Source organism: Chlorocebus sabaeus, chromosome 11, assembly GCF_047675955.1.
Source record: "Chlorocebus sabaeus isolate Y175 chromosome 11, mChlSab1.0.hap1, whole genome shotgun sequence".
Taxonomy (NCBI): domain Eukaryota; kingdom Metazoa; phylum Chordata; class Mammalia; order Primates; family Cercopithecidae; genus Chlorocebus; species Chlorocebus sabaeus.
In genome coordinates, this window is record NC_132914.1 from 44,325,786 (window position 1) to 44,464,522 (window position 138,737).

Sequence of the window (138,737 nt, forward strand, 5' to 3'; positions counted from 1 at the left end):
ATCATTTTCTTTTCCCCATTGCACATGTACCCTGGTAAAATTCCAGAGGTCTCCTGGGGAAGGATAGGAGAAAGATTAACCACATAAATTGTTGGTTGTGCAGTGGGGTCCTTCCTCAAGGGGACCCGGACTCCCTTTCATTCAAGGAGTTCTGGGTCTGTAAACTGGCTCAAGTCTGGAAATTCATTGAGGGGTTGTGATTCTCTGTTTTTATAATTCAAATTAGTCTTTTGTCCATTTGACCTGGAGATTTTCTGCTTATATAAATTAAGTAGGAATGCAAGGCCAGGAACTGCGGCTCACATCTGTAATCTCAGCACTTTGGGAGGCTGAGTCTGGCAGATCACCTGAGGTCAGAAGTTTGAAGTCAGCCTAGCCAACATGGTGAAACCCCATCTCTGCTAAAAATACAGAAAAAAAGCGGTTGTGGTTTGTGCACCTGCAGTCCCAGCTACTCAGGAGGCTGGGTCGGGTGAATTGGTTGAACCTTGGAAGCAGAGGTTTCAGTGAGCCCAGATCATACCACTGCAGTTCAGGCTGGATGACACACCGAGACTCAATCTCAAAAAAGAAAAAAAAGTTGAAATGCAGTAGGATTCCTATCAATTTCACTTCTATGAACACCATGATTAATTAACCAATGCCATAGTCTGATATGAGTCAGACTATTCTGATTGCTGCTTTGCCTGTGCTGTCTATTACAGTAGTTACACCCACCTTGCCTTTGATGGTTGACTGCCACCACTTGGCCCCTGCCACCCTGGGATTCAATTATTCCCACTGTATTTACATTTTGTAGTTGAGTGACTAGTTCCCACTGTTAGATCTGACAAACAGAAAAGAGCAATTACAGGGCTTCCCAAAACTGCAGGTGCTGCTCTCACAAATCTATTTCGCAAAGCATTGGTTATGAGTATATCTTCTAGACCCTCCCAGCAGGGATGAGTAGATCTAAAGTGACTAATCCACTCCACCATCCCAATCTCCCTAAGCCTTTGGATTCCTTCCTCTACATTAAATCAAGGGAGATAAGGCATTTCCAGCTCACTAACAGTGGGCCATCTTTTAATCCATATTTCAGCTAACCAAGAAAATAAACTGTTAGAACCTTTTTAAACTCCCCATACTGCAATGCTAAATGGCAAATCCCTAGTTAGTGACCCCAAATCAATACATTCAGCCTGATCCAACTGTATGTTTCTTCCACCATTATCCCACACCCTTAATATCCATTCCCATGCCTGTTCTCCAGTTTTCTGCTTATATAAATTAGAAAACTCAAACAATTATTTTTGAGTGTAGCACACCTCTTCATGGGTCAGACTCTGAACCTCGCCTCTAGGGGCCCTCCAGGACTTTAGTCTAGTTATAGGCCTAGAAGCAAACAGAGGTGTTGGAAGTGGCTTCTGAGGAGAATCAACATTATCTTGCCTTTTAACTGCCACAGGGAAGGCCATCACTGTTGCCTCAGGCAGCCCAGGGTTTATCTCCTCATACAAAGGTGTAAAGGCTGATGGCAACATGGGTTAGGGAGGGGATGTTGCTGCTATGGGGATGAGGAAGCTGTTTCTTCTGGCAAAAAAGTTCATCAGAGTTTACAAGTTCAGTGTCCCCAACTTCATTAGGGTCCTCTCACCTTCCCATTCTAAGTTTTCAGGGTCCCTTTTTTTTCCAATCAATGCCCTCACTTTAACAGTAGTCACCTGGCGAGGCTGTGCATGCACCTTTCATTGCAGGTCAGCCATTCACATGGTAAGAGCTTATGTCTCTTTTCCCACAATTTCAGCTCTTTCTCTACAGCAGATAAGACTCTCACTTAGGGCAATCTTAGCAGATTTGAGAATCATATCTCAAGTATTTGCTTCTGAAGCCAGGAGTTAGAATCTCTGTCATCATTTTCTTTCATCACTTTTTCCAGTGAACTTAGGAGCAACCAACCAACTTTTCTTCTTCATTATGTCCCTTGGTTCCCCACATATAGTCAAAGGCATTATGTCTAGAGTAACTAAACTCCTTGCCTCTCACGAGTGGTGATTCAGGCGTGTCAAATGCATTTATTTTGCATAACTCTCAAAACAGTTCATACCAAGGACTATCAGTGTTCTCCATACTATTAGAAGTAGAGTCCTTAGCATTTTTGGGTCTAATCATATTAAGCAGCCAACTCCAGAAACCCCAAAACCAATGAAAAAAACCCCATCCTTAATATTTTTTTTATCTAGAACCACTCTTGGTACCAAAATCTGTATTATTCAGGGTTCTCTAGAGGGACTGAATTAATAGTACATATAAACTCCTATATTTATAGGAGCTTTACTGAGTAGTATTAACTCACATGATCACAAGGTCCCACAATAGGTCATCTGCAAACTGAGGAGCAAGGAAGCCAGTCTGAGTCACAAAGCTGAAGAACCTGGAGTCCAGTGTTCAAGGACAAGAAGCATCTAGCACGGGAGAAAGGTGTAGACTGGGAGGCTAAGCCAGTCTAGCCATTTCATGTTTTTCTGCCTGCTTTATATTCTGACCATGGTGGTAGCTGATTTGATGGCACCCACCCAAGTTAAGGGTGGGTGTGCCTTTCCCAGCCCACTGACTCAAATGTTAATCACCTTTGGCAACAGCCTCAAAGACACACCCAGGATCAATACTTTGCATCCTTCAATCCAGTCAAGTTGACACTCAGTATTAACTGTCACAGTAAGCATTTTTTTTCCAATATGTTTAGTATGTGCTAGACACCACGCTAAGTACTTCACATGCATTGACTCAGTAATCTACAAAAAGTGTTGTTACCTAGAACTTACAGTTGAGGAATTTGAGGCATAGATAATTTAGGAAAGTTTTCCAAAGTTGCAAAGGCAGTAAGTGGCAGAGTCAGTATTCCAACTCCTGCAACTTCAGTTTATAGAACTTATTTTTAACCTCTGCACAACACTATCTCTTTTCTAGTCAATCAAATATGTTCATTTTTAACACCTTTTTTTACTGGTTATTACCTCTGTGTAGATATATGTACAAATTCCCTCTATTCCTGTCTTTCCTCACCCACCTCCCAGACTTACACTTCTCAGCCAAGCTGCATCTTTCCCCACATCACTCAAGATTCACTTTTCATTTTTTTCAAAGATGGTGGATTAGAGGCTTTTAGCATTTTTCAGCCACGTGGAAACAGCAAAATAATGCATAAAGATCAACTCTGTGAGCTTTCATTGAAGAAAAAAAATAGTAATCCACTGGAATCATGAAGGACATCCTAAATCTCAGGGAGAAGAATATGGGCAAACAACCTCCATGACAGTGTCTAGCTGATAAAAAGAGTGTGGTGAAGCATGACCATCCTCACCCCACACCGAGGCAGATCTCCAGACATTCAGGGTGTCTGTCTATCCAGTTAACGGCCTGAAGCACCCCTCTCATCCTCTGCAGAGAATTTGGTGTAGGGGGAGCCCCCTACACTTCGTGCCCAGGAAGATCTCCACACATCTGAAGTGCCCATTCTCCTGTATTTTGAGTTTAGGCCACCTCGACTTCCCAGGCAGAAAAACTGGGGCCAAGGAGTCTTCCTAGCTTTATGTCTAGGCACATCTCTGGGTGCTTGGTGACCACCCACTGAATTCTCCTTCAGCACTAGTGCTTGTGACTACCATCAGGGAACTTATAGATGGTTCTGTCTGGTTCAGCCCCACCCTTCTTGCCCCCACTCCTGGGCTGAGCAGGGTGCTCAGACCACTGTGCACTCCAGGATCAGCCCATTGCCTGAGGTAACAGAGAACTTCTTCCAATAAACAAGGATAAAGTATATACCCAACCCTATTGGCTGCAGCCAACTTTTACCTATAAGAATCATCTATGACTTCTAGGTCAAACTGCACAGCCCAATATAAAACCTACCAACAGAAGTTGTTAGGGCTATAGAAACAAAGCCAAAAGACCGTATCCAGAATTCTTTCCAGTTACATCCCCTAGGGAAGTGGGGAAAGAGAAAGAAAAAATATATATATTATATGGGAAAAAAGAAAGAAACCAATTTCAAGCAGATCTCTCAAAACCACTTGATTATATGGAAATTAAACAACTTGCTCCTGAATGACTTTTGGATAAATAATGAAATTAAGGCAGAAATTTAAAAAAATTTTGAAATAAATGAAAACAGAGACACAACCAAAGTCTCTGGGATGTGGCAAAAATAGTGTTAAGAGGAAAGTTGATATTGTTAAATGCCACATCAGAAAGTTAGAAAGATCTCAAATTAACAATCTGTCATCACACATAGAGGAGGGAAAGAAACAAGAACAAACTAACCCCAAAGCTAGAAGAAGAAAAGAAATAACTAAAATCAGAATAGAATTGAATGAAATTGAGACCCTGCAAATCTAGAGAATCAATAAAACCAAAAGTTGGTGTTTTGAAAGAATAAATAAGATTAATAGATCACTAACCAGATTAACAAAGAAAAAAAGAGGGAAGATCCAAGTAACCACAATCAGAAATGACAAAGGTGAAACAGAATACATAAGATCCTCAGAGTTTTTTATGAACACCTCTACACACACAAACTAAAAAATGTAGAGGTAATGGATAAATTCCTGGAAACACACAACCTCCCAAGATTGAATCAGAAAGAAGTTGAAACTCTGAACAGACCAATAGCAAGTTCTGAAATCAAATCAGTCATAAAAACATACCAACCCCAAAAAGCCCCAGACCAGATGGATTCACAGCCAAATTCTACCAGATACACAGAGAAGAACTGAATTAATTCTGCTGAAATTATTCCAAAATGTCAACAAGGAGGGACTCCTTCCTGACTCATTCTATGAAGCCAAAATCACCCTGCTACCAAAACCTGACAAAGACACAACAAAAAAAGAAAGCCACAGGCCAATATCACTTACGAACATAAATGCAAAAATCCTCAACAAAATGCTAGCAAACTGAATTTGGTAGCATGTCAAAAAGGTAATTGACCATAATCAAGAACGCTTCATTCCTAGGATGCAAGGTTGGTTCAGCATACATATATCAATAAATGTGATTCACCACACAAACAGAATTAAAAACAGAAACCATATAATTATCTCAATTTATGTGCAAAAAGCTTTTGTAAAATCCAACATCCCTTTATGATAAAAACTTCAACAAACTAGGCATCAAAGATACAAACTTCAAAATGATAAGAGCTACCTATGACAAACCCAACCCAACATCATACTGAACAGGCAAAAACTGGAAGTATACCTCTGAGAATAAGGATGGCCACTCTCTCCACTCCTACTCAACATAATATTGAAAGTCCGAGCCAGAGCAATTAGGCAAGAGAAAGAAATAAAAGACATCCAAATAGGAAAAGTCAAATTATCTCTCTTCACTGATATGATTCTATACCTGGAAATCCCTGAAGAGTTGGCCAAAAGGCTCCTAGAACTGATAAATAACTTCAGCAAAGTTTTAGGATACAAAAATAAATGTACAAAAATCAATAGCATTTCCATATACCAATACAATTCAAGCTGAGAGCCAATTAAAGAAATACAGTCCCACTGACAATAAAATAAAATACCTAGAAATACACGCACACAAATAAAACACCTAGAAATACATCTAACCAAGGAGGTGAAAGATCTCTATGAGAACTAGATATGAAACCCTGCTGAAAGAAATAATGAACAACACATACAAATAGAAAAACATTTCATGCTCATGGATCAGAAGAATCAATATTGTTAAAATGATCATATGGCCCAGAGCAATCTACAGATTCGAAACGATTCCTATCAAACTACCAACATCACTTTTCACAGATTAGAAAAAATTGAAGTCATATGAAACTAAAGAATTCCCTGATTAATCAAAGCAATCTTAAGCAAAAAGAACAAAGTTTAAGTCATCACATTACCTGGCTGCCAACTATACTATAAGGCTACAATAACCATAATAGCATGGTACTGGTGCAAAAACAGAAACATAGACCAATAGATAGAATAGAGAACCCGGAAGTAAGCTACATGCCTATAACTATCTGATCTTTGACAAGTTGACAAAAATAATCAGTGGATAAGGGACTCCTTGTTTAATAAATGGTGCTGAGACAGGTGGCTAGGCATTTGCAGAAGAATAAAAGTGGACACCTACCTCTCACCATATATACAAATTAACTCAAGAAGGATTAAATATTTAAACATAAGACCTCACCTATTAGAACCCTAAAAGAAAACCTAGGAAATACCATTGTGGGCATCAGCCTTATAAAAGAATTTGTGACTAAGTACCCAACGCAATTGCAACAAAACCAAAAATTGACAAGTAAGAACTAATTAAACTAAACAGCTTCTGCACACCAAAATAAACTGTCAACAGAGTAAACAGCCAACTTACAGAATGGGAAAAAATATTTACAAACCATGTATCTGACAAAAGTCTAATATCCAGAATCTGTAAGGAACTTTAACAATTCAACAAGCAAAAACCAAATAACCCCATTAAAAAAAAATAAACAAGAGAAATGATTAGACACTTCACAAAAGAAGACATGTATGTGCTCAAGAAACATATTAAAAAATATATAACAATTGGCCGGGCCCGGTGGATCACACCTGTAATCCCAGTGCTTTGGGAGGCCGAGGCGGGCAGATTGCTTGAGGCCAGAAGTTTGAGACCAGCCTGGCCAACTCAGCAAAATCCTGTCTCTAATAAAAATACAAAAATTAGCTGGCATGGTGGCAGGTGCCTGTAATCCCAGCTACTCAGGAGGCTGAGGCAGGAGAATCACTTGAATCCAGGAGGTAGAGTTTGCAGTGAGCCGGGATCCCGCCATTGTACTCCAGCCTGGGCAACAGAGCGAGACTCCGTCTCAAAAAAAAAAAAAATCACTAATCATCAGAGAAATGTAAATAAATCCCACAATGATATGTCATCTTAATGGCCATCAGTCAGAATGGCCATTATGAAAAATTCAAAAAATAACAGAGAAAAGGGAATGCTTATACACTGTTGGTGTGAATGTAAATTAGTTCAGCCACTGTGAAAAGTAGTTTGGAGATTTCTCAAAGAACTTAAAGCAGAACTACCATTTGACCCAGTAATCCCATTACTGGGTATATACCCAAAGAAAAATAAGTAATTCTACCAAAAAGACACATACATTCGTATGTTTCTTGCAGTACTATTCACAATAGTAAAGACATGGAGTCAGCCTAGGTGCTCATAAACAGTGGATTGGATAAAGAAAATGAGCCTATGCACACAAACTAGAAAACCTAGAAGAGATGGATAAATTCCTGGACACATATACCCTCCCAAGACTGAACCAGGAAGAAATTCATTTTCTGAACAGACCAATAATGAGCTCTGAAATTGAATCAGTAACAAATAGCTTACCAACCAAAATAAGCGCCCAGGATCAGATGGATTCACAGCCAAATTCCACCAGATGGACAAAAAAGAGCTTGTCTCATTCCTAATGAAACTAGTCCAAAAAAACTGAGGAGGAGGCACTCCCCCGCAACTCATTCTATGAGGCCAGGATTATCCTGATACAAAAACCTGGCAGAGACAATTAAAAAAGAGAAAACTTTAGGCCAATATCACAGATTAACTTTGATGCAAAAATCCTCAACAAAATACCTGAATCAAAATACCACAATCAACTAGGCTTCATCCCCATGATGCAATGTTGGTTCAACATATGCAAATCAATAAAAGTGATTCATCACATAAACAGAACTAAAGACAAAAAACACACGATTTTCTCAATAGATGCAGAAAACGCTTCTAATAAAATTCAACATTCCTTCATGTTAAAAACTAATAAACTAGGTATTGAAGGAACATACCTTAAAACAAATCCACAGCCAACATCATACTGAATGAACAAAGGATGAAAGCATTCCCCTTGAAAACCAGCACAAGACAAGGTTGCCCTCTCTCACTACTCCTATTCAACATAGTGTTGGAAGTCCTTGCCAGAGCAATCAGGCAAGAGAAAAATAAAGGGCATCCAAATAGGAAGAGAGGAAGTCAAACTATTCCTGTTTGCAGATGACATGATTCTATATTAGAAAACCCCATAGTCTCAGTCCAAAAGCTCCTTCAGCTGACAAACAACTTCAGCAAAGTTTCAGAATACAAAATCAATGTACAAAAATAACTGGCATTTCTATACACCAGTGATAGCCAAGGTGAGAGCCAAATCAGGAAGACAATCCCATTCACAATTGCCACAACAAGAATAAAATACCTAGGAATAGAGCTAACCAAGGAGGATCTGTACAATGAAAATTACAAAACACTGCTCGAAAAGTCAGAGATGATACAAACAAATGGAAAAACATTCCATGCTTATGGATAGGAAGAATCAATATCATGAAAATGGTTAGAATGCCCAAAGCAATTTTCAGATTCAATGTTATTCCTATCAAACTACCAATGATATTCTTCACATAACTAGAAAAAAACTATTTTAAAATTCATATACAACCAAAAAAGAGTCTGAATAGCCAAGGCAATCCTAAGCAAAAAGAACAAAGCTGAAGGCATCATGTTATCCAACTTCAAACTATAATATAGGGCTATAGTAACCAAAATGCATGGTACTGGTACAAAAACAGGTACTGGTACAAAAGCAGGTACAAAGACAGGCATGAAAACAGAATAGAGAACCCAGAAATAAGGCTGCATGCCTACAACCATCTGATCTTCAACAATGCTGACAAAAACAAGCAATGAGGAAAAGATTCCCTATTCAATAAATGGTACTGGGATCACTGGCTAGCCACGTGCAGAAGATTGAAACCAGACCTTTCCCTTACATCACATAGGAAAAATAACTGAGAATGGATTAAAGACTTAAATGTAAAGCCCAAAACTATAAAAACCCTTGAAGATAACCTAGGCAACACCATCCTGGACATAGAAATGGGCAATGATTTCATGACAAAAATGCCAAAAGATATAGCAACAAGAGCAAAAATGGACAAGTGAGCTCTAATTAAACTTAAGAACACCAGCACAGCAAAAGAGACTGTCAACAGAGTAAATAGACAACCTCCAGATGGGAGAAGATATTTACGAACTATGCGTCTGACAAAAGTCTATACAGCATCTATAAGGAGCTTAAACAAACGTACAAGAGAAAAACAACCACATTCAAAAGTGGGCAAAGGACATGAACAGACATTTCTCAGAAGAAGAAATACATGTGTCCAAGTATTTGAAAAAAAGCTCAATATCATTGATCATTAGAGAAATGCACATCAAAAACGTCTTGCACCAGTCAGAATGGCTATTAAAAAGTCAAAAAATAGCAGATACTGGTGAGGTTGTGGAGAAAAGGGAACACTTATACACTGTTTTGGGGAGTGTAAATTAGTTCAACCGTTGTGGAAAGCAGTGTGTAATTCTTCAAAGAGCTAAAAGCAGAAACACCATTTGACCCAGCAATTCCATTACTGGATATATACCCAAAGGAATATAAATACCATAAAAACACATAGATGCAAATATTCACTATAGCGCTATTCACATTAAGAAAGACGTGGGATCAACCTAAATGCTAATCAATGACAGATTGGATAATGAAAATGTGGTACATATACAACATGGAACGCTATGCAGTCATAAAAAAGAATGAGATCATGTCTTTTACGGGAACATGGATGGATCTGGAGCCTATTATCCTTAACAAACTAACGAAGCAACAGAAAACTAAATACCACATGTTCTTACTTAAAAGTGGGAGCTAAATGATAAGAATTCATGAATACAAAGAAGGAAACAACAGATACTAGGGTCTACTTGAGGGTGAAGGGTGGGAGGAGGGAGAGGAGCAGAAAAGATAACTATTGGGTACTAAACTTAATAACTCGGTGATGAAATAATCTGTATAGCAACCCCTCCTGCCCGTCACATGAGTTTCCCTATATAACAAACATGCGCGTGTACCCCTGAACCTAAAATACAAGTTTAAAAAAAGAACAGTTTGACATAAATTATACTGCAACTAGAATTGTATTTGGTAGAGTTTGTCCAACATTTAATGTGTGAATATAATTCACCCTATCTGGTAGGTCAATTATTTCATCTACCTATGAGAATACTTTTAAGATAACCCACAATAATAGGCCATTTTGTTTCCATTCTTCTAAAAACTAAAAATAAAAGTGAAATGGTCTTTAAAAATGTGGTATATGTGCACTGTGAAATACTACAGAGCCGTAAAAAGGGACAAAATCATGTCCTTTCCAGCAATATAGACGTAGCTGAAGGCTATTATCCTAAGCAAATTAACCCCAGAGCAGAAAACCAAATACATCGTGTTCTCACTTACAAGTGGTAGCTAAATGTTAGTTATTCATGGACATAAAGATGGAAACAATAGACACTGGGACAACTAGAAGAGGGAGAAAGAACAAGGGGCAAAGGCTGAAAAACTACCTATCAGGTATATGCTGACTACCTGGGTGATGGGATCATTTGTACCACAAACCATCTCACACAAAATTCCCGTGTAACAAACCTGTACATGTATGCTCTGAATCTAAAATAAAAATTGAAACAAATTTTAAAAAGAATATATACAGGTAAGTATGAATGCCAAGTGTAAAAATGGCCTGAAACTGTCAAAAACAATTCTGGCAAAATCCATGTGGTAGAGAGGGATTTGGGTGGAGAACAACATAGAGCTGATATAGTAAAATTAAATAATAATCTCACTGGAATAAATTGGGAATTGGGGAGATAATGAAATCAGTTTTGGAACTGTGCAAAACTTTATCTGGTGAAGGATTGAAAGCTGAGTCTCAATAAACAAAGAAGCAGCAGTCATAATATAATTTACAGAAAGAAAACACAAACAGCAAACAAATATAGCTTTAAAATGTTCAGCCTCTCTAGTGGTTCAAGAAATAAGAATCCAAATGATCTTAAGTTACTATTTGCTACTTATTAAAATAAGAACAATAAATATATAAAAACAAATATTGTGTATATGTAAGTAAACATATGTGTATATAGTATTTATATAGGTATGTATATATAATGTACATATATAGTGTACATGTATGTATGTTTGTGTGCGTATATATATATTATGTGCATATATATGATGTACTGCTAACAAACCAGAGGGAAAATGGTATATTCAAATCCTGTTACTCGCAATAAAAACAGTTACAGTTCAAAAGCCAAATGAAAAGAAGAAGGATGGAAGGAAGGAAGGAAGGAAGGAAGGAAGGAAGGAAGGAAGGAAGGAAGGAAGGAAGGAAGGAAGGAAGGAAGGAAGGAAGGAAAGAAAGAAGGAAGAAGGATTGGCTCACTTTCCCAGGAAGTAACCTCTGGTTTAGAGTGGGCCCCACAGCACTTCTATGCTTATCTACACCTTACATTGCTGACCTTATTACTCTTTAGTGCTATTAAGTAATAATCTGTGTGTGCTTTGTATTCCCTGAGTCTCTTCAAAGTAAATCTCTGTGCTCCCCATTTATTCCACAATTCCTTCTCCAACTCAGTTGTGACCATGATTTACCTTTGTTCACTCAAAACATTCAATTACATGCTTGCTGAATAATAGGGGAAAATCTTGTGGTTATTTCCACTTAGATTTGGGAGGTAAAAGCCAAGGTAACATGATAGAAGGAGAATTTGCTCCATGTAAGAGTTTTGTATGACAGAAATGGCATTTTCAAGTCAGAGAAAAAACAACCGATTACCTATGAGGAAAAAAAAGTATGTTCAATCTTGATACCATATTCAAAAATAAATTACAGATAAAGTCCTAAATATTTTTTAAAGTTTAAAACAACATATTTATTTCCTTGGACTTGGAAGAAAAATTAAAGTAGAAAAATGATAATTTAGACCACACCAAAATAAAAAGCTACCGTATGAAAAAAGACATTTTAAAAGATGCTAAAAATCCAGAGATGGGCTTTAAGAAAATATTTGTCATATATGACAGGCAGTTATTATCCAGGATATATAAAAGTATGAATAAGTAAGAAACATTCTAGTTGGTCAGAATGCAAAATTGTGCAGCCACTATGAAAAACAGTGTGAAGTTTTCTCAAAAGATTAAAAATGGAATTACCATATGACTCAGCAATCCCACTTCTGCATTACATCCAAAAGTATTGAAAATAGGATCTCAAAGACATATTTGCACACCCATGTCCATTGTAATATTATTCACAATAGCCAAGAGGTAGAAGTAACCTAAATGTGCACAGATGAGTTAATGGATAAAGAAAATGTGGTATATACATACATATAAGGGAATATTATTCAGCCTTATAAAAGGACATCCTGTCATAGGGTACAACATGGGTAAACCTTGAGGACATTATGCAAAGTGCAATAGGCCAGTCACAAAAATGATAAACCTTGAGGACATTATGCAAAGTGAAATAGGCCAGTCACAAAAAGACAAACACTGCATGATTCTATTTATATAAAGTATGAAAAGTACTCAAATTCATAGAAGCAAAAGGTGGAATGGTGGTTACCAGGGACTGGGGATAGAAGGAAGAAAGGGGGAATTGTTCAATGGGTATAGAGTTTCAGTTTTGCAAGATGAAAAAGCTCTGGAGATCTGTTGCACAATAAGGTGCTTACAGTTAACATTACTGTACACATAAAAATGGCAAGATAGTAATCTTTATACTGTGTGGGGGTTTTCCCACAATTAATAATCAGAGCTTTAAATCTCAGTTTGAGAGAAGTTTTCAATGTAAATACTCCAGGAAGAAGGTAACATTTGGCTTATATTCAGACGTAGATATAAATGCGTGATATAAGACCTTATTCTAATAGCAGATTTTCATACAGGAAGAATGGCTGAGAGCGTGAAACTTTGGGGCTTCTGAAAGGGTAAGTGGGTGCAACAGTGATCCAAATGGGTAAGCAAATGCCGTTGCTGATGGAGTACGTCAGCGACATCTGTAATGGTGAGGAGGGCACATTTAGGCATTCACCAATATGTTTGATTGGTAGATCATGTTCCTACAAAATTTTCCAAGGAGTCAATAATGTTTGGAAAATAATTTTTTTTTTGAGTCAGGGTCTTTCTCTGTCACCCAGGCTGGCGTGCAGTGCACTATCATAGCTCACTGCAGCCTCCAATTCCTGGGCTCAAGCAATATTCCAGCCTCATTCAGCCTCCTGAGTAGCTGGGACTATTGGTATGCACCACAATGCCTGGCTAATGTTTCTTTATTTTTAGAAGAGACAAGGTCTTGCTATGTTACCCAAGCTGATCTCAAACCCCTGAGCTCAAGTGATCTGCCCACCTAGGCCTTCCAAAGTGCTGGGATTACAGGTGTAAGCCACCATGCCTGGCCTTGACCTGCTTTGTTTATTTTTTCAATATCCCTAGTCACCTAATTTTCTGAAAGCTAAATTTAAAAAACCTCCGCGTCACAGGATAATACTTAATGCTGTGCTAAGTGTATGTTTCCCATTGCAAAGCAGTATCACCATACTTAGTATTAAGGAGGTTATAAAATATCAAAACTTCAAATGAACTAAGAAAGTATGAACATTATGGAATACTCATGTTATCTTTTGATGGAAGAACATGAAAACGAAAACAGGACACTCAAATCAATTTTTCTTAAACTATAACTTTATTTGGGCAAGAGAATTTTCCTTAAATAAAGCTATCATTTTAAAACACCTCAGGACAAATTATTTTTTCAAATAACATTTTATGTCAGCATAGTCTTGCTTCAGTAGTTGTCTATTCACCTGTCTTCTCATTATTATGAATATTTGCTTTATTGATATACATATCTCAGTTACTCCCTGTGACTAAACTGCTCTCTCTACTTGAAATCGGAAGACTTATTTTAGGTAATTTAAAGTTTATATTAACACCGTGTCTATAACAAATTGGTAATGCAGATTTATGTAAAAAAAGAGGAAAAGAAGCATTCTAACAGAAAAAATGGTCAAAGAATATAAACAAGCACTTTCAATGATTAAACAATGACTGTAAATATATTGCTAAATATGTAATTAGCTTTATGCAAATTAAAACAATGAGATACTGTAGCCATCATAAAGACAAATATTAAATAATAATAATATTGAGGAGTTACAAAATTGTGTGAATAAAACAACTCTTATATACTGCTGGTAAAAGAATAAATTGATGCATTTTTTTTTTAGAATAATTTGGCGGCTTCTATTAAGTTAAAGATGTGCATGCTATATGATCCAGCTGGAGAAACACTTGCATATGTATATGTGGAGATGTGTCATGATCTGCATAATTCCATGTAGTATTTTTGTAATAATGAAAAAATTATGAATAGCGAATGATCATTACTTGAGGAATAGTTAAATAAAATGTGATATATTTATACTCTAGAATTACAGTAGTTAAAGCAATAAATTACACCTGAATACTATCGACAGAATTAAATCTCCAAAAATTATTACCGAATAAGAAAAAGAAAGTTATAAAATAGATACAGTGTATAAATTTATGTTATAAAATGTCATAAAACAGAAGCCAGTCTTTGGCAGCAATATAGCTGGAACTGGAGGTCATTATCCTCAGTGAAATAACCCAGAAACAAAGTCAAATACCATGTGTTATCACTTATAAGTGGGAGATAAACAATAGGTACACATGGACATACAGAGTGGAATGACAGAAGACTACAAACGTAAGAGGAGATGAGGACTGAACAAATTACCTGTTGTGTACAATGTTCCCTCTTCAGATGATAGGTACACTAAAAGTCCAGAGTTCATCATGATGCAATATATGCATATCAGAAATCTGCACTTGGACCTCCTAAGTATATACATAGGAAAAATTTTAAAGTAAAAATGACATAAAATAATTGTATTTTTAATCTATGATATGAACATATAAAAAGAGGTCTGGAAGGATGCACAGCAAACTCTTAGTAGTGGCTTCCCCAGAAAGTGTGAAAGGGAAGCATCCTTTTAAATGCCCAGAAGTGACACAGGGTCACTTTGAATACATTCTATTGGTCAAAGCAAGTTAAGGTCAGTCCAGCTCCAAGGTGACTTCCCCCTCTTCATGGGAGGAGCAGAAGGAGTGACATGCGCCTGCTGTGGGGTGGTGGAGTTGATGGCAACTATTTTTATAAATTGTCTACTGTATTTTCGTTCCCCCATTTTAGGCAATTGGCATCCTCCAGTTCTTGGCTCCATTGCTTCCCTCTGTATCTCCCATCAAAGTTTGCTTTAAAGAAAGATTTTGTAGGAATGTTTTACTTGAATTGTGGATTTGAAACAAGACATGTCACTCCTAACAGGACATTTACGTTTGATCTCTCTCTCTGATCATGGAAAGAAATGATCTATCTCTCTTTAAGGCAAGTTCAGGCATCAGTAAGTAGGGGAAGAGCTTCTTGGAGTCTTGCGGTGAAGTCTCATCTCATCGTTTTCTAAGTGCATCACCTCCTCCACCTTCTTAAAAGTTGGCTGGAGATAAAAGGGTAATGTCACCCTAGAAGGACCGAGCTCTTAATTCACAGATGTTGCTCCAGAGCTTGAGTCCCAGCTTCTGATGAGTTGTTCATTGTTACCTGGAGCAGAACTGTCCCGTAACCACAATCCCATGGCTTTATGATCCACAATTAGGAGATTGACTATGTCAGATACCAAATAGAAGGAGAGAGATAATAAGGATAATAAGAATTCATTTAGTAATCTAACCAAATATATTTGTTGAGATCAATGTAACTGAGAGCTATGCAAGGTACCGGGTGTACCTGTAAAAAACAAGATAGGCAGCATCTGCCCTCACAGAGCTTATGGTCTGGTGGGCTATATAGACAAGGAGAAAAGATGGGTAATACATGTTAGGAATAAATAAAAAGAAATTATGAGGTGTTATGGGAAGACCATGTGGAGTCTAATTAGTGGCATGCTTAGTCTAATTACTGGCTCTACCAAAAAATTCAAAAAGGAAAAAAAAGAAAAAAGTTCCTGATTTATAGGGCTTGTCCATTTCCATGGTGTAAAGATTCCCACCAATTTCAAGCAGCAACATGACATCACTGAAAGGAGTTACAAAAAAATGAACAGTGCTTTTTTCTATCTACAGGGGCTATATTCCAAGACCTCCAATGGATGCCTGAAACCATGGCTAGTACTAAATCCCATGAATACTATGTTTTTTTCTCTACATACCTACCTATGGTGAAGTTTAATTTATAAATTAGGCATAGTAAGTGGTTAACATCTTATAATGAAATAGAACAATTATAACATTATACTGTAATAAAGTTATATAAATATGGACTTTCTCTCTCTCAAAATATATTATTGGATATAATATTTTCATACTGTGGTTGACTGTCAGTAACTGAAACTATGGAAAGTGGAACCATAGATCAGCAGGAGCTATTGTACGACCCAACAACAGGGCCCTATCGGATCTAAGCCGGTTAGGGTAGAAGAATGGGGATGTCAGGAAGGCTTTCTGGAGGAAGCACCATCTAAGATGAGAACTGAAGGATGAGGAAGAATGAGTCAGATAAAGACGGTCACAGAGAAATATTCCATGTGTCAAGGCCAGAAAGGTGAGAAAGGACCTTGTAAACCTGGAGAATGACCAATCAATGTGGATCAAGGGCATGGTGCTGAGTGATATGTGTGTGTGAAGGTAGATGGTGAGGGGCGTGTGTACATGGGCTTTGTATGTAGTGTGGTGTGTATATATGCATGAAATTGTGCATATGTGCATATGTGTGTATAGTATGTTATGTGTGTATTGCACGTGTGCTTATGCACATGTGCATGTAGTACAATGAGAGTGTATGTGTGTGCATGCATGCTGGTGTCTTATTTAACTCCAGCTGCCAAAATATAATACCATACACTGGGTGATTGAACAGCAGATATTTATTTCTCACAGTTCTAGAGGGTGGGAAGTCTGAGATCAAGGGGGGTGTGGATTTGGTGCTTGGTGAGAGCCTCTTCCTGGTGTGCAATTGACTACCTTCTCTCCATTTTCACATGGCAGAGAGAGAGCTATGGTCTCTTTCTCTTCTTATAAGTACACTATTCTCATTACAGAAGCCCTACTCTCATGACCTCCTGTAAACCTAATTATCTCCCAAAAGCCCTGCTTCCAAATACCATCACTGTTATGGTTTGGCTGTGTCCCCACCCAAATCTCATCATGAACTGCAGCTTCCATAATTCCCTCATGTTACAGGAGGGACCCACTGGGAGATAATTGAATCATGGGGGGATGGTTTCCTCCATACTTTTCTCATGATAGTGAATAAGTCTCATGAGATCTTATGGTTTTATGAGGAAAAACCCTTTTCATTTGGTTTTCATTCTTCTTTTGTGGGCCACCATGTGAGACATGCCTTTCACCTTCTGCTGTGATTGTGAGACCTCCCCAGCCATGTGGAACTGTGAATTGATTAAACTTCTTTCTTTTGTAAATTGCTCAATCTTGGGTATGTCTTTATCAGCAGTGTGAAAATAAACTAATACAATAAATTGGTACCAGTAAAGTGGAGCACTGCTGAAAATATACCCAAAAATCTGGAAGCAACTTTGGAACTGGGTAACAGAGGTTGAAACTGTTTGGAGGGCTCAGAAGAAGACAAGAAAATGTGGGAAAGTTTGAAATTTTCTAGAGATTTGTTGAATGGCTTTAACCAAAATACTGATAACGATATGAACAGTGAAATCCAGGCTGATGTAGTCTCAGATTGAGGTAAGGAACTTGGGAACTGGAGCAAAGGTGACTCTTGTTACGTTTTAGCAAAGAGACTGGCAGCATTTTGCTCCTGTCCTAGAGATTTGTGGAACTTTGAACTTGAGAGAGATGATTTAGGATTTCTGGCAGAAACAGTTTCTAAGCAGTAAAGCATTAAAGAGGTGACTTTGGTGCTGTTAAAGGCATGCAGTTTTAAAAGGGAAACAAAGCATAAAAATTTGGGAAATTTGCAGCCTGGCAATGCAATCGAAAAGAAAATCCCATTTTCTGAGGAGAAATTCAAACCAGCTGCAGAAATTTGCATAAGTAATAAAGAGCCGAATGTTAATCCCCAAGACAATGGGGAAAATGTCTCCAGGGCATGTCAGAGACCTTTGCAGCAGCCCCTCCCATCACAGGCCCAGAGGCCTAGGAGGTAAAAATGGTTTTGTGGGCCAAGTCCAGTGTCCCTCTGCTGTGTGCAGTCTAGGGTCTTGGTGCCCTGTGTCCCAGCTGCTCCAGGAGGGACTAAAAGAGGCCAAGGTACAGCTCAAGCCATGGTTTCAGAGGGTGCAAGCTCCAAGCTTTGGCAGCTTCCACTGGTGTTGAGTCTGCAGGTGTACAGAAGTCAAGAACTGAGGTTTGGGAAGCTCCGCCTAGATTTCAGAGGATGTATGGAAATGCCTGGATGTCCAGATAGAAGTTTGCTGCAGGGGCAGGGCACTCATGGAGAACCTCTGCTAGGGCAGTCCAGAAGGGGAACATGAGGTGGGTGCCCCAACACAGAGTCCCCACTGGGGCACTGCCTAGTGGAGCTGTGAGTAGAAGGCCACCATCCTCCAGAACCCAGAATGGTAAATACACCAACAGCTTGCACTGTTCACCTGGAAAAGTCACAGACACTTAACACCAGCCCATGAAAGCAGCTGGGAGGGAGCCTGTACCCTACAAAGCCACAGGGGTGGAGCTGTCCAAGACCATGGGTACCCACATCTTGCATCAGCATGACCCAGATATGAGACATAGAGTCAAAGGAGATCATTATGGAACCTTAAGATTTGACTGCCTCCCTGGATTTTGGACTTGCATGGGTGTAGCCCGTTTGTTTTGGCCAATTTCTCCCATTTGGAATGGCTGTGTTTACCCAATACCTGTACCCCCATTGTATCTAGGAAGTAACTAACTTGCTTTTGATTTTACAGGCTCATAGGTAGAAGATACCTGTGCTGTCTTGGGACTGCACACTTTTGAGTTAATGCTGAAATTAGTTAGGACTTTGTGGGACTGCTGGGGAAGGCATGATTGGTTTTTAAATGTGAGGATATGAGATTTGGGAGGGATTGGGGCAGAATGGTATGGTTGGCTGTGTCCCTACCCAAATCTCATTTTAAATTTTAGCTCCCATAATTCCCTCATGTTGTGGAAGGGACCCAGTGGAGATAATTGAATCATGGGAGTGGTTTCCTCCATACTGTTCTCATGATAGTGAATAAGTCTCATGACATCTGATGGTTTTATAAGGGGAAACCAGTTTCACTTGGTTTTCATTCTTCTCTTGTCTGCCACCATGTGAGAGGTGACTTTCACCTTCTGTGATGATTGTGAGACCTCCCTGGCCACTTGAAACTGTGAGTCCACTAAACCTCTTCCTTTTGTAAATTGCCCAGTCCCTGGTATGTCTTTATTAGTAGTGTGAAAAAAGACTAATACAATCACATTGGCGGGTCGTGCTTCAACATATGAATTTGGGGGAAACACAAACATTCAGTCCATAGCAGTGTATGTGTCACTGGTAAGAAAAACACAGGGCTGGGATGTGAAGAGTTGTATAAACCAGTAGGTCATATCTGGACCCTCTGCTTTAACACAAGATTCTGCCCAATCTGTGGGGCAATCTGTCTTTCAAGGAGTTGTTGTTGCTGTTGTTGTTGTTGTTGTTGTTGTTTTCTTGAGACAGAGTCTTGCTCTATCGCCCAGGGTGGAGTACAGTGGTGCAATCTTGGCTCACAGCAACCTTGCCTCCCGGGTTCAAGCGATTCTCATGCCTCAGCCTCCTGAGTAGCTGGAATTAAAGGTGCACCACCACCCCTGGCTAATTTTGTATTTTTAGTAGAGGTGAGGTTTCGCCATGTTGTCCAGGCTGGTCCCAAACTCCGGACCTCAGATGATCTGCCCACCTCAGCCTCCCAAAGTGCTGGGATTACAGGCTAGAGCCACTGCACCTGGCCTAGGTGATATTTTAAAATATCATAGGAACCCAGCTGTTTCACAACTCTCACTTGATAAATTTCCCACTAGCTGCAGCCTCCTTTTTTGACCCAGAGAGTCTCTCGGGATGATCCAGTTCAGTTCCTTGGTGTTTTCTGATGGTAGAGATTGGATGGAGGGAAGGGCTTTCCCAGGATCACCCGGCAGGAGGCACTGACTAGCATTCAGACTTCCAGAGCCTCAATCCCTGGTTTTTCTTTTTCTTTTTCTTTTCTCTTTCTTTTTTCTTTCTTTTCTTTTTGAGACAGAGTCTCTCTCTGTCACCCAGGCTGGAGTGTAGTGGTGTGATCTTGGCTCACTGCAACCTCTGCCTCCCAATTCAAGCGATTCTCTTGCCTCAGCCTCCCGAGTAGCTGGGACTACACGTGCATGCCACCGGGTCCCACTAATTTTTTGTATTTTTAGTAGTGATGGAGTTTCACTGTGTTAGCCATTCTCCTGACCTCATGATTTGTGCACCTTGGCCTCCCAAAGTGCTGGGATTACAGGCATGAGCCACTGCGCCCGGACAGTCCCTGATTTTTCTACTCTTCCATCAGAAGAGCTGGAGTCAGTAGTAAAATAATATAATTGAGTCAACCCTTGATTCTAAACAACTTTCCAAAATACTAACAAAGCATGACTAAACAGTACTTCATTTTAACACATTTTAAAATAGAAAATGGTCCATGTGATGAGTACTTTTCATAGGCAAGTAATTATTTGGTAAAACAATCCAATTTCATTTTTTCCATTTTCTGCACAGCAAAATGAGGAATTCTATTATCTTAGCAGCAGCTTTATCCTTTCATCAATCCATCAGCATAGTTTCTTGCTATGGGAACTTAGATTATTGGCTTGAGAATTTTCCTCATTTCTTTCTTTTTTTTAAATTTTTATTTTTATTTACTTGTTTTTTTGAGACAGAGTCTCTCTCTGTCGCCCAGGCTGGAGTGCAGTGGCGCCATCTTGGCTCACTGCAAGCTCTGCCTCCTGGGTTCACGCCATTCTCCTGCCTCAGCCTCCTGAGTAGCTGGGACTACAGGCACTCGCCACCACACCTAGCTAATTTTTTGTATTCTTAGTAGAGATGGAGTTTCACCGTGTTAGCCGAGATGGTCTCTATCTCCTGACCTCGTGATCCACCTGCCTCGGCCTCCCAAACTGCTGGGGTTACAGGCATGAGCCACTGTGCCCGGTTGACTTTTCCTCATTTCTAATACAAGCATTTACTGCTATAAATTTTCCTCCTAGCACTGCATTGAATGCATCCTCCATATTTTAATATGTGACTTTAAAATTTTCATTCAGCTTTAGGTATTTTTAAGTGTCATTTGATACTTCTTTTTTGACCCATGGGTAATATAGAAGTGTGTTGTTTAATTTTCATTTATTTAGAGATTTTGCTATTGCCTCTTATTGATTTTTAATTGATTCCCTTACGGTCAGAAAAAAACCTCTGTATTATTTCAATTTTTTTTAAATTTGTAAGGTTTGTTTTATGCCCCAGAATATGGCCTATTATGGGAATATGAAAAAGCTGTGTTTTCCACTGTTGCTGGTAGACTGTTCCATGTTCTCTCTCTACATATATGTCAATTAGAACCTGTTGGTTGATTGTGTTGTTTCTATCTTCTATATCTTTGCTAATTTTCTATCTAGTAGTCCTATTAGTTTCTGAAAGGTGGGTGTTGAAGTCCTCAACTACAATGCAAATATACCTGCTTCTCCTTTCTGCTCTATCAGTTTTTGCTTCATGTGTTTTAAAGCCTATCACTTGGTGTGTGCACACTTAGGCTTATGTCTTACTGATTAATTGATCCTTTATTCTTATGTTCATGATAAGATGGACACCTCTTGCCTGTAGTAATTTTATTTTCTCTAAAGTCTATTTTACCATATATTAATACAGATACTCCTTCTTTATATTATTATTAATTTTTGTATGTATATTTTTTCCATGCTTTTATTTTCAACCAGCTATGTCATTGAATTAGAAGTAAATTTCTTATAAATGGCATATAGTTGGGTCATGGTTTTTATTCACTCTCCAATCTCTGTTGATTGGTATATTTACACTACTAGCTTATAAGGTAATTATTGATATATTAGTGTTTAGGCCTACCATTTTATTATTTGTTTTCTTTGGTTCTTGTTCCTGCTTTTCTCTTCTTGGGTTCCAGTGCATTATTTAACATTTTTTATAAATTCATCTTAATTGATTTATAGTGTTGTTGAATGTATGTCTGTGTATAGTTTTTATAGTGGTTGTTTTGTATATTACATTAGACATATGTGACTTATTTTAGTCTATTGGTATCAGCATTTAACCGCCTTGAATGAAGTGTAGACACATTATTTCTATTTAGGTCCCTTACCTTCCCCATTAAAAAAAAATCTTTGTCTTGAATATCAGTATTTTTTTCCAATCAAAAATGTATTTATAAAACTCATTAAGAACAGAATAGTCTTACGTATGTGCCCATATTTCTTATCTTTCCTTCATTTCTTCTTCTTTCCTGATACTCCAACATTTGTCCTTTAATCATTTACTTTGTGTTTGAAGAACTTCCTTTAGTCAATCTTTAAGAGTAGGTGTGCAACAAATTAACGTTTAGGATTTAAGTTTGGAGGATAGGAGGTGTATTAGTTTATTCTCATACTGCTATAAAGAAATATCAGAGACTGGATAATTTATAAAGAAAAGAGGTTTAATTGGTTCATGGTTTTGCAGGCTGTACAGGAATTATGATGCTGGCATCTGCTTAGCTTCTGGGGAGGCCTCAGGAAACTTACAATCATGATGGAAGGTGAAGAGGGAGCTGGCACTTCACAAGGCCAGAGCAGGAGGAAGAGAGAGAAGGGGGAAGTGCCACACACTTTTAAACAATGAGATTTTGAGATCACTCACTCACTTTCACTATGACAGTACCAAAAGGGATGGTGTTAAACAAAAACCACCCCCATTATCCAATCACCTCCCACCAGGCCCTACCTCCAACATTAGAGATTACAATTCTACATGAGATTTGGTGGGGACACAGATCCCTACCATATCAAGAGGCTTCTGAGGCTTCTTTTTAAAATTTCTTTTATTTTTTTCTTGGTATAGTTTTTGCCTCGTGGCTAGCTTTAATGTATGCTGATCTAGTTTGCTTTTATAAAGATGTTTAATTTAAAATAAGTTTTTCTAAGTACTATTTTTTTTTTTTTTTTTTTTTTTTTTGCATCTTGGTTTGATGATCCATTCCTACCTATATAGGCCCAGGACATCAAAACATTTAATTATGACTATACCACTCTGATTAATCTTATCTCATTAAGACATAAATTGCAAACCTTTGAGCTATACTGACCTGTCCCCAGGAAGATGTAATTAAGACACCTTTAGGAAAATAAGTAACCATACCATAGACTGGGAAAATGTATTAGCAATCTGACAAAGGACATACATAGATCCATATTTAAAGAGCTTCTACAAATACACAATAAAAAGACAAAACCTAAATTTTAAAAATGGGCAAAAGATTTGAATACACACTTCACAAAAGAAGATATATGAGTGACCATTAAACACATGAAAAGCTTTCAACATTAGTTGTCAGAGAAGCAGAAATGAAAATCACAATGAGTCACCATTTCAGACCCACTAGAAAGGCTAAAGTACAAAAGACACCACCAAATGTCATCAGGGCTGTGGAGTCAATGGAAGTCGTATGTAGTATGGGTGGAAATGAAAATGGTAGAAACACTGTGGAAAACTATGTGGAAGTTTCTTATAAAGTTAAGCATATACTTACCCTACGACTCATCAATGCCCCTAATTGTTCATTCATAATCAATCCTTAGGACTCGCATGTTTTCCCTGCCTCCATATTTTCTCTGCTCTTTATTTTACTATTCAAATGTTTCTTCTATTCTCTCATTTTCCATCTTCAATGGATTCTTTTGAACTAACCATAAAAGACTCATTTCTTCCAAATTCACTCTAAGTGGTATACATGTTATACCAAAATTATAATCATAATAATTTAGGATTAAATATCTATTTTGCCAAAATAAGATGGCAATTATTTTCATGATGATGGCTATAAATGTTAGTTTTGTGTCAAAGGTAACAATGAAAAGGGAACATACACCAATATAAGAAAGACAGTATTTGGATTTTAAATTTTGTTTCATGTACAAATAACACAGCATTCTTTTAACAATAGATCAAAAATCACATCATAGTCATTTGAAAAGTTAATTTATTATATACCAATATACACTTTCTGTAATAAAAAAGAAGCCTCCCAGTACATTGAGCCATCTTATAAATGAAATAAGAAAATAAAATTTTCATCTGTTTACAAATGGGGTTAATCAGCCCAAGTTATCATATGTATGTCTGCCCTGCAGTATATATGAATTTTAATCTTGGCTATGAAGAAAAAATGGTACTTTATTATTTGGCACTATAGGATGCTCTTGAACATTCAGGAGATACCTTTTTCCATTTTCTATTTTTGTATACTCTTTAGACGAGTGAAAATGTAAATATTTCTTACTGATGCTATTTGGCAGATTTTTTTTCAAATAATAGTAGCTCAAAAGTTATGATACTTTCTAGTAATGCTCAATTTCCATAGCAGAGTGCACCATTTTATGGTATTATGCCTCTAGAAAATAATGCATAAAACCAATATATTTTCTTAGGCACAGTCCAGAAAGTTTATTGAAATATGATTTAGTATTATCATACATGTATGATACTTGTATTTCATAATTGGTTTTACTAAAATATAAAATACACAAGTGTTCTTACTATGATTTGAAAATAAAAGTAGTAAGCTCCAGAAATTTTAGGCTGTGAGTAGGAATTTTTAAATCCATTTTATGTAAGTTTGTTATAGAAGTGAATGAGAATGATTGTGTGCATTTCTTTGTAGTGTTAGCACTTACACTTTTATGGAGAACCACTCAACATTGTATTAAATGGCCAAAGAAGGTCAACAAACACCTTTGTGAGTTAAACTGAACTAAATCCTATTTTAGACATGCTAAATTAAAAGAACAACTTTAGTATTGATAATAATTTGCAAAAAGGAACTTATTTTCTTGTAGATCATCCTATTATTGTAAATATTGAAGAAGAGCATTGCCGAACTATATATAACTTAGGTTTCAAATTTAAATTATCCCCAGACATTTGTAGACAGATACATATGAATGGATTTTTGAGCCCACCAACTTAATTCCCTGCACCCACCCCCAAAAAATATAAATGCTTTGTGAAGACAGAAAACTACACATGTAAAAAATAAAAATCAAATGTACCATACATTAACATTCTGATGACTACAGAATAAGATTATATACATAAACATATAGCAAATCACAGTTTCCTGCACTGAATATTTATCAAATAAAAATGTATCAAACAATACTGGGTAGTGTATTTCCACATGATTGTGGTCTTCTAAAAATTCTGAATGAGGATGGAAGACGAGAGGGAGAGCATTGTTCAATGACAAAAGTATGACAAGAGGATTTAGAAATAACATGAAAAAGCAGATGCTTTTATGAACAGGCAGTTTAGCTATAAGCATTATTTTTGTTGTTGCTCTATGATTGAAATAAAACCCCTCTCTATATTTAGTGTTTTAACATTTAAATATAGATGTTTTAACATTTACCAAAAAAAAAATCTATTGAATATAGAAGTCACTAACTCAATGTCACAAACAGGGTGGGCAAAATAACATTTTGCTGTTGACGGTAAGATGCTCTAGACTGGTGTCTGACCATTCATGTACCTTACAGAAGCCGTTCCTAAGACATGCCTTTTGCCTCTGTTAGTAAACAGACCAGAGAGTTTGGTGCAAGACTGAGAGAAGGTGTTAAATGGTGATAGCTTTGCCACCAGGACATTTTTGTTTGATGTTCTGAGAATACAAATGTTTGGTACTTTTTTAGGGAGTGCAGGGTGAGGAGACAGCAGGGGAAAGAGTACTATCTGATGACTGTTACATGCAGTTACCCTTATTCTGCTCGTAAAGCAGCAAAAATACACCTTCATCATCTCACATTGTTCTAGTAAGACCTGGGTAGAAATGTGCACCACAGGTTTTATTTTAAACACTCACACAACCTTCCTTGACAAAAACAGTGATTTTCCTCTTCTGCAGGTGCCTAGTGATATTACTGGTAAACGTCTTTGGAATCTTCCTGTTATTTCCTATGAATAACATTCCAATCAAGATAATTCAAATGTCTTTTGAAGTATAACTTGCAACCATTTCCAACAGAAAAAGAAAGTATTTTTCCTTGTGTTAGTGATGCTTGGAATTTGGAGGATCATAAATCCAGTCCATTATAATGAGCGCCATGCTTCCAATCATGAAGACGATTCCAACCACAAGGAAAATTAAAGCCTGTAATTCAGAGAGACTTTGTTAGGAACACAGAAACCATACTTAGTACAATTTGTTTTTTAGTTATTTACATAATATAGCAATCTGATCTATATATTGAGCCATATTATTCTTTTTTTTTTTTTTTTTTTTTTTTTTTTTTTTTGAGACGGAGTCTCGCTCTGTCGCCCAGGCTGGAGTGCAGTGGCCGGATCTCAGCTCACTGCAAGCTGCGCCTCCCGGGTTCACGCCATTCTCCTGCCTCAGCCTCCCGAGTAGCTGGGACCACAGGCGCCCGCCACGTCGCCCGGCTAGTTTTTTGTATTTTTTTAGTAGAGACGGGGTTTCACCATGTTCGCCAGGATGGTCTCGATCTCCTGACCTCGTGATCCGCCCGTCTTGGCCTCCCAAAGTGCTGGGATTACAGGCTTGAGCCACCGCGCCCGGCCGAGCCATATTATTCTTAATAGCTCAGATGCCCAGGCCTAACCGATCAGTCAATTTCGAATCCTAGTTGGAGAAGGAAGATGAATACAGTGGAGAGATACAACCTATAGGTTCAACAATGGAGTAACAGTTAATTGATTTGGTACGTCAAGAAGATGGAATACCCTGTGATTATTAAAAATCAAAGGACAGAAAAATATTCAATAATCTAGAGAATGCTTACAATCTTTTAGGTGAAAAAGAGCAGGTTATAAAAGAATAGCCTATATGATATGATTCTAATTTTATAAAGCAAACAAAACCAAAAGCTTAATAGATGTGGCAACAAAAAGTGTATATATGTGTGTGTGTGTGCATACATATAATATACACACATATATGTAAAGACATATGTACATACCTACATATAAAATTCTTCAACATTTTAACACTAGAAGAGGCCTTACATTTTATCACATACTTAAACCTCCTAATTCTACATATAAGAAAGCAGCAACTAAAAATTTTTCACTAGAAAGGGTCTAGGAGATAATTGTACTCATTTCACAATTGGCCAAACTGAAAGTAGGTCACAAACAGGACAAGTAATTTGCCAAGTTCACACTGCTGTAAAAATCCAAGCAAGATGGGCTACATAGAGTTAAAATTTGGGGGCAAGCTGCTGGATGGACCTTTTGATACCAAACTATCCTGAAGTCCCCGAAACATCCCAAAGGTAAATGACTTCAAAGGAAAAATTCAGAGTAATTCAGTAAGAAATATTATTTTCAAGTCTTAACATGACTTTATTAAGGAGTGAAAGATAGTGTTTCCTTACTGGAAAAACAATTATTTCTAGCATTTGTTTCTATAGTAGTCTTATGGAAAAGAAATGTATACTCCCTGATTTAATAAGACTGTATTTTGTATCTAAAGAGGTTAACAGAACGATGAATGGTTCTGTGCTGGATCTTAGTCCACACCAGGGACAACAGGCACTATGGAGGGGAAAACAAAAGCAACATCTTTCTTTTGGCTTTGCAAAACTAACAACCATGACCAAAATATTTCAATTATTCCATAACACCGCTAGAGAGTCTAATTCCTTCTTGCATGATTTTCTGTGGATAGTGCAACAGCAGCTTGGTATTGGACACTGCTATGTGCCTGAAGCTCATGTGCCTGTGGGAAAGGCTACTACTATTTGACATGTATGACAGACTTAACACAGGATATTTGATATTTGAAGTAGAATCATTTGAGTTTCAGAAATATATCTCCTTTCTCTGCTACCAGAGAGTCCTAGCACATTTTTGATTTTTGGTTCTTGTATATTGATTCATTTTTCTGAACTATGTTATTTTCCAGTTTATTCTAATTACTTGGAAGAACAACTAATAATGGGGGAAATTGCAAGGTTTACTTACCCCGACCTTTTGGGGTGACCTAAAAGGTTCTTTCTTGACAAGTTTAAGATAAAAAACTGCTGGAAGAATAAAAATCAGCATAGTGGCAGAAGAAGCCCCTGAGAAGACAAACACAGGGCAAGGTCAATGTCTTATCCAGCAGGTCTTAGCAAAGGAGATGCCAGTACACACTTTAAACAAACCAAATATAAAGCTATCCTATACTTAGCACTAAAAACACACATTCAAGTCACATAAGCTCATCTTGGCTATTTATTCAGAGAAGATATGTTTATAGAGATAATTAAAATGTACCTAACATCAAAGCTGCATAAGTATATGCAACATATAATGAGCAACAAGAGGCTGAATTTAACACAAATTTACAGGGGATTAGTAATATAAATACATACTAAGGCGGCTGAACTCATGACACACCCTATCCACCTCTTACTTTTCAAGTTGCCTACACATGGTTCTTTTAAAGTTTTAGATTGTGTTTAAAATTTAAGTAACCCCTCAATGAGTAGAATGGAAATTAATGGACCATGCAGTTATGGGAAATACTAATAATACACTTTACATAATCAACCTCCTATTCCTCTGAAGACACCTTTTAATGTTCAGCTGATACTCATAGTAGTATCAGAGAGCTTCTGGTAGGTAAAAATCTATCTTCCTCTTTTTCTGATGACAGAGCTAATACCTAAGTCCAAATCCTGGGTCCACACCAAGGCATATGACTTGACTTCTATGAGGGTCAGTTTCCTCATCTGTCAGAAAAAGCAGCTTGACTAAATGGCCTATAAGGTGGCTCCCAGTGTCACTTAGGAGGAAGAGAAAGTGACCAGCTCAATCACCAGAGCCTCGCAGGGATAAAGGGAATCCGTGAGCCTGAGAAAGACGGGGATCTGGATGACCCAGCACTGGTTCCCTGTCCACCATTTAATGGGGCGTGAGTTTGGGTTGATCGAATTGAAGCCTTTCTGAAACTCACCAATGAATCCGAAGATGTATTTTATAGTTGGCACAAGGATGACCAGAACATTATTAAGTGCAATAAGCATGGCTGCAATTAGGAAATGTCGTATCCAGCTGAAGGGTCTTTTGGGAAATAACAGTGTGGTCACTGATGTACGAATCTTAAACAAGAAAGTTCAAAGGCAAGATCATTTATTTGTTTTTGACTTTATTATTTCAAATATTCTCATCACTCTAATGCATTTTCCTTCTTTTTCTTTTTCCCAGAAAAGATCTTGATGCTTTTTTTTTTCAATTGTTTTATTATTATAAAGCATACATAACATAGAACTTACCATCTTAACCATTTTTAAGTGTACAGTTCAGTGGTATTAAGTATGGTCATTTCAGTCAACAACAGACCACATATAAGACAGTGATACCCTAAGGTTGTAATACTGTATTTTTACTGTACCTTTTCTATGTTTGAGTACACAAATACTTAACCATTGTGTTACAGGTACTTACACTATTCAGTACAGTAACATGCTGTACAAGTTTGTAGCCCAGGAGTACTAGGCTATGCCATATAGCCTTACTGTATAGTAACCTCCACCATTTAGGCTGCAAGTACAATCTATGATGCTTGCACAATGACAAAATTGCCTAAAGATGCGTTTGTCAGAATATGTCCACACTTTTAAGCAACACATGACTGTACTTTCATCTTGTTGTGCAGTCTTGATGCTAACTTTTGATATTTGAGATGGAGTGTCATTTTTTCCTTAGCGTATTTTATAAGACAATATTTTATGTGTTCACTTCCTTAGTTTTCAGAATTTATTGTCAAAAATAATCTCAGTCAGAAAGAGATAACAGGTAAGACACATAATTAAGAAACACAGTAAAACCCTTGTTGATCATGAAACATGTCTCATCAGACTGGATGAAACATTAAGGGCAAGCACTGAACTGATTTACACAAGATTGTGAAAGGAATTTTTACAAATCCAGGTTTTCCTTAATTTTGCATTTTATTTAACATTTTTAAATAAAATTTTAGGGTGGCATCTTAAAGTTTTGACGTTTTTGTGTTTGCTCCTTCCTCTTTCTCTCCTTTGTACCTCTCCCTATCAATAGATTGTAAATCTATGAAAGGCAAGGAATAGGACCTAATAATGTAACCATTCCTCAGACTTTTTTGCTCAGTGTTGTGCACGCAGCAGGCACTCAATAAAAGCTTAAATTAAATTGAATAGTAGGAATCTTTTCCTTCCCTTCAGGATCCTTGACAGATTTCAGCCCTACTTCAGCAGTTGAAATAAGTAGGCGAAGGGTCAAGAGAGGCTCACTTTGCAGCAGCTGCTCAAGTTACTCTGTTGTAACTGGATAAAGATCCTGTGGGCAGAGGGAGGGAGTGACATTTGTGTTTGTACAGCTTAACAAAGTTGAAAACACTCTTATCTTTGGAATCTTTTAGAGGACACTTTTTTGACTTAGTGGAATTACTCTATCAGCTTTCCAGTAAGTGAATGCTTCGGTTAAGCCAGGAGTTCACATTTTTGGAAATGCTGTGATTGATTTTCACTTTGAAATTTTAGTTCTGAAGTCACTTAAGGTGCAGAGATGGGAACTCATTTAAAAGAGGGAAAACGTCAAATATATTTTGAAACATGTATGAATGACAAAAAATTCGAACTAAATAGCTTGCAATTTCTCATGTGACATTCCTTTCATACCACTTCACCAAAAATTAAAGCCATCTGTTTAGGCTGAAAAGGCAATTTCATTTCTAAAATGACAAACCAGATAGTCTCTGGAAACAGTTTCAGAATAACGTTGTAAAGAATTTTAAAAATTGGATTAGTGAACATTATGAAACTCATTCTGAAAAGTAAACTGAGGAAAGCAAATGGTGTGATATTGTTTTCCTCAGTAGCCTATAATTCTTCATTATGATCTGCATTTAGTGCTTATTCAATATTGTCAAAACTGGTCTAATTGGTAGGCTTAAAATAAGCTTTTTATGGTATATACATAGTGCTTGAGGACTTAATTTGTTTCACAGTGTTAAACAGATAGAATAAACAAGTACGAAATATAGGTTCATTTTCAGAAAATAGTCACAGTTTGTTTTGTAGTCATTTGTTAAAATGGTGCATTCAGGACAATAAGCTGAGTTCGAGTGAGTTAGAGGCAGTCCTATATGTCCAGGGCCTCTGAATGGGAAGGCAGTCTCCTGGCTCCCAGAAAGACTACCATTTGGCCTGATGATATGAGAGGACAGAAAGTTTATGGGAATAATAGGTAGAATGGTTGGAGTAAACGCAAACGCTTCCTCCTCTTTGTGAATAAGGAATAAGAAAATTTCAAACAGAACTGAAGGTGGCTTCCAATGCATTCCTGAAGAGGGCAACAGAGTAAAGAGGGAGGGAGGTACTGGGCTTGTGGTGGTGGTGGTGGAAAAGATCAGGAAGGAAACGTGCTGGTCATTCCATGTTAAAGTGCTTCCCTGAGGAGTGAGCCTAGGACCAAAAGTCCCCAGCAGTTGTTTACCTTTGCCAGGGCAAGCCACTGCTGATTCCCACCGAAACTTATCTGCTCTTACACTTAGCTATGTGCCCTTTTCTTTACTGACACAAGTTGCTAGGAACCTGGAAATGTGGGTCAGATGCTGTGGGTGAGGGGAAGTCCCCAGCACCATCCAGGGCCTCTGACCCAGAATGATTCCATTAAGGTCTACGCAGCTCTAGAGAAAACATCTGTTATTTCCAGAGCAAGAGTCCTGAACAGGATCCTGTTAGGCGGTGCTGTATTCTGATGCAGGGGCCCAATGTGAAGGTCAAAAATGTGGAGGCACAGGAGGAAGTGAGAGTCTTAGCTCTAACTCTTTAAAAAAAAAAAAAAAAAAAAAAAAAAAAAGCGTCTCCCATTGTTTAGACGGAGCTCACACTTTGATTTTGCAGGTTTGCTTAAGGCAAGGATGTTGGAAATACCTACGAATCACTACTCCACTGCAGTTCATAGCAATATAGGCTGCATTTCTATGTCGATATCTACATATACTTCAAAACAGGAGATCTGAAGGCAACATAAGTGAAAAGAATTATTTTAACTATAAGATGAAATACAAGTAGCTAGGGATCTTTTTTCAAAGGCATAGCAGGTGAAATTTGAGTCTGTGTGCTCATGATATATCCATTAACATTATTTGGTTTCCTGTTCTTTATGGAAATATGGGAACTTTACTGCATAAAGGGAAGCATAAGCTGAAAATGGCATGATCAGTCCTCTGGAAGGAGGTGCCATTCCATAATAGATACCCTGCCCACTACTAAGAGAGAAAGAAATGTTGGGCTGCTACTGAAAACACTATCTTAATTCATTTCATATATTCACTTGTTCAACAAATCCTACAAGCAGTTACTATGCACCTTTTACTAAGAAGGAAAAAACTAACCTGATTGGAGAAAAGAAAGATAATAAATGAAGTAGAGAAAAACAAACCCCAGTCATATCTTCTCAGAGTCCTAAGAAAGAGAGCCCAGCTATCATGTTGAAAGAAGAACACAAAATAATGCCTAAAGCTGATAGATTTTAATCCAGATTAGGTTTAATTTGTTTTATTATTAATATGTGGTGATATCAAGGCAAGTAAATAAACTTCTTATTGGTCAAGAGTTCCTTAAATGAAATAAACTGTCAGGAGGAACATGCTGTGAGTCAGCATTTGACACATTGAAAATCTGAGCCCTAAGTTATATGAAATAAATAAGCAAAAGCACCAATAACAACTTTTATCATTTTAATAAAGAAAAAAAATTGAATTTAGCCTCAGAGGACTTGATTGAGATCCACTCAAGGAAGCTGGACTACTCTCTGTCACCCTCTCTATGTATCCATCATCTATAGGGAGGTTTGGTTCATTTAGCCCAGATCCTCAACCCAGCTGAATTCGTTTCACATGTCACCAAGGGAAAGAGTGTCTATGCTTTTGCTAGAAAAGGCAGTTTATACATTTCAAGACAAGGCAAGATTCATTTGAAGACTGTTTTTCTTCCCCAGCACGACTGAGTTCACCCTCTGTGCCAGTCACTGTGCACATCCGCAAGTCCCAGAGACTTATGACTCTGTGGGGCAGTGGAGCACTTACATAGATTATTTAAATGTAACATTACAAGGGTGAGGACAGGATAATGTTCAAAATGTTTTATAAATGCTAATGTTGAGTGGAAATACATAATGAAGGATAGCAGTTAGTCATTTTTCTGAACTCTGGTTCTTATGGTCAATTTTAGTTCTAATGGCATCTAATGTTTACACACTATTGCTGTTCCTGATGGTCAGATTTATACCAGTGCTTTATTTCTCACATAGGGTAAGAATTTCTAAGGGGAGATTTGGATTTTCCATGCTGAGGTGAAATGTTCATCAATAAATTACTTCTACTTCCCATGACAATAATTGCAGCCATCAGTGTTGGGCTATGAGCTGGTTGAACTGTTACCAGCTGTCTGTGTGACAATGGCCAATTCTGGCAATCCCTTAAGACCATGGTTTGAAAACACTATATGAGTGTGAATAAAGCAATACAGAAGCACATTACAGATTTCTTATGCTTTGATTCTACAACGATGTGAGTGCTTATACTGTGCCAATATTTAGTGAGTGATTTTTTTTACACATTAAAAGAAGGGCTCCAGATATTTTCTCAGTGAAGTTGTTTGCCTGGCAATTTTATCCTATCATATACCTTCTGTTTATAGTTATCTTCTGTCTTGTACCCAAGACAGAGCTGATTTTAGGCTAAAGCTATGTGTATGTCATCTGAAATACTTTCAGATATATTAGGGGCAAGACATGATTTAAGAGTAAAATATTAGCCACCATAGTAATACGGATCTGATTTCATGCACTCATGAAAAAGGAATGTGCCAAAATATATTTCAGCACACAAGCTGCATTTAAAGTGACCACAGTGTCATTATAGAAATAGTCTTCATATGCCAGCCCTGTATGGAACACTATGTCCAGGACAGTGCTGGTTACTGTGTCACTTATTTTTTTCCCCCTCAAATGAATGAGTAAATTCAGTGTTTATGAAAGAGGAGTTGGCAGGAGGGTGAAGACCTGTGTTTATCCTTAGGTGGTGGTTTTAACTCGCACAGCCCAAATTTTCACTACCAGCTCTGCTCTGGGATCTCAGAACAAACTGACGCCAATGACAAATGCCAGGAAGGGGTGACCTAGTGTGAGTCTGGCAGAGGCCGCATGTGAAAGAGATATGTGATAGATAGCATAACTGTTTTTTGAAAAATTTTTTTCTGGTATATAATTTACTTAACATGAATCCCCTTTTCATTAGCCTTCAAGGCGTCAGGTTAAATAAGGCAACTTTTGGATATTATTGCAGCATGACAAACTGGAAAAAAAATGAAATGCCTTCAAAACTGTGATGAAATTCAACATGATTTGAAAGTTAACATGGTTTTGGCTTTCAAGGTTCCGAAGTTATATGAATTCCTACTCAGTTTTACTAATCCACAAGATGGAAGCTCAAGCTCCACTTTTCAAATTTGAGTTTAAAAATAAGTTTTATGATTTTTTTCTACACTGTAAAAATATCACCTGAAACTACTTGCTCTATCTGCACATTAAATGGCCAATTTTAAGTGGCTCAAAATGCTATAGGAAAATAACAATATCCTCAGGCATTGCAATTGCAAACTCACCCTATAATTAAATCAAAATGAAGGTAGAACACATGTGCTAATTTATGGGGTCAAGTAGGTTTCTTTCATCAAAGTCTTATGTACTTACTGGGAACAGGACAATGGGCACAGTTAGTGTTACTGCCACAAGGACTGCCAGGCGAACCATGAGAAGAGGGATGTCGAATGTATATACTTTGCTGTAGGCATGAAGTAATTCATCTTCAGCTTCTCCTACATCAGGAAGAAGAGAATGAGCCCGCTTGGTGTTGTCAAATCAGCACGGGTCACTTATGGCAACATTTTATAGAGAGAACACAGAATAGAGGAAAAGACCTAGGTTTGGGAATCCAGGCACCTCTGGTCTTGCCTCTGAGCTCATTAGCTATGCAACCTTCATTCAAATAAACAAAGAGGTCCTGAAGCTTATAAAGTTGCAGAAGCTATAATACAAAATAAAGAGCCTCTCAAGCTCATTTACATTGTGATACATCTATCTCTGCTGTACAGAAGCAATTACAAATCAGACAAAGACTAAGGTGTTCTTGTTGAAGGGGATGAGAGGCCCAGGCCCCATATCTTCTCTTTCCCAGCCTACCACCTCCCCTGCCCCAACCTGTGCAGCCACTCCTGATGCAGTTTACAAAGCCAGTGTATAAACTCTAGGATGAATGATTGCTACCATTTTTTCAAGCTCAACAACTATGACTACATCACCACCCTAAAACAGATATTTTTGGGCTTTTTCAAGTTTTTGCTTGTCTTATGAAACTCCTTAAAATAAGTATAAGTAACATGCAGGGATAAATTAGTATAATCTTTATAGGGTCTCCCAGTAGATACTACTCTAAGATGAAGATGCTGCCCTACTTGAAAACACATTCATTCAGGATTCCAAACACAAATAACAAGGAAATATTTATGGAATCAAATGTAGTTGGATTTCCACCTCAAGATCAGACAAAAAGGAGTGAAAATACCTTCAGTAGCATTGACCTTGACATTCATTATTTCACAACCAGCAAAAAGTTAATGCCCAATCTAAAGCACATGTTTGGTTAATAGTCAAATATTAGTCAAATAGAAAGAAAACCTAAGCAAATGGTGGCCTACCCCTGAATCTCTCCTCCACAATTTGTCATACCTTCAATTCAATTTACCAAGTCAGTAGGAAAAAAACATTAAGTTAAAAACCTTAAAACGAGGCTTATACGAACATATATTTATATTGATACACTGATTCATGTAAACATATGCTACCAGGTCAATAACGTGATTCCAAGAAATCTGTATATGTGGCCACACTTCATGGAGGGAGTACAATCCTATTCCCTCTGTGAACTGTTAAGATGCCAGAGAGGAAATGTTGCAGGCATAATCTAATGTGGTCACAGTCACTTTTTTTTTGGTAGTGCATTCTCAGATTAAAGGAAATTCTGTCATGTCCTCTTTCTTAGGAAATCATTTGGTATAACAAAATAGAATGGATGTGTCAGAAATTTTAGCTAAAGTCCCAAGCTCCCAAATTTGATTTGACTGGTAAATAGGAGGCAAGTTGAAACTTGAGGACCTGGCAGTTTCCCTGCCATTTGCTTGGCAGTTAATACTTCCATCAAAGGAGCTTTATCACATGCAAGTGGATTCATTCTCGTTACTTCTAGCCTGAGTTGGACTATGGAGTCTAGCCAAAGAAATATCATCTATCCCTAAAGGAAAATAATTTCACTTGAGGGATATTTTTTATAAAATATGTGTTAATTCACAAATTGTTGTAACTTGTTAGCCAGGCTGAATCAGGCCCCATTTCCTCAGGTCAAGTGACAAAGCTAAAATAGTATATTAATTGAATATGTGTCATCTATAGATCATGCTTATAGAAGGCAATTAAAAAAATCATACCTACCCAGGTCAAGGATCAGCCTAACAAGGATTTGCACATAGAGAATGACTTTCACAGAGTGACCTACCATAGAAGGTTAGGTAACCAAAGAGGGCAGCAAGCAGGTACATGACAAGCATCCCCGTGATGGAAATATTTGACACTGTTTGCATTTTTCTCTGGGACCGACTGGAAAAATAAAGAACACCAAGCTTTGTTTTTTAGACTTACAAAAAAAAAAAATCACTTTTCAAAATTAAAATAATGAATAAAAAAGTGTATCTGTATTGTTCATCGTGAAGACATATTTCTAGTACATAAACTTATAGCTGATTTAAATTTGTCTTAGAGAGCTAATGAGGATTCATTTCCATTTTTCTTAAACACTACTCCTTCAGTCTTAAAAACAATCATTTCCCTAGAAGAGGAATAGTCTACTTCATGTCGGTCAGTAAGCCTGCCCACTGAATAAGAATGTAATTAACATAAAGATCAAACAGGCTTCTAACATAGAAAGTTTTTGCATTTCATAATGACATGACTTTAGATGAGGAAAAGAACCTATGAGAGTCAGCAAAGTACTACTGCCAAGAGTCCAGACTACTGGGAATCCTGACATTGTTACCTGAAAAGCTTCTGGAAATCATTCTAGAGGGAACCTGACTGCCAAAGATCAATTGTCAGGCTTCTGGAGTAACTGCTACACGTGATTTTCAAAGTAAATCAAAGACTCCAAAATACTTGAAAGTGTTCTGAAATTTTTTATGAGGTAAATCAGAATTGATGGGAAAAGTTTTGCTATTTAGTGAGAATGAAGACTGAGGTTACTGATGTCTAGATTAAAGAAGTTGAGAATTATTATATAATACCCTTCCTTAAGGGAAAGAGGAAAACAGCTCTAATGAGTTCATATCCTTTGTTCCCAAGCAAATACCAACAACTTCAAAGGGAAAAGAATACAAACGAATCACAGACCATCAGCTGGAAGAAACAAGATTTTCTAGCCAGTGACTCTATCGTACAAATAAGACAACAAAGGACAGATATTGGCGCATCTCTTGTAATGAATCTGTTGTAGACAAGGCTTAGGCGCTGACTGTAAATGACATCAGTGGCTTATCGAGGCTGCCCCCAACCGTAAGTTTTGGTCGTCATGGGTGTTTTCATTTCTAGTCCAGCTGACATCACTTCTTCCTAACAAAATTTAAATTTCAATTCCCAACACCTGCCAAAATTATTACAACCATCGGCTCCTTGTCCACCTGCCATGAACCCCTCCCCTGAACCATTATGGTGGAGAGAAAGGAGAGAAAGAAGCAAATAAGGTAGTGCTGTGGTGGGCTGATTCCCACCTTTCCGATTAAAGCATGTTACTGAGGGTGGGTGGAGTACATATTTTCTCTGAAGAGGAGGCTATAAACTGTGTTTCCTCTTAAAGAACCTTGAACATATGAGCAGATTTTCAAAGCAAATTAGAATGCTAAAATGATGGCTGCCTTACTCTTTAAGTTCACTGTAGATGGGAAGGACCTCAGGGTGGCATACAAAAGCAAATGCTAGGATAGGAATTGCATAGGCCGTCTGAAAAACAAAGACAACACCACGTGTTTAGCATTCCAACATAGATGGTGATCTCAGGCCATCTTAGTTTATTGAATAAAAACTTAGAAAACACATAACTGTACTCATTAGAAGCCTGGACCTCTCACTTACCCGGGAGTTGAATACAAAGTATTTAGGTTGACACTTGTCATCACTATGAGCTTCATACTCTACTCCACTGTCATGAAGAGAGCCCTTGGCCTGGTTCTCATCCAGCCCCACAGGATTGCGGTGGGTGTAATCCATCATGAAGTTCACATCAGAACTCTCAGAGTTGTTGGGTAACATTACTACATGCATTGGAAGCGTGTTGTTGAATGACAGATTTCCAACACTGTGATCCAAAACAGGTAGAGGGCAGGGTATTTGGAATTTCTTGTAAATCACCTAGACTCAGTCATTAAAAAAGAAAAAAATCAGCTTTTTGAGAAAAAACAATGAAATAAGAATCCATATGTGTGGCTTACGGGGTGGGGTGTGAGGGAGCTCAGTTAGGCATTCCTTTTAGACTAATGGACAAAGTAAACTCCCTCTAACCTCTGTTCTAAGGGAAGAGTTGGAGCTGTGATTGGCAGCTCTGCCTCTTACAGTTAACAGGACAATATTTTGAATGAATCCTTCCCACCCTCCTTCATGCCCTTCCATGAGAAAGATGATCACTTCATTATTTCTTCAAACTAAAGTGACATGGGCCTTCAAAACCTTCTTTCCTTCTCCTTTACCTCTTTGGGGAAATGCTTTGTAAATTTTGGCATTCATGATAGTGCAAGAAATTCCCTCTTTTGTCAGGGGCCTGGAGAGGAGGAGTTCTTTAATTCCACTGTCCTTGTCCTGTCTTAATGGGTAGAATGTGTAAGAGAGAATGGCTGATTCATGTGAATATGGCTGTAGCATTCTTCTTTCTCTTCTGGGATTCTTCTCTACTGTTCTAAATACCAGATTATTGTCATGTTCTTGCTTGAAGTGTTCCTTTTTATCCAATATATAACCAGTGTGCTTAGACCAAACCATTAGTGGTAGCTTTGATGTTCTACCTCAACTATCTTTAAATTGTAGCTGCTCTTTTTTTGTTCTAAATTAGTCTACAAGAAAATCACTTGTGATACAAGAACTATTTCATATTAGTGAAGTGCTTGAACAAAATGAGGACACTAATTTAGGCACAGGAAGAATCTTATGCTAACCAGCCTACAAGGGTCATGTCATCACGTCACTTACCACACTAACAAAAAACACCATGCAGGTAAGAGAAAATCCACTGGTATAGCCAAGATAACCTAGAAGTTAGAAGAAGCATTTTGGAAGGTGAATATGGCATCTACAATTAGCTTACCTATTTAAATGTGAAATAAAAATAAAAATATTTCCAGTTAGAAAATATCTTTACCTAAATTTTTAAGGAGTGAAAGTGGAAGAATAATTCCAACAGATACAAATATGATGAGGTAGTTGCCATTGAGGTACCATTCTCTAGAAGAGAGAGACAAGTATTTAGAATCAGAAAAGACCAAGTAGAATGAGTCACTTGATGTCACAGAGGGAACATAAGACATACCCAGTATTTTCTTCAAGTCCCATGAATGCTCTGATTACTTCAGGTAGTTCATATTTAATGATAAAGAGGTAGCTTGACATTGCTAAAATGGAAAATGTGACAGCTTAGATGGTGTGGATAGCACTGAAGTCACATGCAAGCAAGTTATGACATTTGGGATAAGTAAGATGAACATCTAATCCCCCAAATGGAAAAAAAACTCACTGTGTATTTGGCACTGCTTCCAAGTTCTCTTCCAAGATAGACATTTGACCCTCTAGCTTTTGCAGGTGGACCTTTGTTGACAGTATCAGGGCTGATTCTGTGTTAAAGCCAGCTCCAAAGTTTACAGTGAAGCTGCAGTTTTAAGGTTCTGCCCTCATTAGTTATAAATCATCATAGCTCATACTCAATGTGCCTGTGTTAGTGTCTATAACTTGGGCAGTAGTCTGGCAACAAAAGGCATGGCCAGCTGAGAGATGGCAGAATCAAAGGGCAGATCTGCAGAGTCAATACATCCCTTCTGGTTTTCTGCAGATGGGCACATATCTAGTCCTCTGGGTTCTGTCTGAGGAGCACACAAAGTCTCAGACCACTTATTGTCGGAACCAAAGTCTTCCTGGATTGATAAAAGAATACAAGAGATGACAACTTCTCTCCATCTTTGTCAGAGAAGTTCCCCACCCCCACTTCATCTTACTCTCCTTTTGGCCAACTAAGGAATTATATAAAGTGGCAAAATTTCATGAGCATCTAGGTAAGTGATATATGAGTCATTATCTACTCTTGTGAAAGATTTCTTGATGAAATCCACAAGCCCTCTCCCTGAAAAAATGAATATGTATTCATATGCATAACATTACAATTTCGCTGCATCATGCCTTTTTCAAGCCCATCCATTTGGTGAAGGATAACGCTAATTTGTTGACACATGGCCAAAAGATTCAGTTAAAAACAGAACTCACAAATTTTACATGAAAACTTTAAGTGTGTCCTACATCCTTCCAGTGAATTTTTGCTGACAGGCACTTTAAAACACACACTTAAATTTTAAATTAAACTACTGAGTTTAAAAATATTTTCTTCACTTCAAATGAAAGTAACAGTGGTGATAATAATTTCCCACATTGTTTAGTCCTGCACATTATTTCATTTGATCATCTGAAAAACCCTGTGAGATGACAAGATATATGTTGTTATTCTCATTCCACCGACGGAGATATAAAAACTCCAAGATGTTAAGTTGACATGTCCACAAAAACACAGCTTGAAAAGGACGGACTACATCTAAAACAGAAGGGCTGGTGCTTCTTCTCTACTGTCAAGTGAAACAATTTTTACAATAGCAGATGTATCTTCTGTACACATTATCTGGTTAATCTTTGCAAAGACCTTGGCTAAAGCTAAATCATACAGAGTGTGAACACAGGAGATATTTCTGATTAGCTGTCTTGGTATGGTACCATTCAATGTTAGAGCTATTAATTGCTGATTTTCAGTGATGTCAGTGATGTTAACGTGTTTGATCTTCAAAAATTCAGAATAATCCAGACATTAATCTGTTAATGTGAAAACATCTGCAGTAAATGTTAATTTTTTAGGGGATTGAGAAAATTAAATGTTCTAAATGTAGAGTTGTTAAATACAGAAATACGAGAGATTTCTCTTACACCAAATATCAACTAATCAAATAAAGTAACCAAAGTGAGGGCATTTTTTCTGGGGTGACGTTATAACATTTCATCTTACTCCCTTAAAGTCACACCTCTTACTTGTGTGCGGCTTGACCCAGAGACCGCTTTAAAGTTTATTCCATTATTTAGAAGCATAGTAGTGGCTATACTTTGAACCATTGCTGATGCTGCTGCCACTCAGCTTGTTGAGTTCAGGGTTAATTATGCTAATACCTGGTTATTGTTAAATTAGACCAACTATAAGGCAATCCTATGAAAAGGTTGATACTTTAAACCTTAATAAGTCTGAGAGTTCGAAACAAATGTAAAGTGGTCTATTTGTTGGGATTTGGGGGGCTAATATGCATATGGCTCCAAACCAGTAAAATGAGACCATTCTGATATTACTGTCAAATTCTACCCAAGATTGTAGTCTTAACATATAAAAAAAAATTCTTTAAGCACAAATCATTAAGATATGGCTGAATTTTATTTATCTGCTTACCAAATATCCATTATCAGGGCGAGTATAGTTAGATTACTAAAGAAATTTCTGCATTCCAGAAATCCTCGATAACTCCAGTGAATTTATTTATTAAAATGGGTTGCCTGTTTGCAAGATCTCTGTGCAAGTTTATTTATTGTAGCATTTTTATAACAGTGAAAAATTAGAAACAATCGAACTGTTCCTCAATAAGGATACTGTAAACCAATTATGGCACATCTGTGTAATGGAAACCTCAAAAATCATTAAAAAGAATAACATGCAAATATATTCAAGGCATATTATTAAATTTAAAAAGAAAGCTGAAAATCGGTATCATAAGATGATCCAACACTAACAATAATCAATGTATTTGTCGAATTAGGCATAAGGGAAAACCTATGAGTAGTTATTTCTGAGGGTGACTGACACAAACTTTTCTTGGTAATTTATATATTTACATAGTGTTTTAGTTTTTCACAATCATCATGTATTTGTTTTATAATTTTTTAAAATGCCTATTTAAAAAATTATTCCGGCAACTCCAGAGACACGGATATGGAAGCAGAGAACCAGGGAGGAGAGAAGCATATACAGAACACTTACTATGTGCCATATGTTACCTTATTTCATCCTCACAATGGCCTTTATAAGGTAATTTTATACATGAAACAATTAGGCGAAGGAGTAAAGTGATCTTCCCAAGGTCACAGATAGTGACAGAAACAGACTCAAATTCAGGTCCATCAGACTCCAAAAGCTTATTCTCTACTCAAGTGTTTTAAAATATCCTTTAGAAAACAGTTACATATCAGATACATACAAACAGGACCACGAGAACCCAGAGGAACTAGTATTTAACAGTCTAGAGAAGCGATAGGCCAGGTGAGCAAAGTGAGAGAGAAAATGTTTGTGTGTGTGTATGTGTGTGTGTTAGGGTTGGAGGACTTCGAGAGACATTCAAGGGGAGAAAATTGCCTGTGAAAAGAAGGCATGGATGATTTTTTAAAATATTAAAATTGTACTGTTAGGGGACTAAATATAATTTGTTATGGTTTGACACAGGACATGTAGGGTATAGATGATGGATAAATTGATAGATAGAGATAGATAGATAGATAGATAGATAGATAGATAGATAGATAGATAGATATGGGCATTGCTAGGAAAGGTTTAGAAAGATAAGCAGAAGAACTAGACGAAAATCCTGTGTCAGTCCAGTGAATTTAAGTTTTACCTTGAAAATAATGAGGGCATGCTGAAGAATTTTATGCACGACAAAAGTAGAAACAGACTTAAATTTGAGAAAGTTTATCGGGAGAACAAATTAGAGTTTATCTGGGAGCAGGGAAAACTCAAGCCAGGAAGACCAGCTAGAAGACTACTGCAATAGTCTGAGCTAAAAATGGTGATCATCTGTGGCCATGTGGATGGACAGAGAGGAGAGATTCAAGAGATAAGTAAGAGATCAAATGAGCAGAATTTGGCATTTGATTGGACATGCAGAGTTGGGGAAAAGGAAAGGTTTACGCTAACATCCGGATGTCTGTCCTCAGAAACTGGATGACTGCTGGTGGTATTCACTGAGGAAGGAAAGATCAGAGAAATAGAATAGCAGGTTTAGGGACTGGGTAGGAGGAGAGGGACTAAGTGTCACTATGTGGGGAGATGGTTGGGACCGTGTGCCAGGAAGCAGCCAGCGGGACATCTGAAATATGGGTCTGGATGCCTTCTGAGGGCCAAAGACACAACAGAAACCGTATGAAGCTGGTGGGCAAACACACCAATGAGAGAACACTGTTAAAAATATATATATTTCTAGGTCCTACACTGGAAATGATAATTCAGTGAGAATTATAATAATCCATAGACTCAACAAACCTGGGTTTATAGTGCATCTGATGCCTAGCCAGACATTTGCCTTAGTAAACTTCTAGAGACTGTCTGGTGGGCTGGCTCAGTGCAGGCTGCGTTTCAAGGACCACAGCATTTCGCCATGTTCCCCCAGACACTCACTTTTCAGTTTTGTAAAATGAACTCAATCACATATAGAAAACGTCAACCGTTTTGGCAATGACAGAAATAAGCACAAATTCTTCGATTTTTAAGAGCAACAATTCATGTTGTAATAACATTAAAAATCAAGAAAGCTTTTATTTTATATTTTAATTCTGGAATTCAATTGGCAGGGTTTTATATGTTATTTCATTCTTAGATATTGCTGTTTTTAATTAAAGAGGGACACAAATCTATTTAAGAAACTATAGTTTTAAAATTTAAGAACTATAAGTAGCAATTTTTCTGTATCTGAAGTGCCTGTTCATTGCTGTAAGTTTTCTTATTTACTGAACATGCTATAGAAAGTTTGCATGATCCATTGAAAAGTATATCCCCTACCTCCAATGTTCTGCATTGTAATGGAAACAAAAGCTCCAATTTTCCCCGGCCATCCAAATGCCTTTTCTCCTAATTTTTCATAAATCAAAGACCCTACAATCAAAGATAAAATAGCTTTGTTAAAAAGATTGTTTTAACGACTAAAATATTTTGTCATATAATTCCACAATGGAGTCTCAAACATGTAAATAAACATCATATAGAAATTATACGCCCAAAAGTTGCAACCTCAAAAACCAATAAGCAATATATCAAAATGTTCTCCAAACAAGAATCAATGGCTTTATTTATTTTAACTGCATGTAGCAAATCAAAACAGTTACTTCTATCATATGTCAGAAATTTCTCTTTTTCTATTTGTCTTGAACCTGATTCAGTTAACTTTCCCTCCTGCCTCTCACTTGCCCAAACAACTAAAAGCACTGAGAGATTGTGTCACTGGGCTCAGAAGAAAACGAAATGTGAAACTGACTACAATCATCCTAAGGTTATGAAGCAACAGACTGAAATACTCTTTTATGAGAATTAAAATAGAATGTGTTGAACTCAAGTGGTAGCATACCTCCTTCCTTTGCTGTTTTTAATAAAAGGTGAACTGAATACAATGATAATATTGCCACAGCAAGCAGCATGATTCTGTAAAGGGAAGAGAGAGTAGGTAATAAAGTTTCTATAATAAATAAAATGTAATTTTGTTAGATGTTACAATAAACGATCACATTCATCTTTTCAATTATAGACTTTCCAAAAGTATGTGGATTTGGGTGAGGCTGAGAAATTCTTTTCAGAACTCTACACATACCCTTTAAAGTCATAGAAATAGAATGTGCTGTATTTTACATGTCCAAATCTACTACCTGAAGTCCCTAACTTTTTTTTTTTAGATGTTACCCCGTTGTAGAATCTGGTTCACAACTTAGATGCTAAGTGTGTAGCAAAATTAGCAAATGCTACATCTACTTACTCAGCACATGGGAATATGTACATCATATTTGCATGATATTCACATCAGCACTTAGAATTAAAGGGCTATTCAATAATCTGACTAAACCTTAATCTGAAATCTAGGAATCCAAAAGCCAAAGTATGTAGTGTGAGCTGCATTACTGCTGATCCTGTGCATTAGATAACAAAGTACTTTGTAAGCTAGAGGGGCAGGCAGTTGCATATATAATAGAGAAAGCTAAGGATGGGGCAGGAAAATTCCTTTTTTTTTTTTTTTCTTTCAGAGTCACTTCTGGTGTCAGGACCCGCACATCCATGTATGGTTTCTTTATGTTTATACTGATTGGTGTTTTTCCAAATCTAAGATTTGGAGCGCAAAAATAAGAATGTTGATAGAAGCATCTACATAATAAATGGAGAAACAATGCCAACTTTTACCTCGAATTCAGAAAAAATTCTTTATCTTTGTTTATTTTAAAAAAATACACTTTCCCCACAATTGATCTAATCCTTTGGTAGTTCCCAGTGAAATCAGTAGTACAAATGTACATTTGGACCATGAATTATAAATTTTATAACCCCTGTAGCTATATTGTGCTCTTATTTTCCATGAAGTATGTCTGCCAGAACTAACCAATGACTTATTCCTATAATTTTCCATATGCGTTATGAACTTAACCCTTTTTAAGGAATAATGTAATTCAGATTATATAATTTTGTTCCCTGGAAAAATAATGTGCATTCCCTGCGTTCTAAACATATGCTTTCTCTGGCAGAAAATACTAAGAGTAAAACCAATAAAATACTGTGTCACTTGCTATAAATTAAGAGAGAAAGCTTAACCCAGTCTGTGCTACTTAGACACACAAAACACACCCCATCATGTTTAGTGATTTAATTGTTCTGACCACATTAATCTGCTAAAAAATGAGGCCCTCATTTTAAAAAGTGGAATATTCTTCTCTCATGAAGATGATCTATGACTGTAGGATTGGGTGAAGTTTTTCCTATTTCTATTCATCAGTGATCTATAACTTCCTAATTCATTTTAATAGTATTGTATAATAAGGAAGGGCAGCTTTTTTGTCTTAGAGGTAATGCACACTACAAAAGCATACAAATATATGACTATATATATGGCTACTAAAATTCAGATTATTAAAATCCTAGTTTATTTCAAAACATGGCTTACATAAAAGTAAAGTTGATATAAAAACCCATTCAGCTAAAGAATATAATACATAAAACAGTTCAAAGCACGAACACAATATAAATATTTATAGTCCTGATCCTTAGCCCTCAAATAGCTGTATGATTACTAATCATATATGATATTCAGAACATAAACAGCACATATTTATGATATAAATGTTGCATTCTTAGACAGTTATTTAACTCTCTAGCATTGCATTTGGGATTAGGATCTGTGTCCACAGTGGTGCCTAACATCAGACTTTATTCTTGTGAAGAATTCCACTGCTGCCAACTATATCTTGGAAAATACCAGGCTGTACATGATGCACATAAACGTCTGTTGTTGTCTGTCATAGACAGTGCAGTATCCACCCAACAGGTCAACTACCAGATGCCGCTATCCTTAGGCAGCATTTGGACAAGTTGGGTGAAAGTGCGTAGGTTTAGGAATAAGGTTTGGTCACTCAACAAATATTTCCTGTACCAGGCACTGCTCTAGATTTGGAGGTAGAGACATTGGTGAGTAAAAACAGACATGGGCTCAACTTTCTAGAGCTTATAGTCTAGCAAGAGAGACAGATATTAACCAAATGATTCAGACAAATGGCACTAAAACATTAAAACTGTGGTGAGTGTATGATAAGGTGATTTGCCCCAGTCATGGAGATCAGGGCAGGCAGTATTCAGGTGAGGCTGAACTGACATATGAGGAGTTAACTAGATGAAAAAGATAGAGAAGAGGGTTCCGAGACCATGTGCAAAGGTCCAGTGGTGAGAGGGAATGTGGCATCTTCATGGGATGGAGAGAAGGCAATTGTGCCCAGTGTATCTGTCGCACAGGGGCACAGGGAATGGGACATAAGGTAGGCCGGGGCATGCAGGGCCTTAGACTTAGTTGTTTCTTTCCTGAGAATGAGATAAAATTAGATTTGCTTCTGGGAAAGATCTTTTTGGCTGCTAAACACCAAATTATTTCAAGTATCTACTGAACAACAAAATTCTTCTGGCGAGGCTGATCCAGCACTTTGGTTGGTTGAGCACATACACTTTCTGCCATTGGGTTAGGGATGCTTGGGTGACCAAGTACCATGAGTAGCCTCCTCTGACTTTTTCCTCAGGTTGCGGTTCTATCTAAAAGCCAGAGGAATTCACTAATACTTTCTCAGATCCTTCATGTTCACAAAGATCAAACTTGAGATTGTTAATTGAAAGAGCCACCAGGTATGCATGGACTTCATCACCAAAGGTAGACATACCCATTCACTTACATAAAAAGTATGATCCCTGTGTTGGCCATGGCATAGGACAAGCCCAGGATCCCACTGCCCATGATGGCATTACTTAGGTTGAATGAAGACATTCCAAAGGAAGTGGTTCCGGGATGCTTGAAGAAGAAGGGATGTATTATAAGCAAACATTTGCCAAAGGGCAAACCTTTAGGGGTTATCCTTATTCTCACATTATATTTTCTGCAGATTACAGTCCAAAATTGAAGACTAAGATAAAATTACAGTGAGTAAAGCCATTATTCAAGATCAGTAAAAGCATGTAATTTTCAATGGAATGCAGTGCTTGGTTTTACAAAAGCAGAGGCCTTGGTAAAAATACAAATTACAAAGGGAGTCACATAAAGAAGGGAAAACATGTATGATTGCAGATTACCTTTGGGTTAGAATGATTTCCCCCCAAAACACATAAATTTCATAAATGATTTATGCAGCCATATGGCGAACAGGAAAAAACAAGCCCTTATTCCAGTAAGGGCCTGAATAAACAGAGAATGTGCTGATCAAGGGTTGGAAAATTTCAGTCACATTGTTTTCTCACAGAGACCTAGGTAGATCAGACACACTCAGTCCCGTTTATTGCCTGAAAACATAGATTCACTTACATGTTCATCACCGTAATCTGCCAGCTTCTTTTTCCCCAAAAATCCATTTGTCAGGAATTTCTGACTTTCAGCGTCTTCGTTAGCAAATTGACTGAACACACACACACACACAAATAACAAAATGAAAACATCTAAATACATGCTCTGAATCATTTGTATGTTTCAGGTGGTCTAAGTAATCAGAGGAGGAGAAATTAGATGCCCGAATTTATTTTTCTTTTCCTCCTTCACACTAGTGGTCATTCCAGACCAACAACTGAGCTCCATTTACAACTATACTTTGGGATGGAAGAAGGATGTTATGAAGGAAGGAAATATTATTAAAAAATTGTTTATACCACATTTCTTCTTTCTCACATCAGCTATGCAAGAGACTAACTACAACTAATTGTGTTCCCATTTAGAGCCCTTCCAAAGAAAGAGTTTAGGGTTATGTCAGAGTTTTCTGAACTCCTACCACACTATAATCAGATGATTTTATTAATTCAACAAATATTTATTAAATGCTTAGGCACTGTGATGCTCAAAATATCCCTACAGGGAACTGTGGCTCAGAAAGGTGAAGCAGCAGGCCCATACCCACCCATACCCAGGGGGAGACCCCATTCTCCCTCCGGCATCAGGCGGTCCCAGGCAGGGCCCTATAGCTGGTATTTTCCTTTTTTTCTTTTTTTGGTACAATCATTTATACATATATCTCTTATTGGAAAGTAATTCAGTGGTAGCTCTGTGTTGTGTTGGTTGTTTCTGTGTGTGCGTATGTATTTTAATTACTCTCAAAATGTGCATGGATTATTAACAGATAATGAATGAAACCAAGGAAATTATGAAAGCAATTCAATGAATTGGCAGAAGAGTTGAGAGGGAAAGAAAACTTTAATATGTCACTATCCACAGAGCATTGTGATTGTGGTTTTCTTGGACACAGGCCAGAAACTGTACAACTTGGTCACAGAGCTGTGCTGGTCAGCTCCTGCAGTTACACGCCAGGGCTTTTGAAGCTACGGACCTAGGACCAGCCACATTTCCAAGAGGCTCGATTAATAAGGCCTGCTGCTGCCATTGCATTTTTATATTGCAAAATGTCACAGACTTTTTAGTTGTTTTTATATAAAATGCTAAACTATGTATGATTTTAAAAGTGCTTTCAAATTGATGGGTTGAAAATTTTAGGACATTTCCTACATGAAAAGAAAGATAAAATAATTAAAGATTGTTCTATTAATATAATCCTAGAGGCCAGGCATAGTGGCTCATGCCTATAATCCCAGCACTTTGGGAGGCCAAGGCGGGTGGATAACCTGAGGTCAGGAGTTCGAGACCAGCCTGGCCACCATGGTGAAACTTCGTCTCTACTAGAAATACAAAAAGTTAGCCAGGTGTGGTGGCAGGCGCCTGTAATCCCAGCTGCTCAGGAGGCTGAAGCAGGAGAATCGCTTGAACCTGGGAGGTGGAGGTTGCAGTGAGCCGAGATCGCACCATTGCACTCCAGCATGGGCCACAAGAGTGAAACTCTGTCTCAATAAATAAATAAATAAATAACCTTAGAAATAAGATAGAAAAAAATTATTCTACGAGATCTGTACAAGCTATTTTTTATAACAGAAGATAATCCTGAAAATAACCTGGAGACGAAAGAGGATGGTGGGGTTACTTTTTGAGAACAGAAAACAGTATGAGATGTAGATAGAAACAGCAGACAAAATCACAAAGTTTTATGTGCTTTTCTAGAACTCAAGGAATAAATAGCTCTGAGTACATAAGTTAAGAATATTTCCTGGCCTTCTCCCCATATTTCTCATAGAAAGCACAATGCCCTCAGTTGTTGCCTCCTTCCATTTCCATACACCTCCCCACCACTCTTTCGTGGTTTACATTAATGGTCTGTAATTAATGTACCTGCTATGTGAAGACTGGTACCTAATGTTCACAGTTGGAGACTGAAATGACAGGATAAAATGAAGCCTAAAATGGGCCTGAAGACTATAAAAACAAAAGTACCACCTAGAATTTAAACTCTGGAATGTCCAACATTCTATTCTTTATTTTAATCAATAAACTAAAATCTGTATTCCATGAGTAGTTTTTAAAATTGAGAATTTGAAAGTAAACAGATTTTCTTTCTTTGAGGCATTTGCATGTTCTTATTTCGGCATGAGATGAGTTGTAGTCACTAAACATGCCAAGATTGTATAAAATAGATGAGAAATGTCCCCAGTATGTTAAATGTTTTGATACCAAACCCAGCATGTATTGAAAACGCAAGTATAATGATCACAAATAAATACATTATGTTGAATTTCTCAAAAATTTCCATTTAAGGGTTCAATCCAAACCACACATAGATAAAACCCACCTCTTTAAACTGATTTTTAAAACTGCAAAATGATGACCTATGTTTAAGCTAAGAGATAAAAGGTAAGTCACTGTGAGTGATTCGGAACACATTGCATGAAGCTTAACAAAAGCATTCATGCTCTTTCCATTCTGGCTTTTGAGGATCAAGTGGAATGACACTATGACAGTTCTTCGGAGGGTGTCCCCTTCAGCTCTGTCAACCTCGGCACAGCTCATATTTGTGTACATCCCTCTCAGAAACAAGCATCCTCAGGTTTGAATCAATTTACTGTGGGTAATGCAGTGAAGGAGAAGTAATAAAAAAGTATTGAATGTCATCTATATTCTGGGCACCCATCTCATCCTTGAAAAGTAGCTGTTGGTTTGCCATTTTACATTTTCCACTGAAGCTCAAAGAGGACAAACAGCTTCTCTAAAGTCAGACAACTACTTGCAGACTCCAAAGCCCTATCTTCTACCACCCTAGTGTTTCCTCAAGGGTCACCTGATTTAGAAAATGCCACAATTTACATCTCAGTGGCCTCCCTAGTCCAACATCTCTAAAGTTCATTGCACTAAGCTACTTGAAGGAAGAACAGTGCTTTCTCCTGATGGATTTTTCTGGGTGTTGTGGATGAAATGAGAAGTCTTTGTTTGAGCATAATATTCTCTATTTCAGGCCTAGATTTGGTCAAAAATTCCCTTCTGAGAATCTTGAATCATGTACAACTCGATATAACATTTTGTGGGAAATCAATTGACTAATCAAATAACTATTGTGCACTTACTATGCACCAGACAATGTGGCAGGTGGTGGGACCACAGAGGCCATTAACCTGTAGTAGTGATGTAATTAACATCTGCACAAGGAGAGGGTACACAAAGGAGGGGCGGTCACTTCTACGTGGGGGAGTAGAGTAATTTGGAAAAGGCTGCATAGGAGACCTAACGTTGAGCTGATTCTTGAAGGATGAGAGGCGTCAACACGGAGAAAGGGGGAGCAGGTGACTGATTCCAGGCAGTTGGAGCAGAACGAGTGAAGGCAACAAGTAACAGATAGGGAGAGGGCAAAAAACAGGACAGGAGCAGCAGGTCAAGAACAGATCACAAAGGACCTTATGTGCCCAGCAGTGTGTAATCTACTTTCTCTTATTGCTATTGGAGAGGCGCAGAAGGGCTTTATCTAAGGATGGAAATTGATTCAATTTGCAATTGTAAGAGATTACTCTTGCAGGAGGGTAGAGGGCTAGACAGAGGAGAGCAAAATGTAAGACAGGGAGACAAATCAGGACTCTCCCTATCTCGCATTTAATGCAGACCTAAGGTAAGACCACAGTAGAATGGGTACAGAAAAGTGGGTGTATTTGAAGCATTAATAAGGTCAAACCAACTGGATATGACTGACCATTGGCTATGTGGGTCAAAGTTTACACCTAGGGGCTTTTGAGTGAGTTGCTAGATGACAGCAGTGATTTTCACTAGGATGGGGATTACTAGAAGAGGAGCTGGTTTTGAAGGGAAAGATAGGAGTTCAATATTAAACATTACAGGTTTAACTTTATGAATGAGGCAATTCAGACACAGTAGTGGTCCAGTAGAGATGTGTAGTAGACAGCCAGATATAACGATCTGAAATATTCAGTAGAGAAATTTAACAGGCTGGGGATATGGCATATATTCAGTTGGTGAGGCCATAATAGTTGTGAGTGAGCTTGCCCAGAGGATACTTTTAGAGAGAAAAGAATCCCTACAGAAACCAGGAGGTATAGCAACATTCAAAGAGGAATCTGAGAAAGGTAAGAGGAGCAAGAGGCTAATATAATTAAAATTATTACACATTATTAATAGAGACAAGGACATTATAACCTCAATTCTAAATAGTCACAAAATAGATTGACATTATCAGTGTATTTCAGGACCAGGGAATTGATGTGCTAGCATCAATATCATTGTTATCTCAAATTGACCTGTAATAAATCCAATTCTTCCCATCAAGACCCTTGTTTTCCATGTCCACATCTTGTCTTATTTTTCCATGGAACCTAGTAATTTTTAACCCCATACCTGCTCATTGCTGCCTTTTCTGAATTTCCTATCCCGATGTAGCTATCTGGAACACTCTCTCCGCTGCTGCTCTCATCATCTGGTTGGATGTTGACATTTCTCAGTTCCATGGGATCCATTTGAGCTGTCAGCGCTTTCTTGTCCACACACAAGCCCCTTCAGTGTAAATAATATACTGTACGTTCAGCTTAAGGTTCTTCCACTTTGTGTTGATGTTCAGAACACTCTGTTCTGCAAACAGAACACAACATACATCATTATAATTTTATTTAAATGAAATAAGTGAATATGAATCATCTACATTTTGTATGCTCTCTGTAAAAGGGAAGAAGGAAGGTAACTCCTGAAAATTTTACATAAGCAAATCCTGAAAGGTTCCTTTACCCAATACAAGAAAGAAAAAAATGGAAGAGAAGAAAGGAAATTACTAATAATTGCTAAATTAGCAGATATTTATAGATTGTCTATGTGTAATGAAAATGGCAGGTCTTACTAGTCACTATAGAAAAAAAAAATCTTAAGACATGGCAGCAGTCTTCAAGGAAATTTAGGTATTTGTGAGTGGGATGCATGTTTTAAAAGAAAGGAAGACAAAAGTAAATTCTTGACAAAGGAAGGTCTGCCAAGGCAGAATCTACCAGTGTCTCTACTAGCAATAACTAGAAAGAAAATTACTGCTTTAATTTAATTGGACAGGAAAGAATTAACACCAGCAAATGCTTGATAATATGCAACATAGGTGAGGATCAAGTTTAGGAAGTCACTTTCTAGGCACTTGGATCCTGAAACCAAAGTTAAGAACAGTAACAAAAGAAAGTTCAGATTTACCTCTGGGTCAGCATCAGTCATCATCTATGTCAAATTAAAATGTATTTTAACAACAAAGAGATCTAGATTTTAGGCTCTGCTCTGCCTTTAATTCACTGGATCTCAGCATAAATCATTTAACATTTGAGGACCTCATTTTCCTCAACTGTAAAGTGAAAAGGGGTGGACTGGCATTGTGTTTTTGAAAAATGCCCTGAATCTACTATATGTTGTCGATATAATTTCTTCTGAAATTCTTACCGTTAGATTCATTCAATTATCATTGAACCATTATATTAGGAGAAACACTATCACTCTTGAAAGGTGTGGTCCTGAAATGTGCAATACCCATTTGATAAGGAAATCTTGAGCAGAGAAACTAACATAAAAATTGCTCCAGAAGTCACAAAATCTGCAATTCCTCTGACAAACAGAAACTACCACATGGGAATACCTCCACAACCCAGTGCCATGGCAGTACTTTTTTGGAAGATAACTCATACCTGGGAAAAGTTCACATCCTCAAATTACAAAACATATAAAACACACATGGAAACTCACTAGTAAGAGTGCCGGTAGGCGCAGGAAATGATCAAATTCACATATAAGGAACTACAAATAACAAAGCAATTTAAAAGGGACTTTTACATTATTATAATGAAAAGTAAAAGAAAACATTCAAAATAAGAGAATAACTTTCACAGAATAAAAACATAAAGGAATATAAAAGGAGAACAGGCTAGTTGGAAAAAGAGTCAAAAAAGGAATTCTAAAAAAAAAGAAAAAATAGAATCATTGAAATAAAAAAAAAAACTCAGCTGAAGGAAGAGTCATAAAATTGAAAGATGTGTGGAAATCACTCAAATTATAGCATGAAGAGATTAAAAAATGGAAAATACAAACAAGAAGTTAAGAGGAATGGGGGAAATAAGAATTACAAGTTCAAACACATACTAATAGTCATTCCAATATAGAGAATTGTAAGACTAGGGTGAGACAAAACAGAAAGAGATAATGGCAGAGAATTGTCCAGAAATAAAGAAAGCAGTTCTCAGAATTTTAAAAAATAGCACACAGCGTTTTAAGCAGGAGGAACAAAAATGAATCTATTATTAATATAAGGCAGCCTAAGTATATGTACATAAAAGATCTAAAGAAACAGGTTAAAAGCTAAAAGAGAATAGAAGTAAGACTTGCATATGGTTAAGAGAAAAAAAAAAAAGAAACTCACTAAATGAGGACAAAGGTTTTTCTCACTCTTCACACAGTACCAGTCTCACTTCCCAGCAGCAACCACTGTTGATGGTTTCTGCTTTTAGCTTGTCATTTAAAATTAGCCATTCTAGATCTAAATAATTCACTAAAGCTTTTTAGACTTGGTTTACTGATTTTAGACTGGTTACCCATAAAAAATAAGGATATTAGCATACTTTTTCTTTTCTTCCTTCCCCTACACTCATAATTATTTTAGTTAATAACATGCTTTTACAATTTGAAGATCATAATATTTTCATCTTGTTCTGTGAAACAAATGTGTCATAACTTGCCTGTAGGTTGTTTCTAAACATGTAAAACTAATAAGCAGCAATTACAGTATTATCATTATATAAATAGTATGCCCTAAAGACAAAGTGGGATATTTGACGACATAACAAATGAAATATAATTCTATATTACCAAAACTTTGAAAGCAAATTTTCTATGCTCTTTCTCATTCTGAATGGCTTCCTCCTCCAACCTCTGAGTCTTTCTCAGCCGCTAGTTTCTTGAACACCATTCTATCTTCTTTCTGCAGTTTATTTTGCATTATGCTAAACTAATGCCTTGAATAACTTTTTTCACACAATGAGCCTATGTCTGTAAATAGAATTTCTGAGTTGCTTCATGTTGGAAAATGTCTTTATTTTGCCTTCAAACTTTATCAATTGTTTGAATTCTAGATTCAGAAGCATTTTCCTTTAGAATATTGAAGAAATTTCTCTATTCTAGCCTCTATAGATGAGTCTTGTTCTTATTTCTTTATAGATAACTTATCAATGTTTTTCTGAGGATTTTAGAATTTTCATCCTTATCTTTTTATTACGACTTAACTAGATGTGAGTTGCTTTTAAAATTCATCATACTCAGCATGCAGAGGGCCCATTCAATCAAAAGGCTTGTGTCTGTCTTCTGTAGAAGACACATTTTCTTCTAAAAATAAAAAAAGTTCTACTATTTAAAAAGAAAACTATTTCTTCCCCTTTGTTTGCTCCTAAAACTTTTATTAATCAGGTATTGGACCTCTTGATCCATATTGCTAAGCTTTTCTGTTTATGTTCGATCTGTTCATTATTGCTCGATGTCCAGGAATATTTCCTCAATGTCACATCCAAAATAACAAATTTCACCTTCAGCTATATCTGTTTCATTTTTCAACTTGTCAGCTGACTATTTTTCTCAATCATGCTCTTAATTTCTAATAATTTGCTCTTATCCTTTTTCTCTTTTTTCATATCACTTTCTTTGTTTTATGGATACAATATTGTCTCAGATTTTTCTAAGTATATTGATGTGAGGTTTTCAGAAGTTCCTTTTGTTCCCTAAATTATGTTTCTTCTGAAGTTAGTTATTCTGTTTGTTCCCTTTGGTCCTTCTCTTCCATGCTGCTCGTTTTCCTTAGTTTCGAGTGTCCTAGGTTATCTGTTCATATTTGTGAATGACGGAGCGCATTAATTAGCTTGGACAGCTGGTACTCAGAGCTTCTCTGAAATTGTGTGGGCCCATTTCACTGATGGGCTGCTCCGTTGTAGGTTCTGTGCAAGTGGCTCTTCTGCTGCTTGTTTGTGGGAGGAGCATCCCACTCCCAGGCACAGCTGCCACTCCAGGAGTGGTTACTCTGGGAGTGAAGCATTTTAATGTATCTTCTTTTTGGTAGAGCTTCCATTCCTGCTTGTTATACCTCTTTGTCTGCAGTAGAGGCCCTAATACTTATACTAGCATCCTTCCTTGAGCTTTCTTTACAGAATGGATCACAGATTTATCCTATAGTCAAAAACGGTATCCCAAACAGACTATCATGTCTACACTGAGGTTCCTTGGTGGATATCTGATCACTGGTTACCCATGATCTATGCCTCCTCTTTGTCTATATCGACTTAACTTGAAGCTAACTGAAGGGCACCCTATGGGAAAAACACACTTATCTTGGTTCCTTTTCTCTTAGATTTTCCAACCCTATCTTCTTTCTGCCTTCCAGGAATTCTCAAAAATTTCTCTTTGCTGATGACATCACTATTACTTTTCACAGTTTTTGTGGTTTGTCCTTTTAAAAATAAGATTTTGTGTGAAGTTTCATTGCTTGACTTCCTTAAAGCTAGATCTTAAGTCCCATTCTTCCAATCCACTCCCAAGACTTCATATAATGTGATGGTTAATTTTATATGTCATTGTGGCTGTGTTAAAGGATGGGAAGATAGCAAGTAAAACTTTATATTGGGGTGTGTCTGTGAGGGTGTTTCTGGAAAAGATTACTTTTTGAATCAATAGACTGAGTGAAAAAGATCCACTCTCCCCACTGAAGGTGGGCATCCTCCAACCACTCCAGGTTCCAGATAGAACAAAAAGGCAGAGGAAGGGCAAATTTACTCTCTCTGCTTGAGCTAGGACATCCATCTTCTCCTGCCTTCTCTTGCCCTTGAACACTGGAGCTCCTGCGTCCCAGATCTTGCAATTCTGATACTTATACCACCAGCATCCTGTTTCTCAGCCTTCGGCCTCAGATTAAATTATACCACCAGCTTTTCCGGTTCTCCAGCTTGCAGATGCTATATTTTGAGACCTCTTAGCTCCATAATCATGAAAGCCAATTCCCATGATAAATGTCATCTTATATCTATATACCTATATACCTGTCTATCTATTTATCTCCACTTGGTTCTGTTTCTCTGGAGAACTCCGACAAATACATATACCAAAGACTCCTCAAGTTACATCAGCCTAGGCTTCTCCTGGGCACTCGAGTTCCATGTGTTCGGGGGCCTAAATGTCATCTATATATCTCAAAAGCAGTTTAAATTCAATGTGTCCAAAGTCTACTTGTGATAGGCCCTCTTCTTCCAATGTTTCCGCACCAAAGAATGTTGTCACCATTTATCCAGTTATTCAAGTCAAAAGCATAAGAGCCTTCTATTATAAATTTTTCTTTATTACCTTCCACATCCAGTTCTTTACAAAAGCCTGGTTGACTTTCACAATGAATTGAAATATTTCTCAAGTTAGTCTTTTTCTTTTCATTTCTTTCACCTTCACTCTTGTCCACGCTACTATCATGTCTACTGTAAAAATCTCCTAATAGATCTTGAATTCTCTTTTGCCTTCTTTAACTGCCCCTACCATTCATTCTTTATCCAATAGCCAGAGGGATATTTGAAACATAACAGCAACAACACAGATGATATCCTTTATTTGCTTAAAACCCTGTAATGTCTTCACTTTACTCTGAGGACAAAGTCCAAAATTCTCAACACTCCTGGTAACATTCTGCCTAGTCCACTCACATTTCTGGTCTCATCTCCTTCCACACTCTCCTCACCTTAGTGTTCTAGTTACACTAGTCTTTCCATTCCAGAAATTCACCGTGTTCTCTACATCTCAAGTCATTTGCACATGTGGGTCACAGTGACTGGCATGCTTCCCTCCCTCCCCCATCCTTAATTTATCCAGCCCCTGTAAGGGGCCATAGCAGTGTCTTTCATAGTATCCAACTTAGTCTAGGGGATCAGGGAAGGGTTCTCTGAGGAAGGGGCAGTGGGGCTGAGATCTTTGCTGCTGTAAGTATACATGACTGCAGTCCAGAAGCTTCAGTTACAGTCTGTTCTACTTTGTATATTAATAAGAACCTCATTCATTTCATTTGCATTAAGCCATGCTAATCCAAGAATTTTTTAAAAAAAGATACATCAAACACTCATATGGCCCTTACCACATGCCAGCCACTGTTTTAAGGCCTTGCGTCTATCAATTCTTCAGAGCGGTCCTCTGAGGTGAGTACAATTTTTTTCTTATTCCCATTGTACAGATGAGGTAATGGAGGCACCAAGTTGAGTGGCCTCCATGCTATGCCACCTTTGTATTGCTGTCTCTACTACAGAGAACTAAAGCCTAATCAGGGAACAGGAACTATGGCTTTGGCAGTAAGCAAAACTGGGTATAAATCCTGGCTACATTAACTAACTTCTGTCTTTTCCATCTTCTATGAAATGAAGGTAATATTATTTACCACAAAGCAAACTTGTGAGAATGTAAATGAGATCATGAGTGTCAAAGTTTGGCATATAGTAGGCCTTCAATAAATTTAAATCTGTTTTCTCTCTTCCAGTAATCAGAATTGAACTGATGTCTTTATCTACCTGCAAACATACATAGTATTTCATATGCAAAATTAGACACTTACAAGAGGACTTTGCAGTCGCAAAACTCTCACAAACATTATGAGTGAGGTAGGTGCCCCTTCACAAATGCAAAAATTAAGACCTAATTTTATGCTGTTTTAGCATATATAAAATATTTATTGGGGTGGGCATGGTAGCTTACGCCTGTAATCCCAGCGCTTTGGGAGGCTGAGGAGGGTCTATCTCCTGAGGTCAGGAGTTTGAGACCAGCCTGGCCAACATGGCGAAACTCCATCTCGACTAAAAGTACAAAAATTAGCTGGGCGTGGTGGTGCATGCCTGTAGTCCCAGCTAATCAGGAGGCTGAGGCAGGAGAATGGCTTGAACCGGGATTAGAGGTTGCAGTGAGCCGAGATTGCACCGCTACATTCCAGCCTGGGCAACGAAGGAAGATTCCGTCTCAAAAAAAAAAAAAAAAAAGTATTCTATTTTTGCCTTGGCCAAGAGAGCTCTCACAAAAGTTGGGACACGTTTTTATAGCTTATATCTTAACTTTGAAGATGATATTACTGATCTATTTTAAGGGAACAATGTTAAATGCACATTTCAAAAAGAATTAGCACATTATGAGAAACTAAATATTCTGAATCATCTGTCTACAGCACAAAGCATATACCTTGAAGCCTTTAGACTATATCATAATTGCTAAAATTTAATCAGAAACTGTGGAAGACCCAGAGGATGAATAAAACAGACTCCTTGCACCTGAGGAACTCAGTCTACTAAAACAGATTTTGAGAAAACTCTTAGAGCATAATATAATTAATATTTTTACCTTTTTCTTGGAATAAATATGTTTTGAATTAATCAAAGAATTGTTGCATGAGTAGGATAGAAAAGAATATTGCTGGCAAATACTGTAATTGAAACGTAAAATTTTCATAGGCATAGATTCTTCTGCTGTTTGCCATCTCAGAACATGGTACCTTCATTCACCCAACCGCTCACTGGGCGGACCTGCCTGTCCCATTCTCTATCCTTCACCCGCTACTCATGTCCAGCATATCACCAAGTCCTATCAGTCCTTCTTTCAACATTTATTTAGAATTCATCCACTTCTATCTCCATGACCACTATGTTATTCCGAATGACTGCCCTACTGAAGGTCCTATTGTGATTTTGTCATCACTTTTAGATGAAAGTCAAATTTCCTAATACACTGGAAGCTCTATATACTTTGACCCAGACATAGCTCTTTCATCTCATACTGAATCCCAACACCCCTCACTCACTGAATACACTGGGCTTCTCTCATCTCCCCACTGCCACTGCAGGACCTCTTAAGGCACTGTTCCCTCTGCTTGGACTGCCGTTCCCCACATTCTTAGCCAGGTCCCTCCTAATGTTAACTAAAACAACCTGAAAATCTTTAAAGGCCAATTGGTCAGAGTGTCCTTCTCTGACCCCACATTACACTAGATCTGCCACTATATGCTCTCCTCCCCTGCGTAGTATTTATCACACTTTCTACTTACTCTTTTAGTTGCCTATTTGATAATTAACTGTCTTAGGCAGGAAACTTCATGAAAATAGGAATGGTGCTGGGGTTGTGGATTCTACATATTCCTGGCATCTAACACAGTGCCTAGTGTTACACTCCACTAAGATAAGTGCAATTTTATATGATCTGTGTTATATTAATAGATAGAGGTATGCTTTTTGATTACAGTTTTATAGGATAATGCTTAAAAATGAAATGAAAATGCTCCCCTCTGATTGCCAGGAGAAAGAATAGCTTTGTTGCACAGAGAATGTTCAAAACGCTTCTAAAAGAAAAGTCAAATTGAGTTCAACAGAATTTTCTATAGTCTAGCCCTTCTCCTCATTAAAGTTAAGTTTCTCTGTGATACAAAGAGGTCTTGCAGAAACAGACTGGGTTTTCTAGCACAGCAGTGCTCAACTGCATTGTTAATTCAATTCACTCTTCATGAAAATACAAAGTCAAAACTTGAAACCAAGTATTTAGAATATTATCATATTAGAATAATTTCATTTTTATTATATTTTTTAAAAAGATATCTAAGTGTTCTGAGTAGTTAATTCTTTATATCCAAATTCTAATTATTAAACATTGTAATGTCTTGTTCTTTGGATGGGGGCCTAAGACGTTCAGGGTGTAAGAGTGTCAAAATAGTACATTTCTTAAATTTTACCTATATGGTTCAACTTCAAAGAAAGATATCAAATCTGGAAAGCGAAACAGTCCTTGAGTCGAGAAGCAAAAGTTCTGACCTTCCCTAGTTACTGTAAACATTTATTTTACCTGATAAGTGAAAGTGAAAAAGGGAGCTAATATTGCCAGAGCGGATTTCCCAGCATTGCTATCTGTCTCATCTTTCACGCCTACCCGGTACTGACAAATTCACTTTGAAATTTAGGTTTAGGTAGCAGATAGCCTCACCTATCATTTACTCTTTGTTGAGCAAGGGTCATGCAACTTCTAAAAGCCAAATCATCTTGTATACAAGGAACTTATTTAAATCTACATCCACGCTGTACCACAGATAAATGAATGTAGCTTTCACACTACAATCTAATATTACCTTTATATTAAATTCTCTTAATTTCCCCAACAATGCCATTCTTGTCATATTTTGTCAGTGAGAGTGCTTGTTGGTCTATAGCATGAGTTCTCACAGAAATTAGCTTCCATAAAAGTATCCAGTCTGAGGTAACTCTTAAAGAAGAAACCGACAATAACAGAAGAACTGTGCTTACTTGACTATTTCCCATTGCTAGTGCTGATATTTTAGCATTTCCTTTTTTTTTTTTTTCCCCCCCCTCTACTCAGATATAGCTTACAGGTAATATCTAGGAAAAACTAGAAAAGTTAAGATAAATAACCAACTACTGGGTATTTTCCCATTGCTGAAAAGATTACATGCTTGCTAACATAAGAATTAAAGCATCCATTTGATGAGGTATAAAGGACTGGTCATAAGATTTGAATATGCGATTTTGTTTACAGACTTTCTAGATCTGATCTTAGAAGAAAACATAGTCATCTTAAACATAAATTGCCACATAAATTTTAGTTCATATTTTCCCAAACAGTAGTTTCCAGAATGCACAGGGATATGTAGCATACATGATATTAACATAGTGAACTCTTTATGCTCCACATTTTAATGCATGATACCTAATCTGTCATGAACTCTGGATGAAGTAAGTTCCATTCATTATAATAGATAACTGGACCACTCCCAGAGGTACTTTTTCTCTGGAATAATTATTTTCACTTTCTTTAAACTAATTCACATAACTAAAAAATAGCTCCAATAACCTTAAAGCACACTGTATAACATGTTTAAAGAAAACTCAAAAGTTGAGTCATTAAAGCTACATTTTTCAGATCTTAAATGTTGCTTACATACTTCTTAGGAGTATAAATGTAAATACTTTCAAGAAAATCCCAGAAAACTATCTAAATATAAATCGGAACTGGAGGATCTTGAATTATAAACTAAATGGCAATCTTTTATTAAAAACACACCTAAATTTCTTTACTTTGTCAAAACTAAAACTTTTAGCCCAGTGTTCATGAATGTGATATATATCATCAATTCAAATATTCTTCCACTGAGTTACAAAACACTCCAAAACACTCTTAGTTTTACTATACCCTGGGCATTTAACTAAAACCATCCACATATGCTCTCTAAGATACTCAAGGTATAGGGATACTTAAATCCACTGGGAATTCTCCTCTGTCTGATTAATAAATTTGAGGAGAACACCTCTACTTTTAGATAATTGACTCTACTCCTTCAAAATCTAAAGTTAGGCTTATATTCCATTCAATTCCCTAGTTTCTTTTAGTAACTTTGTTCTAAAAATACTCCTTAACTAAAATGGTCAAATTAAGAAGAAAAGGTAAGACACAACAGTTTTTCTTTTTCATTTGATAATGGTGCAGCCCAGACTCTCAGCCATTCACATGTGCTGCACTAAAGTGATGTTCCTTCTTTGATTAGTCAAAAATTTTGTGAGTTTTTTGTTTGTTTTCAAGATAAACAAAAATCTTTAATAGAGTAATATTGTGAATGTACTTCCAAACTTTCTTATTTTTTCCTAAGACAAATTGTGTCAATTCTTCATTACAGTCCATGATCAACATGGAGATATAAATAACTAAACACATTTTACTGGTTGTATTTGCAATGTTTCCCTTTCTTATTATTCACTGTCCTAATTTTATGCTTAAACCTAAAATTATCTGCAAAAGAAAACTGCAATCAGGACCTGGGTAAATAATTTCAGTGTTTGACATTGTACTGAATTGATCATTTCTAAAATGAGAAAAAGAAGTTAGTATTTTCAAACATTTTAATTTGTAATGAATAAACAATCAACACAATAAAAATAAGAAAGTAAGCATTATTTTAGCACTGCAAATATTCACGTAAAAACAGCTGTACCTTAATTATTTATCCAGTCCTGGGCAGGCTTTCCTGACTTGTTTGGAATGGCAGACCCGTGTAACAGCTTTAACTTCTATGAACCTTTAGAGATCTAGACATTGATTTAAAGACCAGTGGGAGTGAACGAGACAAGCCAATCAACACCACCACCTCACCCCAACACCTCCTTCTGTCCAACTTGCGTCAGCTCTTGAAAAAAAAAAAGAGAAGCTAAGTCAGTTTACCGTTGTACATTTGGATTAAACATCAGTTACACCAATTTCTATTTGCTTTTAGAATTTTGGCTTTTATACAATAAAATAATCACTGAAAGTTTTAGCATGGTTGGTGTCATTCTCTATTAAGATTCTACTAGGTTGGTTGACTGATGAATACAGAAATATTCCTTTTTCAAAAGACTTATGAGTTGAAGTCAAAGTAAAACAATACAATAACAATAGTTACGAGGTCAGATTGTTTAATGAAACATTATAATCAAAATCTCCAGAAAATATTGATTACATAGTGAAAGAGTTATTTTCTTTTGAGTTGTTGACCTTTTCAGAAAAAAATTTTACAGAATAACAAACACTTTCAAACAGTACCCAAGATGCCATGAAGCTGGAAATCACAGGCCAATATCAGCCACCACTCTTATAGCGAAGGCAGTGTGCTGAGTAGGCAAAAGGCTGTTTGGCATTTTAAAAGAATTTTTAAGTAGCTATTTTCTCCATTGAAAAAAAATCTACTTGGCTCTCCACATGTCAGAGGTAGACAGAGGTAGAGTTTTTAACTCTACCATATTGTATATGTTGGCAAATCATTTATTTATTCTGCTATTAAGATGTATCAACTAGACACTACTCTGAAAGTGAAGCAAGAGAAACAAATCACAAACCAATCAAGAATTGAGAGTTCTTTGCCTTTTAAGTATTTATGACATGAATGAACAATCTAATAACCAATCAGAAGCAATGCTAGATTACAGCAGATGTGTCCATTCCTATTTCTATAAAAGAAAACTAAACATTGCTCCTCGAGTAAAACATTCTTAAGTCGATGCAAAACATTAAACATTAAACAAAATGTGTAGTTAACTATTTTTTTTTCCTTTCCAAATGTGCCTGTTTGGTCTATTAACTGCTTAGTATGGTAAACTTACTTTTACTTGTCTCTTAGCTCATTGTCTATTTTTTAGAGTTACCCCATAGTTTTGTCTTTTATTAGATGAGAAGTATTATGGTCTAGGGGAACAGTGATAATAACAAATGTACCAATTTTAATGGTAGGGAAATCTCAAAAAAATTCTTTTAAAATTTCTATTTCCATCATTTAATAGTGATGCTTCCAATTTAAGACTTCTTTCTGTTTGCAAAGTTATCAGAAAAATATAAGATTAACCATGCAAAAAATTGCAATAATTGTTAGAAAATCAAATCTATTCTGTTAAAATTTCATTTGATAGTGGGTCAATCAAACAAGCATGAACGCACTCCAATATGTTAATTTGATATTAAATTATAATATCATATAAAATAGGATGGAGATAAATGTATAGATCCTTAAAATTTTACTCTTGCTAAAATTGTAAGCTTTGGCTTTGTTGTAATTCTGATCTTCAAGTATAGTAAATAATTATAGTAAATTAGCATTGGATAAAAATTAAAAGCACACATTAGAGACTTCTATTGAAGAGTTTAATCATGTTTCTTTTAAACCTACTCTACATAGCAAAATTCTTATTACAAAACTTTTCTAACACTGACTTAAAAATCAAATATACACACATGAAAACTAATTTGGCAAAAGTTAATAAATTAAAATAATAAAGTATCTGGTTAATTGTTTGACTATTTTTTTCCCTAGATCATTTGACATTTTCAGATGTGGCCAAAATTAATGAAATATATGATCTGCTCTCAACAAAACTCACAACAACTTTTCTTTCATAAGCACAACACAGACTCAAGCATTATAATTTAATGTTTTGAATATTTATTAAAATCATACCACAATGTAATCTCATGCACATTTGGTAATAGACTTGTGCTATTTGAATTTTAATGCATGGCACATGCAACAGATTCAGTTAGGCTCAGGCTTGGTTCATGTATCGTGGTAGAAAGAGCTAATCATCAGAATATGGGCAGACCTTAAAAATGAATAAAATGAAAAATACGTAAGTAGTGAATAATGAAACAAGTCTGGGAATGAGATGACAAACACTTTAACCTGACCTTCACATAAGAAATTCAAATATGTGCCACCATGAATAGATACATGAGATTTGGTCTGTGTGTCTATAGGGGTAGGGGCTGGGGGTAAGATACATCCACATAAAGGGAGACTTGGTTTCCCAGACTAGAACCTAATTAGTGTTAGCAGAACTGCACAGCGTGCTCCAGGACTCCAGGAAATAAAGAGTCCCTAGGGGCTGAGGACATTGAAGATTTCAGAGAGCCCGAAGACCTTGAGCCAGCTCTTAAAAGTCCATGTGAGATCCTAGTAGGTGGAGAGGAAAAGGAAAGACATCCTAGATGAAAAATATCCTTGTAATTCTGATCTTCAAGTATACTAAACAGTTACAGTAAATTAGCATGTTGGATTAAAATTAAAAGCTAAAAATTAAAATGCCAGAAGTATATTCTGGCAACAGTGAGAATCATTCTGGCTGCAGTAGAGACCTTCTGGAGCAAAATAGGAGAACAGAATGGAATAGTACAGACTGCAAAAGGTGTTAAGTCTAGGGAACTCAGATTTTTAGTGATGAAGATCTTTTGAAAGCTTCTGAAGAAAGTAAGAAAATCAGCACAGTAAAAATGTAGGAGAGATGATGGGGTGGAGGTGGGGGTGGAGGTGCAGGTAAGTACAGGGAGGTCAGTAGGAAGGTTGGCTAATAGTTTGGGTTTGGTGATGTTTGCCTATCTGAGAATAATGGCAGAAGGAAAGGTGGACAAATAAACAAAATTTAAATTGGAGCCAATGGTAATTTGAATCTTTTTCTTGTATTCCTATTTCTTTTTATCACGTTCACTAGCTCACAATGCTATGAATTTTAAGTGATCATTTTATGAAAAACAAGAACAAGCAATAAAAATCTTCATTTTCCTTACATAGAGTAAGAGAGTATGGTAATAATTCATTCATTTCAACACCCCTTTCATCAATCTATGACTATCATCTTCAAATAGTACAAAGAAGGTCTTAGAATGTACATCCCAATGTAATGTTATCTATTGAAAATACAAGACTGTTGGCTCAAAATACAGTGATTCAGATTATACCTGTACATTGAATAAGAAATTTTCTTATACTTATTTAAAATCATTGATTATATGGTTTAAAATTTCTAACTCCAAAGATGTCCTTAAAGAGAAAGTTACAGCAGGATCAAGTTAAAATTAGTCAACAAATAAATAAAAAAAAAAAATCTCTTAGACCATCAGGGTATTTCGCAATGACATTGGGAGAGATAACCTGTTGTTCTCATCATGACTATACACAAATCTCTAATTTAGTCATAGGACAAAATAATATTTGAAAATAGAATTTGGTTGTAGCCAAATTGGAAGAAGACGTTTAGAAACAGTAATGACTAAGAACCAAATTACTTATTTTTTAATACTTTTGTAATGCCTTTGTTTCTGTATTCATTGCTTTTCTTTGCTCTCACTTCAGTTTCCCTTTAGGTCATCTCCCTTTTTTTCTTGCTTCCATTTCTTGTTAACTTTTCTATACGACATTGTATTTATGATGCCTTATTCTCCAACAAGTTACCTTTCATCATAGATTCATAAACTCAAAATCTAATTGATTTTTTTATCACATCGTACGTAAATGTCTATCTGACCTCCCAGGTCTTTCCTAAAAAGTGGAAAATATTAGCAGGACTGCAGAAAGAAGCAATATTTTGATTATTTCTTTTTAATATAGATTTGCCATCTGCCTTTTGGTTTTCAGACTTACAGCGTTAAAGAGAATTTGTGATCTTTTTTGATGCCATTGTTTTGGCACTTCAAATTCTTCATTTTATTTCTCTTTTAATATAGATATTTGCAAAAAAAAGAAAAAAAAGAAAGAAAGAAAGAAAGAAAAATAGAGATAATCCATAGAAAAATGTTACAGAAATCTTCCTAAATTATTCAAATAGCAGAATTCTCTGCCACGATGAAGGGGAGTCAAGCACTTCTATACCTGGGCTACCATATTATTTTTATCACTTGTAGAGTAATGAAAACGTAGGTATACTATAGGTATCTCTTAACATGGTTCTGTAATTATTAACCTCAACTTACAAAATAAAAAATTAGAAATAAAAGAAGAGATAATGTAGTGTTATCCCCCAAAAGCCACATATCAAATTAATTGCAAACAGAGAAGTAAAGATTAATAATTTTCTAATTCACCTTGGCAAAGCCTCTCAGATTTCCATGGAAGCTTGAGCCACTTCTATTTTTTAAGACACCAAATATACATATATATCTTTAAATTGTTTTAATCCAAAATGGGACTACTAAAATGTAGTGCATTTTAAATATTTCTATTTAACAAAATAACATCTCAACACACATGCAATACAAATGACTATAGGATTAGGCTCATTTGATGACACCTTCAAAAAATCTAGAGTTGAGACCCTCCCAAATATGAAGCCCTAAAGGGCTTTCAGCCCAGGCCCCTGGGAGAGGCTCTGATTTTCCATTCTCAGAAACCCCACCAAGTGAAATGCAATGACCCATGAGTTTTGAGGAAATTGCTTAGTTGATTGCATGCCACTCTCTTCTACCCAACCTAAACCACCTTTACAGTTATATAATGGAGCATTTTGGAAATGTTTGAATAGTCAACTACTATGTTGCAAAATTAGCAAACAAGGTTGCTTCAGTTTGACAAATTTATTGACTTTGTCACAGACCTAAATAGAAAATTGCTTTTAGTCTCGGCTGACAAAACAAGAAAATTAAATTTTAAAAAATCTGGTTAGACAACAGCCCATGATGTCTATATTTTGCCTCTGCCTTTCACCTTTGAAAAAGATCCTTCTGGTCCATTTCATTTATTGATCCCACACTGAATTGATACAGGGAAAAGTATCACAAGTTCATTTCAGACTTCCACCTAAGCAGAAATATAATGTAACAAGGTCTATAAGACTTATGAGTGATTACAACTTAAATAATGTACTGAAATTCTAAATGTTAAATTAGAACTTTTAGAGCCTTGCTTTAAAGAATAATTTCTAGTCTTTAAAATGCCTGCTTGAGAAAACAAAACTGCTAAGAGATGTATAATTATAATAACAATACTTCCTGAAAACTGACTCACCTTGTTAATGTAAGTTCTTCATACAGAATACATATTATGGCAGTGCTGGGCTGGGTTGACTCTCTTTCTAGTTCATAGCAATTGATAGTTTAAAAAAATTACATTCTTCTTAGATCACAGCATATTAATTTCCATGGCTCTCTTTCACATTCCTGCCTGTCCCTACCAGAACAATTTTGATGCATTTTGATTTTGTAATTTCATTAGCGATTGGACTTTGTAAACCTGTTATCATCTTGCTTAAATTTGGACTTTCGGTAATTTAAGCTGTGACCCAGTATGCTGTGTGGCTAGACTTTAAAAGCAAGGGGGCCCTTCTAAATGGTGATAATGCGAACGTATGCTTCAAAGAATCAGTATCCCTACTAACCAAAGATATGTTCAGGCTGGCCTTTTTACTATCCTATCCAGAATGTTGAAATAAGAAATGCATGTTCACTAGAAAATGTCTTTCAAAGGAATATGAGCAGAGAGAGATAAATAATAGTGTCATTGACATTTCCTAATTCACTTTTTAATAAACTCGGGAGGATTTCCGAGTCAGGACTCCTCGGCAGAGAAGAGGGCATGCTTCTGCCTGCAAAGCTTATTTCTACTGCTGGACTCCAAGCAACCCCAGGGTAGGGCCATGGTGTAGTCAGAGCCCTTCACAGGGACACTTGTTGCCTAATGCACTCATTCTTTGCCACAGGAGTTTGCAGTGCCCAGCATGGCAACATTAACTGAGCTTTTTGTACTTTATGGTTGCTTGAGTTAGGAATTATAATTCCTGGAAGGCTGGGTATAAAATTGGTAGCACCAGGCTATCTCTGAATATAGGAAAAAGTAAATTCAGAATAGAATGCAATTTCTACTCAGAAAAGTAAACGTTTTGACTTCATTCGGTGGGACAGCAGCAGAGGGCAGACTTTGGGCAGATAGTATATTTAGGTTTGGGATGGAATCAAGTATGTTTAGATGGAATCAAGTATGTTTATAAGTAATCTCTTTTCGTGTTTACCTTGATTAATATTAGACTATGCCTCGTGTATAATAGGTACTATATAAACACTGAATGAATGAAAATCTTTATTAAAGGCACTGATTCAATTTGTGCATTCAAAATCTTTCTTTAAAACTTACGTATGAGGTTGCAGCAAGAGATATTCTAATATTCAGTTGAAGGGTTCTGCTATGTATTAAAATGCAGTAGTTTCTTCTCAGCCTCAGAACCAATTGTGAAACAGTAAATATTCATGCTATATGCAAGGACCCATTAGTTGCTTTAGAGAGAGCTGCCTTGCTTCAATATTAAGCAGTAATTACAAATGTTGTGTTCAAATAAATTAGGACATAGGGAAATTATAGTTAAAATAAGTTTTAAAAGGTGAGATAGAAAAATCTAATAATAATAAGGCCCCTATGTTGTTTCGAAGATTATGTTGTTCTCACTCATAAGTGGGAGTTGAACAATGAGAACACATGGACATAGGGAGGAGAACATCACACACCGGGGCCCGTCTGGGGGTAGGGGACTAGGGGAGGGATAATTACATTAGGAGAAATACCTAATGTAGGTGACAGGTTGATGGGTGTGGCAAACCACCATGGCATGTGTATACCTATGTAACAAAACTGCACATTCTCCACATGTAGTCCAGAACTTAAAGTATAATATAAATAAATAAATAAATAAATAAATAAATAAATAAAATAAAAATTATGTACACAACATATAAAATAGATGCAAAGAGAAATCATGTATATCAAAATGTTAATCGTGGTTATTTCAAAAATGTGGAAATGTAGATAGTGTTTAGTTTATTTCGTCTATATTAGCCGGCTAACCTTTAAAAAATACGGATTACTTTTATTATCAAAAAAGAATAAACAGAATTAGAAACAAAAGTAACAAAACAAAGAGTTCCTATTTTAGGTTTTTCAACAATTGTTAATCAAATCCTGGGCATTAGTCACTAGCTAAATCTCTGTTTTGGGGTACTTAACCAGCAAACAATCAACTCCCTTAAAAAGTCTTTGATTCTGAATGGGCATTTATGAGCTATTTAGAATCTAGATAAAATTATACATCTCCAGTTTGTTTTGAAAGAATGGAAAAAAATCGATTGTTTTTTCCCCATCTGCAAGAGATATTCTAAATAGATCTCAAAATATTGTTGAGAAAAATGGGCATATAATATTTTTTACAATGCTGTGAGATAATCAATTTCTATTATGGCAGAATAAAGAATCATCTCATTCATTCAATGAATATTACTGAACACCTACATGTGCCAGATTTTATACTAGGGAGTAAGGCAAAGAGACAATTAAAAATTAAAAGACCCAATCTCTCCTCTCAAGACCTGGTCTTTCAAGTGAATTCATTTCTGATGTAGGTCATAATGATGTAACTGGATGTCCATGGCATCTGAGGGGTAGGAGAAGTGTGGTACCCAACTCAGCTTGCAAGGGGCAGAGAAGCTTCTGGAGGAAGTGACAGCTGGGCTAAAGCCGAAAGAACAAATAGAAGGTTGGCAGGAGAAATGCGATGGGGAGCAGACTGCAGGCAGAGCAGATAGCACAAGCCAAGGCAAGGAGGCAAGAAGCAGTTCCTGGCAGCTGGGTGTTTCTGAAAGAATGGAAAACACCACTGGAAAGGTCACTGCAGGGATCACAGAGGGCTGTGGATACCATGTCTTTTCTTTGTTATGTTTAATTCATATGAGTTCATAAAAGAAGTCCAGCTCAGCAGTTCCACATAGAGCTCGAGATTTCAGATATTTGAAGAAAATGTGTTTTGTTGAAATTGTGATAGTAAAGGTTACTACTAACAGTAAAAACCACCTGGGTAGCATGAGGCAATCCTTCCTACATTGCATCCCTAGACAGTTTATGTGGACCTGGGCTTCTGCTTTGTGTTTGGACCATCAGGATTGTTGTATTAGGCTAAGAACAGAAAAGCTTAGGTTCAAGAAGTATTTTGTTTCAAATGATGTAAACTATGTCAAAAAATAGTTAATTGCAAGTTTTACAGGAGTTGAATCTTCAACTATAGAAATCCTGACTCTTCCTTCCTAGATATTTGAAGTTGATTTTTTAAGTTAGACTCTAAAATTCCACATATTTCAATTTGTCTTAATTATTTTAAAATCTACTTAGGTGAAGATCAATACTTGTTAATTATATATGAGCAATTTTCCAGTAATAATAATATCTTAATTTGCAAGCATTTATATTCCTTAATTATTTCTTAATAGGGTCTTGTATAGTGTTACAAGTAACCATTGAAAGATTGATACGTGCTTATTTGGATGGGTAGTCTGATTTTTACATGTGAATAAGACAATCTTACTGACTTAAATAGTTTTGCTTGCATCTTTTCTTTCTCTTTAAATTAAAGGCTGATGGCATTTCGTTTGATGTTTACTTAAGACTTTCGGCATTAGCTTTTCTGAGGAATCCTGAGAGGAGCTTCACTGTTTTTGTCTTGAAACTTTCTGTTTATCCCTTTTTATCTACATGAGAAGTCTTCTGACACCCTATTGAAAGTCTTCTCTTGTTCTGAACAACGTTCTCTTCTGTTATGCTAACACTCAGTGCTGGACTTTGATTCGGAAGATCTGGGTTCTAATTCTGACTCCATTAATTACTAGCTGTACTATCAACAACTTGGTAAACTCAATGAGCTTTTTCTCATTTATAAAATAGTACATAGTTCCTAGGGTGACAACAGAACTATTGGTGGCAGCAGATAAAATGTACACATTTTTTTTATTTTAGTAAATTAAAACAAGGAATTTTACAAACCTAAAGTAAACTATAAACATGACTGGAGTTCAAACCAGCCAAATTTCTTTCTCCCTGTGGAACTCTTTTTTGCCATTGTTTGGATTAAAAACCTTAGCAATGTCAGTAAGTAGTAACTACACTTAAAAAGAGGTCAGAGAAATATCAAAGTGGTCATCCAAAAGAAATGTTGGACATAAAATTCTGACATGTTGATATGAAATCTCAATTCTGAATGTTTCTATTTCACTAATTCCCCTTGCAAAATTTTCACCAAATGTGAATTGGAATGAGCTGTCTTTAGTATTTTTTTAAATTCCCTTTCCCATTTTTAATCAATTAGTCAATTAACCAATTATTCTATCAGTGAGTAATCTTTGAATATCTATTATGCACCCAGAATGGTTGACATCAGTGTCTCCATGTCTTTTGGCTTTCCTTCTGCCTCCTCACATTGTCCCCGTTTTATTCTGACAGACCATAAGCCTTAAGATAACCCAGGCACTTTACAGCTGAGCTGATTGATATTCACAAGAGTTCTGTTGACATATACATATGCATATTAATTTATTAATTATATCTTATATAAACAAATACATTTGCATACCTATATCTGTGTCTGTATTTGTATTTATTACAAAGCGCAGTCCTTTATTTTCTGTTCAGATGAGCTCAGCTTTCATCCTGTGTTCAGATGCTATGTTCCTCTTAATTCGCTATTGTTTTCTCACTGTAATTCCAAACTATTTTTCTCAAATATGATCTGCCCAGTGAAATGGAGAACACATTGACTCTGGAGTTCAAACTCAAGGACTCGGATCCAATCGCCACTCTGCCGCCTAGGAGCTGAGAGACTTTAGATAAGTCAAGTTAACCCCTTCCTACTTTGTGTTGCTTGTGCCTCTTGCAAGCCTCACTGTTGAGCTTAAGTGCTGCACTGTAAAACGTTTGTTTACGTGTCTGCCCTTCTTGACTCTGAAGTCTTCAAACACAGACGCTGTGTCTTATTCAGCACAGCACAGAGTTAAATAGTACAGATTCTGGAGCCCCACTGCCCAGACTTAAATCTGACTTCTGTCTTTTATCCTGTCTGACTTTGGGCAAGTTATTTGCCATTTCTGTGCCGCAGTTTCCTCATCTACAAGAAGGAAATAATAATAGTGCCTACCTCACACTGCTGTTATGAGGATTAAGTAAGTTAATATTTGTAGAGCATTGAGAAGAGCATCTGGCACAGAGTGAACCTTTGTGAGTATTTGTTATATATGCATATTTAAAGAATTGTCTCCATCTTCAATACCTAATATGATAATCTACTTAATAAGTCTTTTTTGAATAAGTAAAGTCATGCAAATATTCTGGAACTCAGTTTTCTCTTTAATACTGGGTCTAATGGAAACTTAGACAAGGTTACTGTGAGGGTTAAATGAGGTATTGGATATATAGCATTATAAACATACAAGGTATTTCTATTGTTCTTTGTTTACAAAAGTGAAACGACATTAGCAAAATTGATTATAGAATTAAATTAGCTTCAACACTTTTTCCTTTGAAATTGTATTGTTACTGTGTATTAGACTATTATTTCACTTGTTATACTATTGATTAGCACTGTGGAAAAGGTGAAAAATGTGAGGTTTTGACTCTGACCCCTGGAATCTCAGAAAACAACCTCGTAACAAGGCACAGTTTGCAATATGTGTTTGTTTAATATTAACCAACCTGTGAAGCTGAACAGCCCCATGGTACATATTTACCCCTGAACCTGTCATCAGAGCCAGTGTTTAAACATGCAAGTGTACTAGCAGATTTTGGGGGGTTGGCTGGCTTTGCTTTGGGTTAATCTTTTTTGCGAGACTGATAAAATATGAAGACCAAAGATGTACCATGACACACTTCCCAAATGCCAAAGTAAGTGACCTACATTTCACTTACACTGTACCATTTGATGTTGCTGAGCATTTTAGTACTAATTGCCAAAATAGCTAGCCACACAGTTTTGGTCTAATCACATTCAGTAGAACCAAATATAAGACACTTTTAATCATTATGAATCAGTGTATGGATTAACTGGCAGCACGAATGGATGACTGGCTCTCTTTGAGGCAGTTTCTTGATCAAACAAGACCACATACTTGTCTTGGGACAAGATACACGGGAATCTCCCATCTTTACATCTCTTAAATTCAAGGCAGTCTTGCAAGCATGCATACATGCTACTTCTCATTAATTTGAGGTTAACCTGGCTAAGATTGCTTAGAATTTGAGTTGAAGACTAAAAGGTTGTGGTGTCAAATAGTTTATTGGGTCCAGTTTCACTCATTCTTTGATATTTAGAAATGAGGAGTTTTATTCATTTCAGTGTGCAGAAATAGATCATGTACCATGGCTTTGTGGCACATGAGTTTTCACCTAAAACGCTTAAGAAACAATTTTCTTCCAAAGCTTTGCATTATCTCATGTAATCACAGTTATTCTATGTTATGGCTGCTAAAATTATTTGGGAATAATTGAATAGAAGATCTATATGAGATAGTATACTGTATTAACCAGATTTTTGGTCAAAATGACTTTTCAAGGATTAAAAATGGCTAAAAGATACACACACACACACACACACAGAGAGAGAGAGAGAGAGAGAGAGAGAATATGAATCATATTGAGATGGCCTTCCTTTTATTTCTTGAGTAGATTGGTAAATTAAGACCACTTTCTGCCTGTTATTCAACTCCTCCCTCTCTTCCTCTCTTCCATCCCTCCCTTTCTTCCTTTTTTATTTTTGCACAGAGCAGTAGCTTAGTAAAGAAGGCATGTGTCTTCTTTATTTACTTTTCTTCATTGAGATAATTTACAACCTTAGAACATGGCCTGGGATAGAGTAAGAGTTAAATACATATTAGTTGCTGTTGTTGTTGGCTATATGTTTTTAAATCAGTGGGCTCCATGAAATAGCCTAGGCGCACAATATGTTTATGGGAATCTATTGATAAAATAATCTATAAGCAGTAGATTATTTTGAATTCAACATAATAATCAATATTAAATAACTACACTCCAATTCAAAAATTTAATTCTGTATTTCTTGGCTGAAAATCAGATGACAAATTTAATTCGTAGGCCTCCTGGCAAACATTTCAGGAATGGTTCCCAACTTTTGTTATTAATAATATTAATAGGTACCCAGGAGAGATGGCTTCCTTTAGTGGGTCCTTAAAATATCCAGCCACTTGGGCATTAGCATTCCTTGTCTTGTGTTAACTTGTTAAGAAGTTAACATTTCACACATAGGAGGCCCTGAAAAAATATATATTTAAAGAGAAAGGCTGACATGGTCTTAATTCCTCCAGCACTGCTGCAACATCTGTTAACTGTGGTCTGACATTTAATAAAATATATGGATTTGCCATAGCAACGTCTGCAACACAAAGCATGTATGTGTTTCTAAGATAAGGAGAACTTTTTCTTTTAAAGAAACATACAAAAATCTGTTAGTGATAGGTACCAATGAGATATTCTGCAAAATGGAAATATGTATAGCAGCAATATTTTAATATGAGACCATAGAATACTTCTAAACCCTTTACTTAGAAAATATCTAAGTTACTTATTATTATTATTATTTTACAAAAGGAATCTTAAAGGGTAATATTTAGATGCATAATATTGACTCTGGCGAAAAAAACACAAAACCATACATGTAAGAATTTGGGGTCATGACTGTCACTTTGGACAAAGCATAATACATAAATATAATGTCTTTATTTTATTTTGCCTGACACTTTCTGTATGTCTGAAGTATAATTTGTGAAAAGTGAACCTCAAAAAACTTTAAAAAACAGACAAAAAACATTCTATACCTATTTCTAAACTATATGTGTAAAATGTTATTTCAATTTTTATAGATATAAAAATATGGGCAGCTTATTAGGCCTTCTTTCGGCCTCAATCAGCATATTTGGTGGTCTAAACCCTGTACTGAATTTGAAGCCTACCACGCTTAACTATTTCCCCACTTTCCCTATTTAGAAGGTGTGCACTCATTTATTTTTTTCTCAGTTAATTCTAGTGGAGAATAAAGGAGTAATGAAAATGAATTCACATGGACTATTGAACAGTTTTCTAATTTTTTTTGCAAAACAAAATAGTTATAATGGTAGAAACTCAGAAACATATGCATATATATTAGTCTTACTGAGAGAATTACAAAGGGGCACCAAATAGGCTTTTAATTTCAATTCTGATCCAAAAATTTAGAAAGTAACCATATAGAAAGCAACAATCCAGAGGCACTGGGAGATCTTGGCATAGAATAACCTCTTACCCAGTTGAGGGAATCAAATTCCTGAAAAGTCCATGACCGGAAAATTTCAGGTTGAGTAGCTTAATAGCTTAAAGGGAAGGTATGGTTTACACAGTTGGGGCCAGGCTTGTGTATATCTGTAAAACATTTTCACACAAATAAAAGTTTTAAAAAAATCACCAATGATATTTTTACATAGTTTTAAGTGACAATAATAAATATAATTAAATTTTGAGTTCTCAACTTTTGCTCACTAAAAAAGTTTCTAGAGTGGTTCTGTACAAGAGTTCCAACAACTGCAAACTCATACTACTTTGTTGTAGATAAACACATACCAGGGGACATGTTTGGCCTTTTTCTATCAAGACATCCAATGCCTTTTTGATTTTATGGATTAGAGGAATTATCTCCTGCTTGCTAACCCCAGTGTTGATCCAGGAACAGGACTCACATAGATGCTTGACAAGGAGAAACTTCTGATAACTTTAATTGACCTAATTGACCTACTAGGTCTAGATGAGTAGATATTTCTCACACTTGTTCCTCTGCCTCTCAAAGCAGAGGTTTTTAACCTGGTGCACGAAAACGATATCACAAGGCACAAATTGCCAACCCTTCTTGCACTTATTGTTGCTGCCTCCCCTCAAACCAAAACCCAGTTCTAAGGCCTTACCTGAAGCCCCAGGAGCCTCTTATGTCTTCTAAGTCTTTAGACAAAAGGATCTCCTCTCACTGTGCTTCCATTTATATTCCCTTTCTATCAGTGAGCCCCTGGTCCTTACTCTTTTTCTCTTATTCTCAATCAGACTGACTGGGATTTGCATATATGATGTTAAATTCATGCAACTTCATAAAAGATACATTGAAGCAAATTCATACTATGATTTTTGCATAGCTGATTGCAGTTAAAATTAATTCCTATTGGTAAAATTACTTAGATATACTAATAAAGTAATAGAAAATTATTATTAACAAAGGTTATATGTTCTTTAAAAATATTTTCTAGTATAGGTGAATAGTGTAAGCATAAAGTGTTAAATTCTCTTATTTTTTCAAGAGTTGAATATAGTAGAGAGAAATAATACTAAAGTGAGAAGATGACAGACTTTTGTAAAAGTTTTCTTTTGACTTTCGCCTTGGGAAAATAAGACCTGCATGTTCATCTGTCATTGTAGTAGGGAGATCATGTAAGTGTGACCTTCATAATCCATGCTAGCATTTGTTTCTTATGAGATAATCCAGTGGTTTGTGTCTTGCTTTCTCTCGTCTTCTGGGAGTATTCTGTAAACTATTGGTAAGTTACTGGGGCATGTCAATGAGTTCTGCCACACTAGAGTCTTAAGAGAAGCAGCTTAGGCAAAACGTATGAACCACTTCTATATGAGTCATATTTTCATTCATTCCAAACCAGTTCCCTGTTTCATTTAAATGTTATTTATATGCTGATTATTTTAGCTAGATCAGATTTGCAGAATGAGAAAAGCAAGTAAATTGTTCCTTAAACATGATTTTTTCATGATCCTTGGCAAAAGTATTATAATCTAGATCCCAAAATGAAATGTCTGATTACTTAGTTTTGGTAATACAGTACAAATCATTTTTACTTCTTTATTATGGGAAAAAATTTAAATTTAAACATAAGTAGATGGAATAATATAAGGAACCCTCAGCTGGCATTATCCAATATCAACTGTGGTCAGTCATTGCATCTAAACCACTGTGCCCCCTCTCCCATTATTTTAAGGTAAATCCCAGATACATAATTGTGTAACAAATATTTCTATGTATATCAGTAATCGAAAAATACTTTTTAAATGTAGCCATGTGAGACAATTTTAAAAATCAAAACAACACCTAGTGTTTACTGCTTATATCTTGCAGTCTTACAGAAAGCTGAGCAAGTGCCTCTGGGTGAGTAGATGAGCACACATTTTGAAACCTGGCTGAAAGGACACTCCAAAAAGGCTAAGTTCTTTCAGGAAGAAATGTTAGGTAAATCATGGGTACTAAAGTGAAATTGATCAAAATTAGGCAACATATAGCCTGGAGGATCCTCAGGGCAACAGAAGAAGAAATGACAAGTTGCAATTTAAAAAAAAGAGGAATCAATTTTATGAGGGTTAGACTGAAGAAGGCAGAATTTTGGAGTTTGAGAATGACATTTTAAAAGTCATGTAAATCAATACAATTCAGAATATGCGTAAATCTGTAGGAGAAATAACTAGATTTCATCATCAAATAAATTGCAAGATGTGGAAAAAAAGACATGAGAGGTTATTGACTCTACGGACTGAAAGAGACTTAAAAGACTTAACAACCAATGAGAGTGAGAACCCTGTTTGGATTCTGATTCAAACTAAGTGGAGGGAGGGGGAGAAAGAGAGAGAGAGAGAATGAGAATATGAGAAATAAATGAACACTGCATGAATACTTGATAATATTAAGAAAATGTTGGTTTGATGAATATGCTAATTACCCAGATTTGATCATTACACATTATATATATGTATCAATATATCACTCTGTACCAATTATTAAATACCAATTAAAAATTAAAATAAGAAAATAAATGTTGGTTATATTTAAGATGTGATGATATTTTAGTTATTCTTAAAGACTTCTTATCTTCTTGAGATACATAGTGATCATTCATGGATCAGATTATATGATGACTTAGATCAGCTTGGAAATAATTTAGTAGTGATTGTGGTGGGGTAGCAGAGCAGAAAAGATATGAGTATAGATAAACTACAACAGAGAAGTATTGATTATTGTTGAAACCAAGTGAAGCTGGAGATTCATTACACTATTCTCTGTACTTGGGAATGTTGAAAACTTTCCCAATTGAAAAGATTCGTGTAAATTTCCTAGTTTGGAAATACCAAACATAGTTTTCTTGGTAGTTCCCCCAGAAGTTGAAGAAAGAAGACACTATAAATTCCTTCAGTCAACCAGAAGTATTAATTAACTAGCACTTTTGAGTTATGCCATTATAGATGAAGTTTATAGTGATGACTCTGAGGCACTCTGAAACATTGAAAAGTTAAATTATGTGCAATAAAATTTTGATTTTAAAGTGGGCCTCACTGTGTTGTTTTAACAGATTTATTGAGGTATGACTGACATACAACAAATCATACATACTTTATACAATGATAAGTTTGGACATGTCTATACACCTGTGAAACTGTCACCATGATCAATGTAATAGATATATCCATCACCTTCAAAAGTTTCTTTGTGTCCTTTTGTTTACTTTTGTTTGTGGTAAGAACACTTAACATGAAATCTACCCTACTAACAACACTTTAGTGCCTAACGATAGGCATTATGCTATACAGCCAATCTCTAGAACTAACCCATCTTGCATAACTGAAACTTTATGCCAATTTAACTGCAACTCTGCATTCCCCACTTCTTCCAGCCCCTGGTAACCACCAGTCTATTTTCTGCTTCTGAGTTTGACTACTCTAGCTGCTTCATATAAGTGGAGTCGTGCAGGATTCGTCCTTCTGTGACTGCTTATTTCACTTAGCACATTGTTCTCTAGGTTCATCCATGTTGTCACAAATAGTAGGATTTCCTTCTTTATCAAGGCTGAGTAATATTTCATTTTATGGATATACCACATTTTCTTTATCTGTTCATCTGTCAGTGGACATTTGGGTTGTTTCAATAACTCGGTTATTGTGAATAGCGCAGCAATGAACATGAGAGTGCAGGTATCACTCTGAGATTTTGATTTCAATTATTTTGGATATATACCCAGAAAGTGGGATTGTTGGATCATATAGTAGTTCTATTTTTAATTTTTTTAGGAAGCTCCATACTGTTTTCCATATTGCCGGTACTAATTTATATCCACACCAACAGTGTACAAGAGTTCCCTTTTCTCCACACGCTTGCTAACATTTGGTATCTTTTGTGTTTTTGATGATAGCCATACTAATGTGTGTGTGGTGATATTTCATTGTGATTTTAATTTGCATTTCCTTATGAGTACTGATGTTGAGCATCTTTTCATATACGTGTTGGTCATTTGTATGTCTTTTTGAATAAATGTCTATTCAAGTCCTTTGATCCTTTTTTAAAATCATGTTATTTGTTATGCAGGTGTTCCTTATATATTTTGGATATTCAATTCGTAAGACACATGGTTTGCAAATACTTTCTCCCATTCCATAGGTTGCCTTTTCATCCTATTGATTATTTCCTTTGCTGTGCAGAAGCCTTATAGTTTGATGTAGTACTGTGTGTCTATTTTTGCTTTATTGCCTGTGCTTTTGGTGTCATATCCAATAAATCACTACTAAGACCAATGTTAAAAAGTTTTTCCCTATATTTTCTTCTAGGACTTTTATGGTTTCCAGTCTTACATTCAAGTTTTTAATCCATTTTTAGTTTTTTGTTGTTTGTTTAAGATGTAAGATAAAGATGAAGAGGCCTTCTTTTCCCTATTGTGTACTCTTGGGACCCTTGTTAAAGATCAGTTGACCATATATGTGTGGGCTTAATTCCAGGCTCTCTATGCCATTCTATTGATCTATCACTCTCTTTATACCAATACCATACTGCTTTTGTTATTTTGTTTGTTTTTTGGTACCATATTGTTTCAGTTACTATAGCTTTGTAATGTATTTTGAAGTCAGGGAGTATGATGGCTCCAGCTTTGTTCTTTCATAAAATCACTTTGGCTATTTTGAGTCTTTCATGGTTCCATATAAATTTTACAATTATTTTTCCTATTTCTGTAAAAAAAATGCCATTGGGATTTTGATGAGGACAGCATCGATTTTGTTGCTCACCGTGGATAGTATGGGCATTTTAACAATGTTAAGTCTTCCATTCCATTAACCCAAGATGTATTTCCATTTATTTGCTGCTTTAATTTCTTTCATTGACCTTTTATAGTTTTCAGTATACAGGACTTCATGAAATGTATGCATACGAAATGTGCAAGTATGCACCACACCCCTTAATTAGTTTTTTTGACATCTTTGGGAGGGTATTATTTTGACACACATGTACACATAGGGTTCCAATCACTTAACAAAGGGTAATTATTTAAGATACAGTCACAGGAATAGAATAAAGCTAGAATCTCTTACCAAAAATAAAATCTGTGCCAAACATACATATTTTTATGAGACCTAAGATGGGAAAACTCCTATTTGTGTCTATCTCAGCGAGTGGGCAACTGGAGATTCTCTCTTCCTAGTTGATAGGCATAAAGCCTACCCCTTCTTATGACAGCAATTAGGGCTGAGAGACAACTTATTCAAAGACCAAAGCTAATAAGGTCCTGGCATGATGACTGAACCAAAACTCACAACCCACTGTCTAACTTCTGAGCCCAGCTCCTAAGACAGTCCATTACCATTGGGTACCTACTTTATGTTGAACATGATTCATAAGATAGGATCCTTGTCTCCAAGACCTGTGGAACTGAACTGGAGAGCTGGGGCAAATAGAGTAGATTTTGTGTAGGAAGAACGGTGTGACTTCCGAGACAGAAGACTGGGTTCCAGGCAGGGAACATTGGATCAGAAGTTTGACCTTGGTAACACCAAACAAGAGTCTACTTCAGCTCAAATAGAATGTTTGTGTAGAGTTTGGTTGAGGTTGATCTTAACTACCAGGTTAAGAAGTTTGAACTTTAAGGAATTTTGGTATAAAGAATAATGGAAAGCATTACATTTGGTTTAATTATTCAATGTGGATACCATTATAATATTATGATTATGCAACATATGCAGTTTAACATATAGTTCAAAAGTAATTATACAATGCACATAAGGCATTTCTAGTTTACTTTTCTTTCAAAAACTGTATTACTTCTCTTCAAAGAAAAAACTTTAAAAAAAATTAGAAAACAGCCCTCCCATCCCCCTGTAAAAAACAATGCCTGCAATGTTGAGAATTATAGTAAACATATTTACATGTCTTATTACACCTACCTAATGACTGTCATCATTAGTCAAATAAGTAAGCAGTTTAAGAGTGGTATACAAAATTCAGTGAGTCTTTTGTTTGGTCTCGTGACTTACAGAGAAGTGTTCATTCCCTCAAGATTATAGGATTAAATTATCTGCCCTGCCCAGACACAGAGGAGATATGACCCAGAAGAACAGCCTGCAAAGTGATGTGAGGTATTTAATGTTTACTTAAAATAAAACACATTATGAAGACAACACAAATGATTCTATTCCATTTCAAAAGACTCAGAAAAGCAGATCGGCCTATAAAAAGAGTTATAAATTATTTTAGCTATGATGTTTCTTCATGTTGAGACTTTGGAACCACCATTGCCAGCTACACTCCATCCTTTCCCAAGATTTAGGACAAGGAATATGTTTCTGGTAACAGAAATCATTAAAATGGAGTCTCAGGGCAGTGCATTCAGTTAAACTCAAATCTAGTCAGGGCTCCAGACTGAGTGTTTCATTCTGTGAACTGACAATATGTCTCTGAAATTCCAGAATGTGAAATTCTGAAACCTCAAAGGGATGTTTACAAATACTTTCAGATAGTAGTGGATATTTTGTTCTCTCCTGTCTTTGGAGGTGGGTGGAGTTCTCCAATGGGTTCTGGCTGAAGGGAGGAATTTAGCCTAAGTCTTCCAGGTACTATTCAGAAGTGATGCATTTCCCGTGGCTAGTTACAGCCTCCAGTTTCCAGGTTTCTCATGCTTGTGAGCATGCAGACAAAGAATAACATTTCATTTTAAAACCTGACTTGAAGGGACCTCTGGGAGGCCTCCTCCCAGCAGCAGATGAGGTGGAGGTCAGAGTAGTGTAACACTGACAGTCTCTGAACCTGAACATCTGCCTTTGATAGTTGCCCTTGGGCTAAAGGTGCTGTTTTGGGCTCTGGGTGACCCCTGTCAAACCCAAGAGCTACTCACTGTCATTTCCAGCCATACCTCTTTCTCTCAGTTGGCAGTATGTGTCTGAGCATAGATTGGCAGGGAACTTCCAATTGCAGAGGCATTGTTTTGATTCATTTCAAGAACTCTGAAATGTCTTAACTAAGGTAAAGTCACAGATTACTGCACGGCTGTAGAAATTTTAAAAGGTACTAGATTTTATACCTTATTGTCTAACTACGTACTTTTTTTTCTGTCCTGTTCCTTTTCTCCTTTCCAATCCTCCAGTGTTAAATGAAGATGGAGTATATACATCCTTTTGCCCTAACACACACAAATGTCATTTTGAAAATAAAAATATTCACATTTGTCCTCATACTTTTCTCCTCTCCAAGTGCCCTCCAGTACCTCCTCAATCCCACTGAAGTTCTAAGTTTCACTGATTTAAAAAGCAAAGGAAAAAGTGCAGCACTAGATAGAGCCAAACAACTGGAATACTACTCAGCATGAAAAACGACCAAACTATCCATCTACTAAATAACTTGCATGGATCTCAAGAACATCAAGCTGAGTGAAAAAAGAAAAAACTCAGTCTCAAAAAGATCACAGGCAGTATGATTCCATTTACATAACAGTTTCAGAACGATGAAAATATACAGATGGAAAACAAGTGGTTGCCAGGGGTAGCGAGGAGGAGGTGGAGATAATGATAAAGAGGTGGAACAAGGGAGATCTCGTGGAAGATACTGGTGGAAGTTCTGCATCTTGACTGGCCTATAGTGGGTCAGATTGCACAAATCCACATATGTGGCAAAATGGCATAGAAACTATACACACATTATTCCAGTGTCAGCTTCCTGGGTTTAATATTGTACTAAAGTGTGTCAGATGTAACCACTGGAGGAAACCAGGTGAAAGGTTTAGGTGGTCTCTCTGTGCAACTGGATGCAAATCTATAATTATTTTAATATACAAAGTGTAAATATATATAACATATATATATATTTATATATTCTTTACAGATGCCTCTGTACAGAAAGAATAATGAAATTATTTAGTGGCACATGCCAAAAATGTGTCAGATACTTTTTTTAAAGCGTACTGTTACTAAAGAATTAGAAAAGTTTTGCTTCAAAAGATAAGAAGGAATAAAACAGTAATGACTGTACTCTCAGGACTGCATAAAATAACTCTGTTTCCCAGTGTTCTCAACCTTTGGATTGCTTTTCAGGCATTCACAAAGCAAAGTTGGAAACACGAACGCTTTTAGTTAGATCACTTTAACAATAGAGGTCAGTTTGGTCAAACGGTTTTAAAGAATATTCTGCATCCATGAAACACATTCCTCCCATTTGGAAAAATTTCAGAAACAGGACTATAGCCTAAATAGCACCATCTAGCATGCACGAAACACTTCTTAAAAGCAAGGACTGCCACAACCTCTCTTCTTAATGAATCCCTCCCACCTACTTGGTTTTTCAGGGCTTTGCAGTATGTCTTTTTCTCTTTCTCCTTCCACCTTCGTCTCACCTGCTCTCCTGGTCCCTCTAACCAAGTTGCCACGCAAAAGCAGCAAGCAAACCTGTGTGAGTGAGGTGTCCCGAGGCGGCAGCCTCCCGCGGTCCTCCGTGCACGCCACCACCCGGCTCATGCTCCAGGCGCTGCGCACACCCCAGTGGCCGCCCAGGACGTGCGGTCACTGGAGAGCTCCCAGCCACGCCTCTAGATGCTGCTGGGCGGCCTGCAGTAGAACCAACACTGCAGACAGAACAGCGAACCATCCCTCTGTAAGCCAAAGTTGCCTGTTGATAAATTGCATCTTTTTTCTTTTTCTTCTTTTACATTTTTATAGTACCGCGAGTGTACCCAGTGTTATTAAATTACGCCAAAACAAAAAGCAAAGTCCCTGCCCTTAGGAGTAGGCAGTGTAAAATGAACAAATGACACAAGGCAAAATAACAGGACGAACATAGGGTGGGTAGAAAGAGTTATAAATGAAAGGGAAGGTAGAGTCAATACGACTTTCACTGGACCAAAAAATGGAAAGGCTGTTAGGGCCCCAAATCCTCATAGCAGATTATAGAAATGAAGAATTGCAATAATATCTATAGTAGCAATCCTACTTTATTGAGCCTTTATGTTCCATGCAGTATCATCATCACAATAATTCTATACTACAGCTGCGATTTTTACAAGTGCCACATATGATTCTAAATGTTTTACAAATATTCACTCATGTGATCCTCCTAAAATCCCTGTGATGTAGGAACTATTGTTTTCCCCATTTCAGAGATGAGTGAAGCAGTATGGTGGACTGACTGGCTCAAGGTAACTCAGGTAAAAAGGGGGAGAGCCAAAATTGGAAGCCAGGAAGTTGGATGATAGAATCAAGATGTGAGCCCAGGAAGCCCAATTTTATAATGGTATTAGGATTCATATCCACATTGCCTTGCTTACCAAGCTTATACCCTTAATCATGTGCAACCATGCAAATTAAATAAACAATTTAAAACTATTCATATTGACTATAAACAATGCACAAAATCATTTTGCAAAGGCCTTTAATAGGTCCATGAAAAAAGTGTTTATTTGAAGAATATTTTCTGTGAAAAAACAGAGAAAGAAACAGCTTTTCCTTCCTTCCTTCATTCATTCAAAAACATGTACCAGTGTCTGTTTATACCAGGCATTGTGTGAGGCACCAGGGTGACAGTAGTGAGCAAAAGAGACAAACTTAAGGGGAAACCAGGGAACTGAGATGGTAGTCATTTTAATGATGAATCCACATTAGGTTTATTGGGAGCAATAGGCGGAAATAGCCAACAAGAAATAATCATATACAGGAAACGACATTCTCTAGGCTGGACCGTCTGGCATGAGTATTATTTAGTCCTTTTTTCCGTCTCCTCTCCTTTTTCCTTTATTTTAGTTATAATAGAGGAAATCGTGCTATCACAAAACATTTCATATGGACATTTGTTAACATTTCAAATAATGCTTTGGGTAGTAGAAGTAATTGAATTCTCTTCCTAATAACATTATGACCAACAGTATTTTACAAGCATGGATATGGTAAAGAGGTATGCAGACCTCTGAGCTTGGAATAAAAATCTGGAATAATAGATCCTTACAAAACAAAAGTTGTCAAAGTCTATTATGAAAATCCAGGATCTTGACTGGCATAAACATCTACTAAAAAGATGAAAGGATAGCATTTGTTACTGTCATTCAATTCCCTACCTCACCTTTTTTTAATACGTTTTTACTTTCTGACTCAGATATAATATACAAAATGAAAAATATAGCCATTAAAAACTAAAATCAGAAGAGAAATCCCCTCCACCTCTCCCCTCATAAAGGCATAGAAGAACATTTGTTTGGATTTTGTTGTATGTTTTTGTAAATTTTGTCTATGCTAAAATAAAATATGCCCTTAAGAACCAGAAAAATAATTTGGTTTCCCTTCAAATGGAAAGATAAGACTTTGTTGTTTTATCTTTCCATTTGAGCACTGGTTCTAAATCCTAACATTAAGAGCAATCAAAAAAAGCTATATGCTTTCTATTATGGGACCACAATAAAATAATAAAATGTATTGCTAATTCTTGCATTCAATTACTTTGTTCTGTTAGCACAAGTAACTTTCAAAATTCAAGGGAGGGGCAGAGCTAAGGGACACTTGCAGAGAGAATGTGCAAGGACCTCCATGACCACACCTCCCTCCCCAGTCTCCTCCCAAGCATTCTCTACTGACTAAGAGTACTGAACTCTCAAATTCCCGAACTGACTCCCTCCTTATCCTTTCTCAGTCTGGTCTCTCCACTGAGAGTCCTTTCCTCACATCCTCCAATTCTTTGCCTGGCTAACTTTTATTTCTACTTCAAAACCTTGCTCAGGTACCACCCGGTCTTGAAATGTTCTCTGACCCTTTTCCTAAGTCAGGTTCTCTGGTAGAGTATTCAAATCTGATTTGTTGTTGTTGTTGTTGTTGTTTGTTTGCTTGAGACGGAGTCTCGCTCTGTTGCCCAAGCTGGAATGCAATGGCATGATCTCAGCTCACTGCAACCTCTGCCTCCTGGGTTCAAGCAATTCTCCTGCCTCAGCCTCTCGAGTAGCTGAGACTAGAGGCGCATGTCACCACACCCGGCTAATTTTTGTAATTTTAGTCGAGGTGGGGTTTTACCATATTGGTCAGGCTGGTCTGGAACTCCTGACCTCAGGTGATCCATCTGCCTCAGCCTCCCAAATTGCTGGGATTACAGGCATGAACCACAGTGCCAAGCCTTTTTCCTGGTTTTTAATCAAATATTTATTTGTCTATTCTTTCCTCCAGTAGACTCATTCATTGCTCCACAAATATTTCTTGAGCACCTGGTGTTTGCCCAGCACTGTGCTAGGTGCTAGGGAGATAGGAATAGAAGAAACTCTCTAATGTAGTTTCTTGAAGACAGTAACACTTGATAATTATTTATGGAATGAATGAGTGAAATTAGGTCATTACATACATAGTGGAAGGAAGAACTGAGACCTGGAAGTGATTCTGTTTTTCCATTTCTCCCATCTCTCACACCGCATTGTGTTATGTAACACATTTCTAACACCCTTGTTTCCTTAAGTTTTTGTTCTCCTCCCTCTGGTTGTGTTTATTTTACTACTGTCTTTATTGCAACAAGCAGGAGCTTTTGCATAAGATGAATTTGATTCTAATACCAGCATTGTTACTTACTAGCCATATGACTCTTGGCTCTTTCCTTAACCTCTTCAATTTCCTGTCTGTGAAACAGAGATAACAAATACCTATAGAATAGAATATCGTGTGAAGATTAAATGAGATTCATATTAAAGAGCTTAGTATGAAGCCTGGCTCTTGAAGCACCTTTCCTTTCATTTGTCCCTCCCCTACTTCTACCCCTTATCCTTCCTACAGGACATCATCAGGGCAGTAGTGGCTTGCAAGATGATTTCAAGTGATACATGGAAGCACATTTTTAAAAACTGTGTAATTATTTTGATACATTATTGTTTTGATATATATAAAATATGTAACTTTGATTTTTATAGAAATCTTTGCTTTGGATATGTAAAAAATAAAGAAAGGAGGATTAAGGTTCTAAAAATAGCATAAGGCAAAAAGAAAAAAAACCTGATACATAGATGCCTGAAAACACTGCAGAAATGAGCAAAGACAATGCCATATAAGAAGAAAAACATTAATCACAAAGTCCACAAGCTGTTATGTGTATTGTGATTGTCCTCACCACATGTTTGTGCTGACAAACTGACATGGAACACAGGTACACTATTCCTTTCTCAAATGTCACTTATGTAGAAAAAATCCAGTCCTGAGACTGCAAAGACTCCAGAGACTTCAGCTGCATGATCATGTCTTTAGCTTGCTTGGAATAGGATTAGTCTGTAATAGAATAAGAAGTCAGCCCCAGGTCCCTAGAAGTCACCTGTCCAGCTCCCCTCCATGATAAAGAACAAAGTGAAAGACAATTGCTCATTTATGTTTATGAATAATTAATGCCCAAGTAGAACTTCTAAAATATTTTGTGTTCTTCACACTGTGTATCTCCATTTTCTGACCTATAAATTGGGTATAATAATAGAATCTATCTCATAAGATTGTTATGAAAGTCAAATGTTAACATAAAGGAAGCACTTAGAAACATATGATGTAAAAGTTCCTACATATGTGTGAGCCGGAATTACCATTAATCTAGTTGAGACCAGCCTCCAGTTTGCCTCCTGTCCTAGCAGCCTCCAAAGAAAGTTATTTATCTCTTTACACCACCAATCTTCCAGCCTTTTGTTGCTTTGTGATAAAATCAGCCTGATAAAAAGCTTCCTGTCTTTGGACACTGGTATTCAGAAATATGGAAAGATCAGATATTCTTTTCAGTGTCTATTTTTACAGACTTCTACTCAAAACTTAGATTTTCTATATATTTATTTGTTAGAATTTGAGAGATTATCTCTCTCTCTGTCTGTCTCTGTCACACACGCGCGCGCGCACACACACACTCTTCTTGTGTTGCACAGGAGAGAGTTCACCAATTTCAGCGACTTTTTAGGAGACTTGTTTGCAGTGGGAACAACAACAACATACAACATGAGTTGACTTCCACCACCTCTTACTTGGCCCTGGAAATTGAGATCTACGTGTAGGATGCTCTCTGTACAAGGTAACACAGTTTAGCCCTAATGATTATGTCATAGCTGCCCAGAAGCAAAAAAGGATGGCTATAGGATAGCTAGAAATTGGGAACAGGCCATCCACTGCTGAAGCCCTGGACTCTTCCCGCTTCCTTTAAGATGAGAAGCTGCCTGCCCACCCGCCCCTGCCCCCACAACAAAGTGGATAACCAAACAGTGGGTCCTTTAGCCTTGGGGGATGGGGCTCTGGGCTAGGGAGAGTCTGCGGGAAGTGCCTGCCCAGATGGGCTTATTGCTTATTGGTCACTCCTACTCCCTTCACACTATGCATTTAAGATCTCGGCATTTACTATCTCCCTGAGACAGGTAGATATGCAGCTTTTTCTCTGAGAAATAGACAAGTGCCAACCTGTCCTTCTCCAGTGTAATCTGGCCCAGGTATCTAAAGGCTCAACTAAGGACCAAGGCCCGGTAATCTCCCCGCCCTAGCCGGGAGATTCACAAGTGCCCAAATTCACAAGTTTCACAAGCGCCCGCATCACTGCCTCCTGCACTCCTCTGCAAATGCCCTGGCACACCCGCGACCACGTATCCCTGAGTTTCCTAGCTTAGTTCGCCCCTTCCCTTTTCCTTCAAGTCAGCAGCCCGGTGAGCATTCCAGGGTCAGTCCTGGCGCTCACAGTAAGGACAATCTCCCACCTCTCCCTGCTGGATCACAAAGAGGAGCTGGGACATTCGCCCTTTTCCCCCACAACCGGCACCCTGCGCTGGCCCAGAGCGCAGCGCCCACCTGTGCCACCGCTAGATGAAGAGTCCCTCACCGCGCGCTGCCTGGGCGCACGGCTGGTGTGCCGCGCTCACCACCTCTACTGGACTCAAGGGTGCTCCCGGCTCACGCTTCTTGGGGCTTCCTGCGTCCGGGTTCCCTCTCCCCCTACTCGCTTTCTTCCTTCATTCGCTCTTCTCTCAATTTTTCCTCCTGTCCTTACCCCATCAACTCTAACATTTAATCAATTCCCGGGCTCCTCTTCCCTGGGCTTCTCTTAGCTGGGTTCCAGCGACCCCACTATCCGTCCCGGCTCGCATTTCTGCACCGCCCTGCCCTTCACTCCAGCACGCAGCAGGCCCGGCGCTCAGACCACGCGGGAAGCCCCCTTCGGAACCGCTGGCGCAGTTTTCAGACTCGCCCGCAGCCCAGAGACCAGGTGCCCACATCCAGCTCTGCTCTCGCCTTCTCCCTTGAAAGAGACTCCTTGGGGGCTCCCCAGGCCAGAGTTCCCCGCCCGGGGAATCATGCTGGTCTCTGGGGTGGCCCAGCTGTCAGAGAGGACAGGTCTATTTTAAGCCTTCCACCCAGTGTCCCAGTCCTGAGGACGCGGGCGCGGGCCCAGGGACTTGGGTAACACCTTGCCAGCACGATCCCGAGCGGTGGCGGAGCCAGCTCCCCCGGCGGGAGTCCGGCCTTTCAGCCAGGCAGGCGGCGCGGCCACGGAACGCAGTCCCAAAACAACCAACTCGAAATCCAAGAGCCCAGGGAATCCCAGGGCGGTGGGCGGAGGTGCCCCATGCCCCAGCCCCCTGGGAATAGGCTACCTTGGCGCAACCGCTTTTCCTTGAAAAGAAGTCACACATGAGCCCGCCCAATCAATCTCTTCCCTCCATGTGCCCTAGTTTACGTTATTTCTAGTCAACCGAGTCATTAGCCTGCAATAACCCACCCAAAGCGTGAATCTTTGGAAAATAATAATAATTAGGAACTATGAGCATGTCATGAAGAGACGGGGCTACACACGTGTGCGTGTCCCCCATGCATACACACAAGCACCCACCCGTAGACTGAGATCCAGCTGCAAATTTGGACATTGACGCGTCTCTAAGTCTAACAGGAAATACCAAAAAAAAAAAAAAAAAAAAAAATCCACTCACCCGCCTCTTTTACTACCCTTTCCAGATCGGGATTCAGGGGAGGTGTCAGAAAGGGATGGATAGAGAGACCCTTCTTTCTTTTCTTTTCGCCTTTCTAAAAAAGAGTGGCAATTTCCATCACGTGATAGGGGCAGCATCCCCAGTGTCGCGTTTCCTGCGGACCCTCCCTTCCAGGCCAGCCACCAATCGTCAGGCGGCAACCTGAGAAGTAGTCCAAAGCATCCTCCCAGGTGGGGCCGAGATGTCCAGCTGTCCTTCAGGGGTGAAGCCTGCCCAGACCCTGCTCCCTCTTTCCTGGGTCCGGGATAACCGAGAAGATCCTGGTGTGGGTTTATTTTTCGACGGTTAGATTTCTTCCATGCGTCAAGGTTGCATTTATGGGATCTGTCCTGTAAGCTAAAATACATGTGGATCTTTATTTTAAAGTCTGTAAAACAGTGTCCACGGTAGGTAACTCACTAAATTTCCTCCTGGTATGGAGGTGACAAACGTGAACTTTACATAAAGAAAAAGAAACATTTGGGGAAACAGTACAAATGAAAAACCTGTAATTCACAGTAAACATCACTTTATGCATGAAAGAAACGGGATGACTTGCTGGTGCTTAAGAGTGGGTCTTTGGTGATAATTTTTTTTTCTAGAATTCCAGTTTAAGCATAATCCTCAGTATACATGAAGAAGGAATTAAGCTATAATGATAAATAGCACTCAAACTTCAATTCTGTTTATTAAAGTTACAACCTACCATTGTACGGAAAATTGTTTACATTAAAACTATTTTCTAGTATTAAACCTTCTTTGTTTCAAAGAAGTCCCATGTAACAAATACGTTCACAATCCCCCATTTATTTAGTAGTGAGTTGTTATTCTTTAGGGAAGGAAATTTATCCTATGGAGACCTTGATCCCACAGTGTAACTAACTCACCAGGCAACACAATTTACCTTCTGAATTCTCACACATCCAATTTGACTTTATTTAGAAGGGCAAGTCTCACTGCCTGGCCATATTGTGAACACTTAGAACCTTCTCGTTTTATAGTTCCCAGTAACTGTAACACCAGCAACAGCTTAGTGCTTTAAAAAAAAATAATATAACAGCAGAAACTCACCTGGATAATGCATAATAATCAGAAACACTAAGATCACTGCATTAATGCACACACACATATACATCAAACTGTACTAGGACCATGTGATGATACAGATTCAATAGAAGGATGGTGTAACACATTTTCACTGGAGCTACAATTTTAGAACCTAAAAAAATTATATAAAAATGTTTGTTTTATAAAAACTGAGTTTCTTCTGAGCCCCCGAGCAAATATGGCAAACCTCTCTATCATAGCAAGAAGTGTACATTTTGTGGAATTAGACTAGATCAGGATAGTTTTGAATTCCCTATAAGCATGTTGAAACTAGATTCTCTTCACATCATCACACTTCTCCATTGATTCTCATTTTATAAACATCTTTTATAAAGCTACTAAAATGTCAAAATTGCTTGGATTTGGAGAGAATTAGTGAGATCAAGGTAGATACACATTTCTCTTTTCCTAACCTGCAATTTAGTAAAAGCAAGACTCAGGTTTATAAGACAAAAAGCCATTCCAGAGAAGGAAGACTCAAATGAAGATAAGATCATCTGAGTCTTCTCAAGATAAGTAATTCCAAGACACAAACTGGTTTACTGTGCAACTGCTCAACTTTTAAATGGACAGCTTCTTTAATCAGTTCTTGACATCTATATCTTAGCTAGCATAGAAGAGATCAAAAGCAGTGGTTCATGGTCTAATGTAATAGAGAACTATGAGTTATGCATTTATATATACTAGTAATATTAATCAGGTGTGGGCTGAGGTTAAATGAGTCTTGTATTCATCTATAAAACAATAAAATTATGGATATTATACATCAATAGAGTCTGAGAAGATCTAAAGCAATGCCTGGGTAGGATGAGACAACTGACAACTCTTTATTTTCTGTGTTACAATAAAAAATTTGAACCATTAATGGTCACATTGAATCTGCTTACCAATCCTCAAGAGTTTCTTTTAAACTTGTGTTTGAAAGGATGGGAAGCAATTCTAACCAATGACATGAGTATTCCTGAGGGCCACATTGTGAAACACATTTTGGTTTCTCCTCAGATCATTCACTGGCTGTAGAGTACATAGCTTGATTTAGAATCTCAGAGTTGCCACCTACTAGCTATAGAACCTTGGACAAGTCTCTTAAGCTCTTAGTGCTCAGTTTCTCATCTGAAAAATACAGAATGTTTCCTGATACATTGCTTTCCTGACTTAAATCATGTTCAGAGGGTACTACAAACACACTTAGTGATGGAGAAAAACAGAAGCTTATAGAACAGTTAGAAGTTACTCATCATTTTGAAAAGCTGAATTGATTGGAACTCTCTAAAATTATTTTAACACTCTGGGTTTAGGAGTGGTCATTGGTTTTGTTGTGGTTGCTTTTGTTTTAAGAAAAATCTATATTTAAAAATTTATGAAATATATTTTTCAGAACTGAAGCTAATACTTGTAGAGTTCTATGCTGCAACAAGTTTAAAAAACACTGTTACAATTATCATGATTCCTCAAAGGTTTTATTTTTTAAATAGACGTACATATTATCTGAAGCACATGTGATAATTTAATACATTCATATAATTTGTAAAGACCAAATCAGTGTAATTGGGCTATGTATTACCTTAAATATTTGTCTTTTCTTTATACTAGAAGCATTCAAATTATTCTCTTCTAGCTATTTTGAAATACACAATCAATTATTATTGTTAACTATAGTCATCCTACTAATCTACTACATGCTGGGGCTTATTCCCTCTATTTAACTGCACTTTTATACCCACCAATCTTCTATTTTTTGAGATCCACTTTTTTATCTCCCATATGTCACTGAGAAAATGCAATATTTGTCTTTCTGTGTATGGCTTACTTTAGTTAGTATAATGACCTCCAGTTTTATCCATGTTACTGCAAATGACAGGATTTCATTCTTTTTGCAGCTGAATAATATTCCCTTGTGTATACGTTCCACATTTTCTTTATCCATTCTTCCGTCGATGGACACCTAGATTGATTCCATGTTTTGGCAATTTTGAGTATTGTCACAAAAAACATGGAAGTTCAGATATGCCTTCAATATATTGATTTCCTTTCTTTTGGATATACACCCAGAAGTGGAGCTGTTGGATTATATAGTAGTTCTATTTTTAGTTTTATGAGGAACCTCCATACAGTTTTCCATAATGGCTATACTAGTTTATATTTCCACAACAGTGCATGAGGGTTCCCCTTTTTCCACTTTCTTGCCAGCATCTGTTACTTCCTACCTTTTTGATAAAAGCCATTTTAACTAGGGTGAGAGGACATCATTTTTTAAGAAAAGATTAAATGTAGTTCTATATATGTTTTTCTAAGTTATTTTTTAAGTTCAGGGGTACATGTGCAGGATGTGCAAGTCTGTTACATTGGTAAACGTGTGTCATGGGGGTTGGTTGTACAAATTACTTCATCACCCAGGTATTAAGCCTAGTACCCATTAGTTATTTTTCCTGATTCTCTCCCTCATCCCACTCTTCATCCTCTGATAGGCCCCAGTGTGTGTGGTTCCCCTCTATATGACCATATGTTCTCACAATTTAGCTCCCACTTAAAAGTGAGAACATGCAGTATTTGGTTTTCTGTTCCCGCATTGGTTTGCTAAGGCTAATGGCCACCAGCTCCATCCATGTCACTGCAAAGGACATGATCTCATTCTTTTTTATGGCTGCATAATGCTTATTGTCATTTTGATTTGTATTTCTTTGATGATTAGTGATATTGAGCATTTTTTCATATGCCTGTCGGCCATTTGTATGTCTTCTTTTGAAAATTTTCTATTTAGACCCTTTGCTCATTTTTAAATTTTAGGGGTTTTTTGTTGTTGTTGTTGTTGTTGTTGTGTTGTTTACTATTGAGTTATTTGAGCTTCTTGCATACTCTGGTTATTAACTGCTTGTCAGAAGGATAGTTTGCAAATATTTTCTCCCATTCTGTGAGTTTTCTCTTCCCTTTGTTGATTCGTTGTTGTTGTTTGCTATGCAGAACCTTTTAGCTTAATATAATCTCGTTTGCCTATTTTGGCTTTCGTTGCCTGTGCTTTTTCAGTCTTGCATAAAAACTCTTTGTCCAGACGGATGTCTTGGAGAATTTACCCCATTGTTTTCTTCTAGTAGTTTCATAGTTTCAGGCCTTAGATTTAAGTTTTTAATCCATTTTGATTTGATTTTTGTACATGGTGAGAGATTGGGATCTAGTTTCATTCTTCTGCATTTATATATATCCAGTTTTCCCAGCACCAATTCTTGAAGACTGTCCCTTCCCCAGTGTATGCTCTTGGTTCTTTTGTCAAGAACATGTTGGCTGTAAATGTGTAGATTTATTTCTGGGTTATCTATTATGTTCCATTGGCCTATATGTCTATTTTTATGCCAGTACTATGCAGATTTGGTTACTATAGCTTTGTAGTATATTTTGAAATCAGGTAGTGTGATGCCTCTAGCTTTGTTCTTTTCACCCAGGGTTGCTTTGGCTATTTGGGGTGTCTTGTTCTTTGAGGTTTTTAATTAGTCAAAAGCTCGGTGACACTCTTAAGTTGGGATGGAGCATGCAGTATTTCTCCATGATCATGATTTGCGATATTAATAGACTTTAACATAAACATACACCTTAGGAAGGACATAGAACATAATTATTATTTAAACACCATATGACAGTGCTGTGAAGTTCATTGGTTTATGGATTATCACTGTGAAGTCTTGTTGCAGTGATTTTAGTAGTCTTTTGTATAATTAATGTTTTATTTGACAGTAGAGTTTTTTTTTTTTTTGTTTTGTTTTGTTTTGTTTTGTTTTGTTTTGTTTTGTTTTGTTTTTGAGAGGGAGTCTGGCTCTGTGGCCCAGGCTGGAGTGCAGTGGCCGGATCTCAGCTCACTGCAAGCTCCACCTCCCGGGTTTACGCCATTCTCCTGCCTCAGCCTCCCGAGTAGCTGGGACTACAGGCGCCCACCACCTCGCCTGGCTAGTTTTTTTGTATTTTTTAGTAGAGACGGGGTTTCACCATGTTAGCCAGGCTGGTCTCGATCTCCTGACCTTGTGATCTGCCCATCTCGGCCTCCCAAAGTGCTGGGATTACAGGCTTGAGCCACCGCGCCCGGCCGGACAGTAGTTTTAATATGAATTATTTTTCAAGAACAATTATCATAACTAGTAAAGTTGCTTTAGGTTTCAAAGTATCTTCACATGTATTATGCTACTTTATACCAAAACAACCCTGTCATGTAGGTATTTTTATTTTCCCCTTTCAATGGGAGAGGAAATTGGGTTCAGAGAGGTTAAGTGCCTTTTCCAAAGACATAGAGCCAATAAATGACAAAACTAAAGTATGTACTAGGTTTTCTGACTCCAAATTCACAACACTGCCTCCACAGCTCACTTCCCTTTTCTTCTGAGCATTTCCTTTACTAATACTCGTTATTGCTTTTCTGTCTACAGTGGTGCCAACCCCAAACGGCACGTTTAGCCATAGAATTATGATTTTAAAAATAAATTTCTATAAAGTAATTCTTTTGCTTTGTCATAACTGCAGGAACCTCTAAAAGTCTTCTAATGATAGTAAAATGTTTTTATTTTACATGAATTTGGATTTGATTTATGTTGAAACCTTAGTTCAAGAGAGATGGCTAATTGATCCTTATACTTGAATGGTCTTCATAGCCTACAATTGCTCCAATTCTGCATATTTGCTTCTTTTATTCCTTGGTTGCCAAAATTAAGCTCCAATTTCCTATTTTTGCCTTCTGAAGAGATAGAGAATGTTAATCTATTTTCTAATTTTCACAAGGCTAAATCTAAAATGGAACAAAATTTGCAGAATTCTACAGAAACATTCAACTTTTCATCTTCAAATGCAGGAGATGGGTGTCATGAAAGGGGTCAGAATCAGGTGCTCATTTTCATCCACTCCAGTATTTAGTTGTTCAGTGCTGCAGTGCTGTTTCTATTCTGTCTCGTCATGTAATTAGTTGTTTTGCATGGTTCCTCTTGAGGCTGCAAGTCCTGTAGATGCTTTGTCAGAACATTTTTGCTGAATAAATCAGTGAATGGATGGATGGATAAATCAATTCAAGCTTCTCTACTTTTCAGAAGTTTCGCTCAGTAAATAATGTTATTAAAGATGCGAGTATAATAGTATCAAACAAAACATTTTTGATTGAAATACTACTATGAAAAAGACTTTGGACAGTAGAGGTTCTAAAATTACAACATAATTTGATGAGGGGCCTTACCTTACTTTGGTCTGGAAGGGAGAAACCTTCCTAACCTATGTGGTACACTGGAGAATTTGAATCTGATTGGAGTCGTCTTCTGTGCCTCTTCATGCAACAGTCACTGACCAGGAACCATTCTGCTTCCTACTCCACTTGGGGGACCAGTGCCCTTTCAGTCCTTTCTCTGATGAGACTCTCAGGAAGGTGGAAGTTCTGGTCCTGGCCCTTGTCTCTCATTGCCGTCCTGCCTGATCAGCCCACAAATGCAGGACTCTACATAATGCCGAGTTCTGAAGAGTGAAACACATCTCAGGGGTAGTCCAGAATGGAAAAGTAAACTTGAAATTCTGGCTAATTTGGCTGCACAAAGGAAGGCCCTAGCACAAACACCTTCTTAAGGAGGTTGTGCCTCTCAGACACTGACCTCCCTTGAGATGTCTCTCCTTCTGGGCTCGGCCTGCCCATAGGTATCTCCCTATTCAAGTCTGATGACCCCATCTCCTCCCTCGGAAAACCAGGGGCTGTCCACATTTACTCATCCTCTGATACAACAGTTATTTACTGGGTACCTGCTAAAAGCTAGATGCTAGGAATAGAATAGTGAGCAAAACCAGGAGCAGTCCCCATCTTTGTGGAGTTTATAATTTGGTAGAAGCAAATATTTTAATCAAAAAGTGACAGGAATAAATACAGGATGACAAAACTTCAGGGATGAAAAGATACACTGGGTCTGGGGAGAGATTTCACTGAGGAAATGACTCAAAGATGAGTATGAGAAAATGTTTGTTTCTTAAAGACGATTGCAACTTAGCATATTTATAAGCTGTAGGAAGCCTGCAGTTGAAGCGGGTTATGAGCTGGTGCTCCTGAGATGGTGGGACGATGGGGGTTCATGTCAGTGGAGCAGTTGCCTTAGCAGCAAAAGGGACACCTGACCTGCTCAGCTGTTCTCTACTCATTTTCTCCAGAGTCAGACAAGCTCTAGTCCCCAAAATGGGATAAATGTGGAACTAAGATTCCAGTTCTGTCCCCCTACCATAGGCTGGTCTGTGTGACTAGGTTTCCTGTGAATCCATATACCTCTCACTCACTACTTTTCCAGAGATAGCCAGGGTTACTTTTATTATCCTGGCCCTACTTAATAGCGGAAAGTCTCATCCACCCCCAATACAGTGCTTTTGTCTTTGCCCTGCCCTAAGTCAGCCACATGGCTCTAAACATCAGAGTGCACTACTTGTCAGTGGTTGCTCCCTTTGCTGTCTGGCAGAAATGATCCAGCTCGGTGGAATCTTTTTGATATCGGATCCTTCACTGATGAGCAAGATGGGGCATGAAGGAATTTGTTAATTCAACTTGCCACAAAGGGTTCAGAAAAAAAAAGTCTGGCCCTTATAATAAACCAGACTGTGAACTGGAAAAAGCTTCTGAGTGAGTCAGAAAGGAATGAGCCTCAGATGCAAGGCCAGAGTACCTCCACTTTAAGGAGGATTTGGTACATGATGTCAAGAGAGGTTCCTTTAACCCTTAGACACAAAAACAAACAAAAAAGTGGGAAAGTCAATATGAAACTGAGATTTACATGCAGTCCTACATTTGTTCTTCAGTTTGTGTTGACATATTGCAGCATGTAGTATGTTAGGAAAGACGTGTTGCAAGATCCTGCAATATTTAATGTGTAAAGGACAAAGTCACACCTTAATTCTAAGTTCTGATTTTATGTTTTTTAACGCAACCAGTTTTCATTCTACCAGCATAATTTGTGTCATAAAGGGTAAATCCCACTGGATAAACTCAAGTATCGCCTTTTAAAGGTATGAGCTAGTATCTGAGTTTCTCTAGATGATCATGGCATTTCATATCCAAATATAAATTCCCAACATCCTCATCAAATGGAGTCTTCTGCTCATCAATCCATTATTCTATTACCCTTGCTTTCAGTTTAAAATTATCCCACCATGGAGAGTCCCTACCCTTTACCTAAGCACAGCCCTCTTTAGGTTGGTGACAAACAGAAGAGTAAGTTGGATGGAGGGTGACTTTGGCATACTGTCCAACCTTCTCCTTTAAGTGTCTTTCCTTTTCCTCTTGTCCCTTGATGCCTGTCCACTGCCCTATTTCCTATTTCTTGCAGCACAAAAAAGTTAATTCTACCAAGTGTGAAAGCAAATTCTCTGCTCTTCCTCTGGGTGTAGTGTCTCAATCTCTAGATACTCCATCAAAATTTAGTGTCCTCTCATTTTATCAGGAGCTCGTTCTTACTTAGATATCAGCAGACTGAATATCTAGGGGAAGCAAGCCTTTAGGCACTATGAAAACCAAAACCCACAGGGCATTACCTCTTCTGTGTGCCTCCAGAGTAAGCCCTGCAAAGACCTATATCATGGGCAGCCTAAGAGGTATCCTGATATGAAACAGGCTCACCCTTTCCAGAGCTGACCTAGAAAAAATATGACCATTTGACATCTGTCTAATATGTCTTCAGCTTTCTCTTGCCCCCATGACAGATGGCATCCCAGGGTTCTTATGTTCTCATTCTTTTTTTATTCTCTATTAAAACCTGTTCAGAGAAAAAGTCCTGATAAGCCCACTGGATTAAGATGTGAGAATAAAGCCACTATCTTCTGCTTATTAAGCCACAATTTTTTGAACACTTACATGCTGGATAATGTAAGATACAGAGACAAATTAGAAGCTCTCTATTTTTAAGACTGTAGTCTGTTGGAGGGGCGTGTTATGTAAAAAGAAGTATTCTACATGAAGGTAATTGTGAGGATGGCAGGGAACAGTGCTAAGAAATATGTACATATTCTTATTTCAAATTCTACATTCCTACAAAGGAATGTAGAGCTAAGTAGCCTCATGGTTCCAACTGAGACATTGTTGGAACATACCTAAATACCCTCCCAAAAGCAACATGGTTGTGTTTAATGTCAATTATTACGATCCTTTGGTATTTGAAGGATTCCTCTTTCCCAAGAATGTTTGCATGTTAACAGAATAATAAAATAACCTTCAGGCCAAAGGGATGAATCTCAGGTACCAGGAAGTAATATGAATATCCTTTTAGTTTCCAATTGCTGACAGAGCAACCACAGGTTTGCATCACATCTATCTGCAGCATGGGGTAAAATAGAAACTCCCACACTCCATTCTGGAGAAGATGGTTCAGTAATAATGTTGGGCTGTGGCCCTTGAATCTGTATTTTCATGGCATACCACAGGTCGTTATAATGGGTAACCAGATTTGTAAACCACTGTTGTATCTCTTGAAATGCATAAAATTAAACCAGGTCAGAAGGATGCCTATTTGGGAGGCAAGCTCTCACCACTTCCTAGGACCCTATCTTAATGTCAGGGAATGACTTGGGCCCAGAGATCCTTGTGTTCTTTGTGCTTCAGTGTCAATACCTGCTGTATGGCTCCTGCTTGCTCCTAAGACCAGGTCCATGAATTTCAGCAGCTGGCACCAACTGGCCTGAAGCCTGCACCAGGTCAGTGTTTTATAAAGTAAGCTCCCCGGATGGCACCTTGAATGAGAATGTAAAACACTACCTAGTCTCACTGTAGACTTACTGAATTATAATTTCTGGGATGAGCCCAGGGATTTACATTTCTAAAAGGTTCCCCAAGTGGTTCTTGCTCCCACTAAACTGGGACTATCTAGACCAAGCTCACCCACTGAGGAGACAGATTTGAGGGGTGCATTGAGAGGGTGGCAGGTCTACCAGGTCACACAACCCAGAGATCCAGTAACAACCAGTCATAGTGTAGAGGAGGAGAACTGAGCAAGGGGAGTGAATCAAGGTCTTTACCTCTAGGCAGAATTAGGAAATTCTAGGCAGTGGTGTGGAGGGAGTGGAGAAGAGACCTGAGATAGGAAACTCCGGGGCACTTTGGTCATGGACTTCTCTTATCATGGTTCTGGAAATTGGGGACAGGATACCAGTCCCTCCAAGGAAACTGTAGTCCAAGGCAGGTTCCAGAGGAAAGAACTTAGATTAGATGAAACAATACAAAAACCTATTGTCAATTCTGGCTACCCAAGTGACTCAAGGAAGAATCCCTGAATATAAGATTCCTCTGACCTAAGGTGAAACTGATTCGGTAGGTGGAAAATAACATGGCAGCTATGAGTAAAGGGAGGCTAAAGGCTAGGTAGGACAGCACTTGATCACACTACATTGCCCTGGGAAAAAGGAGGATGGCCACAGCATCCTTCCTGCTGGAGGAAGAAATTCATACACCTGAACTTGCATGTAATCATTCTATAATAAGATGTTCTCATAGTACCCCAGTCTTAATGAGGAAATAATTACAAAGAAAACAGAATGCTGATTAGCTGCAAAAAAACATTCAATTCTATTTTCATTTATGAAAACCAGCTGTTTTATGTAGCCAGCAAAATTAATTTGCGTAACTTTTGCTTATTTTAGTAACAAAAGAAAGTGGAATAAAAGAATGTAAAGGATAGTACATAACCAAAAAACGTACATAAACCTTAGTTAAAACAATTCCATGCTGGAGATGCTTTATAAAAACTGGTATTTTATCAGCAACTTGTTATGTGAATTATAATAAATAGCAATTTTTAAAAATGTGAAATCGTGCAGAAGGATAAACTCATCCATTGTCTCTTTCTATACACAAGGGACTATACCGAATGTAGTAAAGCATTAACTGTTCATTCATCAATATTTAGTGCCTATCCATTCTAAAATACAAAGTTCCATTCCTATATAAGCTTAAATGTAATAGAGGATAATATAATATGCGTGATGTGATATGGTATGATATTGTATAACATAACCTAACATAATATAATTTTGTTATTTATATGTAATATATGCAATCTCCTATGAAAGCAACACTAGGACCTGGTTCCTCTGTTTCAAAACACCCCTAATTATTTCTAAGTGTATCCAGTGAGAGAACCTCTCAAATGCCCATAGACCGGCTTGTCAGCAGCAGTTGTCCCCTGATTCTCTTCCTATGTTCTGGCACCTACTTCACTCCAGGTGTTGATGGAATCACTTGGAAAAGTTCAGAGAGGGACACCCTTGCCCATCCCCAAAGTGTGGTTGCCAAGAATTCCCAAGCTTCTGTCCCAAGGACTCCCCCATCTGGATGGGCTGGGCAGTGGTAGGGAGAAAGGAATCCTTAGTTCCTTAGGACCCAGGGCAGGAACCAGAGGCCATGCTAGCCCCTATATCCTCCTCTTCTTCCTTTTTGCTCTGCCCTTTCCTCATCCTGCCATAAAAGCCTCTCGTACATGTTAATGGCAAGAAATTAGTTGAGCACAGAAGAGAGAAAGGAGCTGGGGCCTGGCAGTTCCTGCGTTAGCAGTATCCAAGCCCAAAGCCTCAGTTGTGAGTTTCTCAACTGCTGGACTCATGCCTAGGCTATGATTTAGCACTGGGGAGAGCAATCTTTTTCTGTGAACTTCTTTAGGACAGCTATCAAGGAGTATTGACTCTCACTCCTATGGTTTGGGAGGCAAATATTGCTTTTGGGCAAACATTGTTTTAACTCTATGCGGAACAGGAAGAGAGGCAGGTAATTTGTAAGTATTTAGAATGCCAATATTTAATGAAGGAATATGACACCAGAAGATATTAACTGAATTTTTCTCTTCTGGTAAATTATCTGTTTGCATTACTTTGTGAAACACATGCAAAAGTTGGCTATTAAGTTTTCTTTAAAAGACGCTGGCAATGTGACTTTCCATTACTATATATTACCACCTTACCAATAAGTACAGTAGCTAGTGACTTCACTCTGACAAAACAATTAGTGCACTTGTGGGGTCTGTGATCTGTTTAGCATTTGTTTAGCATCAGGAGATGCTGGAGGGAAAGACATTAGCACACCTCAGGCTTCCACTTTAGGAAGCTGAGGCCCCAAGGCCTGGCCTCTCAGAGAGAAACTTGTTCTCCCCTTCCTCTTTCTGGGCCAGAAGGCTAAAGGATCTATTTAGATTTCAGAGCCGTGGAGGTGATACTGGGAGGGGTAGGGCAGAGGAGGGAAGATGGGGGGAGCTTGCTCTGCTCACTTGGCCTCACACTGGGTGGCTTTGGGGTCGCAGTGGCTTCAGGTCATCTGAGACCACAGTTCTTGGTTCTCTGCCATGATTAGAGACAAATCTTCATGGTCTAGGAACATTTACTTTTCTCCACGCCCAGGAGCCCACCCTTGTGCCCTGAAGATTAGGCACAGCTGTGCCCTGAAGTTAACAAAAAAGACCGAGATCCATGGCCACTAAAAACAGGGGATGTATATACAAAATTTCTCTTACATTTAAAAACAGGGAGCTTTTCAGGGGCTCCTGATAAAGAAAGAGCATAAAAATCACAAAATTCTCAGTATTTCCCCTCTCTCCCACCCTTCCACCCATCTCATGTAGGCACTAAAAAGAAATTTGAAAATTTGCTCCACTGATAACATATGTGCTTGGGCCTTGTGGTGAAAGATGCCTCAAAGACGCAGAGCTGGAATTTCCAAGCTGCAATCACAAATCCCTACATAACTTCTTTCATGGAGACATTAATAACATACAGTATATGCTAGGGAAACAGGAGGAATCTGAAGAACTCCATTCCCTGTTTGCAAAGTGAAAAGTTAAATTTTTCTATTTATTCAATGAACATTTCTTGAATATCTGAATTCTGTATGCCAGATGACATGATACACACATGAGAATGGAGCTAATAGTCTTTGAGGATGACAGACTCTAGTGGGTTTTCAAAGTGATTAGTACAGTGACAGAGGTCAGCTAAGTAAAAAGTGTGTGTTCAGAGGCAGGACACTCCACCCCACCTGGGGAAAAAGAGAGTGAGGAGAGACTTCCTAAGGAGGTAACGCCTAACCCGAGGCTTAAAGAATTATGAGAGAAGGAACTAAGACAGCATGATCTTGCTGATAGATGATGGTTGATTAAGAATGTTACGTGTGGCTGGCCGGGTGCAGTGGCTCATGCCTATAATCCCAACACTTTGGGAGGCCAAGGTGGGAGGATCACTTCAGGTCAGGAGTTCGAGACCAGCCTGGCCAACATGGTGAAATCCCATCTCTACCAAAAATGTAAGAAATTAGCCAGGTGTGGTGGCATGTGCTTGTAATCCCAGCTACTTGGGAGGCTGAGGGAGGAGAATCGCTTGACTCCAGGAGGTGGAGGTTGCAGCGAGCCGAGACCGTGCCACTGCACTCCAGCCTGGGCAACAGAGCAAGACTCTATCTCACAAAAAAAAAAGTACATGTTGTTCACCTTGTTCTGATACTGCCCATGAGATATGAACTCTACTGTTCCATTTTACAGGTAATTGAAGGCTCACACAGAAATTTCTACCGGGAAAACTACTTACTTCCTCTTTCAGAACATGGCTACTATGCCTTTGATATTATTCCTTTAATATTATTTATCCCATTAATAATTCTAATTATTTTAAATGATTTATACATCTTATCCTACTTCATTTGTAGCTAGATCGAATACACCCTTGTTTAAAAAGGGTCTTTTGATACAGTATCTCACTGGAGTCTTATCCAAGCTTTGCAGTGCAGTGGCTCTTGGACAACCTTCCTGGGCTTGTAGCCTGGTTCCATCACTTAGGACCTGAGTAAGCTGTGTTACTTCTCTGTGCTTCCCTCAGTAAAATTAGGATAATAATGGTGTATCTCATTACCATTACATTGTCAAAGTATGGAACAAGATGATACTTAACATGGAACAAAATGGCAACTGGCATGTGGTAAATAGTCAGCAAATATTAGTTATTAATATTATTGTTATTATTCTTATTAACTATAATTGCTTTTTGCCTTTTGCAATTAATATCCTCTCTATATAAAATACATTGTTTGGAGGAGGGTGGGGAAGGCAATGAGGGTTGAAAGCCTGGGCAACAGAGCCAGACTCCATCTCATTAAAAAAAAAAAAAAAGGAAAGAAAATATTGGGTGCAACGTTCACTATTTAGGCGATGGGTTCATTAGAAACCCAAACCTTACCACTAGGTAATTATCCATATAACAAACCTGCACATATCCCCTGTGAGTCTAAAATGAAATATGTTCTATTTCCTACCATCTGCCTCTAGATTTTCTATTTATCTATAGAACACAAATCATATGTACTTTCCCCTTTGAAGCCTTTCTTGATCCATATTTCATTTCGAGTCACACCTAAAGTTTGTTATGTACATCTTTGATATCACTTATTGCTCTATGTTAGGTAATTGCTTACGTATCTATCTTACTAATAACTATGAGCTCATTAAGATCAGGGGCCATGTCTTGTTTATCATTTCAGTTTCAGCAAATAGCTTGTAGATATCCAAAGAATTTCAATTAATTAATGGATGATGAGTTAACAATAATGGAGGAATGATATTGACTTTTAAAATAAACTCTATGTATCAGAGTAGGAAAATATCTTTAAAAAATTTAGTCCAGTCTCATCATCCTATCCTTTACAGATGAGAAAATCGAGGTAGATCCAAAAAGGCAAGACTTACCTAAGGTCGTACTGCTAGTAAGTGGCCAGAATATATAAGTCGTAGTATTTGGTGTTTGGCAGGTAATTGGAAATAGTAGTCAAATAAGAAATAAAATTTTTAAACTATATTTTTTCATCATTAGGCATTGTATCAGTGAGGATGCTTTCGGCTACAAACAAAGAAAACTCAACTCAAATTGGTTTAAATAATAAAGGCTTCTTTTGGGTCTTATAATGGGAAAACACAGAAGTAGGGTGTACTTCTTGGATGGTGTTGTTCTGCACAGTTCTGTAATGTCATGAGTGACCTGGTTTCTTTCTCATTGTTTCCTCCTGTAGTTTCAGCTTACTACAAGGTTTACTTCTTTTTAAGGTCCTACAGTGGCAGCCAACAACTACAGTCTTTGACATTCACAGCCAGAAATAAAGATAGAAAGTTGTAAAGGATTTTAAAAATAAATGGAAATTCTGAAAACAAAAGGTAAAAGAACTGAAATAAAAATTTCAGTGGAGGAACTCAATAATTGATTCTAACTAGCAGAAGAAGGAATTAGAAAACTTGAAGATAGATTAAAAGAGATTATGTAATATGAAGAAGAGAGGAAAGAGAATGAAGAAAAATAAACAGAGCCTTAGAGAAATGTGCAATACTGCTAAGCATGCCAGCATGCATGTAATAAAAGTACCAGAAGGAGAGGAAAAAAGTGGGGGTACCAAAAAATACTTGAATAAAGGTTGGAAACTTCTCAAAATTTGATTTTTAAAAAAAATCTGTACATCCAACTCAAAAAACTTCAAGTAGAATAAGCACAAAGAGATACACACTTAGACATTATACTCAAAATCTTGAAAGTGCAAGACACAGTTTTGAAAGCTGCAAGAGAAAAGTATTCATTATGTACAAGGGAAAAACAGTGAGATAAACAGCCTACTTCCCATCAAACACAATAGATACTCTGAAGTCAATGGGATGACATTAATAGTGTTCAAAATGCAAAGCTGCCTATCAATAATTTTATATTCAGCAAAATTATCTTTCAAAAATGCAGTTAAAATAAAAGCATTTCTAGATAATTAAAAACTGAGATAAATTGTTATTAGCAAATTCAATTTACAAGAAGTAATAAAATAAATTTGTTAGGTTCAAAGTAAGTGACCTCCAGATAGCATTTTGAATCTTCACAAAAACAAAAACAAAACAAAGAGTACTGGCAAGTATAATTATGTAAATATAAAGACAGTACAAATGCATATTTATTTTTTGTTCTTATTTTAACTGATTTCAAAAACAATTGTTTGAAATAATATATATTATATTAAAACATATAGAAATGTAGTATATTTGACAAAAACAAAAGGGGGTTGGGAGGAAGACTGTATTAAGCTAAGGAAATTACTCCAGATGGTAACTCAAATCCATAGGAACAAATGAAAAGAACCAGAAATGGGAAATAAGGAGGTTAATATAACATACTCTGTAAACATATTATTGATCTCCTCTATTCTCTAGGCTTATTAAAAAGACAAAACTGTATATAGTAATAATTATAACCACATATTTTTGGGTTTGTAACATATATGGATGTAATACACATAACAATAATAACACATACAGAGGGAAAAGGGAATAGAGCTACACAGGAGGAATGTTTCTATAGCTTACTAAAATTAAGCTAGTATAAGTCTGAAGTAGATTCTAATAAGTAGCATGTATATGACGAACCCTAGAGTCTTACAGGTCATTAAGGCAATTAAAATATTACACTAGAAAATATTTGCTCAGTACAAAAGAAAGCAGTAGAGAAGGAATAGAGGAACAAAAAGATATGAGATATATAGAAAGAAGTAAAGGGACAGACAAAAATCCAACTATTAAAACTACTATAATGCAAAGTTTGTATGGATTAACCAATCTAATAAAAAGGCAGAAACTGCCAGACTGAATTAGATAAACACAAGATTCAATTATATGCTGTCTACAGTAGACACACTTTAGATTCAAATATACACATTGATTGGAAGTAAAAGACTGGAAAAAGTTATATCATACAAACAGGAATCACAAGAAATCTGGAGTGGCTATATTAATATCAGAGACAAGACTACAAAATGCTATGAGAGACAGGGAGATATTCTATAATAATAAAAGAGTCAATCCATCAAAAAGCTATAACAATTATTAATACATATGCACCCAACAATAGAGTCCCAAAATGCATGAAGCAAACTGGCAGAATTGAGGAGAGAAGTAGACTATGCAACAATAATAGTTGGAAACTTCAATACCTCTAACCTATACCTATATAACATTCTGCCCAACAAAAGCAAAATACATATTCTTCTCAAGTACATATGAAATATTCTCCAAAATAAACTATACATTAGGCTATTAAATGTCTTTATAAGTTCTTCAATAATGGTTCCACAAAGATAACTTTATCCTAATTCCTGGAAACCACGAATGTATCCTGTTACATGACAAGGGGAAAATTAAGTTCAGATGGGATTATGTCTCCTAATCAGCTGACCTTCAGGTAAAGAGATTATACTGGATGATCCAGATGGGCCCAGGTAAAAATAAGTGTCCTTAAATGGAGTAGAAGGAAATGAAATACAGTCATATTGTATTTTATTGTGCCTCATTTTTTTGTGATTTGCAGATATTGTGTTTTCTTCAAAGTGAAGGTTTATGGCAACCCTGTATCAAGACTATCCATGCCATTTTTTTCGACAGCATATGCTTATTTTATATCTCTGTGTCAGCATTTTGTAGCAATAAAATATTTTTAAAGTATTTACATTGCTTAGACATAATGCTATTGCACACTTAATGGACCATGGTATAGTGAAAACATAACTTTTATATGTACTGGGAAACAAAAAAAAAGTGTGTGACTCATTTTTTTGCAATATTCACTTTGTTTTGGTGGTCTAGAACCAAACCTACAACATTTCCAAAGTATTTCTATAATTAAGACCAGAGAATTCCCATTGTGAGAAAGATGAAGGGGAGCCACAGGCCAAGAAGTGTGGAGGGCCTGAGGAGCTAGAAAAAGGCAAGAAAACAGATTCTTCCCTAGATCTTTGGAAAGAAACACAGCTCTGCAAAACTTTAAATTTAGCCCATTGTAACCATTTCAGACTTCTGACATTCAAAGTTGAAAGATAATATATTTGTGATGTTCAAAGCAAGTAGGTTTGTGGTAACTTGTTGACAGCAGCAATAGGAAACTAACAGAAGGAGGAAATACTTCCCAACTATTTCTAGGAGGCTAGTATTACCCTGATACCAAAACCAGAAAAAGACATTATATGAAAGAAAACTACAGGTCAACATCTCCTATTAATGCAGATGCAAAATCCTCAAACAAAATACTCGTAAACCAAATCTAGCAACACATATACACCATGACCAAGTGAGATTTATCCTAGGCATGCAATGTAGGATGAACATCCAAGAATCAATATAATACATATTATGAATAGAAAGAAGGACAAAACCTATGTGATTATCTCATAGATGCAGAGAAAACATTTGGTAAAATCCAATACCTCTTTATGGTAAAAATTCTCAATAAACTAGGAATATAAGGGAACATCGTTAATGTTAAAGAGCATTGATGAGAAACTCACAGCTAACGTCACAATTAATGATAAAAAACAGAATGGTTTACACCTAAAATCGGTAACAAAGGTATCTACTCTTGCCACTTTATTCAATATTGTACTAAAGGTTCCATCCTGGGCAATTAGGCAAGAAAATGAAGTAAAAAACATCTAGATTGAAAAGAAAGTAAAACTATCTCTATTTGCAGATGATGTAATCTTGTGTAAAGAAAATCCAAAATAATAATGGAAAAACACCTTATGTTACTGGAATAGAAGACCCAACATTAAGATGACAGCAATACTCTGTAAATTGATATACAGATTCCATGCAATTCCTATCAAAATTCCTACTATCTTCTTTGCAGAAACTGACAAGCTGACTCTAAAATTCATATGAAATTCAAGAGGTCACAATAGTCAAAACAATCTTGAAGAACAAACTTACAGAGCTTACACCTTCAATTAGTAAAGACAATGTGGTAGTTATAAATGAAGATATATGCCATCAATGGAACAGATTGATGACATAGATTCCATTGATGGCATACCTCTACTTTTATAGAAGGAAAAGAATCTAACTTTTCTATTTTTTCAATCTTCTTACCTCCAAACCTTTGGCAACCAGCATTCTGCTCCATGCTTCTATGGATTCAACTTTTTGGATTCCATATATTGGTGAGATCATGCAATATTTGTCTTTCTGTGCCTGGCTTATGCCAGTTAGCATAATGTCCTCCAGGTTCATCCATGTTGTTGCAGATGGCAGGATTTTCTTCTTTTTCAAAGCTGAATACTATTCCATTGTGTATATATTCCATGTTTTCTTTATCCACTCACCTGTTGATGAACACTTAATTTGATTGCATATCTTGGCTATTGTGAGTACTGCTATAATGAACATGGGAGTGCAGATATCTTTACAACATACTGGCTTCATTTCCTTTGGCTACCTACCCAGATGTGGGATTGCTGGATCAAATAGTAGTTCCATTTCATAATTTTTTGAAGAACCTTCATACTGTTTACCTTAACGGCTATAGGAATTTACATTCCCATCAACAGTGTACAAAGGTTTCTTTTTCTTCACATCCTCACCTTAACACTTGTTATCTATTGCCTTTTTGATAATAGCCATTCTAACAGGTATGGAGCACTATCTCATTGTGGTTTTAATTTGTACTTCACTTATGATTAGAGATATTGAGCATTTTTTCATATACCTCTTGTCCTTTTGTATGTCTTCTCTTGAGAAATGTTTATTTAGGTCCTTTGGCCACTTTTAAATCAGATTAGTTGTTTTCTTGCTATTGAGTTGTTTAAGTTCTTATATACTTTTGATGTTATACTTCTTATTAGATATATGCTTTGCAAATAGTTTTCTATTCTGTAATAGATTATCTCTTTATTCTGTTGTTTGTTATCATTGCTGTGCAGAAGCTGTAGTTTGATGCAGTCTAATTTTTCTATTTTTGCTTTTGTTGCTTATGCTTTTAGGGTCATACCCAAAAATAATTGCCCTGATCAATGTCAAGAAGCTTTTTTCCTATGTTGCATCTAGTAGTTTTACAGTTTCAGGCCTTACATTTAAATCTTTGATCTATTTTGAGTTAATTTTTATATGGTATGAGAAAAGAGTCTAATTCCATTCTTCTGCATGTGGATATCCGGTTTTCCCAACACTATTTATTGAAACAGACTTATTTTCCTGTTGTGCATTCTTGGCAACTTTGTCAAAGATTTGTGAACCCTGAAAATCTGAGACAGGTCTCAGTTAATTTAGAACATTTATTTTGCCAAGGTCGAGAATGCACACCCATGACACAGCCTCAGGATGTCCTGACAACATGTGCCCAAGGTGGTCAGAGTGCAGTTTGGTTTTATATGTATTAGGGAGACAAGAGACATCAATCAACATATGTAAGATGAAAATTGGTTCAGTCTGGAAAGACAGGACAACTCAAGGAGGGAGGGGGCTTCCAGGTCATAAGTAGATACAAGACAAAGGGTTGCATTCTTTTGAGTTTCTGACTAGCCTTTGCAAAGGAGGAAATCGCATGTGCATTTATCTCAGTGAGCAGAGGGATGACATTGAATAGAATGGGAGACAGGTTTGCCCTAAGCAGTTCTCAGCTTGAATTTTCTTTGTAATTTAGCGATTTGAGGTGCCCAAGATATTTTCCTTTCACATTTACCCCCTTTTCTTTTTTAAAATCTTTCGGAGAAAGCATTTTAGAAGAAAATTAGTCTGCAGTCTCAGGTTTCATCTGATCTGTCATGGCTAGGAAGTATATATGTACCAAGCTATTAGAAAAGTTCATTTTTAGATGGTTGTGAACTTTCATGTCCTATGAAGAGGCAATAAGGGGAGGAAGGAAGAAAAACAACAAACAAGAGAACAATCCTGGAAAATCAATATAGGCCACATTACTCTGAAGTCCATACATCAGTAGGTGGATATGAAAGTGGCTTATGGTCAGGTGCCGTGGCTCATGCCTGTAATTGCAACACTTTGGGAGGTCAAGGCAGGTGGATCACAAGGTCAGGAGTTCTAGACCAGCCTGGCCAATATAGTTAAACCCTGTCTCTGCTAAAAATACAAAAAAAAAAAAACAAAAAAAAAAAAACTAGCTGGGCATGGTGGTGTGCACCTGTAGTCCCAGCGTCTTGGGAGGCTGAAGCAGGAGAATTGCTTGAACCCAGGAGATGGAAGTTAGAGTGAACTGAGATTACACTACTGCACTCCAGCCTGGGCAATAGAAGGAGACTCCATCTCAAAAAAAGAAAAAAGAAAGTAGCTTACATTTGTAAATGGGTTGCTGTTATTTTCTTCTGAAGTTTAAATAGTCTAGCTTTAGTTCGCAGGGCTTTACAAAAGCACAGTTTAGTTTTCAGTGACTCCAAATTAGGAAAAATGTGGGGAAAACAAGCAAAAAAAAAATGAAAACATTATTTTGAAGACTTGTAATGAAGAAAAATTAGAATTTGATCTAAAGTGTAGAAAATAAAAAAAATTGAAAAACACTGGGCGAGACTAGAATCTAATAACAGGTGCACTATAGTTTTTGAAACATAACTTTTCTCTCTCCAGTTGCCCATTTTCACTAAAGACAAGTCATGGTGGGACTGGTATGCTTTTTTATATTTGGCCTAATTATTTTTATACAGTGCAGAAAGAATACTTTTTTTTTTTTTTACATAGGCTTTTAAATTGGCTTTGTGGGAACTTTGTTCCATAGAAGGAATCTCAGATAAGATTTTTTTTTTTTTTTTTTGAGACGGAGTCTCGCTCTGTCGCCCAGGCTGGAGTGCAGTGGCACAATCTCGGCTCACTGCAAACTCCACCTCCCAGGTTCACACCATTATCCCACCTCAGCCTCCCAAGTAGCTGGGACTACAGAGACATTTTTAAAAGCTGACCCCAGCTATGGATTTGTACAATTAAATACCTATAAGTTGGGTGAATTCTTCTCCTTTTGAGGTTCCAAGATAAACTTGGGGATCCTGGGCTTGTCAGAAAGTGATATTCTTTACTTATCACATGTCACAACCCTGGACAGGCACTGTGTAGACAGGGTATGAAGCCAGCTTTTCCAAGTGGCTTTTATTGGCTTCATAAGTCAAATTTAATTCCTTAAAGGAAAGCACACCATTCCAGTCAAAGCCTTGGTGAAATAACCAGTTTCTCCAATTGTTCCCTGTTACAAATGAAAACAGATTATTACTGCACTTATGTAAATAACTGTATTGTTGTAAGTAAAGAATACTCACAAATAGTTTCCAAATTCTGTAGAAATCAAGTAGAGAGATACAAATATGCTCCAAATTTTGTTCACAGAAGTATAATTTACTCAATTGTTGACAGCTTAAATAGCTTAGAAAGAAGTTTTCTTGACTCTGAAAAACAAAACAAAGGATCAGCAACGTTTTAAGCAAAAAGTTTTAAAAAAAATTACTTCAGACTTCTATTAGTTTAGTCCATGCAGTTATTTCCTGTTCTGCTTGATATTCATGAACATTTCAGCTCTCCATGAGTCCTAAAAGTTTTTCCTCTATTCTAATGTCACAATCTACAAAGTTATCAGAAACCTGCAATCAGTTTTATAGATGATTATAAAACCACCTTCTAAAGAGGACCAAAACAAGACAACTGTCCAAGTATGACAAAAAGTTTTAGGGCAGCCATAGTCAAAGACACAATTGAAAAGGAAGTTTGTTACCTCCATGACACACAATAATTTAACATAACCATTACAATTATTACTGATGATGTACATTAAGTCCTATCAGAATTATAGGAGTTTCCCATGATTTTGGGACACATACCAATAACATATTTTTACAAGTACAGCACAAAGAAAACCAAACACCATTTTATATTTGACAATACTTCCTGTAAAATGTTTATACCAAATAAGCCAAATATGTCATTTTTGGACTTGAGCCTATCAATAATATCTTAAAGGATTAATTTGGTCAGAAAAAGACATAATTTATAATTTGATTTTGGAAAATTTGTGAAACATCAATGATTTAAAACACTTGATGCTAAAAACTAGGATCACAGGCCATGGTAAAATTAGCCATTCATTTAACCAAAGTGATAACTCAAATATTTCAAAAAATGGTGAAAGCCTTTATTCTTTGAGAGAGGGGACTTATTTTCCCAAACAATAAGCCCTATAAAAACAGCATGAAGTCAATTAAATTTGTTTTCCAAATTTTATAGATAATCTATAAAATTTTCATCTTGATCATAGGATATAACTTCCATAAGCCTTTATAACCTTTATAACTTTATTAAGGAGTTCATTAATGCTTCAAGAAAACTTTATTAATCTGACATAAGTTGATCTTACATCAGTTGGTCTTACATCAGTATGCCTTTTATATTAATGATTAAGTTGGTCTTATATCAGTATGCCTTTTATATTAATGATTAATTTATAGAGAAACTGAACTTATTTTATCTCTTAAAATCAGCCATCACAGTCTCACACACCTACCTCTTCTGCGATAGTCCCTGGGCCTTGAGGAATTGAATAGCTTTAACTTCTGGCCCTGTGTTTCAGGAAGGCAGTTTATTTTGATTGACATCTTCTACCAGGCCTGAAGATGAGGTTTCAATTGCTTCAGTGTTTAAGATTTAGCAAGACTTGGTGTTAATTTTAGACCCAGGAGTCAAAGCCCTGTAACTCAATGTCAGAAGGACTTTAAAAGCACATACAGGAAGACACAAGGATGTATAATCCTAATTTCAAAAAATTTAATCTCAGTTTTTCCTGAGCAAACCAAACTTAATAATAATGGCATAGGAATTATTTTGATGAAATGTAAAATCTGTTAGGTTGTTGTGGGATCAGGAGGACCAGACAGAGACCTTCGGGTGTACACAATAAAAATATCCTTTTTTATTGAGTGCACTTAGGTCCAGAGGACTTAACGTTCAAAGAGTGGGCCCAGAACAAAGAGAGCACTTCACTTTTATACACACTTCAAAAGGGGGGTGGTGGACTATCTTGAAGCAGGCTTACAGTGGTGCAAAAGCAGGGATACAGAGGCAGGACAAAGATGGTTAATCAAACTGTAACAGGTTCATAACTCAGGATTACACATGACTATTGCCAAGCAACCCAGATGTCTGTTATCTATGTTTTTCTCTAAAGAGCCTTTTACTGGTTTATCTCAAAATCTTCACTATGGTGCCCAGACAACTGTACTTTAGGCTTGCTTAGGCTTCTCATGACCTTCACAGTACTTCTTAGATAAAACAGAATACTTGAAGTTACTAGTTACAGAGAACAAGAATTTATAAACTCATACCATAAAACAGGAAAATTTGTGTCTCTTCTCTCTATGTTGAGGGAGTGCTGGGAGAGTCTCCAGAACACATTCCTTTGTGTCCTAGCTTCTCAGATAGTATTATCAAAACTTTCCCTGGGTCTGGGCTGTGCCCATTGCTGCCTCTGGGACAAGTCAGCCTAATACAGGAAAGCTTATTTCTTTCTGGTTTTAATTTTATTTTTCTTTTTTTCTTTAATTTCCCACCTCAGGATCAGTTACCAAAAGGCAAAAGAAAAGACCTTTTGAAGTGCACAGAATATTATTTTGGAAGAAAACATTTCCTTTAGGCCTTTAAGAAAACATTTGTTAGCCACAAAAAACAGAACCCAAAAAAGATTAAAAAAAAAAACTTACATAAACTGAAAATGACTTGAAGGAGAATGTCACTATTTCACACATTTTGAAAGAGGAGAGAAAACCAAAACCAGCAAGATGGAATAAAAGTTTAACTTGGGGTTAAAAGAAATTAAAATCTTTTATAATTTATTAGGAGTAAACCAACTCCTTATGAAAAATTTATTGTTCTAACCAATTCTTTAGTGTATAAGTATTTTTTGATCAAACCGAATCTCTAGAAAGACCATTATAATTTCTCTTTTATCATGGATAACTTGATCATATAAAAGTTTTTGTGTTTTTTTAAATAAATCCTATTATTGTGACACACGCAGACCATTCATGACATGCTTGGACTTTCCAGTTGGTCCTGAACTTAAACAACTATTCATTTTACTCTAGGACTAAATTTACCATACAAGATTCTTTCTCATATGGAATTATTTACCTTTACACTTTCTTACCAAAAACAAAAATAAAAACAAAAAAACCTCTATTTTCATAACTTTCTTCACATCCTTTTTATTTCCTTGTTCCTGTTACCTTGTTTAAACATGACCTTTAAATGACCTTTAAATAAGCTTTGAATTAGACAAAAATGTTCACCTTTTTTTAAAGGACACACTTTTTTTTTTTTTTTGAAAGAATGTTTTCCTACAAATATATTTTTATTGGAAAATACCAAAATAATAAATTTTTTATTTTATTTAACATATTTTTAGTTTCTAAATTATGAGTTCTCTACAAGTATTTTTCCTATTACATTTACCTAATTATTTTATTTTGATTATTTATCTAGATTATTTATAAAAACTGTGATTGCCATTATTTAAAGTTATGGAATTGCCATTGCAAAATTATAACTGAGACAGTGAAAAAGATTTGATGTAACTGACTCTGTCTTCCTTCTAACCTCCAAGATGTTCTTGTTCATTCCTGGGGGTAGACCCAACTAACTATGGGAGGAACATACTTCATATTTTTTCTTTGAAACAAAGATTATAACAGTCCTTTCCCAAAACAAACCTGACTGCCTGTAGATTAGACTGCATAAAGCCACAAGATTAGAAGTTATAGTAATCTTACTAAATTCAAGATGGAGCTGTTTTTATCAAATCAATATCAATGTCTTATTTATTAAAGATTACACAAGCAAAGATCATTCTGTCTTCACCGGGTTTATAGTTTTGTAACCCCTGTGCCAAATTTTGACACCTTATATTTGTGAACCCCTAAAATCTAAGACAGGTTGTAGTTAATCTAGAAAGTTTATTTTGCCAAAGTTGAGGACCCATGCCTGTGACACAGCCTCAGGAAGTTCTGCCAACGTGTGGCCAAGGTGATAAGAGCACAGCTTGGTTTTATACATTTCAGGGAGACATGAGACATCAATCAACAAATGTGAAATGAACATTGGTTTGTTCCAGAAAGGCGAGACAACTTGAAGCAAAAGCTGGACAACTCAAAACAGGGAGGAGTTTCAGGGCGCAGGTAGATGAGAGACAAATTGTTGCATTCTTTTGAGTTTCTGGTCAGCCTTTCCAAAGGAGGCATTCAGATATGCACATATGCATATACATCTTGGATGTTAGGTTTTAATTAAGTTGACTTTAACCACTGATCTTCTTTTAAAAGATCTTTTTTAAATCTCATTACCATATTTCAGCTAGGACAAGTTTCTGCTATTTCAGAAGTACAGCCATTGCTATTTCAGTTTGGCCTAGCTAGCAAAAACATGGCCTTATGTAAATAAAGCCCCTTAGTAGTCAAAATAAAAAATCTTTTTTTTTTTTCCTTTTGCTGGCCTTTATTCAACCCCTGCCACACCACCTTTGTGTGTGTGTGTGTGTGTGTGTGCGTGTGTAGGAATTTAGCAACTTCAGAGGCCTTGTTTCTCATAATTTGGAACTTCCTTCCCTTGGATTTGATCAAGTCAGATCGTTTGGATTTAATCAAGTAGGATAGAGTTGATCAAACCCACTGGGAAAAAGACCAAAACAACAACAAAAACAGAAACAACAACCAAAAACAAAGTTAAGTAAAACAAATGATTGCACAACTTATATGATTACTGAGGTTTCTAATGGTAAGAAGAAATTAAGACCAGCTGGTTGTTAATCTTAACTTTAGAAAAGACAAACCCCAATTCAGTTGCTTACCTAGGGATGGGTCTCAGGCTGAAGATGGCTCTCTACCATCCTAGAAGCAGGAAAAAAACCCTTATCTTCCCTGTCAAAAGCAAGCTCAAACTCCATAAAGGAGTTACCTGACTTCCATTGTCACAGTACACTTGCCTTCCTTGTATTGGAAGCAAGTAAAACTCCAAAAATAAAAGGAGTTATATAGCAAAATAAACTTTAGATCTCAACCAAATTTTGGGAGATCAGGGATTCTCTGGAGGGGGTACTACCAGGCCTCCACAAATTGTCCTATTGGTTTGAGCCATAAAAAGATAGCTCAAGCTGGTACCAAGCACCAATAGAGGATTTGTCAAATGTCGGGGCACCTACACTCAGAATCCCATTGGGTTACCAAAATGTGAACTCTAAATATCTGAGACAGGTCTCAGTTTGTTTAGAAAGTTTATTTTGCCAAGGTTGAGGACGTGCACCCCAACACAGTCTCGGGAGGTCCTGATGACATGTGCCCAAGGTGCTCACAGCACAGTTCAGTTTTATACATTTTAGGGAGCGTATTAGAGTTATCTAGAGGGATAGAACTAATTATATGTGTGTGTGTGTGTATGTGTGTGTGTGTGTGTGTATGTGTATGTATATATACACATTATTAAGTTTATTAAGTATTAACTCACACAATCAGAAGGTCCAACAATAGGCTGTCTGCAGGCTGAGGAGCAAGAAAAACCAGTCTGAGTTCCAAAACTGAAGAACCTGGAGTCCGATGTTCCAGGGCAGGAAGCATCCAGCATGGGAGAAAGATGTAGGCTGGGAGGCTAGACCAGACTCTCTTTTCATATTTTTATGCTTGCTTATATTCTAACCTCACTAAGAGCTGATTAGATTGTGCCCACTCAGACTAAGGGTAGGTCTGCCTTTTCCAGCCCACTGACTGAAATGTTAATCTCCTTTGGCAACACCCTCACAGACACACCCAGGATCAGTACTTTGCATCCTTCAATCCAATCAAGTTGGCACTCAGTATTAACCACCACAAGTCCACCCCTTGTCAACTTGAACCCATATACATCTCCTGAGATCATACATAATCTTCAAATAAAGACATTAATACGGTCATAATTATGCCTAACATGATATAACAATCCTTCACACAACCAGAAACACCAATCTCCAACCCAAATACTATTACTTAACATTAACAATACTTAAATGCTGACGTGAAGTCAATAAATCTTATGGCACATGATAAAAGAGAGAGGAAATAAAACGAAGATATTTTCTTGGTACAAATATATACATACACAAACCTATTTTTAAGAAGGAGGAAACACTCATGAGAATTACAGTCCTTGTTTCTGCAACTGGTCATGTGGTCATAGCCAGTATTGATAAGTACCTTCTTCTACTACCTATTCTGTATTCCCTTTGCCTTCAGCAAGCACCTCAGCAGGTCATGGTTTTTTTCCTGGTGGAGTAACCCAAACCTTCATTCTTGAAGGGTCTGGGTCATTTGTAGTCCTGCCTGAATTGGACTGTTGTAGTTTCCCATTGACCTTAATCACAGGGCATGGAAATACTAAGCAACACCCTAATGGATCTCCTGTATTCCATGCATACTCTTCCTTACCTCCTTTGTAGAGTAGTAAACTGATTTCATCTTGATAGTCCGGGTTAGTCACCCCAGCCAACACTGTAACTCCCGTCTTAGCCTGTTGTCTTAAAGGTAGGAGAAGCCCAAAGTGTCCAGGTGGCAATTTTAACTTCCAGTGTAATGGAATCATTGTTGTATCTCCTGGTGGCAGCATCCCTCCCTCTGGAACTAAGATGCCTAGGCCAGCAGAACTTAATGTCGTGAGAACAGGAAGCAAAAATTTTGCTAGTGAATCACTAAGGGAGATGGTGAGTGGTGCCACTTCCACTTCCACCCCTTGATTCCTGGACCCATAAATCCTGGCTATGGGAAAAATAGTACCATATATTGGACACCAATTCAGGGCATACATGGCCTTCTGGATAACTTTGTCCCAGTCCTGCAAAGTATTGTTACATAGTTGGCATTGTAATTGTGACTTCAAAAGGCCATTCCACTATTCAGTCAGTCCAGCTGCTTCAGGATGATGGGGAACATGGTAAGACCAGTGAATTCCATGAGCATGAGCCCACCACTGAACTTCTTTAGTTATAAAGTGCCTTGGTAAGAAGCAATGCTGTGCAGAATACTATGATGGTGGATAAGGCATTCCGTGAGTCCACAGATGGTAGTCTTAGCAGAAGCATTGCTTGCAGGATAAGCAAACCCATATCCAGAGTAACTGTCTATTCCAGTGAAGACAAATCTGTGCCCTTTCAATGGTGGAAGAGGTCCAATATGATCAACCTGCTACCAGGTAGCTGGCCAATCACCCGCAATTGTGCCATATTGAGGGCTCAGCGTTGGTCTCTGTTGCTGGCAAATTGGGCACTCAACAGTGGCCGTAGCCAGATCAGCCTTGGTGAGTGGAAGTCTGTTGCTGAGCCCATGTAGAAGCTCCATCCCTGTCACCATGGCCATTTTGTTCATGGGCCCATTAAGTGATTACAAGGGTGGTTGGGGAAAGAGGCTGAGCAGTGTCCACAGAACAGGTCATCCTATCCAGTTGATTGTTAAAATCCTCCTCTGCTGAGGTCACCCATTGGTGGGCACTCACATGGGATACAAATATTATCACAGTTTTTGACCACTCAGAGAGGTCCATCCACATACCTCTTCCCCAAATTTGTCTATCATCAATTTTCCAATCATGCTTCTTCCAAGTCCCTGACCATCCAGCCAAACCATTGGCTACAACCGATGAATCAGTATATACTTGCACATCTGGCCATTTCTCCTTTCATGCAAAGTGCACAACCAGGTGCACTGCTCAAAGTTCTGCCCATTGAGAAGGTTTCCCTTCACTATTGTCCTTCAAGGATGTCCTAGAAAGGGGCTGTAGTGCTGCAGCTGTCCACTTTTGGGTGGCGCCTGCGTATCGTGCAGAACCATCTGTGACCAGGCCCTAGTCTTCTCTTCCTCTGTCAACTGAGAATAGGGACCTCCTCATGAGGACATTAGTGCAGGCTGGGGGAGAGAAGGCAGGGTGGCAGGAGTGGAGACCATGAGCAGTTGAACCACCTTCTCATGTAACTTACTTGTGCCTTCAGGACCTGCTCGAGCCTGATCACATATTTATCACTTGTGTTTGATGATGGAATGCTGCTGTGCATGTCTCACTTTATGGCTAGATGGGTCAGAAAGCACCCAGTTCATGATAGGCAGTTCAGGTCACATGGTGACTTGGTAATCTGTAGTCAAATGTTCAATTTCCACCAAAACCCAGTAACAGGCCAAAAGCTTTCTCTCAAAAGGACAGTAGTTATCTGCAGAAGATGGCAGCGCCTTGCTCCAAAATCCTGGAGGCCTCCACTGTGATTCACCCATGGGAGCCTGCCAAAGGCTCCAAACAGTATCTCTATCTGCCATTGACATGTCAAGCACCATTGGATCTGCTAGGTCATATGGTTCAAGGGGCAAAGCAGCTTGCACAGCAGCCTGGACTTGTTGCGGAGCCTTCTACTGTTACAGACCCCACTTAAAACAGGCAGCCTTTTGGGTCACTTGATAAATGGCATGAAGTAACATACCTAAATGAGGAATGTGTTGCCTCCAAAATCCAAATAGGCCCACTAGGTGTTGTGCCTCTTTCTTGCAGCAACTTATCCTTCATCTTAGAAGGAATATCTTGACAGGTCCCACGCCATTGTATCCCTAGAAATTTTACTGAATTTTAGCTGGATTTTTTTCCCATCTTCTGGCATGCAAATATCTCACCAATAAGTCCAGTGTGTATGCTACTTCTTGCTCACTGGATCCAATCAGCATGATGTCATCAGTGCAAAGGACTAGTGTGATATCTTGTGGAAGCAAAAAGTAATCAATGTCTCTCCAAATTAGATTATGACACAAAGCCAGAGAGTTGATATAGTCCTGAGGTAGGATAGTAATGCCTTGCCAGCTGAAGGCAAATTGCTTCTGGTGGGCCTTATGAACAGGAATAGAGAAAAAAGTATTTGCCAAGTCTATGTCTGCATACCAGATACCAGGAGATATGTTAATTTGCTCAAGCAATAAAACCACATCTGATATAGCAGCTGCAATTGGAGTCACCACTTGGTTAAGCCTACAATAATCCACTGTCATTCTCCAAGATCCATCTGTCTTTTGCACAGGCCAAGTGGGAGAGTTGAATGGGGATATGGTGGGAATCATCACCCCTGAGTCTTTCAAGTCCTTCATGATGGCACTAATCACTGGAATCCCTCGAGAGATGTAATATTGTTTTTGATTTACTATTTTTCTAGGTAGAGACAGCTCTAATGGTTTCTATTTGGCCTTTTCCACTATAATAGATCTCACCCTACTAGTCAGTGAGCCAATGAGGGGGTTCTGCCAGCAGCTAAGTATGTCTCTGCCAATTATACATTCTGGCACTGGAGAAATGACCACAGGATGAGTTTAGGGACCCACTGGACACACTGTAAGTTGGACCTGAGCTAAACCTCTATTAATTACCTGACCTCCATAAGCCCCTACTTTAACTGGAAGACCACGATGATGTTTTGAGTTTTATGGAATCAATGTCAGCTCAGAGCCAGTGTCCAGTAGTCCCCAAAAAGTCTGATCATTTACCTTTCCCCAATGTACAGTTACCCTGGTAAAAGGTCGGGGGTCTCCTTGGGGAAGGATGGGAGAAAGATTCACTTCATAAATTGTCAGTAATGTGGTAAAGTCCTTTCTCAGTGGGACCTGGCCTCCCCTTCATTCAAGGGGTTCTGGCTCTGTAAACCAGCTCAAGTCTGGAAATTGATTGAGGGACCATGATGCTCTGTTTTTATTATTCAAATTAGTCTTTTGTCCATTTGACCTAGAAGCTTTCTACTTGTATAAATTAAGTAGAAATGCCATAGACTTCCTGCCATTTTCACTTCTAGGAACACCACAGTTAATTAGCCAAACCAGAGCTCTACACAAGTCAGACTGTTCTGATGATTGCTTTGCCCTTGCTGTCCACTACCCCCATCTTGCCTTTGATGATTGAGTGCCACTACTTGGCCCCTGCCACCTCAGGATCCAATTATTCCCATTGTATTTAAATTTTGTGGTTGAGTGACTGTGGTTCCCATTATTAGATCTGACATACAGAGAAGAGCAATTACAGGGTCCCAAAGATGCAGACGCTGCCCTCAGAGATGTATTTCACAAGGCATTGGTCAAGGGTGCATCTTCTGGGCCCTCCTGGCTGGTATGAGTAGGTCTAAAGTGACTAATCCACTCCGCTATCCCAATCTCCCTAAGCCTTTTGATATATTTAATATAGAGGAAGGCCTCTATATTAAACCAAAGGAAATCAGGTATTTACAGCTCACTCCCAATGGACCATCTTTTAATCCAGATTTCAACTAACCAAGCAAATAAACTATTAGAACGTTTTCTAACTCCCTGAGCTGCAACATTAAATGCAGAGTCCTTATTTAGTGGCCCCAAATCAATAAATTCAGTCTGATCCAACTCTATGTTCCTTCCACCATTATCCCACACCCTTAATATCCATTCCCATACTTGTTCTCCAGATTTCTGTTTATATAAATTAGAAAATTCAAGCAGTTCTTTTTAAATGTAGCACACCTACTCATGGGTCACACTCTCAACCTCACCTCTAGGGGTCTGCGGGTACTTTAGTCTAGTTATAAGTCTAGAGGCAAACAGGGTGTTAGGGTGGCTCCTGAGGAGAAACCAACGTTATCTTGCCTGGCAACTGCCTCAGGGGAGGCCATCACTGTTGCCTCAGGCAGCACAAGGTTTATGTCCTCAGACAAAAGTGGAAAGGCTGATGGCAGCATGGGTTAGGGAGGCAATGTTACCACTACTAGTAATGGGGAAACTGTTTCTTCTGGCAAAAAAGGTTTATCAGAGTTTACAAATTCAGTGTCCCCAGTTTCATCAGGGTCCTCTCACATGCCCCCATTCCAAGTTTCAGGGTCCCATTCTTTTCCAGTCCATGCCCTCGTTTTGACAGTAGACACCTGGGGAGGCTGTGCATAGGTCAGCCACTTGCATGGTAAAAGTTTGTGTCAGTTTTTCCACAATTTCAGCTCTTTCTCCACAGGAGATAAGACTCTCACTCAGGGCAATCTTAGCAGATTTGAGACTCAGTATCTGCTTCTGAAGCTGGGAGATAGAATCCCTGAGTTCATGATTTTCTTTCATCACTTTGTCCAGTGAAATTAGGAGCAACCAATCAGCTTTATTATGTTCCTTGTTGTTCCCATATGGTCAAAGGTATTATGTGTAGAGTCACTAAACTCCTTGCCTCTCACGAGCAATAAATCAGGAGTGTCGAATGCATTTATTTTGCATAAGTCTCTAAACAGTTCATGCCAAGGACTATCAGTGTCCTCCATACTATTAGTAGAGTCCTTAGCATTTTTTAATCTAATCATATTAAGAAGCTAACTCCAGAAACCCCCAAACCAACAAAAGAACTCCACCCTTAATATTTTGTTCCTCTAGAACCACTCCTGGTACAAAAGTCTGTATTAGTCAGGGTTCTCTAGAGGGACAGAACTAATGATATATACACACACACACACACACACACACACACACACACACACACACACACACATTTGATTTGTGAAATGAAAATATCCTGGGCTCTCAAAATCACTAAGCTAAAGGGAAAAGTCAAGCTGGGAACTGCTTAGGACAAACCTGCCTCCCCATTCTATTCAATTCATATATGTATGTGTGTGTGTGTGTATGTGTATATATATGAATATATATACATATATATTTCATTAGTTCATTAGATATGTATACACACATATATATAAAACTCCTATATATATATCCATATATACACACACATATATATGTATCCATATATATATATATAGGAGTTTATTAAGTATTAACTCACACTATCAGAAGGTCTAACAATAGGCTGTCTGCAGGCTGAGGAGCAAAGAGAGTCAGTCTAAGTTCCAAAAATGAAGAACTTGGAGCCTGATGTTCAAGGGCAGACAGTATCTAGCATGGGAGAAAGATGTAGGCTTTCTTCCATGCCTAACCTCTAGGGAGGCTAGACCAGTCTCTCTTTTCATATTTTTCTGCCTGCTTATATTCTAGCCTCACTGGCAGCTGATTAGATTTCACCCACCCAGATTAAGGGTGTGTCTGCCTTTCCCAGCCCACTGACTCAAATGTTAACCTCCTTTGGCAACACCCTCACAGAAACACCCAGAATCAATACTTTGTATCCTTCAGTCCAATCAAGTTGGCACTCAGTATTAACCATCACAGGGAGACATGAGACATCAATCAACATATGTATAATGAAGATTGGTTTGGTCTGGAATGGTGGAACAATCTGAAGTGGGAAAGGGACTTCCAGGTCATAGGTAGATAAGAGACAATTGGTTGCATTCTTTTGAGTTTCTCATTAGTCTCTTCAAAGGAGGCAGTTAGAGATGCATTCATCTCAGTGAGCAGAGGGGTGACTTTGAATAGAATGGGGAGGCAGGTTTGTCCTAAGCAGTTCCCAGCTTGACTTTTCCCTTTAGCTTAGTGATTTTGAGAGCCCAGGATATTTTCATTTCACAAATCAAATGACTGTAAATTCATGCACTTATTTCTGGGCTTTCTAATCTCTTGCATTAGTCTATATGTCTGTTTTCATGCCAGTACCATAATGTTTCAACTACTATAGCTTTATAATACATTTTTAAATCAATAAGTATGATACCTCAACTTATTCTTTTTGCCTATGATTGATTGCTTTGACTCTTTGAGGTCTTTTGTGATTTCATACAAGTTTTAGGTCTATTTTTTCCTATTTCTGTGAAAAATGTTACCTGAATTTTGATAGTGATTGCATTCAATCCATAGATAACTTTGGATTGTATGAACAATGGAATAGTTGATAGTCTGTAAATAAACTTATGCATATTAATATTAATATATGGGCAACTGATTTTCAACAAGGATGACAAGACGATTTCATTGGGAAAGAGTACTCTTTTCAACAAATGATGTTGAAACAAATAAACATCCACATGTATGAGGATGTAGTTGTTCCCGTATTCCCATGAAAAACAAAACCTAATTCAAAATGAATAAAATAGCTAAGTGTAGGGCAAAATTATAACACCCTTATTGAAAAACTTAGAGGTAAAACGTCAATACTTTGGATTAGGGGATGATTTTTTTTATGATAACTGAAGTACAAGTGACAAAAGAAAAAATTAGATAAATTATATTTCATCAAAATTTTAAACTTTTTTCATTAAAGAATACCATCAAGAAAATGAAACCATAACCCATAAAATGGGAAAAAATACTTGCAAATCATATATCTGATAAGCGACTAGAATAATTTTAAAACTCCTACTATTCAATCATAAAAGGCAAATAACCCTGTTTGTTTGCTTATTTATTTATTTTTATAATTTCAACTTTTATTTTAGAATCAAGGGGACATGTACAGGTTTATTACATGGATATATTGCATGACGCTGCAATTTGGGTTACAAAATGAAAACCACTTCACTCCATAGGATGACCATAATCAAAAAGTGTTGGAAAGAACGTAGAGAATTTGGAACATTCATACACATTTGGAGGAAACATAAAATGGTGCAGCTGCTTTGGAAAACAGTCTGGAAACTCCTCAAAAAGTTAAACTTAGAACTATCATGTCATCTAGCAATTCCATTCCTATAAAAACATACATCTACACAAAACTTGTACACTAATGCTTATAGCAGCATTATTTATAATAGCTAAAAAGTGGGAACAACCCTAATGCTCATCAACTGATGAATAAATAAATAAGATGTCCATAAAATGAAATATTATTTGTCAATGAAAGAAATGATGAATCGATACATACTGCAACATAAATGAACATTTAAAACATTATGGTAAGTGAAAGAAGCCAGCCAGAAAAAATGCATACTGTATGATTCCATTTGTGTCAAATGTCCAGAATAGGCAAATTTATAAACAGTAAGTAGATTGGTGGTTGCCTAGACCTGTAGATGAAGGATAAAGTAAAGGACATGGGGAGAAATAGTGAGTGACTGTTAATGGGTACAGGGTTTCCCTTTGGAGTGATGAAAATGTCCTAAAATTGATTATGGTAAAGGTGGCACAAACCTGTGAATATACGAAAAACCATTGAATTGTGCACTTTAAATTATTTAAATTAAATGGTATGTGAATTATATCTCAGTAAAGCTGTTTTTTATACAGTAAAAAAATTGTTAACCTGATACTTCATTCTTTGAAATTGCCCAAGAAATTCTGCATGACATTAACCAAAATTTAAGCTAATTTTATTCAAAATTACTTATAAGACTCAGAACAAGCTGAATGTGGGCATAGGAGAGACATAAGGCTCTGACAAGCATAGAAGTCTGAAGGCGATAAGAAGAAAAAACGAAAGAAAGAGCGTATGATGAACACTGTCCTGAAATCTGAAGGGAGATTCTGACAGAACCCAAGCATCAGTTTTTCTCTCCCTTTGGATCCCCTCCTTCTTTCATTCTTAAGAAAGGAGAAAAGGAGTTGACTTACGTCTGCTTCTAAGTGGTCCGCTTGACTACTGATCTTTCGAGTTGCATGTTCAACTCTGCTCCACTGCTCTTGGCCAGAGGTCGTTATCTGCTTTGCTTCTCTTTACAGCTTAAAACAAGAATTCCAGTCACTCTCAAATAAATGCTTCCAACTTTCCAAGGGCCTTTGTAGAAGTATATGTTTTGCTGGGGGAGTTCCTTGGCTTGTGGGTCTGTCCAATCTCTACCTCTGTCTTCATGTGGCCTCTTCCTCTTTGTATCTTCCCCTTTGTCTCTTATAAGGACACTAGTCATTGGATTTAGGGCTCACCCTAGTAAAGGATGGGCTCATCTAGAGATCGTTACCTTAACATCTGCAAAGACATTTCATCCAAATAAGATTACATCATTAAGTGGATTATTGGAGGACACTATTCAACCCACTTCAGAGGGTGGATGAACACTTCCATTTTTGTCATCTCCTTGTTTTTCTCTATATATCACTATATAAAATTATATGGCTTAATCACATTTTGCTGAAAGTTTGGCAGAAATAAAAAAATTAGAGCACATAAGGAAGAAACAACTATATGCTAAACATACTTTTCCTGTGCCAAATAAGAGTCTTTAAGAAATTAAACCATTCATAGCCATCATCTCGTGAATAATTTAGACTCTGCCTTAAGTCCTTGACCCCTGTGGGAGGCTTTCTTCTTTAAGCCTTGACAGCGTAGCTGTCCCTTCAATACTCCAGGGTTTGGCTTCACCCTAAGTACTTTTCCCTTTCCCCACCAGCTAGTGCATGGGCCCCAATCATTACTATTTTCCTAGGTCTGAGTTATTTACTACTAGAGTAACACAATGGAAGTAACTCCAACAGAATGATCCAAGGTGGGCTTGGGAAACCCAGTCTGGCAGAATAATCTAGGCTAGGTATAGCCCTCCATGCTCAGTTGCTTTTGAAATAGCCTCACCATTGGGAGTTACAGCTATGCCCCTTTCTTTTTTCTAATTGTTTCACATTTCTCAAGGATAGTTTCTCAAAACAATAGTTTGCATTTTGTTAGGTACAGAAACCTCCAATACTAAGCCATATATCCTTTAATACAAGAGCCTGAGTAAGCTCTTAGAGAAAAGATCCCTTCTAAAATCATCTCTTGTGGGTACTGGAGAGGAAGGGATGCTAGTGATGGTAGTAGTAGATAGTATTGGGGAGTAGAAGCATAGTTTCATTATTTGGTTATACTACCAAACCCACTTCTCATTAGAGATCACTTGTAGATCACTACTTTTGTTTCAGACATAGTTTTCTTCCACATTTTAAATAATATTCCTGTGCATATAGGCTTGGAAAAGTAACATTCATTCATTAAACCAAACCAATCACCTTTCTGCACAGCTAAATAAAACAATATTGGCCAACTTCTCACTTCTAATTGCCCTGAAATATAAACAGAACCAAACTTTAACTTATTGTGGTCCTTATAATGTTAGAAATTTCTACCTTAAAAAGTTATCAGCAGAATCTTTCAGGGTGCATCTTTCTAGGTTGTACCTAAACTCTTTTCTATTGGGGCCAAGGGGCTCCTTGGCAATTGTCTCTAATCCTTTATTCTTCTCTAAATTGCTTTTGGTGTTTAATTTTCCGGGCTGACTTTTTATTGACTTAGGCTTTATTCCCTGGACATTTTTGTTATTGTTGTTGTTTAATTATGAAATATTTCATTCATACAAAAGTACAGAAACCTATAACAAACACCCACGTATTCACTCTTAAACTTAAATAAATGCATGCTTTGGAATTTTTTGTATAAGTGAAACCTTATGTTTGATTCATTTGAAGCCAGACAGGTGTAGATTTTTTTCACCTTTTTGTTGATATTAACATTTTAATACTTGGTTAAGAGAAACATTAAGAAGTATATAAATTTCTTCAGAAAGTGTTTTCCTTTTAAATGACTAGGAAATTAATCCTTTACATGAGGTGTTCTGGATGGATGAATCCTAGGCCCTCTTCCCTTCCCTTCCCTTCCCTTCCCTTCCCTTCCCTTCCCTTCCCTTCCTTTCCCTTCCCTTCTCTCCTCGTCTCACTCTATATTACTTCCCCACTTGATCTCATCCATGCCCATGGCTTAATTACTCCTCCACTGATGACAGCTCCTGAGATCATATCGTCAACTCAGATCTCTCCTTGGGAGTTACAGACCTATACACCCAGCAGTTATCTTATCATACCACAAAGTCTTCAGTTTAACCCACATGACCCACCAAAACCATGATTTCCCTAACCTTTGCTTTTCTCTCTCTCAGCAAATGGCACCATCGTTTGTCAAATTAAGCGTCTCAGACTTCTGGGATTTAACCTTGATAACTTCTTCTCCATCAACTGCTTATTTAATCTGTCAGCAAGTCCTCCTGATTGTACCTACTCAGTATGTATCAAATTCATTGACTTATCTCTTCCTCTGTGACCACTCCACTAGTCCCAGCCATCATCATCCCTTATTCCAACTTCAGCAATAGCTTCCTATTTTGCATGCATTTTTCCTGGGCCCCTCCAACAGATTGTCTGCATCGTAGCCAGAGTGAACTTTTCAAAACACCAATCTGATTATATGACCTCCATCCTGCTGGATCATCATTCTTAAGATAAATAGAATGATGCATAGTGTGCATGATCTGGTCCAGCCCTTGTCTCTTGGGAAGCTTCCCTAACCCTGCTCACCTCCCCCACCAATCTTGGCCACAGTTCTTTGTTAATAGCTTTTATTTAATTGTACTCTTTTCTTCCCTGGGACTTTTCTCAGATGTAAAAATATACCCCAGTCCCTACCACTATATTGTAAACACTATGAAGACATGAATAAATAAGTAATTCTCAAGCTACATAATTTATCAGCAGCCTTGTCTGGATCTTGTGAAAACGTGTGATGGTATGAATAACAAAGTTATGGAATTTTGAGTTTTCATTGCTGTAAATCCTCCCCTCCTGTTTTCAAAGGTGACATCAGGCCATAGGCTAATGTTCTCACTGGTATAATGAGATAAAGAGTAGGAACACGCTTGGCATAAGGTGCATTATGAAAGATAGAATATTTTTTGAGGTATATTAATGAAAGGGAAAGAGCTATTTATTCAAATCCTGGGTCTGCCTCTTGAGTGTTCTTAGAGCTGGAGGCAAGGTGGACAACCCCAAGCCTTGGTTTCATCATCTGTAAAATAACAATATACTACTTCTAAGTTACTTCTAACAACTAGAGATTATATATCCACAGTGCCTGTGCCATAAATGTCAGTAAATATTTACAGACTAAAGAAATAACTGAATAAACAAATAGATGAAGGAAAGTGAAGCACCCAGTGGAATCCGTGGTAAATAGCAAGTGCTCAACAAATTGTAATCATAGTAATATTATGAAATGACTAACAAAGATGCTTTTTTGTAAGAAAAAGGAAACAGGGAAATAATTGAAAGTGTATGTACTAGGGTGGGGAAGGGTGGAAATCCTAGACAGTCATCCACAGAAGGTGTTTCAGGGTCAGGTGCCTTGGCAGGTTGACTATTGCAAATACTAACAAATGGGAAGACACATACAACCAGTTCCCTACCATACCATGTTACCTGGATGTCCACAGGAAAAATAAAATATATATATATATATATGAGAGAGAAAGAGAGAGAGAGAGAGAGAAGAAATACAGCTTCACAAAGAAAATGAAAAAATTAGCCAGAGATAGAGGAGCAGAACCAGCAGAGGGGCATGTCAGAAAGCCAAAACAAGGAGGAAGAAGGCAATAGTATCAAACCTTCACAGAGTCAGTTCAGATAAAAATGAAGCATGTCATCCAAATCTAGTGACAGAAATAAGATCATTGGCAACTTTGGCAAAAACAGTTTTCAATAAACTGGGATAGAAGGCAGAATCAATTAAGCTGGATAGTGAAGGGGAAATGAGAAATACAGACAGTAAGCTTATATTTTTTCCTTCCTTCCTTTCTTCCTTCCTTCCTTCCTTCAGTTCTTTCCTTCCTTCCTTCCTTCCTTCCTTCCTTCCTTCCTTCCTTCCTTCCTTTCTTTCTTCCTTCCTTCCTTCCTTCCTTCCTTCCTTCCTTCCTTCCTTCCTTCCTTCCTTCCTCTTTCTTTCCTTCTTTCTTTCTTTCTTTCTTTTTTTTTTTTTTGGGCAGTGTCTTACTCTGTTGCCCAGGCTGGAGTACACTGGCACCATCATAGCTCACAGCAACCTTAAACTCCTAGACTCAGATGATCCTCCCACCTCAGCTTCCTAAGTAGCAGAGACTACAGGCACGCACCATGCCCAGCTACTTTTATTTTTTATTTGTTTTTTTGTAGAGATGAAGTCTTGCTTTGTTGCCCAGGCTGACGACGAGCTCCTGGCCTCAAGCTATCCTCCCACCTCAGCCTCCCAAAGTGCTGTGATTACAGGCATAAGCCACTGTGCCCAGCCATTAGTTTACATTATTCTTTGAAATATGTCTAGAATTGGCAGAAGAGAGATTGGATGAGGTAGTTGGAGGGGAAGACCAGGTTGGCAGAGAGGTTTTTTGTTTCTTTTCTTCTTTTGTGTTTAGGTTAAAAGACAACATATTTGTGGTCTGAGAAAGACAATTAGAGAAAAGGGAGGTGTTCAACATATTGGAGAGAGAGGTAATAATTAATAGGGTTGACACTGACATCTCCTCAGTGTCAATCCAGCCTTCATTAACCCACTGGTGCACCCCACAGTGATATCCCCCAAAATAAAATTTTTAAATGCCTTTTTAGTATCCTTTTCCCATTCACCCATGTGGTCCTGGACCTTCTCACTTAGTCTTGCCTTACATTTACATTCTTGACCTCCTCCTGCATTCCTCTGACCTTTGCTTTGCCTCTTATTTTATTCACCCTTAGGACCTGATGATTGATTTAGCATCTTTGGCACCCAGTCACTGTTCTGCCTGGCAATACTGCTGCCTTAACCCTCAGCTGTTGCAACTCTTTTGGCCACTCTGTGTAACTGCCCTGCCAAGCCCTGCTCACTGGCTGTCCACACAAAGAAGAAGTGTTTACTAGAGGAGATCGCAACAAAAGAATGAAATCTGGGGCTCAGGGGAAGGTTGACTTCTGAAGCGGGAAAACAAAGAAGTAAGGAAGGGAGCCTGTGGAATTTACCAGGGAGGGGAACTTTAACATTTCCTTTCATATAAGTTGGTACTATTCTGGCTTTTTACCATGATCATATATTATATTCAAAATAAAGTTCTTGTTTTTAAAACAAAAAATTATAAACAAAGAAAGGAAGGATGTTCATTCATTTAGATAATAGATACCTAGTGAACTCCTCATAGACCTTGTACTGGGTCCTGGGGACACTGGTGACCAGGTTCCATTCCTGATCTCCCGGAGCAGGAGACATGAAAAGACATTAAGCAAATAATTACACACCTTTTTACGTCAGTACAAATGTTGGGACTTTGGAAGAGTTCTACCCTGAATGCTTCTGTTTTCACTGAAAGATAGGAGGCAAGGTCATTTGTTCAGAAAAGCAATGGAATTGAGTAGGGGACTTGAAAGAAATGATGAGGCTAGGAAAAGCAGCTATACGAAAGGGGGCACCAGTCGACTAAGAACATGTAAACCAGAGCATAGCTGTGCATACTTTGCATGAATGTCTCCAAGTTCAAATCCCAGAACTTGATATTTTAGGTTGATTCTGTATGTTACCTATTTGTTTTTAAAGAGCAGAGTCTTTTTCTTCCAGCGTGTGTTAATTAGCCCTCTCTTTATCACACCACCACCACCAATTGTCATTTGCAGAAGTATCTTCAACTCATCATAAATTTACTAGTAATAGCTAATTCATGTCTATAGAACTGTTAAGTGACAAGATAATATTTAGATTAAAAGCTGTAATTGTATTCTTGTTAGAGTCTTATTCAGATTTTACCATACTCCTCACAGGGGCCATTTAGCCCTATTCTGCTGGGCTTTGGCAAGCACTGAATGATTGTCCTCCTAAGGCAGAAGTACTACAGTCCCGGTGAAGCATTGAAAAGATAATATTATCAATAAGTTGACTATAATTGTAAACAACATATTTAAACAATTATATCTTAATTAAATTCTTATAAATTATAAGTGCCTCAGAACTTTCTTAATCTCAAATGCATGTTTCTTAAAATCATTCACTATTTTATGAAAATATATTTGCTGAATATTAGAAAAAAGAATTAAAAATAAAAGGCATTTCCAACATTTTTTCTTGTATGAAATATGCTTTCTTTTATTTATACATCATTGGTTTTATCTTCTATATATTGAATTTCTAAAGTGATTTAAAGTTTGATATTGAATTGTATACTAAAAGAAGGTTGTTTTAGATATAAAAGAGTAACAGCAACAATAACAAAGAAGTTGTGACAAAGAGGATTGTTGTCCTGACATTTGATGCATAATTTTGATTCATTTGTTTTATGTGTATCTTGCCTACATCCCTCCATTCATCTCACCATTTCTACCAACTATCTATCTGGTACAGTTTGATATGTTATAAGCTGTGAGAAGTGACACAAGGAGAGAACTTCTTGCTAAATTTTTTAGAACATCTATGATGTGTTGTACATATTAGGCAAATAATAAATACTTACTGAATTAAATTAAATTTGACCAGGATCAAGGTCAGATGGCTGATGGTTGAGAAACATGTTGCTATGGTAGCAGGAAGAAAATGATGGAAAAGAAGAAAATAAAAGACAAGAAAAAGTGAGAAATCAAAAGACAACATTTTCAAGGATTAACAGTGCTACATCTATTCATTATACATTGTAGATATAGATAATAACAATAGTAATAATATAGCATGGTCAAATTTTAATAAAAAGTTGAATCAAGCTTAATCATACCTAGTGCTTCTATTGAAGACTAACACCTCAACAATCACATCTGTTCATGTCACACAGTCATCCCTGTGAATGGAACAAGTATCAGTAGCCTGAAGGACAACACAATTATTGAAAAAGTGATTTCTTTTTTCTGTTAAGGTCTTCACTTATACATGGGTTGGTCCTTTTTTAGCTTTGTGCTGATTTCCTGTAGTCTTCCATTGCATTTAGGCACCAACTCATTTGTCTATGTTTCAGAATGCCAGCGTAAAGGTGAAATAAAAGCAAAACAACAACAATAACAAAAAGGACAGGAAAGAACAACAGTGAATTAATGGTGTGGCATTTCTTAGCTGTTCAGCATCTGACTCCCATTCTGGTGTTTGGGGAATTCCTCATCTTATGAGTCTCAGTGGGAGACTCAGGCTCTGCTCATTATTAAAGTTGAATATGTCAGGAACTTGCTCCCCCCACCTTCTTTGCAGTTAAGCCCAACACACCCCACCCTGGAGCCACAGAGATATGGAGGATGCACTCTCTGGCAACAGTGGAGGATGCAATCTCTGGCAGTAGTAGTGGGAATGCCAGTGGTGTGAGCACTGCATGGCTTCCTCAAACAAGCCCTCTGGTGTGATGGGGCAGTTTTTACATTCTGTAACTCTATACTGGATTCTCCACCTAAAGCCACAGCTTCTCTGTCAAGGGCCTTCATGTGAAAAAGGGAAAGGAGCCCCTGGTAGGTGCAGGGCTCTGTCAGCACATGGTAGCTCTGCCTCTGTCCTTCCTGTGGGCCCCTCAGCTGTCCATGCTTCTTTTCTTAAATATGTTTTCTGCCAAAGTCAGCTAACATTTGCCTTATTTCTTACAACTAAGAACTTTGCTGATACACATAATAAGGCTACCACACCTGCCCAGCCATATTCCAAAAACCTTTCCATTGTGTTATGTGCCTTTTAACATATAGTACAATTCTTTTATATGGATACCACCTTATTATCTGGAATTATCACAGCACCCAGTGGATGCCCCAAAACATAACACAACTAGCAAAGTTTCAAAATTCAGTCAGAGTAAATAATTCATATACTTATACTGTTAAAAATTTATATGCAATTTTAAATGACTCAACTTCAAGTATTTAAATGAGATAATTTAAAAGTTAAGTTTCTTCCATATTCAGATGATGGCTACACTAAAACCCCAGACTTCATTACAGCACAATATATATATGTAAGAAATCTGCACTTGTACCCTGTAAATCTATTTTTAAAATTTATATTTTAAGGAAATGTTAAAAATAAAATAACAGTTAAGTATCTTTTGCCTTGGGGAAGGAGGAAAGAACAACAGTTATCAGCTCGTATATGGGGAACTATTTAAACTATATGTAACAAAAAATGATTCATGGGAAGAGTAAACTGGACCACCTAGAGACCCTATTCTCCTGTCCACTAAGAGACTACAAGCCTCATGCTTACTGTGCATTTGGCCCCTGTAGCTGCCTCTACTAGTGAAGGCACACCAGGATCCCACTGTAATCACTGGACTTATTTCAAAGACACAGCTACAAATTTCACCGCCCCAAATCAACAGAATATGCATTCTTCACAGTGCCACATGGCACTTATTCTAAAATCAACCACATAATTGGAAGTAAAACACTCCTCAGCAAATGCAAAAGAACTGAAATCATAACAAACAATCTCTCAAAACATAGTGTAATCAAATTAGAATCCAGAATTAAGAAACTCATTCAAAACCACACAACTACATAGAAATTGAACAACCTGCTCCTGAATAACTACTGGGTAAGTAATGAAATTAAGGCAGAAATAATGAAGTTCTTTGAAAGCAATGAGAATGAAGAGACAATGTACCAGAATCTCTGGGACACAGCTAAAGCAGTGCTAAGAGGGAAATTTACAGCACTGAATGCCCACATAAGAAAGGTAGAGAGATCTCAAATCAACACCCTAACATCACAATTAAAAGAGCTAGAGAGGCAATGGCAAATCAATCCAAAAGCTAGCAGAAGACAAGAAATTACTAAGATCAGAGCAGAATTGAAGGAGATAGAGACACGAAAAACCCTTGAAAAAATCAGTGAATCCAGGAGCTGGTCTTTTGAAAAAATTAACAAAATAGATAGTGAGCGAGAATAATAAAAAAGAAAACAGAAAAATCAAGTAGACACAATAAAAAATGATAAAGGGGATATTGCCACTGAACCCACAGAAATAAGAACTACCATCAGGGAATACTATAAACAAACACCTCTATGGAAATAAACTAGAGAATCTAGAAGAAATGGATAAGTTCCTGGACACATAAACCGTCCTAAGACTAAACCAGGAAGAACTCGAATCTCTGAATAGACCAATAACAAGTTCTGAAATTGAGGCAGTAATTAACGGCCTACCAGCCAAAAAAAAAAAAAAAAAAAAGCCCAGGACCAGAGGGATTCACAGCCAAATTCTACCAGAGTTACAAAGAGAAACTAGTACCATTACTTCTGAAATTATTCCAAACAATTGAAAAGGAGGGACTCCTCTGTAACTCATTTTATGAAGCCAGCATCATCCTGATACCAAAATCGGTAGAGACAGAACAAAAAAATAAAGCTTCAGGCCTATATCCCTGATGAACATTGATGTGAAAATTCTCAATGAAATACTGGCAAACTGAATCCAGCAGCATATCAAAAAACTTATCCACCACAATCAACTCAGCTTCACCCCTGGGATGCAAAGTTGGTTCAACATATGCAAATCAATAAACTTAATCCATCAAATAAACAGAACCAATGACAAAAAATACATGATTATCTCAATAGATGCAGAAAAGACCTTTGATAAGATTCAAAATCCATTCATATTGAAAACCATAAATAAACTAGATATCGATGGAACATATGTCAAGATAATAAGAGCTATTTATGAAAAACCCACAGAATATCATATTGGATGGGCAAAAGCCGGAAGCATTCCCTTTGAAAACTGGTACAAGACAAGGATGCACTCTCTCACCACTCCTATTCAACACAGTATTGGAAGATCTGGCCAGGGCAATCAGGCAAGAGAAAGAAATAAAAGGTATTCAAATAGAAAAAGAGATAGTCAAATTGTCTCTGCTTGCAGATGACATCATTTTATACTTAGAAAAACACATCATCTCAGCCTAAAAACACCTTAAACTGTTAAGCAACTTCAGCAAAGTCTCAGGATACAAAATCAATGTGCAAAAATCACAAGCATTCCTTTACACCAACAATAGACAAGGAGAGAGCCAAATCATGAATGAACTCCCATTCACAATTGCTACAAAGAGAATTAAATACCTAGGAATATAGCTAACAAGGGATGTGAAGGACCTCTTCAAGGAGAACTACAAACCACTGCTCAAGGAAATAAGATAGGACATAAACAAATGGAAAAACATTCCATCCTCATTGATAGGAAGAATCAATATTGTGAAAATGGCCATACTGCACAAAGAAATTTATAGAGTCAATGCTATTCCCATCAAGCTACCATTGTCATTCTTCACGTAATTTAAAAAAGACTTTAAATTTCATATGGAATCAAAGAAGGCCCCATATAGCCAAGACAATCTTAAGCAAAAAGAACAAAGCTGGAGCCATGATGCTACCTCACTTCAAACTATACTA

The 138,737-nt window shown here is 37.3% G+C and overlaps 1 protein-coding gene across 8 annotated transcripts; it reads right to left on the minus strand.

The window, feature by feature from the left end:
* Positions 1–24,083: 24,083 nt before the first annotated feature.
* On the minus strand, positions 24,084–91,974 carry SLC38A4 (solute carrier family 38 member 4). 8 transcript variants are annotated; one of them, XM_073020649.1, is made up of 17 exons: positions 91,817–91,974; positions 63,492–63,683; positions 52,838–53,068; positions 48,437–48,527; positions 47,814–47,929; positions 44,969–45,042; positions 44,407–44,499; positions 39,874–39,955; positions 39,706–39,788; positions 39,537–39,595; positions 38,430–38,705; positions 38,218–38,297; positions 36,805–36,905; positions 34,947–35,071; positions 29,164–29,308; positions 28,188–28,285; positions 24,084–26,355 (listed from the first exon to the last, which is right to left on the minus strand). In XM_073020649.1, exons 3-17 carry the CDS (start codon positions 52,954–52,956, stop codon positions 26,254–26,256), a joined length of 1,644 nt encoding a protein of 547 aa, XP_072876750.1. In that variant the 5' UTR covers positions 52,957–53,068; positions 63,492–63,683; positions 91,817–91,974; the 3' UTR covers positions 24,084–26,253. The 8 variants fall into 8 exon arrangements, with proteins under 8 accessions (XP_072876750.1, XP_008001162.1, XP_072876747.1 ...); XM_008002971.3 differs by lacking the exon at positions 91,817–91,974 and adding an exon at positions 85,314–85,496; XM_073020646.1 differs by lacking the exon at positions 91,817–91,974 and adding an exon at positions 85,262–85,496.
* Between the last annotated feature and the right edge of the window lie 46,763 nt (positions 91,975–138,737).

Coding starts and splice junctions, on each gene's coding strand:
- SLC38A4 (XM_037997231.2), bottom strand. CDS start 52,956: ATGGATCCCATGGAACTGAGAAATGTCAACATCCAACCAGATGATGAG. Junction 35,072..36,804: donor TGGTTACCTAACCTTCTATG/GTAGGTCACTCT, acceptor TTCCTGATGTAG/GAGAAGCTGAAGATGAATTA. Junction 26,356..28,187: donor GGTCACCCCAAAAGGTCGGG/GTAAGTAAACCT, acceptor TCTGAATTACAG/GCTTTAATTTTCCTTGTGGT.